Raw genomic sequence first — 144,179 nt, 5'->3', positions numbered from 1 at the left:
ACTGAAGTACTGTGAGAATGCAATGATTACCAAAAATAGAAGCAAACAGATGTTTGGAATCGTGTCACCGAGTTGCCTTTGCTGTGTCTCTTCCCTCTCTTCGCTGGCTGTACGATAAATTCATTTTAATTGCTACTGCGATGCCTGTGTGGCCTGTCAGGGACACACTTAGTCCTTCAAACTTATACATTTACTTCCTATTAACCACCTACTTAAATGCAAAAGCAGTCACCACGGAACCTAGTTGATTTTTAATCAGGAAAAAAAATTTCTTAAACCTCCTTGTATTCAGGGAACTGTTCCAGATGTGGAGACAAGAAATTAAAGGGGCCTATTTTCAGATCCATTTCATTTCTTGAAATTCAAAGCTATTCATTTTCAAACACTTAAACAGCTCTTACTCTGTGCCAACCACTGTCCTACGTATTTTCATTTTCAAACAATTCCATGAGGCATTTTCTACTACTGTTATTTTATTGATGAGAAAAGTTAAGATACAGAAGTATAAATAACTCACAGCCTCAGCTAGAAAAGAGCAGAGGCAATTTTTGAGGACAGACAGCCTTGCTTAGGAGCCTCTACCCCACACCACGTTACTCCACCTCTCTTGCTAACGAGGTGTGTCCTGGATGAGGAAGAATCTGTAAGTCGAGTGACGCCTGGGAAAAGACAAAGTATCAAGTGTGACCAACTGTTGCTCTTCACTTAAGGGGTGTCTGTTGTGAGGGTCCCCAGTATAGCAGTTGACTCCCTATAGGTGGACCCTACTGGGAATTCCAGTCCATGGAAATCCTTCTAATGGTGAAGAAAGGCATATCAGAGAACCAGGTCCATCTACATAGGAGGGAAAATCCAGACCAGTACCAGAAAGAAAAGCTTAATTATAATTCTTAATTACGAATAAAAGAAAACAAAGATCCCCATAGTTTCAAAAGGAAAAGCCAAAGTAAATAGATAACTGACCCCAAGAAATAAGAGATGCTTCTAAGACAAGTGCAGGCTGCCTTGGCTTTGCAAGGTTCTGGCAAGCACGAGCTTTGCTTATCACCGCTGAGGGAGACACCACCCGTCCCCACGAACACAGCTCCTGTTAACAGCTACTACAGTGTATCATTTGTGAATAACTGCACAGAGGATAAACTCTGTGGCTAGCTCTTCAGTCCACAATTCACAGAGTAAATAACACACACACATAGAATGTCATTTCTTTCAAAGTCTAGTGATTGGTCACCAAGCATGTGTTATTCAATCTTCACAGAGGCAGCAAAGACAACAAAGCATGTAGTTGTGTTGCTGCTGTGTCTCCCAGCAATAAACCCACGTGACATTTTACAAAAATGGAGAGCTACAACAGGAAACTGGCCAACAAAGACAAAAGCACAGCAAAGGAACAAAGTGTGAGAACGATGGAAGTGACGTTTGAATCAAATGTAAATGGGGTTATGGAACAAACAGTGGGCCATGGGCGTGTTGACAGCGCAACACTGAGAGGCTCAGAGATGCAGCCAAAGGGACTTAGTGAAGACAGACTTACTGAGATGAATAAGGAAAGCTGTTGTGATGAGAAGGACGATGATGTTCCAGAGGAGGGATACCATTAAAAAGCTACACATTAAAAAGAATCCAGAAATATTTCATGACCAAAGTTAGAAATATGACAACTCACCAAGGCATAGAAAAAAATGCTTGTAAGTTATGTGATGAGAAGACAAGCACTGTTCAAATTACGATTAAGTTTGGGTTTTTGTTTTTTGCTTTTTTCTTTTTTAACAAAGACACAGAATACTTTAATTCTCAATATTACTAATATTTCAGATGATAGTATATTAAATATAAGTTCTACTATTTTACATTTTCCTTTACAGTTATAACTGAAAGCAAAAGACTTAATATTTTGTAAAATTTTATAGGCACAGAACAATCATATTTTTTTCCTATTGATTATTAGGACCATTTTGCATGTTTTCAGCTTGCGTGTTTATTTTCTCTGGTCCCATGCAAAATGAGGCCTGTGTGTATTTAAATGATTTCTTAGATGGAAGGGGAACCACTAGATTGAAAGAAATTTGAGAAACACATCAATCAGTTAGATCCCTATTCAAATAAATACGCAATAAAACCATTCAAGGAAATTTGACTACTACTGGATATTTAAGGATATTGAGATTACTGCTATTTTTAGTGGTAACAGTGATATTTGATTATATTTCAGCAAGAGTCCTTAGGGTGACGTCAGCGAGACAGAGGAATAGAAGCTCCAGACCCTCATTCCCAATCAGAGACAACGACCTAGCAGGGATACACAGACCAGTGTCCTTGTGAGAACTCCAGAATCCAGGGAAGAGGCTGCAGCACCAGGTGAGCACGAAGCCAAGAAGAGCCACACAGGATGTAAGAACATTCCTCGCATTTCGCCTGCCCTAGTCCCTCCCACTCCCCCAGTGAGGACAGAAGACCAGAAAACTCCCAGCTTCTCTCCTGGGAGGGAAAAAAAAGAGTGACACATGAGTCCAAAGTTTTGGCTTTTTGAGGGGCTGCCTAAGAGACTAGTTTCTGTCTCTCTGACTCAGGACACTGATGGGAGGGATGCCAGGTTGGGGGGCCCTTGAGAACAGTCATGTTCTGTCCAAGTTATACCGTGGGGAATGCAGTACCACAGACAGACACCAGAGGGAGTAAGAGACTGCAGGCTCCTGAGAAGAAAACAGTGGCAAGTCTAACTAGGAAATCATACACACAAGCCCAGAAAAGATGCATCCCCAGAAAAGGGTTGAAAGGTCCCCCAAATCTCTAGCTGAGATGACTTCCCCCATACGAGGCCAGTCCAGAGACTGGGAGAGGTGGCTGTTTTTCCAAATGCCCAATTCCCAATAAAAGATTACATGGCATACAAAGAAAAGGGAAACACAGCCCAACCACCTGATCGGAATAAGTCTCCAGAAGCCAACCCCAGAGAAGGAGAGATCCATGAACTACCAAGTAATTCAAAATAGTAAAGGGTGGTCGATGAGCTAAAAGGGAGCACAGATAGGGCTTTCCTGGTGGCGCAGTGGTTGAGAGTCCGCCTGCCGATGCAGGGGACGCGGGTTCGTGCCCCGGTCCGGGAAGATCCCACATGCCGCGGAGCGGCTGGGCCCGTGAGCCATGGCCGCTGAGCCTGCGCGTCCGGAGCCTGTGCTCCGCAGCAGGAGAGGCCGCAACAGTGAGAGGCCCGTGTACCGCAAAAAAAAAAAAAAAACAAACAAAAATAAAAACCAGAAAATAAGTGCTGATGACGATGTGGAGATACTGGAACCCTTCGTGGGAATGTAAAATGGTACAGCCACTAAGGAAAACATTAAGGTTTCTCAAAAAATAAAAAAATACATTATACCTTATGATCCAGCAATCCCACTCCTGGGTATATATCCAAGACCTGAAATGATCTTGAAGAGATATCAGTACTCCTGTGTTCACTGCAGCATTATTCACAAGTCAAGAGGTGGAAGCAAGCCAAATGTCCATCGAGGGATAAATGGATAAAGAAATGTGGTGTATGTATGTGTATATATATATATGTGTGCAATGGAATTATTAGCCTTAAAAAAAGAAAAAAATCTCATGGCACAGGGATGAACCTAAAGGACATTTTGCAGGATTCCACTTACATGAAGTCGGAAACACAAAAATTAGAATGGTGGTTGTCAGGGCTAGGGGGAGGGGAAAATGGGCAGTTGTTTACTGGGTATAAAATGCCAGTTTTGCAAGGTGGAAAGTTCTGGAAAGCTTTTGCAGCAATGGGAATATACTCAACACTACTGAACCGTTAAAAAAAAAAAAAGAAGAGTCCTTATGTTTTCGAAGTGAATACACTGAAAAATAAATGTGCATCAAAAATATGTCTGGGATTAAGTTCAAAATAGTTTGAGGGTTGATTGGGGGAGAGGATGGAGTTATACATGAAATAAGACTGGCATCAGCTGACAATTCTTAAAGCTGACTGGGTTCATTATACCATTCCCTCTACTTCTGCATACGTTTGAAATTTTCCAGAATAAGGGAATTTTTTTAAAAAAATTGACAACATGAAAAAAATCAATGAAAGTGCTAGGTGAGAAAGTCCAAGAAATGTCCCACACAATAAAAGACTAAAAGAGCATATGAAAGAAAGCGACACACAGGACCTCCAGAAGGGTTATCCAGTCAATAGGCGCCTCAGAAAGAGAAAGTGAACAAATGGAGGGCAAAGCTAAAATCATGAGATTGTCTTTGTCCAGCAGATGGACGTCACTGCGTTTCCACTACTGGTAGGAATATAAATGGGCAGTCATTTGAGGGCATCCATTTGATAGTATCTTAAAGTTTCTTTTATCTAACCTAGAAAAACATTCATATACACACCGACAGTAAATGTTCTTTAATACCTGACTAATTCTTTTATATCAGCCACTATATATAAATATCTACAATTCAAGCAAAATTCAGAAATTCAACTTCCAGGAACGTATGTTACATAGTTGTACAAGTGAACAAATATTAAAAACGTATTTACTGAAGTGCTTTTAATAGCAAAAAAGCGGGAAGTGTCTATTAAGTCCATCAAGAGTGCAGTTAAATGAATAAGGTGCACTCACACAATGCAGTACTCACTGAAAGAAATGAGCTATGTGCAGATATAGAAACACATCCCAGATACATAAAGACAAAAATAATTTACAGAATGTTCAGTATTCTCATTTGTATTCTTAAAAAGGAGATATAGATTTTATATAGCTAAGAGGAGATAGATAAAAATCACATACACTATATTCACGTGAAAAGTTCTGAATATAGTATTAACAATACCTTTTGGGATGGGTTCTATATAAAGAAAAGCACTTTATAGGACAGAATGTACAGAAGGATCAAGTTCTTTCATTCTGCAAGTTTAATTTGCTAAGAAAGTGAAATATACTGTTCAGAGAATGAAGGAAGTTAAGATCTGACTTAGCTCCTTACTTTCAAAAGGCTGAAATTTTGGCGCTGCCAGGTTCTCCGGTAGAGTTAGACCAGCCTAGTCACTTTTTTGGTGAAGAAGGATGCAGTCAGAAAGGCCAGGCCCCTGGGGATTCAAGTACACTTCTCAAAATGCCCTTGTAAGTAATATGACCAATACCACTGTCAGCAGTGTACCACATATCCTGGGGGAATCAAGGTCCCCGTGGGAGAAATCTATGCACTTGGCAAACCAGTCTTCGTTTTTTTGGAAAATGTCTCCCAGAGAGACAAAGGAACACCCAACACACCCTCGAGACAGATACAAGTACCTTCATTTTGCACATGATAACTGAGGCTCCAAGAGGTACCTTATCAAGCCCACATATCCAGGCAATTACGTTTGGAACAGATTTGACAGCATGGCCAAGAATGCTACACTCCTGCCCATTCACTTGACATCCCAGATCCTGAACATACATACTTAGGGATGTCAGGTGAAAAAATCTGATCTAGCAACGCACAGCCTTATGTTCCTGCCACGTTTCGTGTAGCCACCATGTCTAGAAGAGAAGTACTCTGTGACCCTAAAGGGAATGAGGTAAGGACCGCAGAGGCCTCCCATTTTCAACCTTCCTCTCCCTCCCTAAACCATACAAGCTGGCCTACGACACAGAATCACTGGCATCGTCGCCACTACGTAAACTACCTTTACTTTGGTTTGCTACTAGTAACACTCAAAGGCCCTGTAGGGGTTTTATTTCCAAGCAGGCATTCTGAGTGTTTAAGGGATTGAAGATAATAGTTCCCCAAATCTTAAGTGCCGTATTTTAGCTGTATTAAAGGCCCTAAGTATTGCTTACAGCTTAAATACAACTCCAACTATTTGAGTGTGATAAATTACAATTTGTGAAGCATCAGTCACTTTGGCATGCCATCGGCTAAACTCCAGAACTGTATGAAAGCCTTTAGGCTGTTCTTTCAATACCTTCTGACTTAATGATGGCACATTTTGCACAATAATCTACTCTTTAGCCGTAAGTAGCTTAGTTTTCACAGAACTGAGATCTTTTTACAACCAGTTCTCAGGATATTGATCACATATTCCAAAGACTTCTGAGTTGCAATACACTTAAGAGTACTGAAACAAGCTTGCTGGAATTCCCATCTGGGGCCACACATTACCAGGTACTTGAATGTTAAAATGATCTTAACCACTACCATAACAGCTCTCTTTGCACTTCTAGTGCAAAGAATCCTGAAAATTGGGCTAGAGGACAAGTTAGTAGTTTCGCTGCCAGGCTGATTATTTTCTTCCCAACTTCTAGAGTTAAACTGAGAACACCAGCTTCTCTAGGAAAGGAGAATGGATCGCCGCTGGCCTCAGGAACCGAACCAGACTCCTGTCTAACTCTTACTGAAGTCTTTACAGCCCAATGTCTATAGAACAGTTACAATGAAACTTCAATTCTTCCTGTTTCCCCAAGCTAATTAGTTTAATAAAAGTTGATGATCTGGCTTAATGCTGTTACAAATGGTTAACCTTAGCATAGTTCTTCCCAGGTTCTGCGCCACTGAAATCCCTTTTCAAAATCCCGTATTTTGTGGAGACCTGCTAAGAGAAAAAATTAGAATCAAAAGGACCTGGACGTTGGAAAGAACAGCAGGGGGAGGGTTAAGGGATGAGAAGAGCCATTCTGAGCGGCTGTGTGGCGCGTGGTGGCCAGGCACTGGGAGAGAAGACAGAACAGGAGGGTCTGTGGGCGCTGAGGTGCTGGTGCGTGGCACACAGCCGGATGTATACAGAAATCTGAACACTGCACAGATGGTAACTGAAGCCAGTGGACAAGGCAGTCCAAAGTGGACTAGACCCCAGCCCAGAGGAAAGGCGGGAATCTCATTACTGTGATTCTACTAAGAGTAGCAAATGGGAGGACATTTTCTGAGGAGAATTTTATCATTTGTAAAATGCTTATATACTTGTCAGAGATACTTCTTGAAATTTTCTCTAACAGAAAAACACGTATTTAGCAAATCCATCAGATTATAAACTAATAGCAAAAATTTAATACTTTTAATGGGACATCAAGATGGATTCTCAACCCATGGGCCCACTGAAATCTCAGCTATGCTATTAAGCCTAGGACGCCGGGCAAGTTTAACCTCAAAACCAGTTCCTATATCTACACAATGGGAACATTCAAGAAGATGTAACACGTAAGCAGAGCCCGGTAGTTAAGCAGTGTCATCCGCTACTGTGCCAACGGGGGCCTGAATAAACGGAACGTGACCTATGCGATGTGCTTTTCGGGCCTAAGGCTGACGTAAATTTATGAAGCTAATGTCTATGTGCAAACTACACGTTAATGTAGCCTCCTACTGGACGACCTACGTACATTCAGTGAAAAATAATTCCAGGAAGATTATGTAAAGCTCGTCTACAGATGTAACCTAACATTAATCTAAGCACTGGGATCGTTTCTATTCTAATCTAAAATATCAAGGCACCGGCGTCTATAAAATTAACAAAGTTTCAAAAACATTTCGAAATCTGCCAAGTTTAAAAGGAGCCATGACCACCGGGCAGAGCCGGGGCTGGAAACCTAAGGTGTTACCTTCCCCGAGCTACTTGTCCTCCAGTGCGTCAGGCTCTTAACCATGGCTGTACACGCGAGAATCGCCCCAGAAACTTTTGACAGTACCCCGTATCTATCAAGTCAGGTCTCCCAGAGTAGAACGCAGACACGTGTTCCTGGGAAGGGCTCCCACAGGCGGCCAGAGCTGTGCGTACTCACCTCCAACGCAAGGTCTCACACGTTCTGTAGCTAATGCAGTTCAGCGTTCAAACGTCACGTGCAAACTGACTCAGTGGGCCCTGCAAGATGCAACGAGGAAGAGCGGAACCCAGGCTACCCACCTACTTCTCGTCACCCTGCTACAAGGTGCAATGAATTCCGGAGTACGACTCCCTCCCTAAGGCCCGTCAAGGTCAGGAATGAGAGCCCACGAAGCTTAACGGCCGATTATCAATTTATTAGAGCCGCTGGCTCAAGCATCTGCAATGGTGACTTCCACCTCGACCCCGGGCTCGATGCTGATGGAAGTGATCTGCTTGACGATCTCGGAAGGGCTGTGCAGGTCAATGAGGCGCTTGTGGATCCTCATCTGGAAACGGTCCCAAGTCTTAGAACCTTCCCCGCAGGGGGTTTTCCTCGTCGTTATTCTCAGGGTCTGCAGCAGAAGACAGAGGACACCAGGCACCCAGGCTGCGGGAGCGCCGCGCTCCGCAACCCCCCGGCGGGGCGCTCCAAACAGCAGGGCTGCGCGCTAGGCCCGAAGCCGCCCGGCGGCCCCCCGCGCCCCGGAGCGCCAAGGCTCTCACCTTGGTGGGCATCCGCACCGGCCCCTTCACCTTGAGGTTCTTCTCCTTCGCGCCTCTGATCAGGTCGGCACACACTACAAGCGGGGAAAAGCGTCTGGGCCCTCGCTCACGACAGGGGCGGCCTTACCGGCCTCCAAGGCCGCCGGCTCAGAATAGCGTACGCGACTATCACCGCAACTCAACCCAGTAAGCATCTCCTCATCGCCAGCGGCGGGGGGAAGGCGCGGTCCACGCCGAGGGGCCGTCCTTGCTCGGCCTCCTCGAGCCTCACAAGCCCAGCTCGCCGCTGCTCCCGCCAGAGCCCGTCCCCCGCCCCCGGAGCCACCGCACTGACCCTTCTCCAGCGACTTCACGTTGCGGCTGGTGAGAGTGATCCGAATCCGGTGGATCGCCACCTCGGGCTCCACGGGAGTCTTTCCGGTGTCTTTAAAAGCCTGTTGCCCCACAGGTGAGAAGATAAAGAGGCACCTTGGAGGCAGCCTATCACCTCCCGGGTACGAGCGCGCTCACCAGCCCCCTTCCCCGGACAAGCGAGTCCCGTCTCCTCCCGCCAGCCCGGCACCCCCCACACCCACCCCCCGAGATCCGACCGGGACGCCCTCGACTCACCATGGCTGCGGTGCGGCTTCCTGACCGACTTGTTCCTCCGCGAGAGCGAACAGCGGTGAGTCAGGAGCGGGGGCCGGAGAGAGAAGCCCGAAACTCCCCGACAGCTGCTACCGCGTCTTCCTCCAAGAGGAACGCGTGCGGCCTGCCGGGCCCTTATATAGCCGCGCTCGCGTCTGCATCCGGGTCCCGCACGCCCCTCCGCGCTGCCCCGGAAGAGGAATCGCCTGGCGGGCTCTAAGGCGGAGGCGCGAGCAGAGGGGCGGCCAGGTGCGGCCGCGCGCGCTCCCTGTTGGCCCGGCGGAGTCAGAGCGCCGTCGGGCGAGGCGCAGCCGCGGTCCTCAGGGCACCTGGCGGGGATGATGGGGAGACTGCGACCTGGCCTAAAACTCCACAAACTCCTCCGTCCTGGTTCGCCGACCGCCGGCTTCTAAGGAGTCAGAACGACTCCTGTGCTTGTGGAGTCTACCCTGCAAAGCTTCTTCCCGTACAAACCGAATCACTCGTGCTCTAAACAAACGGGTAACTCTTCTGAGTTAACTCACGTGGATATTAGGGGAAATGACTGATAACCTGGGTCAGTTTTTATTCTTTAAATTAGCAGTTATTTTTCATAACCTGGAACATTCCTTCGCGGTAGTTCATCTTCTGGCTTCCCAGACCGGCAGAAGCATGTGCGGTCTGTTTCTGAAAAGCACCTGAGCGTGGTTCTTCCCCCTCCCGGGACGCGAGGGCGAACACGCCGGGCTGCCGCGCCTGCCCCGGGGTGTGTCGTGCAACCCAGGCCCCGCCTGGAGACCCCGGCTCTCCACCTAATTCGAAAGCGTGTTATCTCCGGATAAAGTGATGTTGGATGAGACCCTTGAGGACCTCCCTAATACTACTTAATACTAGGACAAAGTACAGTGGACAGACCGAGAGCGGGCAGCTGACCTGGGTGGCCAGGAGAGATGAGGACACATATCCTTAAAGATGACGGAGTGGTTACGTAGGACGAAATAGGTGAGTTGGGCTTTGATACGGGGCAGAAGCAAGAGTAAATAACGTCGTATGGTTTTACAGGTGAACCTGAGGGCAGAAGAGTTATTTGTTCAGCGCCACAGATCTGACCCCTCCAATTAGGGGCCTTTCTTGAGCCTTTCACTTCTGTTCCTTGGAGAGGAATTATACTTAAAACGTACATCAAATAATACCGTTGACTTACTTATTTGGAGATGATCAGGCACAGCTAATACCTGGCTTTCTTCGGCTCCCAAAGAATATCTACTAGATTTTGCTTCCATTTAACAAACAATTTAGGGCTTCCCTGGTGGCGCAGTGGTTGAGAGTCTGTCTGCCAATGCAGGGGACACGGGTTCGTGCCCCGGTCCGGGAAGATCCCACATGCCGCGGAGCGGCTGGGCCCGTGAGCCATGGCTGCTGAGCCTGCGCGTCCGGAGCCTGCGCTCCGCAACGGAAGAGGCCGCAGCAGTGAAAGGCCCGCGTACCGCAAAAAAAAAAAAAAACCTTAAATGTCAAAATTTGGATATTTTCCAGTTCAGTTATTTTAAAATGTCATGCATTGGCTGTAAATACTTTATGAGTAGAATTTGCAGCAGAAAGTCCGAAAACCAGCATTCTTGTTTTACTAGTTGTAACCTCAATGAGACTTCAAAACTTACGGCTTTCACGTCTTGGCATGGCTACCAGCCACAGACAGACGAAAATGCAGTTGCCCAAGCGCCCTGGGCGGTGATCGACCCCCGCTGCATTAATACCGAGTACGAATCTTCAGAGAAAGCTTACTTGAGTGGCATTCAGGTTTTACCAGTGCTCAAAAGACAGCCAGAAATTCAATGGTGGAGTGCTTGAGAAGTACATTTGTGGGGTTTTTTCAATAACAAATCTGGTGCATCTATTCTTAGGTTTCCTTGATTATAGAAAAAGAACTTCAGCGTAGTAAAAGGCAAGAGATGGCCCAGCATTTATGGGAAAAATGATTGATGTGACTAGCACTAAGGAAACAGCTGGTTGAGATATTAGACAAATGCAATGAAAAGATCATTATTTTGAAGTTCATATAAGATTTCGTTTCAAACATTTTGTCATATTTTCCTCTTGAAAGTTATCAACTGCAGTAGTCCCCAGATTTCAATTAAAAATGTAATATTCTAACATTAGATGTGAAATATTCACTGGAGAAAAATTAAATATTAACAATAAGCACAAAAGAAGATTAAAATGCAGAACCCCACATTTAGAGATAAACCACCTGTTTACACTTTCAGATACATACATATCCCTTTAAAATGTGAGCTTATACTGTATATACAGTTTGGTAAGCTTTATCCACTGAATATTTTGCACAATAAATATGCTTCTGCAACATTCCTTTTAATGACTGTACCGTATGGATGGGTCATTCATGATTTATTGAACTAGTCCTCTGTTTTTAGACACTTAAGGTGTTTTCCCCGCTTCACCTCTTACAAACAGTACCATGAGGTACATGCTTCTAGACCAGGATTTCTCAGTCTCAGCACAGTTGACATCTGGGGACACATGAGTCTTTCCTATGCATTGTAGGATGTTTAGCGGTATCCTGGCCTCTGCCCACTAGATGCCTGTACCAGTCCCTCCCCGTCAGTTGTGACAAACATGTCCCTAGACATTGTCAAATATCCCCTGTGGGGCAAGACCACCCCCAGATGAGAACCACTGCTGTAGACACATCTTTCAACTCAGCCTTAATGCCTTAGATCAATGACTAGATACACTTATTCTTTGGTGGCTTCATCAAAGCATAAGCATATTTTAAATACTTTGGTATTAAGTAAATTGCCCTCTGGGAAGGTTACGCCCCAATAGATACTTCTTCCAGCAGTGCAATGAAGATTTCAGTGTGAAAAATAGAACTAAATTTCTGTCTCATTTTAAAATTTGAAAATATTCTTTAAAAAATTTTTATTTAAGTATAGTTGATTCACAATGTTGTGTTAGTTTCTGCTGGACAGCAAAGTGATTCATAATATATGTATTCTTTTTCATATTCTTTTCCACTATGGTTTATCACAGGATATTGATTATAGTTCCCTGTGCTCTACAGTAGGACCTTGTTGTTTATCCATCCTGCATATCATAGTTTGCATCTGCTCACCCCAAACTCCCAATCTTTTCCTTCTCCACTCCCCCTTCCCCTTGGGAACCACACATCTGTTTAAGAATTATTCTTCAGACCATTGCAAAGTCTTTGTTTTCAATATCTGTATCCATATCCTTCCTTCACTAATTTTTGTAGTTCTTTGAAAATTATCTTGTAAAGCCTTTTACTGCAGGTATTTGTGTCTTTCTGTGGACAGCCATCTACTGGTCTTTCTCTGCAATGACAGTGTCATCAAACTATTACACTTCCAAAAGGAAATTAACAGCAGTTAAAAGTGACTCAATTCATGGTACCCATGTATATGTGTATGAAGAAAATGCTAAAGACAGATTGTCAAATGAGTCTGCTTAGACACTATTTTTTTGTATAATTTTTGATCTAAATAAAATTGATGGGAATACTCATCAGTGTGAACTTTCAGAATAAAAGCCAGAAAGAAAAAGAATAAGAACTTTCTCTTGTGCCCACCCGTGCCATATGCTAAGGGGGTGAAATGTAGAGGCAGTTCATTGGCTTTCCTAGGGTTACAGGTGAGGATTAGAGCATAGGATAGCAAGCACCGTTGCAAGTGGACTACCTGTGTTAACCTCAATCTGTTCGATCCTCGCGTCAACCTTGGATTCATGTTTTGTATCTATGAGGAAGCTGAGCTTAGGTGACAGGAAGGTCACAGGAAAAGCCAGTGTCTGAACCCCAGAGCCTGCGTCTTGGCCACTATGCTAGACTATTTCTCAGTATATGTTAGGTCTAATATTTATCACTAGTAGTATTAGTATATCTGAGAGGTTAAAATCCTATTATGTTAAATAAAATGACATAGAAGGGCTTTATAGATTTCACTTTAGTTGGGATCAGAAATTTCACTGAGCTACTAATATGTGTTCATTTTAAGGTAGAATCCCCATTTTTTAAAAAAAATTTTTATTGGAGTATAGTTGATACAATGTTGTGTTAGTTTCAGGTGTACGGCAAAGTGAATCAGTTATACATGTACATGTATCCACTCTTTTTTAGATGCTTTTCCCATATAGACCATTACAGAGTATCGAGTAGAGCTTCCTGTGCTCTACAGTAGGTCCTTACTAGTGATCTATTTTTTATATAGCAGTGTGTATATGTCAGTCCCAATCCGCCGATTTATCCCTCCCCACCCCGTCCCCTGCTGTCCCCCTGGTAACTGTAAGTTTGTTTTCTAGAGTTCTATCTGTGACTCTATTTCTGTTTTGTAAATAAGTTCATTTCTTTAGATTCCACATGTAAGTGATATCATATGATATTTGTCTGTCTCTGTCTGACTGACTTCACTCAGTATGATTATGTCTAGGTCCATCCATGTTGCTGCAAATGGCATGATTTCATTCTTTTTTATGGATGAGTAATATTCCATGGTGTATATGTACCACATCTTCTTTATCCATAGAATCCCCATTTCTTAACTCTTTCAATCTGAGTTTGAAGTTCCGTAGACCCACAGTCAGCTTAACTCTATTTGCTCATTAACATTGCTCACTAAAGTGAGCAATGGAACAAAACCGGGGACGCAGGAAGATCTTTCCACTGAGAGTGAGTCATGTGCAGCCTGCATCGGGGGTGGTACTTTTCAATCATATTTAACTGCCGAGCTCCCGAAATTCTCTGTAGGGGTGGAGCTGAATGTTTGGCCCTCTAGGCCTCCTAGTACTGTCCTCCCCCACTATAATCCTCCTATTCCCAGGCCTGCGGGCCTAGAGATTCTAAGGTTCCTTGAAATATACAACCTGAAGAATTACACGTGCCGTTTCCTAGCTTTCACAGGTAAAGTGCAGAGGATTTCCGCGGCCACCCTTTTTGATTCTGATGTCATGCAGGGGAGCCAGGGCTATATTTATCTATCAGCCACTTTTTCCCGGACTTCTGCTTCCCATGTTATATAGAATTCGTACCATTTTTAGAAAAGATTTCTACCATTTGCCGTCCTTCGTGAGAAGTTCGGAGCCCCTGGTCTTCACCACACACAAATTCTGCCGCGCTGCTCCTGTGTGGTGGACACCCTCAAATGCGACCCCATGCCTCCACCACCTGTGATTCCTGTCCTGGTGATTCACTCCCTCTTCTTAATTGTGGGAACCTCGGACTTGCTTCTAAAGACTAGAATTCAGGGAAAGCTCTGGGCTGTCACTTCCACGAATAGATTAACTGAGATGCTGACCCCTGCCCTGCTGGCCGGCCCCCCCCTTGCAGCTTTGGTGGAGTTTCAATTTGTTCTTTTCCAAAATTGTTTTGGTTATTAGGAGTCCCTTGAAATGCCCTATGAATTTTAGGATGAACTTTTCTATTTCTGAAAAATTCCCATCTGGATTTTGATAGGGATTGTGTTGAATTTGTAGATCACTTTCAGTAGTGTGGACATTCTTAGCAATATTAAAATCTTCCAATCCATGAACATGAGATGTCTTTCCATTTACCTGTGTCTTCTTTAATTTCTTTCAGCAGTGTTCTGTAGTTTTCAGTGTACAAGTCTTCCACATCCTTGGCTAGATTTATACCTAAGTATTTTGTTCTTTTTGATGTATTATAAATGGAGTTTTCTTCATTTCCTTTTCAGGTTGCTCACTGTTAATCTGTAGAAATGCAAGTGATTTTTGTGACTATTCATTTTTAAATAAATGTTTATATTACAAAGAATTTTTAGAAATTGGAAAAAAAGAGAAGTTTAAAAATGAAAGAACTAAACGAGACATCCACAGTCCCCCAGACAAACAAAACTTTGCTTTCAGTCTTTTTCTCTGTATGTTTTAAGAAAAACGTGTTTATTTAAAAAAGGTAATAATCAAACTGATACAAAGTTTTGGATTCTGCCCTGTTCAGTTAACAATGTAGTACAGGTATTTCTATGTTATTACCACCATCATAATATTTTAAATCAACTGTGTGTTGTACTTTATTTAGTCATTCTGGACGTTTACCTTGTTTTGAATCTTTCTCCAGAATAAATGACCCTTAGTGAACATTCTGTTAATTAAAATGCTTGTTTTGTAGTACTTTCTAAGATGGATTTCCAGAGACATAATTTTTGAGTCAGTGAATATAAATGTTTTCGAGAATCTTGATATATGTTGCCAAACTGCAGCTGCTTTCCAAAATATTGTGTTCTGTAGTGTCCCCAGCAGTGTATGGAAGATCCTGTTTTACCACAACTTCATTAGCATTAAGAATTTTGTGCATGTATGTACTTTTAAGACACCCTATTTTTAATTTGCAGTTCTTAGTACTTGTGAGGTAACATTTTCCTCTTTTTCATATTTGTCCCCTAAATTTGTTTTCTTTATTGTGAATTGACTTTTCAAGATTTTGTTTTCCATTTCTTTATTAGGGCATGATGATTTTTCTTTTTTCTTTTTTTTTTTTTTCTGTACGCGGGCCTCTCACTGTTGTGGCCTCTCCCGTTGCGGAGCACAGGCTCCAGAGGCGCAGGCTCAGTGGCCATGGCTCACGGGCCCAGCCGCTCCGCGGCATGTGGGATCCTCCCGGACTGGGGCATGAACCCGTGTCCCCTGCATCGGCAGGCGGACTCTCAACCACTGCGCCACCAGGGAAGCCCGATTTTTCATGTTTATTTGTAGGTGTTCTTTATAGAAAGAACATTAACCTTTTTTTTTCAGTCACATTTTGGTTAAATATTTTTCTCAGCCCATTGTCCATATTTTATTTATTCGTATTTTAATATCCAGAAGTTATAATTTTTATGTAATTAAATCTGGCAATCTCCTTTATACATTTTTTCACTGCTTTTATAAGAGCTAAGAAATCCCTTCCAGGGACTTCCCTGGTGGTGCAGTGGTCAAGAATCCGCCTGCCAATGCAGGGGACATGGGTTCAAGACCTGGTCCAGGAAGATCCCACATGCTGCAGAGCAACTAAGCCCGTGCGCCACAACTACTGAGCCTGCACTCTAGAGCCCACGAGCCACAACTACTGAGCCAGCGTGCCACAACTACTGAAGCCCACACGCCTAGAGCCCGTGCTCCGCAACAAGAGAAGCCACCACAATGAGAAGCCCGTGCACCGCAACGAAGAGTAGGCCCCGCTCACTGCAACTAGAGAAAGCCCGCATGCAGCAACGAAGACCCAACGCAGCCAAAAATAAATAAATAAATTTTAAAAACCCCCAAAACTGCTTAAAAAAACAAAAACAAAAACAAAAACGAAATCCCTTCCTCCTGCAAATTTGTATTAACTATTCAATTCTATTTTCTTCCAGTTTTACAGATGCTCTCTAATCCATCTGGAAATGATTTTGGTATGTGGTATGTAAAGTATTTATTTAAAAAAATATATAGTTTTAGTAAAACTGTTGGTGGTAGGCTAAAAGCTCCTTGAAAACAGGAAGCATGACTGATTCACTCTTTGGTTTCCTCGACTTTCCCAGACAGAAGAATCACCAAACACAGCTATAGTCAGGAGAGATGGTCACCCCCTTCCCTCTGCTGGGAGACACTGGCTGGCTGTCCTCTGAGTGTCCTGACACCTCTCCAGGGGCTGCCCCCCAACAACACCTTCCACATTTGCAGGCAGGGAAAAGAGTACCCCAGCAGTTAGCCAGCAGCTGTTCTGAGTTCAGCTCTTTGTACACCCCTCCACCCTCTCCCCTGGCAGTATTTCCCGGAAGGCGCCTCCACAGAGCTTTCTCCTTCCGTCTCTAGGGTAGCCTAGGCTACTTTGCCCAGACATCCTCTTCAGGGTAAATTTCTTTTCCATTTGAACAGCTCCTCCACAGTTAAGGAGAAGCCATTATTTCCTGGTTACCTTTTTGTCTTTTTGATGGGGAGAGGCAGAGGGATTGTGGGAGGCAACCAACTAATACTCCCAACTTCTTAGTGATCTCTTCCATGACGGCTTTGAGCCTTTTTTTCAAAGGAGATACCAATGGGGGCTCCTACTACTCTCATGCGTGCCTGAAGTTGTGAGTTCCAACTACAGGTCTGACTCTGGGACCCTCATTAAAGAATTAAGAAAAAAAAAACAAACAACAAAAATACACCTCTTTAAAATTGGATTTTTATTGCCTAAGGAGGAATCTGCAAAATAAGGAGAGTGGGGAGAATTCAGATAAATGTAATCTAAAAGCTGTCCTCACATCCAATTAAAGCCAGTACTGGATAGCGGACCTGTTAGAAAATAGAAGAATAAACTGTTGAATGTCTCTCCATCATTTTCTCTCCTAACGCCCTAGTGGAGGGGCTGATAAGTACCAGAATGCCCAGAATATGGACAGCAAGAAAGCTAAAAGAGAAGATGCTAAACAATCCACTAATTGCATACTCAAGCCTGAATTTAATCGACTCTGTTGCAGAAACAAATTTGTCTTGGTAATTAATGGGTTATTCTAGCTCAAGTTACAGTAGCAGGAAATTCTGCAATAATTGTGGAAAGATACACTCCAGTGGACAGTGAATGATAGTCACGTGATCTACCCAGAGTAGACCAGCGTGACCCTTGTCATGACATTCGTTTGAGAAAACAGGCTATTTTCCTGCCTTAAAAAAGATTCTTATTGTTCATATTGTGTCAGAATTGACATTTCTTAAGGACTCAAAGATTACTCAGCGTTTGACAAATGTTTGGTCAGACTGACTGAGGAGCGTGTTCTGATATGATTCACCATTCCTGAAAGGGGGAACATCTACTTCCAGTTCTGAAGTCCGGGAAATTCTGTAACTTGAGTCCTCTGTAAGGGGACTTGCTCCTGGCGCCATTATTCTGTCAAGCATTTTCCTCCTTTCCCTTTAAGTTTCTTCTGGCTGCGCTCTATTATTCCATAGACCTTTAGGTTTTCCCTCTTTGTAATTTGATGCCCTATTCAGCAGTGTTCAGGAAGCTGTCCTGCCTTAGTTTAGTCCTTCTCGAAGGACTAGACTAAGCTTCTGCTTTCCTTAGCTGAATGGGGGGCTTGTTTTCTTTCTTTTAGGCTTTTGAGGGAGATGGTATTACTTTATTACTCTAGTAAAAAGAGAGTATGGATTTTCCATAGTGAGTTGATGCACACATATCAGAGTAATCAGAAGGAATATTTAGTTCAATCGCTTTGATATTGTTTGTTTCTTAAGATTCTTTTCATAGAGAAAGCACATTAAAATATGTCCCTATCTCCACCTTCTCCTAAGACACAGCCACACACTCAATTTCTTCTTTTTGTTTTTTAAATTTTGTTTTGATTTTCATCAGTTATACATGAATGTCAGTTGAAGAGTCAAATAATCGCACTAGAATTATTGCCCCCCAAAATCCCTCTAGGATGCCACACCAACTCTTAGAGTCTTGTTAACCACTTTTAACTCTCTTTTGCTGTCGGTTTTGGTGTCTAAGTCGCTGCACCTCTAAATAGTGTGCTTATGCAGAGACTTCTTGATTTTTTTAGTTTTAGGTATTATTTAGTGGTTTCTCTCTTTGGAAAATTAGGATTTAGTTTTTTCTCACTCCTATTCCTGTTACCTATAGTCATAATTCCCCTCCATTGAACCTTTCATCGTTTTTACGTTATAGCTTTTGTTAGATCAACATACAACATTGCATTATTAGAGCTATACACAGCTATTTTAAACTGAATCATTTCTTATGCAGCATTTGCTTTTCTTGTGTTGCCCAACTTTTCATGTCCCCTAAAGTTAGTAAACTTTTTGTTTCATTTGCCTTGTTTTCTCTGTACTCATCATTAAGTTAAATCCAAACTCTCCTCAAATTGTGGAAATGTTCCTTCAGTCCATTCAAACACAGATATTCATTTGTTTTATCGTCTTTGAGTCTTCGGACCTGCTCTAATCTGCACTAGTACACGATTGACAGCTTGTCATCATTCCTCACCATCAGCCTTGGAGACTCCCTTTGTCTCTGTATTGTATTGATTTCCTGCATCCTATGTTTTCTTCTTCTTTGGTTTATACTCTTGCTTTAGTGGAGTAAACCCTCAGGTAGTTTCCTGAGAAAGGGTGCATAGTAGTAAATTTTTGAGACCTTGCATGTCTGGAGAGGTCTTTAGTCAGCTTGTCTATTCAACTGAGAGTTTGGCTGGGTATAGAATTCTAAGTTGGAAATGTTTTTCCCTCAGAATTTTATAAGTAGTAACCTTTATTATCTTTTAGGATCCTTATCTCTGGTATGTGATCTGGATTTTTAAAAAATTTTCTGGAAGCTTTTAGGACTTTCTCATTGCCCCTGCTGTTCTAAAATTTTATCGTGATATGCCTTCTTGTAGTGTGTTTTCATTCATTGTCTGGGAAATCAATATTACATCTTTTCAATCTGGAGAGTTTTGTTTCCTAAATTGTTGATACTTTTCTCCTATTTTCCATGTTTTCTCTTCCTGGAACTTCTAAAATTTGGATATTAGACTTCCCAGACTGAGCCTCCAATTGCCTTGTCTTGCTATTTTCAATATTTTACTTTTCTTCTCCTTTCTGAGAAATTTGTTTATATTTATGTGTCAATTTTTCTAATGAATTTTAACTTATATTTTTATTGTAGCTTTAACTTCCAAGCACTCTTTACTGTTTTCTAGGTTAAAAAAAAATGGAACCTTGTTTTTTTCAAGTAGCCAATAGCTCCTTTTATATGTCTCTAAGGATAGTTAAGATTTTTTTGATCTTCCTCTTTCATATTAAAGGCTTTTTTATAAAAGAAATAAACCAAGCTGCCTGCTCCTGTTTAATAGTGGGGCACTAAAAAGCTGACTGGTAACTGTGCACATGTGGATGTACCTTTAAGAATGAAAGCCCCACTGCTGCAGGGTATTCTGCCTGTTTTACTGGGGAATCTCCATTGTCAGTGTCTTGAGGTCTAGTTCCTTGAACTATTCATATTTCCCTGCCTCGAGGGTATTAGCTTGGTTGGCAGATTCTGTGAACTTAAACAGCCAATGCTAAGACTTTGGGGTATTCTATGGTATCACTCAGGTGGCATCTCAGGTTCAGGAGAACCTGAGATGCTGCCTCAGGATTAAGCTTTCTAAGGCATACTGAATTCACCAGCTTCCCAAATTTTGTTTCTGTAATTTTCTCTCTCATCCCCTTTGTCCTTGTGACTAAATGCTTTGAAAAATTTATCTGCTGTCACATATGAGGATATTAGGAGGGAGAAGAGAGAGATAAATGAGTATTTTTGCCCTTCATAATTCCCTGGACATTCCAACATTTTCCAAGACTGTCAGGCAATTTTAAATTTTGGAAATGTATTTAATATTATCAGTAATGAAATTGGTATCTACAACATCTTAAATTAAATTTAGTTTTGCATGACCTCTTCAACTAGAATGTAACATCGACTCTTGGGTCTATACTTCTGCTTCCTCCTGCTGTGCCTGGAGTGGTGCTGAGGATATGCTGGAGATGAAATATATGCATGCTGAATATGTGCATAAGCATTATCTTATAATCAGGTTTATGTGAAAGAAAGGAATAAGGACACTCTATAACTGTCTCCTCTTATCAGCATTGGGCACCACATTATTTTTCTCAGATACCTTTTCTGTTTCCCTTTAAAAATCATCCCCAATGACACTATCCTAATATTTGCACCAAGTAATGCCCTCCAACAGCAGTTTCCTTGGTTGACTTTTATGAATTAGATAAAATACATCGTTTAAACATTTGAAATAATGAAGCTAAGAGTAGGGTATTCCCTGACATCACCACCATCTTATGTGGCAGAGTGGAATGGTGAAGGACATGGGTTCTGGCCCAATCACTTAGCTGTGTGACCCTGGGCAAGTTCTTAACCTCTCTGTGCTTTTCTCCTCAAATTTAAAAAGGAAATAATAATAGTAAATATGGGCTTCCCTGGTGGCACAGTGGTTGAGAGTCCGCCTGCCGATGCAGGGGACACGGGTTCGTGCCCCGGTCCGGGAAGATCCCACATGCCGCGCAGCGGCTGGGCCCGTGAGCCATGGCCGCTGGGCCTGCGCGTCCGGAGCCTGTGCTCCGCAACGGGAGAGGCCACAACAGTGAGAGGCCCGCGTACTGCAAAAGAAAAATATAATAATATTAATAGTAAATATGATAGGGTAGTTGTGAGGATTTAATTTGATATATACGTAAAATACTTTACAGTTCCTGGTACATTATACTCAATAAATTTTAGCTCTGATGATGATGACTTTTCTGAGCAGCAAAGATAGTAATTGCAAGAGTGATGAGAGCTGTGAAGGAGACAGAGAGTGGAATCTGGATGTTCATCAGATGGATGTAACTTAACCTGCGCACGTTTGAGTCTTTTTCCTTCAAGGGCCACAGCCCAGTCAGCTGCTCTCTGCTTTGAACCTGAGAAAGGTCAGACAGAAATGAATTTCCCGGCACAGTGAAAAGCATGTTTACCATGATTTAGCTGGCCCGAGGAAAGCTGGCTGAAGGTAACGACAGGGCTTTTATGTACCCGAGACAGGAGCTATTGGAAGAGAGGATTCAAGGTGGTTTAAGGAACACTTGTGCAGATTGAGGTTTGACTTCATTTTAAAATATTTGTTACTGTTGAATTCTATTAGTTTTGAATAGGCAATACATTCGTAGGGTTCAAACATCAAATTACTATAGAAGATATGAAGCGTAAACTCTCAAGAATATTCCCGCCTCACCCACCTCGTTTCCTACCGATAACCACTTTTATTTCATTTTTGTTTTTCCTTCTAAAGTTCTTATGCCAATACAAACAAATATGAACATGTATCCTTATTTTCCTTCTTTCTTTCACGAAAGGAAGCATAGTGTAGCATACTCATTTTCCTTCACCACTGTCTTACACGTTGCTTTTAATTTTAAAAATACATTATGCAGCTTTTTCCGTAACAGTAAAAGCCTTATTTATTCTCTGTGTTCATGTGCACTGTGTTTTATTATATGGATGTCTTGTCATCTAACCAGCTCTGATTGATGGATACTTGACTTGCTTTCAATCTTTTGCTGCTACAGAAATGCTGCAGTGAATGAACGTGTGCATATACCCATGAGTATATCAACAGGACAAATTTCCAGAAGTAGAATTACTGGATCACAGGATAAATGATTTTGTAATTTAAATAGATGTAACCAAATTACTTTCCATAAAGTTTATAGCAACTTGTATTGTAATTAGCAATATCTGGGAGGGCCTAATTCCCCATGTCTCACCAATTATACCTGTCAAATTTTTAGACTTTGGTGATGTTTTCATTTTCCGTAATGGATAATAGTATCTCTAATTAGTAGTTCTTATCTATTTAAGGATTATTCATGTTTCTGTTTCTGTGAACTCATTGTTCGTGCTTTGTCTTTTCCTTATCAAATTCTAAGAGCTCTTTTTATATTAGGGAGATTTGCTTTTTGCTATGATTTGAAGTGCTATGATTTGAAGTACAAATAGTCTTCCCCTAGTTTGTCGTTTCTCTTTGACCTTACTCGTACTGTTAATTTTTCTCCACGCAAATATATTCCCTCTTTTTGTAGTTGAGACTATCAATTGTTTCTTTTATGACTTTGGAAAGATTTTCCCACTCTAATGTTAAAAAGAAATTTCCACTTTTCTTGGTACTTCCCATGACTTCATTTTTACACTTAAATCTTTGACCTATTGAGAACTTATCCTAGTGTATGTTGTGAGATCTAATTTTGGTTCCAGTTGGCCACACAGGTGTCCCAACATAATGCCATTGAAAAGTTCATCTTTTCTCCACTGTCTTTCTTATATACTAATTCCCATATTTGAGTGTTTGAGTCTTTTTTCTGAACATTCTGTTCTGTTTCAATGCCCTGTGTATTCATTTCCATTACTTAGTTTTTATACTACATACATATACTACATATTAATATCTGATAGAGTTATGCACCTTTATTGCTCACCTATTTCTGAATTTTTCTGGCTCTGTTTCTTTATTTTCCATATAAATTTTAGAGTCAGTTTGTCTGGTTTCCAATTAGAGGTATATTTTACATATACATATATAGTTTTACATATATATAAAATTGGAATTTTTTTGTTCTTTTCCTAACTTTGACTCATATGCTTAATTCATTTGTTTTTATTCTTTCTTTTTTCAGTTTTACTCGAGACTACACATTTTCTTTGACTTTGTTCTCCCATGGGTTCCAATATAAGTGTTTTCATTATTGTTGCTCTGGAGGGGACCTGCAGTTCTGATTAGCATTTCATTTTGACACACAGTTACTTAAGAGTTTTAAAATCTCCAGAAAAAGGATCTTCTTCTTTTCTTATTTTGTTAAAAGTTTAATTTTATTTCTGTTTACTATTTTTAGGTTTTGGAATTTGAGGTTTTGTTCATGGTATAGGTCAGTTTTTGGTGGGTGCTTGAAAAGAAGCTATAGTTATCTTTGTAGGGTCTTGAATGTCACACGTATCCTGTTGATTTTGTAACAATCACATGTATCCTATTGATTTTGTCAGTCTTCTGCATCATCCCTTATTTCATGCCCATCTAATCTGTTTTGGAGAGAATGAAGGAAATGAGTCTCCTACGAACAGTGTTTCCATTTGCCCTTACACTGCTTGTTATTTCTAGTCTTTGAAAATTGTTACTATGGTATTTGGTTCACAGTTATTCCTTTTATGTCTTTATTGTGAATTGCATTCTTTAACATTATTAACTCTCCTTCTTTGGCTTCAATTCCATTCCATCCTAGGATAAAATCGTGGCTCCTACTTTTGGAGTAAAAGGAGTTTATCTCACAGCACAGAGCTTTTCTTTTAATAGATGAGTTAAGCCATTTACAGTTAATGAAATCTGACATTTTGTATTATTGTGTTTATGGTTTATAGTGTTGTCTTTCAGTCTGTGTTTGGTTCTTTTGCCTTTTGTTTTGGTACTTCTGCTTTTGAGGAAGCATGTTTGTTGTATTTTTGTTCTGTTATTTCCCTGTCTGTAATGTCCTCAGACTTAGACCATCTCTGCGGGCTTACTTGTATGGACAGTGACAACATTGATGACTTGTGTCTGTTTCCCTCTCCCCTCCTCCACCCCAGTTTAAGTCAGTGGTATTTTTAATACTTCTCTTTGTTCTGTTAAATATGCTTTTACCTCTGACTTGATTTGTCTACTTTAGATAATTTCCTGTGACTCAGCATTTCCAAATGCACAGTCCATGGGCTTGTTCTGCGTCCTATCTGGGTAGTCTTCCTACACCTCAAAGACCTCCTTTCTCTGCAACCACAAAGACCATATTTGTTTCCTTGAAAAATGGCCTTTTTGTGGGTTTCTCCAGGCAGCCACACCTTTTTCTCCCTCCAAGCTAACTGGGCTCAGGAGGCTTCTGTGTCTCGTGCCTCCTGCCCCACACCTGGTGACCCTCTCATTTTGCTACATGTTTCCGAGTTCTGCCGTGGCTAGACCCTCCTCAGCACTCTTTGTTCCTTCTTTCCCTCCCAACTCTCGTAAGCTCAGCCCCGTTTGATCTCAGGAGTTTCACCCCAACTTTTGCACTCCACGTGGCCATCTGCTCTTCAGAGAATCTATTTTGCTACGTCCTTCTGGGATCTGCCACTGATAGGACCCTGGGTCCTCCCCTGAGCTACCCACACGGCTCCCTGCGTTCTTTCCCTACAGGGTCTCTCCAGTCATTAGGCATCACTACTGACATTTGGAATCTGTACATTTTCTGTGTCTCCTAGTGTCCCTGACTATGTGGTTTACAAGGTCCCTTCCCTTGTTCTCTTTGTCACTCTGAATGGTTCCCAGGAGAAGGGAAGATATTTGAGTCTAAGCTTTGGCCATGTTCATTCAGGGAAGTGAATTCTGGACTTTAATATTTTTAGTAGGGATCCTTCTACAGCTGTCAGTCTGGAATGAGATATTCAGCATAGTTAGAATCTTCTTTTAACACACCTGGTAGAACAAACTGACCCACTGTGATTTTTTTTTTTTTTTTTATCCATTGTATTTTAAACTTGCCAACATGAACTCCTGTTGCTACAGTACACAGAGGGAAGCATTTGTTCGTGTTGGTCTATGGCTGGTTTGTCCCCAGCTTCATAGACAGAGCTGGCAGCACTGTACCAATATTATACACAGTCATGACGGCTCCCTTTTGCTTCCCTCAAGAACAGTTCTAAATCATGACCTCACTCTGTAGACCCTCTACCCTTAATCACTCTTAACTGAAAAACAATAGAAGTCCACAGATGAGAACTTCCCCAGTCCCCTTCTTCCTGCTTAAAATCTTACCTGTGGTAGCAGTTGTCCTGCCCTCTTTTGCTCACATCCAGGAGGAGATGCTTTCTCTCCAAGGCTACAGTCTCTTTCCCTGGGCATTACTTTTCATTTCTTCCACAAGTTCTTAAACTTCATCAGTTATCTGTCTCCTCTTCCTTCTTTCACAGATAAATTCACTGACTTTATCCTAAAAGTAAACTAAACCAAATCAACAATTTCAAAACATTTCGGTGTACCTTACCCTTTTAAAGGTTTCTGCTTCTCTCCTCTCATTAACAGTCCAAACACAGCTTCTACATCAAGCCCTTGCTGAAAGTGCTGTTGCCCAGTGGAAGTCAGCTTTGTCCTAATGACAAGGTCCAGGCAACTCATTCTTTTAAACCCATGTACCAGCAGCCATGGCCTTGATTTCTTGGGTGGGCAGTCTGGCTCTCCTTTTCTGCTCTCCTCCATCCCAATGTTAAATTTTACTGTTCCTCGGGGTCATCATTTCTTCTCACATCATATAATCTTTCCTTGTTGTGTCATCTACTTTTGTGTCCAAATAACAGGAAAAGGGACCCAGTTTCGAAGTATTTTAAAGTATATTTAAGTATTTTATTTTAGCAAAATGTTTCTACTCATGGAATGTACAGGTGCAAAATATCCCAAGAACTCATTAAAAACATTATTCCTTTAAAAATAAATTTATCTCAATTTGTAAATTGTTATGTGTGAAGGTCATTACAAACAAGTAGCTGTTTTGCGGGGGGAGGAGGAGGGAAACAAATCTTTTTTTAAAAAAGTTTTTACTTATTTGGTATGGGAGCAAGTAAACTGTTAATCGTTTAAATTTAGGTATGGAGCATATTATTCGAACTTACAGAAAATTTTGGCATTTTCCAATTCAGTTCTGTTTTGGACAAAGTGGTTTTTATCAATAACAGATTTGAATAAGTGCAATACTATGGAACTGTTGAAGTATCTGTAAAGGGATAAGGTTAGGTCCTAAGTACCACCAGGACTACTAGACTTGTAGCTCTGCTGTTTGTCTCAGAAAAAGCATTTGAGACAAAAGGAGTTTTTAGGAACTTTATTTTCTAAAAATTCATCCTACTATATGTTTTTTCGTACATCTTGACTTCGTTAAAAATGAATAGAAACAAAGACAAAGGCTTATCTGGATGCAGGTTTAGAGTCAGCCCAATTCAGCTTTTAAAGCGCGAAGGTCCACCAGCAGGAGTTCGGCACTTGGCCGCTGCGAAGCCCTGGCCCCCCAGCAGCGCTGGATGACGTTCTCCAGCTTCTTCCCGGGGATGGAGGCGGTGAAGACGGCCGCCGAGAGGGCCGGGCGAAGGTCATAGGCCACCACGGCGTAGAGCACGTGCTGTCGCTCCCCCGAGTAGGGCGCCTCCCGGGTGGTCATCTGCCAGAGCGTGATGGCGAAGGAATAGATGTCCGCTCGGGGCGTGACGGGCTCTCCTTTCAGGAGCTCCGGCGCTCGGTGGGTGTAGGTGCCGCCCAGGTGGTGAGGGGCCCGCAAGCACAGCACATCTTCTAGCCTCGCGGAGCAGCCGAAGTCACCGATTTTGCAGACGTCCTGCTCGCTGATCAGAATATTGGCCGGCTTGAGGTCCAAGTGCACGATGCTCTGTGAGTGAAGGAAGAGCAGGCCGCTGACCACATCCAGGGAGTACTTGAGACACTTTTCCAGCCCCAGCTGCTCCCCGGCGCCGCAGGCAGGCCCCTGGTCCTCGGGGCAGCCGGTGGCGCCGTAGATGACCTGGTGCAGAGTGACGTCGCCCCCGAACTCCATGATGATGGTCCCCAGGCTGTCGAAGCCCGCGGGCGCGCGCGTGCTGGCCGCTACCACGCGCACTATGTTGGCGTGGCGGAGCCGAGCGATGTTGAGCTCGGCCCAGAAGCTGCGCCGGGAGGCTAGCCGGTTCTTGGTGCGCTTGCTCACCTGCTTGATGGCCACGGGCACGCCGTGGTAGGTGGCCTTGTACACGGAGCCGAAGCCGCCGGCTCCCAGCCTGCGCAGCAGGCGCACCTGCTCCCAGTCGATGGAGCACCAGGCCAGCCGGCGCGGGAGGCGGGGGGCCCGGGGCGGGGTGCCCCCCGCCAAGAGCCTGCCTGCCGGCCCCGGGAGCTCGCAGGGGCTGCTGCAGGGCCGCGAGTCCCCCGACGGGGACAGGTCGCCCGGCAGGTGAGGGCGCCGCGGGAGAGGCGAGGGCATCCCTCCGGCCGCGTGGACCCCGCCGGGGCGCAGGTGAGCGGGCAGGGCAGAGGAGACCCCGCGGGCCTGCAGGCGTCGCTGGCTGCCGCCGCCTCTGCTCCACTCCAGCGTTTGTCTCCTCTGTCTTCCCCAAATGAGCCCCATCTGTGCTGGTACTCAGCGAGGGATTTTATCAGATGGGGAAACAGCCTGAACGAAGCACGACAATCCCATTCAGATGAAAGCATTTCCCTTCAACGCTTAAAGTGCATTCGTATAAAAAGAAGCCCTGGAGAAGGGTGCACCGGATAAACCGCCCCGAGCGGCCCCAGGCCTCACCCCTCTTTTACACAATTTCTTTAATTATTATAAAGCAGGCTTCTTTCCCCCAAGTCTCATCCGCTGAGCGTCATCAGTCCTCAGACTAAAGAGACCACAACAGTGCAATGAAATGTTTTCACACTTTGCAGGCTATAATGATTGTCAGTTTATTCTCCAGCTGCATTAAATCACTTCCAGCAGTTATCGACAGGAAGAATTGAAACACGAACAGCTGACATTTGTTGAACCGATTACAGGGAAAATTAGGTGCAACGTTCATATAGGGATAAAAAATGGTAATCTGAAAGTAATCGATCCAAACAGAATCACTGATACAGGTCAAAACACAAGCCCCCTAAATTCATCGGAGAAAGGAAAATGCAGCTTACGTAGCAAATTAGCAAGATTTTTTTTTCCACATCTTTATTGGAGTATAAATCCTTTACAATGTTGTGTTAGTTTCCGCTATACAACAAAGTGAATCAGCTATATTCTTAGCAACCTATCAACTCCCTAGCAGCCCTTCAGGTCCACCCAGCCAGCTCACTTGCAGAAGAGATTCTAGGCTTCTCAACAAATGACTTACAGAAGTTTTGAAGCAGTTTTGAAGGTAGAGGAGGAAAAAGCACAAAAATGATTCAGAGCCATGACCAGAGCTTCAAATAATAACAAATATGAGAGAATCCCAGGAGAGGAAAAATCCGAAGAAATAAAAGCGGCACAGAATCATATAATGTGGAAAACCAGATGTTGAAATTAAATCCAGGGTTGTGCTGTCCAGCTGTAAGTTCTTCCGTTCTAATTTTTATAATAAAAAAAATTTTCATTCCATACCTTTGGAACGAAGACTGACAATGTTACCCTGTTCGAGAAAAAACAAAGGAAAATGAAAGGATCTACCTTTTGAAAAATCAAATGGTAAAGTTCTGTCCTGACTTACTGCACTTAGAGCATGTAGGTGATGAGTAACCACATTTTTCTAATGATAGGTCTATGCTTCTGAAGTATATTTGTTCCAAGAAGATGTTAATAAACACAGTCCATTTACATAAGCCATTGAAAGTCCTTTGAGCCCTAGGATAAGATTTCTGTTCTATCAATATGTTACTCCTCTGACTTAGCATGTGTTATCACGTATAATATTCAACCTGTTTGAGCCTCAACCTTTTTACTTAAGAAATTAGGATAATTATTAAAGTAAACTTTTTTATTTTGGAACAAAGTTTGGGGAGCCCTGTCTGGAGTAATAACAAAAAACTAAAAAATGTAAACTATGAAATATTTTAGTAGAAATGCAGTTGTGTCAAACCTGACATATGAAAGGATGGCAGTGAACAGAGTAAAATAAGAAAGTAATAAAATTATATTCTATAAGTCTATATTGCAAACTCTATTTAATAGCCATCGTATAGTTGGAATTATAATCTAGGTCTCTGAAACTGTTATATGGTATCGGGAATGCTGTGAATATTAGCCAGATAAGAGCAGTGGAGTGCCTTAACCTTCTTGGTATTACACACAATGCAAAATGATGTGACTTATTATAATATAATCTTTATTTTTAAGATAATAGCATAAACAATTCATTCTTCACAGTTTGACTTTATTATTTACATAAAATGTAAGGTATTAATGAAAATAATGGTACTCTGTCCATTCACAAATCCCAAGTTCATTAGCTCCATCATCTGCCAATCTGCCCAAGAGTATTTAATTGAATATCCAATCTCTGGGGCCAAATGGCCTGGGTTTCTTACTGTCCCCCGGTTTCCTTGTCTGCAAAATGAGGAAAATATGCCTACCTCAGGATTGTTGTCAAGATTAACAGAGTTCCAAATACTATCAGGGCCTGATTAGTAATACCTAAATGCTAATTATTATTTATGAAACTCATAAAAAGATGTATATGGGATTATAATAATAAGATCTGTCAGACAGTATTGGTTTAAAATGTACCCTACCAGGGCTGAAGTAACATCATTTTATCATGTTAAACCAATTTAAAATTTAATTAGAGTATTTTTTTCTGCACTTAAGTTTTGTTTGAGGTTAAAGACATAAGGGCATGTTGCCTTATTGTTATACACTAAAGATTTGGAGGGTTCACACTGATCTGATCAAATGCAGTAACTTTGTCATCCTGAAATAAATTAGGCAAAGAATAAGACGTGTTGAAAACAGAGGATGCACTGTCTCCCCTAGAATTGCAGATGAAACACAGGAAAGTCGAGGGACTGGGCACCTACAGGTAAGAAAAGGCTCTCAGGTTCTAAGAGTAAATAGAGGCTTGACATTTTCTGCTCTTTGACTGACAGCCTGGCTGTGAAGAGATCCTTCAGCATCTGGCAAGTGACAGCATATTTATCACAAGATGTGACAACAGGTGACAGAATTAATAGCTTATTGAATTTGATTTCAATCACAGAGACTGAGGGCAGCGCTGGTTGGAGGAGTGTCTGCATACAAGTATTACATGCTTTAAAGATTTTGTTTGAGAACCTCTACTTGGGGTAAAAATTCTGATATCATTTTGTAAATAATAGTTATTATATATTATCTTATTTTTTTAAAAAAATTATTTATTTATCTGGCTGCTCTGGGTCTTACTTGCGGCATGCAGGATTTTTGTTTCCACCTGTTGAATCTTTAGTTGTGGCATTCGGGATCTAGTTCCCTGACCAGGAATAGAACCCGGGCCCCGTGCATTGGGAGCGCAGAGTCTCTTTGTTTTTGAATTTTTTGAATTTAATTTTATTTATTTTTTTATACAGGAGGTTCTTATTAGTTAACCATTTTATACATATTAGTGTACACATGTCAATCCCAATCTCCCTATTCATCACACCACCACCACCACCCCACCACTTTCCCCCCTTGGTGTCCATATGTTTGTTCTCTACATCTGTGTCTATTTCTGCCCTGCAAACCGATTCATCTGTACCATTTTTCTAGGTTCCACATATATGTGTTAATATTTGTTTTTCTCTTTCCGACTTCACTCTGTATGACAGTCTCTAGATCCATCCACGTCTCTACAAATGACCCAATTTTGTTCCTTTTTATGGCTGAGTAATATTCCATTGTATATATGTACCATATCTTCTTTATCCATTTGTCTGTCAGTGGGCATTTAGGTTGCTTCCATGTCCTGGCTATTGTAAATAGTGCTGCAATGAACATTGGGGTCCATGTTTCTTTCTTTTTTTTTTTTTTTTTGTGGTATGCGGGCCTCCCACTGTTGTGGCCTCTCCCGTTGCAGAGCACAGGCTCCAGACGCGCGGGACCAGTGGCCATGGCTCACGGGCCCAGCCGCTCCGCAGCACGTGGGATCCTCCCAGACCAGGGCATGAACCCGTGCTCCCTGCATCAGCAGGCGGACTCCCAACCACTGCGCCACCAAGGAAGTCCCCCATGTTTCTTTTTGAATTATGGTTTTCTCTGGGTATGTGCCCAGTAGTAGGATTGCTGGTTCATATGGTAATTCTATTTTTAGTCTTTTAAGGAACCTCCATACTATTCTCCTAAGTGGCTGTATCAATTTCCATTCCCACCAGCAGTGCAAGAAGGTTCCCTTTTCTCCACACCCTCTCCAGCGTTTGTTGTTTGTAGATTTTCTGATGATACCCATTCTAACTGGTGTGAAGTGATACCTCATTGCAGTTTTGATTTGCATTTCTCTAATGATTAGTGATGTTGGAGCATCCTTTCATGTGTTTGTTGGCAGTCTGTATATCTTCTTTGGAGAAATGTCTATTTAGGTCTTCTGCCCATTTTTTGATTGGATTGTTTGTTTTTTTAATATTGACGTGCATGAGCTGTTAATATATTTTGAAGATTAATCCTTGGTCCGTTGATTCGTTTGCAAATATTTTCTCCCATTCTGAGGGTTGTCTTTTTGTCTTGTTTGTAGTTTCCTTTGCTTTGCAAAAGCTTTTAAGTTTCATTAGGTCCAATTTGTTTATTTTTGTTCTTATTTCCATTACTCTAGGAGGTGGGTCAAAAAAGATCTTGCTGTGATTTATGTCAAAGAGTGTTCTTCCTATGTTTTCCTCTAAGAGTTTTATAGTGTCCGGTCTTACATTTAGGTCTCTAATCCATTTTGAGTTTATTTTGTGTATGGTGTTAGGGAGTGTTCTGATTTCATTCTTTTACGTGTAGCTGTCCAGTTTTCCCAACATCACTTATTGAAGAGACTGTCTTTTCTCCATTGTATTTCCTTGCCTCCTTTGTCATAGAATAGTTGCCCATAGGTGTGTGGGTTTATCTCTGGGCTTTCTGTTCTGTTCCATTGATCTATATTTCTGTTTTCGTGCCAATACCATATTGTCTTGATTACTGTAGCTTTGTAGTATAGAATGAAGTCAGGGAGTCTGATTCCTCCAGCTCCGTTTTTTTCCCTCAAGACTGCTTGGGCTATTTGGAGTCTTTTGTGTCTCCATACAAATTTTAAGATTTTTTTGTTCTAGTTCTGTAAAAAATGCCATTGGTAATTTGAAAGGGATTGCATTGAATCTGTAGATTGCTTTGGGTAGTAGAGTCATTTTCACAATATTGATTCTTCCAATCCAAGAGCATGGTATATCTCTCCATCTGTTTGTATCATCTTTAATTTCTTTCATCAGTGTCTTATAGTTTTCTTCATACAGGTCTTTTGTCTCCCTAGGTAGGTTTATTCCTAGGTATTTTATTCTTTTTGTTGCAATGGTAAATGGGGGTGTTTCCATAATTTCTCTTTCAGATTTTTCATCATTAGTATATAGGAATGCAAGAGATTTCTGTGCATTAATTTTGTATCCTGCAACTTTACCAAATTCATTGATTAGCTCTAGTAGTTTTCTGGGTGTCATCTTTAGGATTCTCTATGTATAGTGTCATGTCATCTGCAAACGGTGACAGTTTTACTTCTTCTCTTCCAATTTGTATTCCTTTTATTTCTTTTTCTCCCCTGATTGCCGTGGCTAGGACAAAGCTATGTTGAATAACAGAGGCGAGAGTGGACATCCTTGTCTTGTTCCTGATCTTAGAGGAAATGCTTTCAGGTTTTCACCATTGAAAATGATATTTTCTGTGGGTTTGTCATATATGGCCTTTATTATGTTGATGTAGGTTCCCTCTATGCCCACTTTCTGGAGAGTTTTTATCATAAATGGGTGTTGCATTTTGTCAAAAGCTTTTTCTGCCTCTATTGAGATGATCATTTGATTTTTATTCTTCAATTTATTAATATGGTTTATCACATTGATTGATTTGCGTATATTGAAGAATCCTTGCATCCCTGGGATAAATCCCAATTGATCATGGTGTATGATCCTTTTAATGTGTTGTTGGATTCTGTTTGCTAGTATTTTGTGGAGGATTTTTGCATCTATATTCATCAGTGATATTGGTCTATAATTTTCTTTTCTTGTAGTATCTTTTTCTGGTTTTGGCATCAGGGTGATGGTGGCCTCATAGAATGAGTTTGGGAGTGTTCCTTCCTCTGCAATTTTTTGGAAGAGTTTGAGAAGGATAGGTGTTAGCTCTTCTCAACGTTGATAGAATTCACCTGTGAAGCCATCTGGTCCTGGACTTTCATTTTTTGGAAGTTTTTTTTTTTTTTTTTTTTTGCGGTATGTGGGCCTCTCACTGTTGTGGCCTCTCCTGTTGTGGAGCACAGGCTCTGGATGCGCAGGCTTAGTGGCCATGGCTCACGGGCCCAGCCGCTCTGCGGCATGTGGGATCTTCCCGGACCAGGGCATGAACCCGTGTCCCCAGCATCGGCAGGCGGACTCTCAACCACTGCACCACCAGGGAAGCCCTGTTGGAAGATTTTTAATCACAGTTTCAATTTCATTCCTTGTGATTGGTCTGTTCATATTTTCTATTTCTTCCTGGTTTAGTCTTGGAGGGTTATCCCTTTCTAGGAATTTGTCCATTTCTTCCAGGTTGTCCATTTTATTGGCATAGAGTTGATTGTAGTAGTCTCTTAGGATGCTTTGTATTTCTGCGGTGTCTGTTTTAACTTCTCCTTTTTCATTTCTAATTTTATTGATTTGAGTCCTCTCCCTCTTTTTCTTTCTGGCTAATGGTTTATCAATTTTGTTTATCTTCTCAAAGAACCAGCTTTTAGTTTTATTGATCTTTGTTTCTATTTCATTGAGTTCTGCTCTGATCTTTATGATTTCTTTCCTTCTACTTACTTTGGGTTTTGTTTGTTCTTCTTTCTCTAGTTTCTTTAGGTGTAAGGTTAGATTGTTTATTTGAGATTTTTCTTGTTTCTTGAGGTAGGTTTGTATTGCTATAAACTTCCCTCTTAGAACTGCTTTTGCTGCATCCATAGGTTTTGGATTGCCATGTTTTCATTGTAATTCATCTCTAGGTATTTTTTGATTTCCTCAGTGAACTCTTGGTTATTTAGTAACGTGTTGTTTAGCCTCCATGTGTTTGTGTTTTTTACATTTTTTTCTCTGTAATTGATTTATAATCTCATAGCATTGTGGTCAGAAAAGATGCTTGATATGATTTCAATTTTCTTAAATTTACTGAGGCTTGATCTGTGACCCAAGACGTGATCTATCCTGGAGAATATCCATGTGCACTTGAGAAGAAAGTGTAATCTGTTTCTGGATGGAATGTCCTGTAAGTATCAGTTAAATCTATCTGGTCTATTGTGTCATTTAAAGCTTGTGTTTCCTTATTAATTTTCTGTTTGGATGATCTGTCCATTGGTGTAAGTGAGGTGTTAAAGTCCCCCTCTATTATTGTGTTACTGTTGATTTCCTCTTTTGTAGCTGTTAGCAGTTGCCTTATGTATTGAGGTGCTCCTAAGTTGGATGCATGTATATTTATAATTGTTATATCTTCTTCTTGGACTGATCCCTTGATCATTATGTAGTGTCCTTCCTTGTCTCTTGTAACAGTCTTTATTTTAAAGTCTATTTTATCTGATATGAGTATTGCTACTCCAGCTTTCTTTTGATTTCCATTTGCATGGAGTATCTTTTTCCATCCCCTCACTTTCAGTCTGTATGTGTCCCTAGGTCTGAAGTGGGTCCCTTGTGGACAGCATATATATGGGTCTTGTTTTTGTATCCATTCAGGGAGCCTGTGTCTTTTGGTTGGAGCATTTAATCTATTCACGTTTAAGGTAATTATCAATATGTATGTTCCTGTTACCATTTTCTGAATTGTTTTGGGTTTGTTTTTGTAGGTCCTGTTCTTCTCTTGTGTTTCCCACTTAGAGAAGTTCCTTTAGCATTTGTTGTAGAGCTGGTTTGGTGGTGCTGAATTCTCTTAGCTTTTGCTTGTCTTAAAGCTTTTTATTTCTCCATCGAATCTGAATGAAATCCTTGCCAGGTAGAGTAATCTTGATTGTAGGTTCTTCCCTTTCATCACTTAAATATATCATGCCACTCCCTTCTGGCTTGTAGAGTTTCTGCTGAGAAATCAGCTGTTAACTTTATGGGAGTTCCCTCGTATTTTATTTGTCATTTTTCCCTTGTTGCTTTCAATAATTTTTCTCTGTTTTTAATTTTTGTCAGTTTGATTACTATGTGTCTCAGCATATTTCTCCTTGGGTTAATCTTGCCTGGGACTCTCTGTGCCTCCTGGACTTGGGTGGCTGTTTCCTTTCCCACGTTAGGGAAGTTTTCGACTCTAATCTCTTCAAATATTTTCTCGGGTCCTTCCTCTCTCTCTTTTCCTTCTGGGAGCCCTATAATGCAAATGTTGTTGTGTTTAATATTGTCCCAGAGGTCTCTTAGGCTGTCTTCATTTCTTTTCATTCTTTTTTCTTTATTCTGTTTTCCTGGCATTGAGTTCCACAATTCTGTGTTCCAGATCACTTATCCGTTCTTCTGCCTCAGTTTTTCTGCCATTGATTCCTTCTAGTGTAGTTTTTATTTCAGTTATTGTATTGTTCACCTCTGTTTGTTTGTTCTTTAATTCTTCTAGGTCTTTGTTAAACATTTCTTGCATCTTCTCAATCTTTGCCTCCATTCTTTTTCCAAGGTCCTGGATCATCTTCACTATCATTATTCTGTATTCTTTTCTGGAAGGTTGCCTGTCTCTGCTTCATTTAGTTGTTTTTCTGGGATTTTATCTTGTTCCTTCATCTGGTACATAGCCCTCTGCCTTTTCATCTTGTCTGTCTTTCTGTGAATGTGCTGCAGGACTGTAGTTCTTCTTACTTCTGCTGTCTGCCTTCTGGTGGATGAGGCTATCTAAGAGGCTTGTGCAAGTTTCCTGATGGGAGGGACTGGTGGTGGGTAGAGCTGTGTGTTGCTCTGGTGGGCCGAGCTCAGTAGAGCTCAGTAAAACTTTAATCCGCTTGTCTGCTGATGGGTGGGGCTGGGTTCCCTCCCTGTTGGTTGTTTGGCCTGAGGCCACCCAACACTGGAGCCTGCCCGGCTCTTTGGTGTGGCTAATGGTGGACTCCAGGAGGGCTCATGCCAAGGAGTACTTCCCAGAACTTCTGCTGCCAGTGTTCTTGTCCCCACGGTGAGCCACAGGCACCCCCTGCCTCTGCAGGAGACCCTCCAGCACTAGCAGGTAGGTTTGGTTCAGTCTGGGAGCGCAGAGTGTTAACCACTGGATCACCAGGGACATCACTATCCTAATTCTTAATTACAGTGTAGAATTCCAATTTTAAGCCTTTGGGTGTTATATTTCTTTTTGAGCTTGACTATGCTTTAAAAAATTAGGTGTATTTGCTTAAAACCCATTCTTATAATTTTAGCTTTATACAAATACATATATAGTTATATACATTCCACCAAAGGAGTAAACACAAAGTTGTGTTTTACAGCACCCCAGTGCTTTTTGGAAGTAAGGCAGTTTTTAAGTTGGTAAAAACAGAATTGCTTACAGTCTTGTGTGTGTGTGTCTGGATGGATGAATAGATAGATGATAGGTTTTGTATATATACATGTAATTCTTTTTAGTGATTAAAAATTGCCTTACTCGCTATCTCTTATTAGATTAAAACCTTAAAAATATGACTTTTTAATCTATTTATATCTATATAAAATATATAATATGTCTTCTCAATGCCTCTTGTTAGATTAAGACCTTTTAAATTTGAAATGCAAACAATTCCTTTCTCATCTGACCTTCTGCAATCTAGACTAATCCGAGGAGAGATTTACTTCATGTTCATGTATTCTGAAATACTTAACTGTTCTATAATGGACAAAAGGAATGTTCTCATTATTTCTAGGGCATGCCTCCTTAACAGCATGAGGATTTCAGTGCTCATGCTTTAAAGCTTAATCTTATATGAGATAAAGAACTAGTATTTCTGTAGTGACGATCCTGGCACCACTGGTCCACATGTTTGGAAGTGGAACATCAGGAAACTTGGAACTCCACACAAGATGATTTTAGATGAGTCTGGCAGAGGAGGAGCCCAAGTATTAGAAGGTCTTTAGGGCTTGTTGAGATCGGGGAGCCTGGGGTACAGTCTCAGTGGGTCCTATTTGGGCAGGAGGTGGAGAAAGAACCTTCTGGAGGGCTTCCCCTCAATATTTCTCTCAACGTGTTTAGTGTGGTTTTGGCCGCTTTCTTGGTAGCTTGTGTCAGAGCCTCGTCTCCTCTTTCCGTGATACTGTGAATCAATCTGGTTGTCATGGTGATTTCCCTGGGTTTCTTTCAGATGTTTCAGTATATCATAGTCCCAGGATTCATAAAGGGGAAATTAAAATTTGGGGTCATCTCTAGTGTGACTATTGTGGATTTTAGAGACCACTCACTGTGATGGGCTGGTACTAGCAGAAGAAAGCTGGAAAATCCTTTCTGACATTCAGACATGGTGGTGCCCATGTTGTGTCAATCTAGCCTAGGAAGGAAAACAGGATATTAAATCCCTTTATTGGCTGTCACAGGAAAGATATTAAAAGGGTGCGTGTGTGTGTGTGTGTGTGCGTGTGAAACAGAGGCTAGACAAAAAGATTTCATTTCTGATTCTTACCTGAGGCTAGAGGCTGCTGAACTCAACAGAGTTGAGTACTGGGTCCTTACGTGGTGACCTAAGACAGCAAAGGGCAGGTGGGGAGGGGAAGACAGAAGCTTCTAAAGGTCAATTCTGCAGCCTCACGGCTGAGCTCAGGCCCCCTGCTGCAACAAGTTCTGCTGACCATGCAGAATTCTTGTGGAAATAAAGATCGCGGTCTCAGACTTTAAGATTCCATCACTTACTACTAATCTGTACTCAGAACGAAGAAATAGAGAAGCATACACACATCAGGGGCTTCACTCCCTGGCCTTCTCTGGACCTTTGGCTTGCTCTTTTAATCACCTTTTTGTGAAACAAATGCGAGGAACTTAATTTAGCAACTTCAGCAACCCACTTACTTGGGCAACTCAGAACATTTCTGAGAATTATTTTTGCGTGTGTGCAAGGGTCGCCTATGAAACAATGAAGGATGTAAAAGTGGGTCCCTGTGTCATACGGGAGTTGTGGGTGCTTCTGGGAGGAATGAGTAGAATCTTTACCTAAACATTTCCTAGAGCTTCAACTCAGGATACCAGCGAGCACTTACTAAATGCAGTTGACCCCTGAATAGCATGGTTTTTTGGATGTGCAGGTCCACGTAAATGTGGATTTTTCCCAATAAATACATTCTACAATACTACATGATTCATAGTTGGTTGAATCTGAGAACGTGGAACCTCAGATATGGAGGGATGACTGTAAAGTTATACGTGGAGTTTTGGCTGCATGGGGGTTGTTGCCCCTCACCCCACGACGTCCAAGGGTCAAGTGTATATGTTCCTTTATTCACAGAAACATTTGATTTTAGGCTTTTGTATGTATTAGATCACTACTGTATAATTTTAAACTGTCCGTGGACCGATCGACTGGAGGCTGATTTGGGGTTTATATGTCCCAATTAACACTGACACATTTCAAAAACCATTAATTTACAAATTACCAAAAAAGAACAGCATGGTCTCTTCCAAAATTGAGTGTGATCCCAGCTCTCGCCTACAGACAATGTCCAATTACATGACCAGATGTTATTAATAACTTGCCTTCATATTGGCCCCCGCATTCAGCCCAACCCAAGGAAGGGGGTGGCTACACAATAATTTGTCCCAGATGACCCCATAGAAGATAGCAGACAGGCGGTAACTTGTGTTATTTTCCCCAAAAGGAATAGCGTTGAGTTGGCACGTTAGCAAGCGTGTTGATCCAGGTGAAGCAGAATCGTGGCTCCAACTTTGAACAACAGCTAAAGTCAGAAGAAGCAGGGTCAGGGAAGCATAGTAGAAGATATGAAATTACTATAAATCTTCGTTTTGTTCAATTTTTGTTTTTGTTTTCTGGCCATGCCGTGTGGCATGTGGGATCTTATTTCCCCGACTAGGGATCGAACCCTTACCCGCTGCAGTGGAAGCGCCGAGCCCTAACCACTGGACCTCCAGGGAAGGCCCATATAAATCTTCATTTTAAATGGCTTTGGGTTTTAGATTGTATTGTCCCTTGCTCAGTTCTATGTTTCCAATGCTTTTAACTTATGCTTTCCTATTGTTTGGTTTGTTGCATAATTAACCCTACACTCTATTTTCCATGTTTGTACACCGACCCCCAATCAATATATTATCAATGTAATAGATAATTATAATACTTGAATCTAGTTTAGGACATAAGTTTATTTTTTAAATATTTATTTTATTTATTATCATTTATTTTTGGCTGCATTGGGTCTTCGTTGCTGCACGCTGGCTTTCTCTAGTTGTGGTGAGCGGGGGCTATTCTTCGTTGCAGTGTGGGAGCTTCTCGTTGCGGTGGCTTCTCTTGTTGCGGAGCACGGGCTCTAGGCGCACGGGCTTCAGTAGTTGTGGCACGCAGGCTCAGTAGTTGTGGCTCCTGGGCTCTAGAGCGCAGGCTCAGGAGTTGTGGTGCACAGGCTTAGTTGCTCCACGGCATGTGGGATCTTCCTGGACCAGGGCTCCAACCCATGTCTCCTGCATGGGCAGGCGAATTCTTAACCACTGCGCCACCAGGAAAGCCCTAGGACATAAGTATAAATTCCATTGCACCACCTTATGACACAAACTGGGGAGTGTATACATCAAATTATCATTGCTTTTGGTGGTGTTACAGGGAGAGAGAAGATTGCATTAGCCGGATTCATAAAAGCTGACAAAAATTACGGGGATTTAGGATAATCTTTCAATACAGAAACAAAATTAGGCATAACATTGACACAGCAGGAATAGCTTCATTCAATTTACTACAATGCACAGTTAACCACTGTATTAGTTAGCCTTCTCAGGTTCCCAAAAGTAGTAGAAACCAACTTAAGCAAAAAGAAGTTTATTGGAAAGATTTTGCAGGGTCACAGACTCAGTAGGAACCTGAAGAACCATGCTCAGCAGTGGGCAAGAACCAGGACTTTTCTGCAGAACCAGGAAACATGAACCACTGTATCAGCCTGGGCAGAAGAGCAGGGCCAGATACAAACTATTGGGCTGAGTGTCCCTCAGTCATTTTTTTAGTCTTAGGATGGAGCTGCCCACAGGTCAATTTTGTTCACTTTTCTCCCCTCCTGGTGGTACAGCATGGGGAAAACTAGAACATGAGGCTTTGGTTCCCTCTGCGGGAAGCAGGCACCTGGATATACTGTTTCAATCAGACCATGAAACATTGTGGGGAGAAATAGTTTCTCAAAAGGAAAAGAAACAAACTTATGGTTGCCGAGGGGGGAGCAGGGGTGGGGTGGATTGGGAGATTGGGGTTGAGGTATATACACTACTATGTATAAAATAGATGACCGGGCTTCCCTGGTGGCGCAGTGGTTGGGGGTCCGCCTGCCGATGCAGGGGAAACGGGTTTGTGCCCCGGTCCGGGAGGATCCCACATGCCGCGGAGCAGCTGGGCCCATGAGCCATGGCCGCTGAGCCTGCGCATCCGGAGCCTGTGCTCCGCAACGGGAGAGGCCACAACAGTGAGAGGCCTGCGTACAGCAAAAAAAAAAAAGATAACAAATGAGAACCTGCTGTATAGCACAGGGAACTCTACTCAGTGCTCTGTGGTGACCTGAATGGAAAGGAAATCTAAAAAAGAGGGGATATATGTATACGTATAGCCGATTCACTTTGCTGTACGACAGAAACTAACACAACATTGTAAAGCAACCATACTCCAGTAAAATTAATTAAAAAAAGGAAACCAATGTGTTGTTAGGAAAGTCTAGATATTGTGCAGCCAAAAGGTGACAGGTTTCCTCTACAGTCTCCAGGGGACCTGTCTCTGGCAAACCCAGGGCAATAAGGGGGGCACGGAGGTAAAAACTACCCTAGTGTGTCTACGTCCTATGTTCAGCTATGATGATGCTCAGTCCTCTGGCACCCTCGTGCTGTTTCATGTTCATAGTTTGGGCTGCGGGAGAGGATTCTAAAGACTGCTGCTCTTATAACGGTCCCTTCCAACTGTGCTCTCCACCCATTCAGACTTTTCAAGGGTAGTCCTTCAGGATTATAATAAATCAGTTCTTATGCTACTCTTGGGAAGGGGAAGACTATCACAGGGTAGCCACCAGGCATGTCTGAGCCACTTGGAGTGTTAGCACAATTTAATCATTTGGGGCACTAACTTCTCCATAAGTTCCAATGGTTAAGGGGTTCTTTTTATTTGTTAGGGTCTCCAGGCCTGCCTAATCATCATATTCTCTTTCTCTTGGCCACAATGATTGATTCAGTGAGTCTCAGTTTAGGGAATTTTCTAGAGCAGTGAAGAAATAGTACCTTTAAGAGAATGCTTACCTGAGAGAGAAGGGAATGAAGAATAAAGCAGAGATGGAGGTCTATGAACAATGTTTGAATGCTTAGGAGTAATTCTGCACGAAGCAAGCACTTCTCATGGACACATCATTTATGTGATTCAGAAAATAAATTACATTTGGGGAAATGGTGGGTGTCAGGATGTCCCAGGAGTGATTGAGATAGAATTTCCCTCAAGGTTGGTGAGATGTGAGTTCACCACCACCTCGCTTTCTCACTTGTTACCCAGGGGCAACCCTTTTCAACTTTTAAAACTGTGTATTTGGGATTCGCCCCCCGTTCTGGCACACGCTGCTGCAGCTGTGCCAGGCTAGAGGGGATGGTTGGTCTAGCCTGGCACATAGCTACCGTCTTGGGTTTGCATCTCACTTTTCCTCTTGGAATTCTCTTTGCCTCTCTCTTGGTTTGGATGGACTTTTTCCTGAATCCTGTGCCTTCCTCATCTGCTTTATTTTCTTGTTTTGGTGGAACACGTCCTCCAATAACTTACTGAGGAAGCTTACGTGGGAGACAAGTTTTTTCAGTCCCTACATGTCTGATGATGTATTTTACCCTGACATTTGATTAATAATTTGTCTGGTCCAAATTGTATATTGAAGTAGATCTTCTCTCACACTTTTGAAAGCAGCTGTTAAGATGTCCAATGCTTTTTTTCTGGGTGCTCTGCCTGTAACTGAATGTTGTTTGTGGAAGTTTTTAGGATATTCTTTGAATTAGATACCTATTGTTGCATAAGAGATTACCCCAAAACTTCGTGGCATTTATATCTTACACGTATTATTTCACAGTTTCTGTGTGGTTTGTAATCTAAGTGCAGTTTAGCTGGGCCCTCTGGCTCAGAGGCTCTCAAAACAATCAGTGTTTCAGCTGGGGCTGTAGTAACGTTTGTGATAATCAACATAATTTTCTTCAGCTTTCACAGATTTCTCATCAGAAAGTACACAATCTAGAAGGTAGGGGAACAATCTTTAAATTGCTGAGAATAAATTTAGGCATCACTCTATTAATCTTTAGCAAAAACTGCTCAAAATGTATATAAAATAGATGTTTTCAGACAAACAAATTGGAGAGACTTTGCTTCCTGTAGACCTGCACTATAAAAAGTGTTAATGGAAGTACATTAAGCAAAAGGAAGATGATACCATATGGAAACCTGGACATGCATAAGGGAATAAAGATGATCAGAACTGGTGAATATGTGGCTAAATGTAAAAGATTCTTCTTATTTAAAAAAAGTTTCTTTAAAATACAATTGAGGGTTTCCCTGGTGACGCAGTGGTTAAGAATCCGCCTGCCAATGCAGGGGACTCGGGTTTGAGCCCTGGTCCGGGAAGATCCCACGTACCGTGGAGCAACTAAGTCCATGCACCACGACTACTGAGCCTGTGCTCTAGAGCCCGTGAGCCACAACTACTGAGCCCGTGTGCCACAACTACTGAAGCCTGCGTGCCTAGAGCCCATGCTCCGCAACAAGAGAAAGCTCGCGCGCAGAGACAAAGACCCAACGCAGCCAAAGATAAATAAGTATTTGAAAAAAACACTACAATTGAACGTATAAATTTGAATAGATATATAGGGAGAAAATCTTAATCTGCAAAAGGAAGAAATGGAAAAATAATAAATGAATTCAGCAAGGTGGCAGTTGCAAGGTCAGTATACGAGCAACTCTTTTACAATAGCATCAGCAAACGTGTCGATGGTGATAAGTTTACCAAAATGTGTGTAAGATCTCACACTAAAAACTACAAAGTGTTGCTTAGAGATATTAAAGGAGACCTAAATGAATGGAGAGATGTACTGTGTTCATTGATTGGAAGACTAAATACTAACATGTCAGTCACTGTTCATTTTTACATTGATTCAGTGCAATACTAATCAAATTCCCAGCACTTGTGTTTAGAAATTGATCGTCTGATTTTATTTATTTATTTAATTTTTGGCCGCGTTGGGTCTTTGTTGCAGCACATGGTCTTTCTCTAGTTGCGGTGAGCGGGGGCTGCTCTTCCTTGCGGTGCACGGGCTTCTCATTGTGGTGGCTTCTCTTGTGGCGGAGCACAGGCTCTAGGCACGCGGGCTCAGTAGTTGTGGCATGTGGGCTCAGTAGTTGCAGCACGCAGGCTCAGTAATTGTGGCTCGCAGGCTCTAGAGCACAGGCTCAGTAGCTGTGGCACACGGGCTTCGTTGCTCCGCGGCATGTGGGATCTTCCTGGACCGGGGCTCAAACCCATGTCCCCTGCACTGGCAGGTGGATTCTTAACCACTGCGCCACCAGGGAAGCTCCTGATCATCTGATTTTAAAAAGTATCTATGGAAATGCAAAAAATCTAGAATAGCCAACATAACTTTGACAGAGAAGAACAAAGTTGGACAGTTGACACTGTCTAATTTCAAGACTTACCAAAAAGCAAAGTAATCCTGACTATGGTACTGGCATAAGGATGGAATATGGATCAATGGAACGTAATAACGAACTCAGAAGTAGGTCCAGCTACGTAGAGTCAATTGATTTTTGACGAAGTATCCAAGGTAATTCAACGGTGGAAAAGGTAGTGTTTTTAAAACATGGTATTGGAACCACTGGATATCCATACAGAAAAAATGTAACTTGGATCCTTATTTTACACCATCCACAAAAATGAAATGGAAATGAATCACACTGTTCATACCGGGTTTGCTGTGGTAAATAAAATAAGTGAGCTTTCTGCCCTTGTGGAGCCTGTGGTCACCGCTGTAGTCACATCAGCACCTGGCTTCTACTTTCGCTTCTTTTATCTCAACTCTCCTCAGTAAGAGACCCTCCTACTCCATGCAGTTAAGCAACTGCATTGATAGAACTTTGGAACTACCTCTAGTACTGTGCTATGAAAACAAAATAGGATCTTACCAACATTGAATTTTGGTCAAGAGAGCCACCCATTTTTAAAACGACTTTTGTTTTAGGTCCCTTTAGAAAGACATTGCAGTGAAGAATGCTCATCTAAAGTTAATACATTGATTCAGGGAAGGCTTCCTTTTTTTTTTTAATTTTTATTTTATACTGGGGTGTGGTTATTTACAATGTTGTGCTGCTTTCAGGTGTGCGGCAGGGTGATTCAGTTATACAAATGCATGTATCTATTCTTTTTCACATTCCTTTCCCATTTAGGTTGTTGCAGAATACTGAGCAGAGTTCCCTGTGCTCTACAGTAGGTCCTTGTTGGCTATCTGTTTTGTATATGGTAGTGTGTTTATGTCAACCCCAGACTCCCAATTTATCCCTCCCCCTCACCTTTCCCCTTTGGTACCTATAAGTCTGTGAATCTGTTTCTGTTTGTAAATATGTTCATTTGTATCAATTCTTTTTGGATTCTGCATATAAGCGATATCATATGATATTTGTCTTTCTGAACCACCTTTGCCATACTGGACGGCACGTTGCCGTCTTCATCAATGGGGGTCCGTAAACTATGCAGTCAAGGTGAGAAATGAAGTCAGATTCAGAGTGGGCTCAAACCTCAAGGTAACAGGTGGCTTTGGGCATGTTCAGGGCTCATACGTGGGTTTCACTGTCCTTGTCCAAAAAGGAAGAATGGCCCTTGATGATATCTGTGGTCCTCTAGCAGGAACGTTTACTGGGGCTATGTCAATAAAAATAAAATATGAAAAAAAAATGAATCACAGACCTCAATATAAACACTAAAAATTTTATAAGAAAATATAGGATAAAATCTTCACAGTCTTAGGCTAGACAAAGATAGGACAAGGAAATCAGGAGTCAGTTCAAAAGATACCATTAAGAAAATAAAAATGCAAGCCCTACAGTGGGGAAAAAAGGTATTTGCAATAAATATATTTGGTATCCTTCTGGCTGTAGGAGATGAGTGTTTTTACTCTACTTAGGGAGCCCTAGGCCTTCACACTTAGAGTTCAATTGCTGATTAAGCAGTCCCAGACGCTTAATCTTTTGTCAAAGAGTCCACTGCCTTTAGCAACCACCGCCTGATTCAACTATTCGTATAGTTATCATTTACTCCGTATTTCGGACAGGATACTGGCAGGGTACCCAGCACCATCCCAGTTCATCACAGGTAAAAGTTTTAACAGTTGCTCTGCTACCGTATACAGGAGCCCATCTGCCTCTCGCACTTACCAGGAGTCCTAACTCGTTGCATTTTGAGGGGGGAGGGTCCAGTGCCAGTAGACCACTACTGACTCAACTGTGGCAGGGTGGGCTCCCTGGGAGACGGGCATGGAGACATGGAGATCGTTGTGCAGGATGTTCTTTATAGAGGGTTCTTTGGACCCGTGGAAGCAGGAGGGGCCCGAGAGATAAGCTGGGCTGTGAGGCAGTCACGTGAGGTTGCTCCGGAGCTGGGATGATCCTGCAGAAGTGTCCCAAGTTGAGGAAAGGGGGGCCAGGGACTTGTTCACATACACTGACCAGTTACTGAGTAAGGACTCCCCTCGTGAAAGGGGTGTGATGGTGGGCAAGCGGGGGCCTTTCCACTGAGGCAGTCCTGAAAGAAGGCTGACAGTAGAGGGGTCTCCTGGCACACTCCGAGTCCTGAAGAGGGCTACAGGCAGTGCCTTAGTGTCCCCTAGACACCACCATGACAGATGCGCTCTGTGGAAGACACACGCTCTTCCAACCTGGTTGTCAGGTCATCCCACCAAGTCTTCCAGAAGTGGAGGGATTCTTGAGCACTGCCAACAACACCTGAGTGCTGGGCTACCTGCACTCTGTTCATTCATTCAAAGCGTCCTGGGCCCCACAGAGTCCATAACTAGGCACATATCTTGAAGACATCAGTTTCACCAATGATTTCTTTCCTTGTATCCCTTAACAAACCTTTGGATATATATTTCCATCATAATCTTGATGTGCTAGTTCTCTAACTCTGCAATGTGAATTCCGGATTAGGGTACTCCAAATTCTAACTGTCCCTAAGGAGAAAATTGGTGATTTTATAACCCTGTGCTGTACCTCACTCTCTAGATATGAAACTCACAGTTTATGCATTAGCAGTTTAGAGTGAATTCCCCTACAGTAAAATGATGGCAGATCTACAGGCCTTCAGAAGTTAGAGTCAGGGAGATGCTTCCTTGGCACGCTTTCCCCCAATGACAGCTGACTGTATGGAGTTCTCAGGACTCTGCTGAGTAGGGCTCCACCTTTACCTGGCTAGTTGGAACAGGGGCAGGTCCCTAGGCCTTACACCTTAGAAGGACGGAACCATTAGGAACAAGGGGGGAATGACACAGGTGCCCAATAGCCGAGTTTTCTCCTGGAGCTGACAAAGTAAACTTAGGTGGGTTGCTTAGCAGGTGTCCACTTATGGTGGCTGCTGGTTACTCGATGGTGGTGGCTGGGAAAACAGGAAATTTGAAACTCTGTGGTTACAGAGAGTGTTCTTAAGAGCCCGGGATTCATTTTATAAGAAGCATCTCATCATCTCTCCTGATAGAGCTTGGAAGTGTTGGCTCTCCAACTGCTGGATTATGTGCTTAGATTGGAACTTCCCAAGGGATAATGCAGATCCATGAGGAGATAACGCCAGAATTGCTCATCCAGCTAAAGAGGCATTTGAACAATTCTCAACCTTTGAATAGTGGTGGCCCAATAATGTGGCCAGCAGGGAGTGCCAAAGATCTGGCAATCCACCCTCTTCCTGTTCTGAGAGCAAATGCCTATGGGGCGTTAGAGGCTGAGCAGAAGCCTAGATCCAGGAGCTCTGACTTCAGAAAATCTCTGCTTCTGAGGAGTAGAAGGGGACTGTAAATGTAACTCTTGACCCGGGAGGGTTGTCTGCTCACTGATGAATAAAACTCCTGTTCTCTCCACGATGCTCAACAGTTATTTGAAGTGAATTTCTGTAGACTTTTCGAGAGGTCTCAGAAAGATGATTAAGACTCATGAAATCTCAGAGAGTGATCAGTTAATGACATGGCATGTAAAACTTGAGACTTTATCCATCCCCCTCGCCCTGCATTGTAGTAATGAGGAAGAATCAGGAAGATGATGAGTGTGCATAGACCCTCGCACTCAGAACAGGAGCCTACGGTAGATGAATCCATTGTAGCAATTTGTTAGTTCTCAGTATTGGACTTGATGAGTCGGTATTAACTTATACATAGAGCTGGGGAGGGCAAAGCCAGAGCTGCCTTTATGTGTAGTCTGTGGTTTAAACAAATTTTTTTAAGAAACAAAGTTTATTTCTCATTCAGGCAAAGTCCAGGGGACTCTCAAAGATAGATTTCCTCCTTCCAGGATGTTTCAATATTATGGCATTTTAAAAAAATGGAAGTATAGTGGATTTACAGTGTTATATTAGATTCAGGTATACAGCATCGTGTTGCTTATACTCCGTTAAAAGAAGTTATTAAGGAATAATGGCTATAATTCCCTGTGCTATATAATATATCCTTGTTGCTTCTCTATTTTATACATAGTAGCTTGTATGTCTTAATCCCATACCCCTAATTTTCCCTCACCCTTCCCTCTCCGCTTTGGTAACCGCTAGTTTGTTTTCTATGTCTTTGAGCCCGTTTCTGTTTTGCATATATATTTGTTTAAGTGCTATCATACAGTATTTGTCTTTCTCTGACATATCACTAAGCATAATAATCTCTAAGCCCATCCAAGTTGCTGCAGATGGCAGAATTTCATTCTTTCTTATGACTGAGTAATATTATTTATATATATATATATATATATATATATATATATATAGTTTTAACTTTTGAATGAACGTCCCAAGATATTTCTGGGGCATCTACCAGATTTTACAAGTGAATGGAAAACTAATGGGGGCTATTCATTGTCTAGAGTTGCTGGTTTAGCACAAGAAGCACAAAGATTGAGGAGCGTGACCCCTTAGGGCGGGTCCAGGAGGCATACAGTTGTCCCTGGACAAACACCGATTCTGTCAAACGTCCATGTGACGCATGAGGTTTTAGTGCTACGCCACTGACTGACTCTGAAAAAGGGCCACCACCACCAGCTGGTCCTTAGTTTTATTAATGACAGGAAGTTTATGATTTAATAGCAATTATAAGAGGTTTTAAAAGGATTATTCCCCAACTTTTACACCACTCAGAACTTCACTGGGATTCATCACACAAGGGTGGTGACACTACAGACACAGCAGTGCACACTCCACGTCTGCTCTTTGACCTGGGGGGAAGACTGGGGTGGGGGAGGACCACAGAGGATGCTCAGGGCGCTGTCCTGTTGAGTGCAGATCCCGAATTTAGCCTCCCTGATTCTGTAAGTCCTTATTACCCATGTGGATATCAGCTCTGAGGGGTCCTAAAATGAGGAAGGGGAAGGAAGAGAATTCGAGTTCATCCAATCAGAATTGTGCAGCTCCCACACTAGAATTCTTGTCCCTTTGAGGATCCTGAGTTACCTGTTCCCAGATATGTGAGGTCATGTACCAGCATGAAATGCTTTTTACTGCAGGTAACAGAATAGCTAATTAACATCGGTCTAAGTAACGAAGGATTATTTCATGTAACGTGAAATATAGAAGGAGGTGGTCAGAGCTGTCAGACGACTTAATGTTACGTTAGTGTGCCAGCTTCTGCATCACAGCTACATCCGGGCAGGATGTTGGAAAAAGCCAGCCATGTCTGTCATTTTGCTAGGAATGCAGAAGCTTTCCCAGAGGGAGCTTGGCTTTTACCCTTACGTGCCTCTCATTTGCCACAAACGGTGTTGCCTGACTACCATTAACTGCAAGAAAACACCCACCCCTCAGAAAAAACCAACAACAACAACAAAAAACAAAGCAAAAAAACCCAAACCCAAACAAAAATGGATCCATAGCTTTTTTTTCTTTGCCTCTACTCCAGGAGTAGAATTTTTGTTTAATAAAAAACAACTATTTTGCAAAGCCAAACGGTTTAGTGAGAAGAGTGGCATTGTTTAACATTTTTGCAAGTACATTTAACTGAAGGTCAGGCTTAATAGAAGACAACCAGATTCTCACACCTGCTTCTGCATTCAGTGTGTTGTGAGATGTGGTTTTGGATGAAATACGTGGAGAAAACTAGTGTCACAGAGATGTGCACAGTTGCATTTTTTATTAGTGTTTTCAAATAACTGTGGATATTCTACTTTGATACTGTATCCAAACTTGGCAAGTGGTAGTTCCTTACATGTTAGTTGCCATGTGGAATTTGAAACTGTAACAATGTGCTTTTTGTACTGTATTACATTAAAATCCAATGGTATCTCTTGAACACTGAATGGCTCTTTCACCCAGGCATGAGTTTGTAACATTGGTCATTTGAAAAAAATAATAGTTCACTGAGTTATGCAAACCTTCCAAATGTTGACACATTTCATTACATAATACCAAAAAATCACATTTGTTAATATCACCCCTGATCTCATCATACTGGAAGGCCACCAAATCAAGGTGGTAGATAAAACGTTTCCAAAATTTCACTTTTCTCTTGAAAGCAAATTTTATCAGAAGAAACAAATGCCGTCAGTTGTTTTTCTGGATGTGACAGGCTTGCTTCATTCAGTCTTAGAGACAGCGTCTGACAAATACCCAGGATCCCATGCAGGAAACATTGCATTTAGTTGTCATGGCCACTTAGGCTTCCCTTGCCTGTGGCAGTTCCTCAGACTTCCCTTGTTTCTGATGACCTTGACTGTTTTGAGGAGTACTGGTTAAGTATTTTATACAATGTCCCCCATTTGGGATTTGCCTGGTGTTTTTCTCATGATTAGATTGGGATGATGGGTTTCTGAAAGGAAGACCACAGAAGTCAACTACCATTTTCATCACATCATTTTGAGGGTACGTAAATCAACACGACTTCCCCTGTCGATGCTCTTCTTGATCATTGGCTGAGGTCGTATTTGTCAGGTTTCTCTTCTATAAAGTCTTTATTTTTACCCCCTTTTCCATACTATACTTATTAGAAAGAAGTCCCTATGTGCAGCCCTTTCTTAAGGGGCAGGGAATAATGTGGTTGTGTTTGGATTTTTCTCTCCAAGAGATATGTCTATTCTCCCCCACTTATTTATTTATTCACTCATTTATTTATATCAGTAGGTAGTCATGGATATTTACTTTATACTTCGGGTTATAATCCAATACTACTTTATCTTCTTGCTAAAATTGTTCCGGCTTTTTGGCCATTGGAAACTCCTTCAGTTGGCTACTGTTTCCCTTTGACATACCCCATCATCATGGAGCTTTTCTTTCTATTTTTGAGCACTAATTTACTTTCTGACCCTACAAGATGCTCTAGGTTCATTTTAAATATTTCCCGTTCCAGTCCTAGAATCAGCCACTTATCCAGTGCAATTTATTTCTCTAAATTTATTTTTTTATCTTTTTAACTTTAAAATATTCAGAAAAAATAAATGTACAGTTCAGTGAATTATTGTAAGGCACACACCCTTCCAGGGTTGCGCTGGAACTGGCTCATACAGCCTTCTAAGAGCTGTTTGTGTAATCTCTTCCCAGATCCACATAAAATGACATCATGTTGGTAGCTTGAAATTGGCCATGGTGGTAGTATTTACATGATGGAAATCAGAAACTGCTACAAGTCAGGGCTTTCTTTTCCCCTTGGAGAGTCAGTTGTTAAATACCAGCATACCACTGCTCGTAACCACCACCCCAGGAAAGAAATAAAACCACAAGCTAATAAATAAAACTTTGCCTGCCACCCCAGTAACCCTCCATGTTTTCCATCACAGCCCTCTCTCTCCAAAAGTAACCACTACCCTGACTTTACAGTAAGCACTTCCTTGTGTGTGTGTGTGTGTGTGTGTGTTTTAATACTTTTTATCATCCATGTATACATCCCTAGACACTATGGTTAATATCACACATTATTAGGACTTCCCTGCTGGTGCAGTGGTTAAGAATCTGCCTGCCAATGCAGGGGACACGGGTTCTAGCCGTGGTCTGGGAAGATCCCACATGCCGCGGAGCAACGAAGCCCGTGTGCCACAACTACTGAGCCTGCGCTCTAGAGCCCGCGTGCCGCAACTACTGAGCCCGCGTGCCGCAACTACTGAAGCCCGTGTGCCTAGAGCCCGTGCTCCGCAACAAGAGAAGCCACCGCAGTGAGAAGCCCACGCACCGCAACGAAGAGTAGCCCCCACTCGCCGCAACTAGAGAAAGCCCGTGTGCAGCAACGAAGACCCAACGCAGCCAAAAATAAATAATAAATAAATTAAATAAAAATCACACGTTATTTACACTGATGTATATTTAAGGCCTGTAATCTACAGACTGACTCTCCATCGCTTTCTTTTCTTTACAATTTATCTGTTGAAGCAAGTGGGCCACTTTATCAGTAGACATTCCCCCATCTGGATTTTCCTGATGGCATACTTATGGGTGTATTTCAACCTGTTTCTTTGTCCTCTATTATTTACCACATCAAATTGACATTGATAGGGTATCCCACCTAACACATGCTCTTCAAGTGTCCATGAAATATATCAAGACCACATCCATAAAACAAACCTCAACAAAGAACTGAAACCAAACAGAGTGTGTTCTCTGATCACAATGGCATTAAACTAGAAAGAAATAACAGAAAGGTAACAGGAAAATCTCCAAACACCTGGAAACTAAGTTACACACTTCAAAATAATCCAGGTGTCAAGTGGGAAATCTCAAAGGAAACTAGAAACAACAAGAACATTGAACTGATATGCATATAGCATATGAAAATTTGTGGGACACAACTAAAGCAGTGCTAAGAAGGAATTTTTTTTTTCTGGTAATGCCACGCAGCTTGTGGGAATCTTAATTCCCCGACCAGGGATCGAACCGAGGCTCCGGCAGTGAAAGCACCGAGTCCTAACCGCTGGACCACCAGGGAATTTCCAGAAGGAAATTTTTAACACCAAACGCTCACATTAGGAGAAAAGAAAAGTCTCAGATCAGTAGTCTACATCCTCACCTCAGGAACTTAGAAAAAGAAGGGCAAAATAAATTCAAAAGAATCTTAAGGAAGGAAATAATAGAAAAAAGCAATGAAATTGTGAGCAGAAAAGCAATGGAGAACGTCAATGGAACAAAATCTAGCTCTTTGAAAAGATCAACAAAATTGACAAACCTCTAGCAAGACTGTCATATAAGAGAGAAGACACAGATTACCAATATTAAGATTGAAACAGGGAGTATTACTATAGACTCTGCAAGCATTAAAAAATAAGAGCTACTGCAAACAACTCTATGTAAATTTGGCAAATTAGATGAAATAAACCAATTTCTCAAAAAAATACAAACGACCATAATTCACTCAATATGAAGTACATAATTTGAATCTGGAATACATCAAAAACTCCTCAAAACCCAGCAGTTAAAGAACCAAATGATCTACTTTAAAAACGGGGAGAAGACAAGAAGAGACATTTCACCTAAGAGGATATGCAGATAACAGACAATCACAGTCAAAAACATGCCATTAGGGAAACTCAGTATCAGTACAAGTGCTCACTGTATCTCCCACACCCTGCTTTGCTTTTCCCCACAGCATTTACCATCACAATATGCAACATGTATTTATTTGTGTGTGTATTTATTGTCTGTCTCCCTCCAGTAAAATGTCATCTCTGTGTGAGTGGGGACTATGTTTTGTTCACTGCTTTTCACTGGCCAGAATTGTGTCTGGCAGGTGGTAAGCACTCAGTAGATATTTATAGAATGAATGAATACATGCTTTTGCAAGTTTAGATGGAACTAAGCTATGAGTTTTATCCATGGGATGCTGGTCTTTTCAAACAGTAGTTTTAATCACTTTTCCATTCTTGTATATGGTATTTGATTGAGTCCAATTTTCTGCTCCTTCCTGAGTCTTAGTAATTAATATTTTGTTAGAAAATCATCCATTTCCTCTAAATTTTTTGTTAGAAAATCATCCATTTCCTCTAAACCTTCAAAATAACTTCATTAGATTTAGATGTATTGGTCTCTTACAATCCTTTTATTCTCTTATCTCTTTTTCTCTTTAGCAAGGATCACCAAGGGTTTATCTACCTTACTGATTTTTTTTTGTTGCAAAGCATTAATTTTGCACGTATGTTTTGCTAATTTTTACCTCATTGAATTCACCTTTAACTTATTTTATCTATTTACTCTCTTCTGACTTACTTTATCGTCCTTTTCCCCCAAATCTCTTGAGTTGATATATTAGTTAGGATGAAGGCTAAATTGCTGTAGCAAGGGGATCCCAAAACTTCTTTGTTATTTTTCTTTCATGGAACAGTCCTGGGTAGGTAAGTGGTCTGTTCCATAAAGTCACTCAGGACACAAGCAAGTGGGAAAACCCTGCCATTCTCTAGGGCAGGGGTCAGCATACTACAACAGAGGGACAATTCTGCCTGTTGCTTGTTTCTGTAAATAAAGTTTAACGGCAACACAAAAATGCTGATTGCTTTACATTTTGTCTGTGGCTGCTTTTGAGTTACAGCGGCCACCATGAGTAGTTATGACAGAGATCAGATGACCCACAAAACATAAATTATTTTCTCTTTGACCTTTTTCAGAAAGTTTGTTGACACAGCTCTAAAGCAGTGTCCTGTGTGCATAATCAAAACTGGGTTACCACCCTGCCCTCATTCCAGCTGGTGGGGAGGGGAAAGGAAATGTGGAGAAGTCAAGCCCCCCCCCCCCCGTAGCTACACGTGGCACTTAACACTGTCACTCATATTTTATTGGGAGAACTTGGTTACATGGCCACATCTAGCTGCAAGGGAGTCTTGGGGGGGTAGTGTAGTTGGGCACCAACTAGTCACGCCATGTTCCTGGCTACTGTTCTTTTACTGTGGTAAAAGGGGAGAATGGATTTTGGAGGCTAGCTACCAGTTTCCCCATAGATAAACACCGAGTTCCTTTATTTTCTGTCTTTCTCTTTCAATAATGAAGAATTTTCAAGTCATAATTTTTCCCCTGCACAACTTCAACTTTGACTCGGGGCTTTGGATATGACACATTCTTCTTTTCACTGGCCTTTTTTGGGTAGTTCGTAATTTCAGTTTGGATTTCTTTGTTAAGTCCAAGGGATATTTAGGATGACGTTTCTTAGTTTTCAAGTAGTTACATTTTTTTTCAAGTCATATTTTTGTTATTTATTTCTAATTTTATTAACAGAATGTGGCCCTAATATTTATCCTTTTGAAAATGCGTTTACATTTTATTTATGATCACTTGCATAAGAGATTTTGTAATACCTGGACATACATATGAGGGTGTATGTATTCCTTTTGCAAATGACAAAGTTTTTTTTAATATATACATCAAGTTTGATTATATTATTTTATGTTTTTTTTGTTTTTTTCTTTTATATTTCATTCTGAAAGAATTATTAATCTCTCTCATTGTAACAGAATTTTTGGAATTAAGTTCCTGCATTTTGAATAGTTTCCATTTATATATTTAGCTGCCATGATTTTTGGTGCAACAAATTTATAGCTATTACATCTTCCTTTTAAAATTGTGCATTTCATATTACTTTCTCTTCTTTTTCCTTTTTGAATGTTTTAATCTTAAGTCTATGTGTTCTGATATTAATAATGCTACTTGTGATGTCTTTTTTGCTTGTATTTATTTAGTACCTATTTCTCATCTATTTTTTTCCTAAGAGTTACTTCTCTACTCTGTAAAATGAAGATAAAAAAAAAAATGCCCTGCCTTTTGTGAGGATAAAAGAAGATAATGGCTGTGTGAGTGTTTGTAAACTGTAAAGAACTATACATATGAGTAGTATTCTTTCTGCTACTGGGCCTAATAATCTGCCTATGTTACTGGGAGAGTCAGATCCACTCTATCTATCTATCTATTTACCTATCTGTCTATGTTTTTCATCTTTCTATCTTTCCATCCTGGTTATCATTCTAACCAATTTAATCATTAACTAGTGGACTGTCTCTACTATTCCAACATATATAGATAACTGTACCAGGCACTTGCCAATTTTCATTGCCGACACAAGGAAGAATATTTATACTAATACTGTTTTTCTATATGGCAACTTCTAGGCAGCCAGACGTCTACAAGCCAGCCCAGGGCACTCAAAGTTGTGTGTCCAAAGAGAGGGATTGAGACAAGGGAAGGTTTATCATTTTCACAACCTAGCCTTATAGGTCTCACAGCAGCATTTATGCTGCATTCTTTTTCTTAGACGTGAGTCATTGAGGTCAGTCCATATTCTAGGGAAGGGGAATTAGACAGCATCATTGGATGGGAGGAATATCAAAGATTTTGTGGACATGTTTTAAATTTGCTATAATCTGCTCTCTGGTCTCAAATTATTTACTTTTTCCCCATATGCAGATTACATATAACCTTCCCAATATCCCTAAAAATTATAGCACAGACTCAGGTTTGAGGTCAAGAATCTTGTTATCGGAACTTCCCTGGTGGCACAGCGGTTAAGAAAGAATCTGCCTGCCAATGCAAGGGACACAGGTTCCTTCCCCGGTCTGGGAAGATCCCACATGCCATGGAGCAACTAAGCCCGTGCACCAGAACTACTGAAGCCTATGCTCCTAGAGCCTGTGCTTTGCAACAAGAGAAGCCACCGCAATGAGAAGCCTGCACACCGCAATGAAGAGTAGCCCCCGCTCACCGCAACTAGAGAAAGCCCACGCACAGCAACAAAAAGACCAACACCGCCAAAGATAAATAAATAAATAAATTTTTTTTTTTAAAGAAAAAGAATCCTGTTATCTAAATCTGGTCCAGATATGGATGCGGCTCCTTGGGGACGGTGTCTCAAATGCAGCTCCTTGATACAGATCTCCACGTACAGCTCCTCTCAATCTGAGATCTGAGAACTAAAAAGACTAATGATCTGCACCCCAAACCTCCAACGTACAATGGAGGGACAGGCATAATAACTGCTATATGGGAGAACACCTCTCATTCATAAAGGGAAAAACAGGAGGCACACAAGGAATCACTGGTCTATACAGTTCTGAAATCCAGCTAGGCACATGTTGCTTTCATTAGGGCTCAGCCCACCATCTGGGGTGATTCAGCATGGCTCTAGGTTCTTGGTCCTGCCTTCTGAGTTAGTCTTCCTTTGTCATAAAACGTAGCTATGTTGGCAGCTGAGGAAATTTTGTAGCCTGCTTCTTGCCCAAATTGATTTGAGGGTAAAAAATCCCTTTTCATTTCTACTGCCCCTGTCCCTTTCAGTCACGTTGATACTATTTCTTTTAAACCTTTGTGGGTTTCCTATGAATCAATTCATTAAAAAATTCACACCCTGAAACCTTGTTGGCTGGGCTGCAAGTGAGGCTGCTGAGAGACAACAAACTTAAGATTCTTAGAAGCCCTTCTGTTTAATGGAGAAGGTCCGTGAGACATGCACTTCTCCATTTTGTATTGTCTCTGTCCCTTTCATGTCATGCTGATACAATTCCTTTAAAAACGTTGTGGGTTTTCTATAAATCAATTGACAAATCCATTCCATGAAAAAACACTCCATCCACAAGAGTCACTGAGTTCCAGTCAGGCTGCTTAGAGACAACAAACTTAAGATTCTTAGAAGCCCTGTTGTTTAGTGCAAAGGATCTTTTAGGCATGCCCTTGAGAGCCGTCGAGGGCATTTTGTCTGGCTGAATGGTTCTCTGAGGTACCGTCTTAGATCTTTCTGAGATATTAACAATGGAATTATAGTCCTACTTTGAATTTGATCTTCTCTCTGAGCCCTTTGTCAAATTGAATGTCTTGGAACGAATGAAAATAATAATAGTTTTATTTTGAAGCCAGCAAGTCCTGGATCTTGTAGATCTTTCCTGAGCTTATCTCTCTTTTCTCTTATTTTGTGTTAGTTCGTTATAGCAGCAACAGAAAACTCATCCAGTTACCAAGGCTCTTTAGTTTTCTTTAATATGAAACAGTTCCTCAGTCTTTCTTTGTCTTTCATGACTTTGACACTTTTGAAGAATATTTTATAGAATATTCCTCAATTTAGGTTTGTTTGATATTTCCTCATGACTAAATTCAGGTTATGAAATGTTGGCAGGAATACCAGTGAAGTGAATGTTGTTGTGTTCTTCTCAGTGTAGCATATTAGGAGGTCTATTGACTTGTCCGATTACCGACGAGGTTCACTTTGATGAATTGTTTAAATAGGTGTCCACTGGTTTTTCTAATGCAAAGTTACTCTTTTTGTAATTAATAAGTATTTTGTGGGAAGATACTTTAATCCTATGTAAATATCCTGTTTTTCATCGTAGCTGAGCCCTGTTTTTCATCGTAGTGGCTGGGCCCGTGAGCCATGGCTGCTGAGCCTGCGCGTCCAGAGCCTGTGCTCCACAACGGAAGAGGCCACGGCAGTGAGAGGCCCGTGTACCACAAAAAAAAAAAAATAAAAATAAGCTCTCTAATTTTGGTCCATTGCAGTGAAAGCATTTAGAGTGGTTTATTTCTGAAGAAATGGTACTGTATTGTAGAATTTGCTCATTTTGATGCAGGAGGGCAGAACAAAATGTAAGGTTTAAGTATGATCACACAATCTTTTTGGCCGCGCCCTGCGGCATTTGGGATTTTAGTTCCCCAACCGGGGATGGAACCGGCGGCCCTTGCACTGAAAGCGCGGAACCTTAACCACTGGACCGCCAGGGAAGTCCCCACGCAATCTTTAGTATATCAAATAAGGCTTTCTATAGAACAAAGATAACCCAGGCAGTACGTGGGCCTCTCACTGTTGTGGCCTCTCCCGTTGCGGAGCACAGGCTCCGGACGCGCAGGCTCAGCGGCCGCGGCTCACGGGCCCAGCCGCTCCGCGGCATGTGGGATCTTCCCAGACCGGGGCACGAACCCGTTTCCCCTGCATCGGCAGGCGGACTCTCAACCACTGCGCCACCAGGGAAGCCCTAGGTTCAACTTTTAAAAGAGTATTTCTTTTAAACTATGTGTCCTAATTGTTAAGATGGTTGAGAAAGGTAAGAGCCATCATTGCCCTTCAGGCAACAAATATGTGTTGATTTTCTGCCGTGTGCAGGGCACCACGTGGACAGGGCTTTCACCTCCAGGGCTTAAAAGAATTAAAAAGGACAGACACATCCCTGAGAAGATCTAATAAACGTTCATAGGGAAAATAAGATACTTTTCAGTGGGTGAGAGCAAAGAAGGTATTGTGAATGGAAGAGCTATCATCAAGAAAGGGCTAGAGGATGCTAAGCTCTTGGCATGTGGCATTCACAGGCAGGAACAGAGAAAGCAGGCATTCCAGGGATGGAGAACACGACAGAGGGATGCGTCAGCACAAGGAACAGCGAGTGACTTAACATGAAAATGACAGAAAGAGGAAGAGGACCAAACGGGCGGACGCTGTCAAGAATGGAAGAGAATTTTCAGGGTCCTTCAAATCACTGACTAGTACTAACCTGAAGCTCTTTTAGTAAACATCCAATTTAGGAATAACTATGGAAATAGCATATGAAAGAATTTATCATAGAAAATACAACAGTAAGTGCACTTTACTCCTGTGAGAGATAACGTAACTTAGAAAACTAGGGATGAGGTGAACTCAGCTGCCTGTAGTCTGTAAACAAAATGGTCTTCGAGATGCTTATAAGGGTGTATATTACAGCCGATGGTCACCACTAATTCTGGGTGGGAAAAGCTGACATAGCTTAAAATCTTAAATAGGGCATAGCTTAGGCTATTAACCTACTTCCACGATGAACATTCCTAGGGCATGAAAGTCTGGTTACAGGAGCCGTCTTAGAAATGTCACCAGGTGTGTGTGGATACTAATAACAGATCAATTATGTGTTTGTAGAAACAGAGCAGTTTTGCAAGAATGACACTTTGAAAGGGGCCCCAAGAAAAAGATTAAAGTTCTCTAATTACAGCTAGAATAAACCAAAAGTTAAACCTTTGCAAAAATTCTACTACCATAAAACAGGAAACTTCCACAGCTGATGTGAGGAGCCATTGCACTTCCAACTCTCATCTCCCTCAGGATCTCAAGACCTTGACTAAGGTATTACTATAAATGGACCATGTTTTCAAAAAAGATTCAATCTACAAATGTTTCCACTTGTGCATTTAGAATAAACATTGGTTTACATGCCAAGTATGCCTCTCTTGGGCAGAACAAGATTAGCCTGTTTACATTTTTTTTTTTTTTTTAAAGAAAACTTGCTCAGTAGGAGAAAACCATTTTCATCTGCAATGATGGCAACCGACAACAAGGTCCTACAGTACAGCACAGGGAACTATATTCAGTATCCTGTGATAAACCATAATGGAAAAGAATATGAAGAACGTATTGGGTTGGCCAAAAAGTTCGCTTGGGTTTTACGGAAGATGTTACAGAAAAACCCGAACGAACTTTTTGGCTAACCCAATATATACATGTATAACTGAATGACTTTGCTGTACAGCAGAAATTAACACAACATCATAAATCAACTACACTCCAATAAATAAATTTAAAAAATAATTGCAGCCAAAATAACAGTATGGAAAAGGAGAGTCTGAGAAACCCTTTATAGGTACCATCTCCATTAAGCGCTGTGCTCGTTTTCTCTTTCTTTTCTAAAGCAGTCGGAATCTGGGAATTTATGTTCTCTGCTATAACAGCATATCAGAGCGAAAGATGTTTCTACTTCTTCCAAGGTAAAACAAGCGCCTCTAAAGAACGGCAATTGGGACTAGCTGTGGTGGTGTTTTCCAGAGAAACTGAAGCAACGGGGTATGTATACCACAGAGGTAGAGATTTATTTTAAGAAACTGGCCCACATGACTGTCGAGGCTGACAAGTCCGACACCTGCGGGGCAGGCCAGCAGGCTGGGGACCAGGGGAGAGCTGGATCTTGCGGCTCGAGTCCCCAAAGGCCGTTTGGAGACAGAACTCCCTTTTGCTTTGGAGAGCTCACTTTTTTCTCTTAAGGCCTCCAACTGATAGGATGAGGTCCACCCACATTATGGAGGGCAGTCTGTCTTATTTGAAGTCAGCTGATTATAAGTCACACCTAAAAAGATACCTCCACAGCCGCATCTAGACCAGTGTTTGACTAGACCGGGCATGCAGTCTGGGTACCGTGGCCTAGCCGAGTGGACACATTAACCATCGCATTAGCCAAGAGTCAAACCTCCGCAGGATGGACAGATTTACTATTGACCTTGTGTTGAATAGAATGCAGTCAAGACCTTCTGGGTCTTCTTTTGTTTTGTTTTAGTTTTAGGCTGAATCGCCAATATTTGACCATTTTTGATCTACAGAAATGGGTAACTGGGTACAACTCAATACAATATTGACACGTTCCCACGGCTGCAGTGATGCTGTCCTCTTCACTCTGATGTTTGATCAGGAAACAGCCTTCTTTCTGTAAAGCTGACTTCTTTGGAACAGCCCTAGGGCTCAGCACGAAGCAGTGCCTTTTGCTTAAGAAATGCTTAATTCAGGAAAAGTGGCAGCAAACTCAAGCCGTCTATAGCCAGACTGAACCTTTTCCTCCCCTTAACGGTGAACCATCCGTAGGAACTTTTCAGTTAACAAAAACATGAATGAAAAAGTCTTTTAGCCCCACTGGGTCTATGGTGCAGTAAGCAAACTGCATTTCTAATTACTTTTCCATAAGTGAGAATATTCCTTAAGTGAATTAATCCCAAACATCCTTTTTCAGAGTATTCTAACTATAAAAAGCGATAGCATTTTTCTTTCTATAAATAGTCCTTGAAATATTTCATATGTGTACATTTAAATGAAAATGTATTTAGTGTTAATGCTAAGAATTAACAAAGTAATGCTTTTAGATTTGCTGGAATTAAGTATGTAAAAAGAGGAACTGCAAAATTTGGGGTCACTGTGCATTTCCTTTACCTCTCTGAAGGTAGACAGCCTTAAGACAGGAAAGCCAAAGGTAAAGAAAGAATTTTTTCCTATCATGCTAAAAAAGGCGCTATGAGATACCAAAAAAAAAAAACAAACAAAAAAATTCTACAGTTGGTTCCTGGCCAGATTATTAACTGAATTTTCAGAATTAATGTCTCTCTTTCGAAGCTGCGTGACTGTTTGATGAATTTTAGATGAAATTGTTGCTCATCATTTTGGTCCAGATGAACTGTCAAGGGAGGGTTTTCAGCAAAATTTTAGACAAGTAGCCCAAAGGGAACTTCTAAAAAGATGATTTACAGGCAGGACGGACAGACAATAAGGGCTAAAGGAATGTTGAATGCCAGTTTTATCTCAGGTGAACAAGAAACATGATCAATTTATACATTCCTACAGCCTTCGGGGGGTTTTTTGAATTCTCACCTGGATTAACGTTTTGATGCATGATGTTCTGACTTTTTTATTTACAGTTTCTGTCCTTCCTTTAAAGGTACAAAAGTTATAAAACAAAAGAAACCCTAGAACTTTACGTTTCATTTCAGCAACCGAGTATTGTCCTAGAGGCAGCTATTAGAATCTTATATTTATCGAATGAGAAAATATTTAAAATTCAAAGGGAAAAAATGTTATACCAAATAGAAATTTATCATCTATTAAAATTTCAGGAAGATCTACATTATCTAAAGCCATTCTATAATTTTTATTCATATATTTTGTGGAGTTCACATATTTTTTCTTACAGCAAACATAACACTGTAGGCCACAAGAAGCTGCAGCACTCTTGTTTAATTAGCAGCAAATTAATATTTTATATCTGGGTAACTGGACAATAAATAGCTGCTTCTTTGGGTGTGGATGTTTAAAATGTAGTTATCACTGCAGCTTCATAATGTGATTGCTAATTTACAGAGCTTATACACACACAAAAAATACGATCTTTGTCTATATTTTATACAAATACAACAGTAGTTTGTGAATACATTTTAAGTACATGATATACATGATAAGCCACTTGATTTCCCATATCACAGAATAGCGATTTTAAATGCAATAAAAATATACAAAATTCAGCCTGGAATGCAGAGTTTTTCTTTTCTATTTTGACTCAAAACTTTATCATTAGAACATTTTTAGAGTACTAGTCCAAACACTTTTTCCATCAGCTAAAAATACAATCTCAGCAGTCCAGCTTATGTTCAGGCATGATGCAATCCATTTCCGAATGGATTCCCAGTTTTTGTTAAATTCAAAGGGCTGTTAGTAACATACAGCATGTTCTTCACGCCACACCATATCATAAAGCCCACGTTTCGTTCTGAGTTATAGTCACCTTGTGGACAAAGCTGGGTTTTGTTCTGGTAACATCTGCACGTCCGAGATTTCCTTTTGCAAGTGCACATGAATACATTGTTGTGGGTGGTGTAAAAGTCTTGTTAAAGACAAATGAAGTCACAGTATAAAAATATATTGTACACCTTTACGCCTAATGTAGTCCTTTTTTTCCTATGGATAAAAAAAACACGACTGAATGAGACAGAGAAGTTTGTAGCACCATGAAGAGTTGTATCCCAAGTTACATTAGCAGCATATGATCCAACAGAATATTGAAGGAGTGCTTCTGAGGAGATACACATTCATTCTGGTTCATCTGTACCACTGAAGCTTATACAATGAAGTGTTTTATACATTAGCAATAGTTCTGTTATTTCTAAGCTAGATAACTTATCAAAAGACACTGCCTTCCATCCTCAGAGGGCTGACAACGTTGGAGAAGGGCCTGGGGGGTGAGCTGAGCGTGCCTTTACCATTGTGGGTGGGATCATCTCGATTTAGATGATCAGAAAGGAGCTCTGTATGGGTTTTTAGCACAGAACTACACAACACAACTTATGTGGCTCTATGGGATCACAACAGACTATCTGTGTGGTAGACAGCTGCTGACGCAGTATGAGAAAAATAAGACAAGGTCAACGTAGGCACTCATTTCTCAGAGATAACAGTCTGCCACTGCTAATGAAGAATACTCAGTATCTGAAAGATCTCCTCCAACGCCACATGGATCTCAGTAGGCTAGAAGCAACTTGGGTGAACTGGTATTTTTTTTTTTTTTAATTTACATACTGGGAAGACAGTGTGTTTTGAGACACGTAAACCTTGTAAAAAAATAAACCATTGTAAAACCTTATGAAAAGACACACACTGATTCTGTGCAATATAGCAAATTGATAAGAAAACACTGTAAAAATGTACCTGTTTAAAATACCATCTACCATTTTTGAACACAAAGCATTATATATCAAAGGCCTACATATATATCATCTAACGGCACTTGAAACAAATTATAATAAGTCTTAAAATAAAAGGCATAACCTATAAGAAAGTTTCTGTAAAGGTTTAGATTCGTTTTGAAAGTGCTATATCTTGTAATATGTGTAGTATAGAGGTTGACCAAGCTCTATTTTGTAAAAAAATATTGGCCTATATATGTGTATTGCTTTCTAGATGAATGATCCTGAAAATATGTACTCTTTAACATTCATTATTAGCTTCATAAAGCAATCAGCTCTGGCTCATGTTTCAGTCAGTATATGGTTTTTAAAAACCGCTACTGTCCAAATTAACACAATACGTCACTATATTCCACAAGTGACTAAGAATAGTAAAAGCACAAGCAACAAATAGGCAAAAATACACAGCTTGGAAGAAACACGAAACGAAATGAAAAAGCTGCACAAGGAGTAGTGCATCATCAGCCAGGACAACGTTCTGGAAAATGGAACCTGCTAAGAGGATTTTAAGATGCACGTTGTAACAGTGACCAACAGCTATAAAGGTGGTATTTGCATCCATCGGTGGAGAATATTGCTTACGGTGTCAAGATCCTTCCACACTCATGCTTTCTGTGTCTGGTGATCTAATTTGTACAAACACATGGAAGGTCAAACTGAATGAGGTTCAATATCTTGTCTGAGGTCCAAATCCTAAACTGAAATATTTTTACTTAATGATAATCCCTTTTTTTTTTTTTTTTTTTTTTTTTAAACCAAGCAAAGGCACTACTAGAAATTCCAGGGATGATGATTCTGGCCACCGGAGAATGAAAACAGCATTGGCAACAATTATTTTTAATCACATCCAGTTGACATAAAAATGTGTCAATTTTTTTGTTTTTTTTTTTTTTTAGGAGAAAAAAAAAAGAGCCAGTTCGGTGTTACAGCCTTGTCAGACCATTGTGCAATTAAAATAAATGAGTCAGCCTCATGTTTAATATAGATTCTCTCAAAAGGGGTTTAGTGGCCGCTACAGTCAATTTAAAAAACAAATTAGCTGAATTCCCTCTTACTTGTAAGTGTTATTTCAAGTCTGTGGGGCAGCAACAGGCAAAAGGGTGTACATATGAAAATATGAGTCCACAATTTTAGCACTGGTGCCCTGGAAGATATGCCCCCGTGTATTTGAATTCCATGCAGGGCGAGAATTAGGCTAAAAATATATATACCTACATGGCACCATTCCCCATTTCCAAAATGCTTTATTTAATAAATCCTGGTACTCCCTTTTTAATTTTTTTTTAATTAGCAGTGAAATACAGCCTACTAAGGCCAACGTCTCAGTTCGTTATTCTGATTTCTCTTTAAGCAAATTTTAGACAAAATAAAGTAGTGCTTCCACACTTGTATTTGTGATTTCTATTTAAAAATAGGTTTTCTATTTATTTGTGCTCTGTCACCAGATTTCTTTCTCCTTTTTTTTTTTCCAATGGTGATTAAAGCAATATTGAACACTAATCATTCAACTAGTGATTTAAGTAAGCAATCTGTTTCATAGAAACTAAAGGAGGCGGAAATAAAGCAGAGCTAAACGCCTACTTTCAGAGCAAATATTCTCCTAATCAAAAGCTTAGGAGCAGTTTGAAAAATTTAAAAATGTATTTCCTTATTAACATATATAATTTTAATGCCTTTGGAACACACTTTTTTTAATAAAATGTAACTTTTAATAATAAAATTTAAATACATACGTATAAAAACTACTGCTCCTAGGATTAAAAAAAACAAACAAACATAGGAGCATGATAAAATAACAGGAGCCCAAGCTCCTTAAGAGCCACTCTGATTCTATGAAGTGCGACGTGTGTGTACATACATATAATATATATAGTGAAACCCCCATTTACATTATTACAATTTACATTTCTCCACAAATTATACTACTCCCCAATATTTTAAATAGTGTATTCTATTCAGTAATCCGCACTCATTTTTAGGAATTCTTGGTAAACATCGAAATCTGCAGTGATAATTGGCCCTATAAAAGGGAAAAGAAGCTTCCACATAGGGCAGATGAGTGCTCAGAAATATTTTTCTCTCTCTTTTTTTAAAGAGATATATACTCTTCTATAAACCCTCCCTCCTCATACCCACCCCAACAGACAGGGTCCCCAAATAAGGTGTTAACAAGTGCTTACTAGATATGTTTCTTAGGTTGATGCCCCAACTGATTATTAGCAAAACAGAATAATAATTCGACCTTTGAGAACATATGCTGGTTGCCTAACATGAAGAAAGCCCATAGTAACTGTTGTATGCATTGAACACAATGTTCTCGATTGTTCTTTTCACAATCACTAAGATAGTGCTTGTTTTGCTTTACTTTTCTCCCTCCCTCTACAAATTCAACTTATTTGCAACGTTCCTCCTATTTCCCAGGGACGTGTAAAAGTGGGGTTTTACTGTATATATTTTTAGTCGCTTAAGACTTTGTGGTCATTCCTCAAATAGTTTTCGAATGCATTTAACTTTAAAGTCTCCGTCCAAAAATAGCAAGGAAAGATGAATTAACACTGAATAAGAAAGATGCCATGGGAGCAGGGCTGTTGTTTTGTTTTCTGTTTTTGGTGCTTAGGGACCACGAACTGCCTCAAATTCAGCAAGAAGTGACTAAGCGATGTGCTTTGACTTGACTCCTAAGGGATCTCGTTTCCACCCAGGCGACAGGGGACGCGATCCCCAGACAAGTTCCCAGGCAGAGCTGCAGGTCTCACATCTGTCTCCCCGCCTAGGGTCTCTCACCCTAGAAGCGGAGACACCTCCCCTCCGCCCCCCTCCCCCCCATCCCCTGCCGGGATAAACACACCTGTGTTCCCCAGCGGCTCTGGACTCTGGACCGACTGTACACTGACAATCCAAGGAGAACTGCTGGCTGTGCTTGACCTACCCTCTGGCCATGTAAGGTGGAAACGACGAAAGAGATCCACCCAGAGACTGACTGAAGACTCTGACGCCATACACTATTAGTGTGAATCGAACGAAAAGAGAGCAAGAAGTATAAAACGTGGCAAACATCCTGTGTACTAAATTAAGGCCAACTCTTAAGTAACGTGGAATGCCGTGTCACCTTACTAGGGGTCTCTTTTTGCTACAGATACTGGTGCTTTGTGTTTCGGTTTTGTTTTCCTTACATGTGCATAATAAAGACGGCAAACATTTGAGCCAGACGATAGCAAGTCTTCAAAATATACTGACCTGAAATTATGGTCTATCTAAGAAACATATGTCATGTCCCCAGACTGGATTCTTAATTCATTTGAAGCTTTTGATTATTAATCCATTTAGAGGCTAGTAGAAATTTTACAACTCTCAGGTCATTCATATACATTTTAGAAAATTTAACTCTCTTGCAAAATTTTTTAATGAGCCAAATGTCAAAAGGTAGAGCCATTGTTATTGGACAAAAAATGAAAAATTTAAGATCTAACAGTAATTGGAACACGGGGTTGGTAAGACTTTACTACTAATAATGGCTTTCCTGTATGAGAAATCATCTTAAATTGTGACAGTTGGCAGTGAGTCAGGACAAAATACCCAGGTAAACATAACTGAACACAAATGGTTCCCAAGCTCATTTAAAAAGCTAGTTTCTATTTTATACTGGCTTAATGAAAACTGGTACTATACAGAAGCAGAAATTTTTATACTGTCTGCAAGTAGGCACTAAAATAAAAATGGTCACCTAAGGCAGGGCTACACACACACTTCTGTAACGGATCCGCATCGTGGAACCTACTGAAAAGCTTGGTGGAAACGTGGCAGCGTTGTGCTTGTGCTTAAACTACTGGTGAAAGCCGCTGATAGTGAGTGCAGAGAGCCCAGACCTATGGTGCCGGCAGGATCCGGAAGTTCCTGGGTTTGTGGCGGGAGCTGAGCCACAGAAGAATGTGCCTCCTCCTGCGGAGAGCTCACCCCAAGGCTCCCCACCGATATGGGGTTATAGGGGGGACCGCTTAATGGTATGAAATTAAACAGCTGAGAAAAGTCCAACGCTGCTGTGTTCAGGGGCTCGCTGATAGAAATCGAGCTTTTTGACAGGGAGAGGTCCCCCGTGCCGTCATCCAGCGACCCGATCTGCGGCTCCAACGCTAGCTTAGACGACGATGCTTGAGAGTCCTGGGAAGAGGGGGGCACGCTGCCTTGCAGTTCCATCAGGTAGCTCTCGATCTCCCCCTTCAGCGGCTGCTCCTTTTCGGGGATGGAAATGGCGTATGAGGTAGAACTGAACGGGTATTTGAAAGAAAGGTGGTGAGAGGGATGGACAGCATCCATGTCTATTGGGCACGTCATGCCCAAAGGCAGGGTTGTGATCATCTGGTGGGCAGATCCCGAGCTCTGCATGGACTGGAACGGAGTGTTGTAGAGGTTCAGCTGCAGCGTGTTTGTGAACGGCTTCGACAACAGTTCGCTGGAAGGCAAGGACATCACCGGGAGGAGCTCGTCCTTGATGGGCACGGAGACGTTGCAGGTAAAGGGATCCAGGAAGTCCACGGGCTCTGTCTTGACCTTCCGGAGTTCCTGGTTGTGACTCTTCTTCATGTGCCGCGTCAGGTGGTCCTTGCGCCCGAACCTCTGTGCACAGTACTGGCAGAGGAAGTCCTTCCTTCCCGTGTGCACCACCATGTGTCTGCGCACGTCTTTGCGCGTGTAGAAGCGGCGGTCGCAGTGCTCGCACTGGTGTTTCTTCTCCTTCACGCCCCCCGACGACTTGCCCGCGTGGGACTTCAGGTGCTCCAGCAGCACACCCGTGCTCTCGAACGTCTGCAGGCAGACCTTGCAGGTGAGGTCGCCGCTCGTGGCCGCGTGCAAGGCCAGGTGCCGCTTGAACCCGAGCTTGGTGTTGTAGTTCTTGCCGCACTCTTCGCACGTGAACGTCTCTTTGTTGGGGTCGTGTGTGTGCAGGTGATTCTTCAGGTGGTCCTTCCGGTGAAACATTTTCTCACAGTAATTACACTTGTGGGTTTTCTCGGGAGAGTGCGTGGCCATGTGCCTTGAACACAGACATATTCTGTCAGCATCAAGACAAAAACCGCCCGACCTCACTGTTCAAACGGAAGCTAAGCTGCTAGGCTAACCCAGAACTTCCCTAGGCTCGGACACTCTTTTAACTTAATATGCATCTGCTACGAGGGTAGTTACCACACCTAAACACTGCAGAGCTGGAGCCATCTAAGTCGCCACTTTAGTTTTCACTGGTTTTTAGCGATTACAAACGTTAACGAGCAAGGCTGAATATACTCACGTTAATGTCCACACCCTTTTCTTGCAATTTCTTTTTTTGTACAAACGGAAATTCTACTCTCATTAAGCATTGCATTAAAAAAAAAAAAATCCAAAAACACTAACCCATAAAAGTCTGTGACTCAGAATGCTAAAACTAGCCAACGTCTAATCTACTTAACATTTCTCTCTGCAAATCAGCGGAAAGATGTGGATACAAATATATACGTTTACAATGGCTTCACATGGCCAACATAATAGAAAATAGAATCTGAAAGACAAATAGAGTTTAATACCTTTGTAATTTGTACTTAGAAACAAAGGCTTTCGTGCAGTCTTGTTGTATGCACTTGTAGGGCCTCTCTCCTGTGTGAGAGTAGGAGTGGACCTTTAATTTCTCAACACTGTTAAAGGCCTTGTCACACAGTTGGCAAGGAAAGTTTTTTCTTGGTTTGGTTTCACCACGCTTACGTTTCCCTGAAGGGACTTTCTGGGTATCTCTTACTTCTGACAAATCACCAGGAATGACAGTGGCCATCGCAGCCTAAACCAGGCCTTCTTGTTGGACACTTGGGAACTGCCCAACTCCACTAAATGATTTAGCTTTAGGTGGCTTCTCAAGTTTCATGTGGTCGTAAAAGAAAGCAAAAAGGGACTGGAAAAAAAAAAATAAGAAACAACTAGTTTGTAACTAGATTTAATTTTTAAAAGTTTTATTTGCTATGTGATGCTTTTGAATTAAAAAAAAAAAAAGAAACCATAAAATGGATTCAGCTGGTCTAATGTAATATCTGTAGGCTTCTTTATATTTGTCAAAACACATATTAACGCATTGCTCAGAATGAACAGTTCACAGATCCCCTGAAACCCCACCTGACAAACGTCGTACTCAGGGAAAGCGGTCGGGAGCTCTCGGGAAGCATCAAGTCATGACACTAAAAGTGGATTATTAAAGCCTCACTTCTTACAAGGGACTAGAGAACATAAGTCTCGCTAAGCACATAAAAATGTTTCCGCAAATGTTTTAATGTCTAAAACTCATTTGTGCAATAATTTGTGCAAGCCAGGTCTAGTCACGCTCCGTGTTGTAGGAAAACATAGATTAGCAGCCGAAAACTCTTTCAGGCGCCTTGTGAACTGTTTACTCCAGGGAAGGAGTACTCAAGGCACAGACACCAGACGCCTGAAAGAGTTGAACGCATCGCCCAAATTGAAAATTGATTCTTTATACCAGTGTCATCACACACAGAGGGATTTCTGAGTCAAGAGCAGAAATGACTTGTCTTCATAACAAACATGCATTCTTGAAATGGTAAAACCTTTTGGTGTTACATTAGATGAGGATCAGGGTTCCCTGTCTCTTGGGTGGAAGCAATGATTTGGCTGGAGTAATTTTCCCCACCGTTTTTCACATCACAGGAAATGATGCTATTCTTTGGGCACCCGAGGTGAGTGGAAGAGCCAGAGCTGGGGGACCAGAGTCTCTGACACACCTGTGACCCGTGTGGGTGTGAGCACACCAGTGGGCCTTGTGGCTTAGAGCACAATACCTGTGCAGGGATGCGTCAGTGTAGAGGTGTGTCAGGCTGTAAAAGGTGTGTCAGAGTTTCAATTCATTATCGGTGCTGTGAGAAGGAAGGAAATGTGTACATTGTATGGCAAAGAGTATGTCTACCTAGACAAAAACTTAAATTGACTGAAACCTTTGAAAATTTGTGGACAAGAGATAGGAAATATTATCAACTGTATTTCTCAGAGGAAGAAACCAACTCCCCAAAGATCCAATTGATATAAACGAGTTAAATGGTTCCTCAAGGTTCATGAATGCTAGTTTTTAGCAAGGTATTTATTTTTAAGAGACACAGAAATAATACCAGCAACCTCTTTGAGAAAGATCTGATTTTACGTTGAAAATTGGCGCGTGGCTAAATGGCCGTCAGCAACTACTCATCAACTGGATTTCTCATCCTATCGTGTATCCAGAAAGCAACGAAAACCAATTTCTTTGTTTCGCTTGTGTTCTGGCATCAGACTGACACTTGCCCTCGCGAGCTAGAAGGATGATCTGACTTTTGCAGATTCCAGTTATCCTTTTGCAGGAGCTCCAAATTTAACCTACATTTTTGTAAAATTAAGTGTACATTACAACAGATCCTATTGCATTTTAATGTAGAGGCTATCATTAAACAGGCAAAATATAGCAATTATCCACTCATTCGATTAAAGTGTACAGCATATGGGTAAATTAATTGGTGTCTGGTTCACACAGCCTTTCTTCTTCAGTAGGTAGATACAGGCAAGGCCTTGCTACACGCTGTTCAAATTGCCTACGTCTCCTTTGCAGTTTAAAACTGACATTAACACAATGAATGCAACTGACATTACTACTGCTAACACAGTATGTTCCCTCTGGTTTTAGATTTTTCTGCATCTCAAGGACTTGTTCTTTTCCTGTTATATTTTCATTCAAGAGACAGCTTCTCTGCCTCTCTCAGAAATATCTAAACAGCTATTCTGCTGTAACCAGTAATGACACTGTAAATTGGTATAAAGCATTCTGCCAGAGCAGGAAAAAAGAATAATTTTGACTCTCTTATTTCCTAACATGATGCTTTTGTGCACCTATTTAGAACATTGTGGGAAACAAGCTGATAAACTTTTCAACTGTAAAATCAACATGGAATGCGAAGTATCTAGATCCCTGTATACAGCTAATATCTGAAAATATTTCAAAGACTGGTCGTATGTTGCCATTATTGTGTTATGAGACCCAACCATAACTGGGCAGAGAATCCCAGTTGAGAAAAATAACAACTTCTAAGTTACTGAAAAGAATGTACTAAAATTGCACCATGAAACAACAAACATTTGATCATATGAAAATTGGTGATACTCAATATGGAGTAACAAATGAATTCTGTTATCTTTGGATGTACAGACTGAGCAATGAAGAATTGCAGATTTCAAATATTACACTTTTCTAAGACCAGCTGAAATTTTTTCATGGCTAACAATATCTTTTATCTCAATATATTACAAAACTCAAATTACTTATAGGTGCATTTAAGAACTACAGGATAAACATAAAGTTGCGAGCTCAACATTGAATAAAAATCCAAATTCATAATATTCATAGCAATCAAATACTTTAAAGATACGTGCATAAAACTATAGTGATTTCTGTTCAATGCATACCTGATGACAGATGGAAAAAGCGTCAGACCTTGATCTTAGCCAGTTCCATTGACTCTTCGTGGAAGAGAGCGGAATCCAGTCCTTCCCATTTTGGCCAATCTATGAGACAAAAAATAAGAATGGACTACACTCTAAACGGAACCAGTCCGCAAGTGATGGAAAATACAGGATCAAAGAATGGCAATTTCATGACACATGCTTTCATTCCGTACTCTGCTGAAGAGTCATGCATTAATTTTCACCAATTGCAAATCTTTATTAGTTCAAAGCACATTTACATGACCAAATTAAGGCAGAAACAAAAAGTAAAACAGTGTTACCTAGATAAATGGCATTTGGTGATGCTGAATGACTCCCCACTTCTTTCCCAAATTCAATTTAATTTTTTAAACCTAACTCACCTACTGAGAGAAATGGATATTAGGGTTACTATTTGTAAACCAAACGGATCAAGTTTTCATTAAGCTAAATAATATTCGGGAAGAGACAAGCGCAGTTCTCTCCCGGGGAGAGCACACCTGTAGCCTGACAGCAGCCAGCAGGCTCCAGAGGACAGCACCTCCCAGGCTCACACGGCACGCGACGGTGCAACGTGGGCTTCTCTGGGCTACATCTGTGTTACCTGCGATACCTGCCAATTTATTTCTCAGAACGCTGCAAGTGCTGCTGAAATGTAGCAATAACTCTGTGCTCCTTAGATTTCAAAAGCATGCAAGGGAAGTTAAATATAGGTTTGCTACAGGAGAAGCGGTGTCAGGAAGAAAGCATCATTTGGTTTTAAGAGATCATTGTTGAGAAAGCTTAAAATATCTTAAAAAATGCTATTAGTAGCATGATCCTCAGTAGACTAAGAACGCGCATAGAAGAAAAAAATCTAATAATTCTGACTGTACACGTAAATGTGAAAAGAATAATGGTCAAAAAGCAGAAAAAAATCAGAATTATCTGTTATAGAGAGTACAGGGTAGTAAACCCTGAATAGTTTGAAGATGACCATTCAGAAATCATGATTATGACAACTTGAGAGGGATAATACAAATCAAATAGTTAGAATAAGATTCACCAATGACAGGTTAAATGAAAACCATTTTACTTAACATTCTAAACACGAATCTAATTAATTTCCCCTGAAATCAAATTTTCACATACTTTAAGAATTTGATGATGTGTAAATAAAATATTTAATAGAGGGCATTCAAGCATCATTACAAAAATACTAAGGGTATATTTGAAAGCAGCATTATTCTCATAGTTTAAAAGACAAGAAAAATAAAAATTTAGACTAATAAAGGATGTTTAAAAAGTTAAAGCAAAAGCTCAATTTTTTTTGTAAAGCACAGGACATGCATAAATGGAAGAACTGAATTCTGCACATCAAAATTGCAAAATAATAAAATTAACTTTGTAAATACTTACTTGCCCAGGGCACATACTAAGTTTTGGGTAGGCTAATTAAGAATACGAAAGCCTATTTTGTGCATTGTTATTTTGATAATGTAAATACCTTACAAGTGGAGGGTGTTTTCATCTCTATTACCTCCCTGGAATTCAATGGACCTGAGAGGTGGATGCTTTTATCACCATATCCATTTTAAGGTGAGAGGCCCAGAGAAGCTGACCATCTCGACAGCATATATGTGGTCAGGAAGGGGCTAGTGCCCTACGTCACTCTTATTCTACTGCATTCTAGGAGAAGGGCTGATTGGCAAACCAATTTGAGAGTGGATAAATCCTGTCATTGCACTTAAAAGGCGAGAACAGGTGACAGTACCTATTTCTCTATCAGAGCTGCCAATACGATCCCCAAACAGAAACACATTTAAGATTTATAAAGTTTCCTTTAAATAAAGACAGTTGGTAAAGTAATCTTTAAGTAATTTAAATAGCAGTTAAAAGAACAACTAGTATATCTGTCTTAGTGGACAGTGATTTGGGTAGAAAAAAATCTAAAACCAAAGTTGACTAGTGAACAATAAACTTACATATTTTTTTCTTTTTTCCCCTGACCAATATAAATTTTATTGCATCTCAAATACATCCATAAAAATTTTATTTACGCTTACTGTTCAATGGCGTTTGTAATAAAAATCCTTTAGAGTCAAAATGTTTCAGTACAGTTTAAAATTGTATGTCTCTCGATTTGAAATGTTACAATAGTCTACAAATTACCCCAGTTGCGTATTTTATAGCTTGAAATAAAATAATAGATATCATTTTCATTCATTTTATCACAAAACATAATTCCAAAGTCATGGTTAAGTTCCCTAAATTCAGCCTAATTATTCTGAGTTCTTATGAGTGGCTAATTATTTTCCCAAACAAAGGAAACCAGAAGCTGTTTAGAGTTCATTATTATTTGGCTTGGTATAATAAACATAAATACAGTTTCCATTCATGGAATCCTAACTAAAATGTCAACTAAAATTACCTGTGTATTCTCTTTTATACTGTTAAGAAAAACTTTTCTTTAATTTATTTTTAACATTTTTATTGGAGTATGATTGCTTTATACTGTTGTGTTAGTTTTTGCAGTATAACAAAGTGAATCAGTTATATGTATACGTATATCCCCATATCCCCTCCCTCTTGAGTCTCCCTCCCACCCTCCCTATCCCACCCCTCTAGATGGTCACAAAGCACCGAGCTGATCTCCCTGTGCTATGCGGCTGCTTCCCACTAGCTATCTGTTTTACATTTGGTAGTGTATATATGTCCATGCCACTCTCTCACTTCGTCCCAGCTTACCCTTCCCCCTCCCCGTGTCCTCAAGTCCATTCTCTATGTCTGCGTCTTTATTCCTGTCCTGCCCCTAGGTTCTTCAGAACCATTTTTTTTTTTTTTGTAGATTCCATATACATGTGTTAGCATACAGTATTTGTTTTTCTCTTTCTGACTTACTTCACTCTGTATGACACACCTTAGGTCCATCCACCTCACTACAAATAACTCAATTTCGTTTCTTTTTATGGTTGAGTGATATTCCATTGTATATATGTGCCACATCTTCTTTATCCATTCATCTGTTGATGGACATTTAGGTTGGTTCCATGTCCTGGCTACTGTAAGTAGTGCTGCAATGAACATTGTGGTACATGACTCTTTTTGAATTAGGGTTTTCTCAGGGTACATGCCCAGTAGTGGGACTGCTGCATCATATGGTAATTCTATTTTTAGTTTTTTAAGGAACCTCCATACTGTTCTCCACAGTGGCTGTATCAATTTACATTCCCACCAACAGTACAAGAGAGTTCCCTTTTCTCCACACCTTCTCCAGCATTTATTGTTTGTAGATTTTTAAGAAAAACTTTTAAAAAGCATTGTGACTACTATTCTGAAAAGTCTGCAACAAAATTTGTACTCCAGTTTTTCTTTTTTACATATCGAAGATTGGTTACTATGCTTTTTCAAATAATTAAAGTTCTTTGTCTTGATCTAAAGAATCATGAAGCAACATAGAAAATATACATCTACCCATTTCAAACTGCTCTAAGATGAAGTAACACTTCAGAATACCTGCCCAGTTTTTGCTGGTACCAGAACAGATGTTTTTTTCCTAGGGCAACTTTGCATACACAAAAACAATAATTAAAGGGGATACAGTGTGTGTACGCGCACACACACAGGTTTATTATCTCTGTGTTTTACATTCTAAAACGGTGACTCACACACAAAAAAATAACCAGGAAAATGAATCATACATCAGAGGGTCTACTAAAACGAATTCCTATGAGGATGCTGACAACAGAACAGGCCTGAATTAAAACTGTTTCTGTACTTAAAATTTCACAGTTCTAAAAGTCACTTCTCTAAGAGCTGTGAAGTTTTACAACACTTACCTGCATCAATAATTCTTTCATATTTAAGTTAAAACTCAAGCATATATTTTGCAAATTAAGGGCAAGTGCTATCATACTCAAAGCTTTATTCTCCTTCATGCTAATCATAAAACACCATTAGTAAACAATTCAGAAAATGTCAACATTTGATTAAAACGTGCTTTTCATATAGAGTAAATAGGTGGGTTGCAAAAGGAAATTTACCAGTAGTTAATACTTCACTTTACATGTATAAAATACAATAAAGCTTTGGATAATGCGAAAGAAATTATTAACACCATAACATAACTGCAGCCAATTCTGAAGGGCAACAACACACTTAGAACGCTTCTATGATCCTGTACGATAATGTGGACATTTTGACAGCATTCAATTTTTGTAGGTCTGTAAAATCACTTATTAATTAAAGGAAAAAACATATCTTGCAAGTATACAAATCTAAGACAGCATTAAAAGTAGACGGTAGGCAGCGTTGGGGCAGGACCTGTGTTAGTTTCATTCGCTGTTGTTTCCCGTAAAAGGAAGTAGAATTTTTGTTGAGTGAATGAAAATAATTAAAGCAGGACAAGTGCTTTCCAGCAAGGAAGTGAACTATAGGCTCAATCCCCACAGTAGACACAGGACAGAACACATATACCTAAGTTCAAGTAAAAAATAATACAGTGTGGATACAATTTGGTCCCACACACTAAATTAAGTCACTAGAAAGGGACTCCCTAAACCTAACAGCTATTTGTAAGGCCTTAGATTAAAACAATAGTAACTGCAGGAAAAGCTGTCTAAAATACTCGTTTTGTTTCAGAAAACAAGCATCCTCTGATTGACCTCACTGCTGAGGAATCAACTAGTACCAGTGTATAATATCCATTTGGTCCACATTCATTCCTAATAAAAATTTCTAAAGTGCAAACATGCCTGGAGCCTGCGTCCATGACTGCATAGAGCAGGAAGGATGGCTGGATGGTTAGGTAGTTAGAGAGGCTACTGATGCCGCAAGAGGACAGCAAGGAGAAGGGCGCCTGCCCAGAAGCAGGAGACGTGGCAAAGAGCGGGGCTGCACCTGACCTGACCCGACCCATCCAAGTTGTAAGCAGGTACCCAAATGACTCATACCCGGAATACCCAAAATTACAGAACTTATCTTCCTATGGTAGATGTCGTTAACTGATATCAATCAACTATAAGGATGCCTTTTTAGAATTACTGTATGTGATATTTTCAACTTTTGAGCAATTCATTAAAGGGCAGTTCTAGGACAACACTTTTGAAACTTACCATGCAATTTAGCCTTACAATATTTAGAAAGGCTTATATTTAATATACAAATACTGAAAGCCAACAGAGATGTGAAAGGAGTAGCAGACCTATTTGTTTTTAGGAACCAAGAGGAAAAAGTCAATGAATTCCAAAGTGGAATCAACAAATTCCAACATTAGTTCTCTTATGTGCACGACAAGGAGGTTCCTTTGGGGGCCACCTGGAGCCTGGGTGTGGTTGTTTATTTCATTTTCTAGCGTCCCCAGAAAAATGAAGAGACAATGTGATGAAGATGGATTATTCAAACACATTTTATCTTTCAATTCGGAAATGTTTTCCTTGGTTAATTATTTTACGGAGCAAAAATGTCACGTTAGGTTATAAATTTTTCTTCTCTTTTAAAAGCTCTTTTAAGGATCCATAACTTAGAAGTTAGGCATTTCCTTTTAACTCCTGTGTGGGAGATTTTTCCTCCTATGGTTGTATATTCATTTCAAAATAAAAAAACCTGAAAACTACAGATGGGCGGTATACCAGGGTATTTTCATTCTCTTCACATGGGCAATTAGTATTTGCAAACAGGAAATGAGAGCAGAATGGTGCAAAAGAAACGATGCCAGAGAGGGACAGAGAGAGAGAGACAGAGAGAGCACAAAGCATCGCAATTACATCTGAATACAGAGTAAGATTGCTTAATCACACGTTAACTATTTTTAGAGGTTTTCCTTTTTTTTCTTTTTGTATAAAGCATTTCCAAAATACTGGTGCTCAGGCTAGCATTATAAGGTAGGCAGCTCGCAGTTCAGCTAATCTGAAAACTGCATGTGTCCCAAATTATGATGAGTTGTTTTTATGTTTTTCTTACCACTGACCCCTTAAATTACTGGGGCTTTAAGAAAAACGCTTGACACCGACTATAAAAATGTTCACACTGAAGGACCCCAAACATTTGGAGGGCGTGCCTCTGTTCATAAATGGCTAACTGCCTAATGCTATTAAAATCGCAGATATAGCATCTCCCAGGCTTCAAGTTTGACCTTCCCAAGCATACACACTCAGTCTGTCTCTACCTATACATTTAACAGGAGGCAGAGATAGCGCACCATAAAACAAGAGGGGCGAGGAAAGAAAGTTTCACCTAGTTACAAAAGCTCATGCAAAGAACTAGTTTCAAGCCATCTCAAAGTCAAGCGCACTTTAAACGTAGGCCCGTGCGGTGGTACACGAGACAAGGCATAACTGTTGTGAGGGGTGTGTGTGTGTGTGTGTGTGTGTAAAATCTTCGGGAGCACCAGACAACGTAAGGACAGAGGAACCCACACCCGGGGGAGGCTCTACGTGTGCCATCACCCTGTCCTCCCCGAGCTGCACCCGTGTGACTGTCCAGGGCAAGACCACTTCTACTGATTCCCACAGAGTTGAAGGTGAATGGGATCCGCTCTGGGCAAGACTGTCAGGTCAGGGGACCTGTGCCCTCCCTCCAGCTGTGTCACAATCAGAAGAGAACCGAGAATTATATTGCTTGACCGATTTTACTTGAGTGAGGATAAACTTTTTCCAGAATGAAGTTTTTCAGAACTCTACCTCTCTGAGCTTTTTACCTCTAACATGGATTGTAAAACTCATGTTTCAATTACCTGTCTCTCCCCCGGGACTGTATATTCATCTGCAGGGAGACCGTCAGTCACCCCACATCCCTGGCATGGTGCCCTGGCCTGTGGTGACACTGGATGAGTATTTGTGGAACACACTATAATCCCTTTAAGGAATTTCAGGAATCAAAGCAAGCACGTAAACATGGTTTAGGGTTCTGGAAACCTCAAATGAGTTTAAAAGCAAGCTGAGAAGACAAACCCTATAGGATGAAGCTGTTAGTTCTGGCACAGGGGTGGAAACCTACGGGAGCACTGCAGCCCCTGGGAGGCCGTGGGTGTCTAAAGCTAGGGAGACGTGGGCACATCCACTCACAGGCCCGCGGGGGACCCGACGGGCGGGGAGGCACCCCCTGGGCGGCACTCAGTTGGCCTGGATTTTCAGAACGTTTCTGCTGTCAAATGTTCTGCTCCATAGCTCGGCGAGCACATGGAACCTGTACTCGTTATGACTTATTGTCGGGAAATGAATGGTTTTATGGGAAAGAAAAAGGAACAAAGTAAAGTTCAAAATCTTTAAAGAGGATGTTCTTCCTGTGATATTAAATGGGGGGATGAAAACTGAAGATGGCAGAGAAAATGTTTGACTGGTTACAGATACAAGAGAAATGAAAAAGGAGAGAATCTGCATAAACAGAGTTGGCTAAGTAAAAGTAATGAAAACATTTTTTCTTTCTCTAACTGCTCAAAAACAGCTTCATTACAAGAGAGTGTAAAAACTACAAGGAAATAGAAAAAGAAACAACTCCATAACCCGTAACACTGAAAAACCATTAACATCTTCATATATAATTAAAGAATACTTACAACATACGAACAACTAACAGTTTATTCTGACTTGATTTTCATGCTTACTCTTCACAGTGTGCTGAGATTAGAGAATTTCAACCAGCTCAGTTTACGGGCCTTTTATCCGGTCAGAACTCTGTCCCTCTGCACTGTGAGACCCTGCCTGGCTCTCGGCCTCGGCTGCATCCTCCTTTTCCGGGGTGCTGCCCGCCTGCCGTCGGTGGAGTTCAGGGCCTCAAGCCCATCCTCTGGCCCGGGCCCAGGTTCCTAAACCTCCATCCTGCATTTGAGGTCCCGCTGACAAACTTACCTGGTACCATATCCACGTGTGCCTGGGTTTCCAAGTATCGCTACACCTCGATCTGTGCCACTGAGCTGCACCTTACAGGCTGGGAAATCTAGAAGCCTGAGTTGTCCTCTTTCCGACAAGGCCAGCAAACTGCTGCTGTCCCACTGAGGTCCTCGTTCTAGCATCTGCCGCATCCCAGCCAGCGGAACGAGCTCCCACCTGCCCAGAGTTAACCAGACCCTTCCCAGTGGACAGAAAGAGATACAGTGGCACCACGGGATAATCTATCACGCTGGGCAAGACTCGGAGAGGGAAGAGCTTACGAGTTTATCTGCGGGTGATTTGGGGAACATGGACCAACAGCTTTTAGAGCAGCTCTGCGTTTTGTGCACAAGGTAAGGAAAAAGTGCTCGTTGCCACCATTCCAATCCTTCCATTAGACTCTGTAAGTATTAACGCCGTCCTGTTAAACATGATACATTTTGATGGACCTTAAAATTATAGTAAGTGGCATGCTTATTATGTGGCAGGCTTTTCAAAGCTTTTCACGTCATATCTTAGATTATTGAGAAGCTGGAATAAGTGATCACTTTGAAAGCCATGCCATATAATGATAAAAGCCACCTACCTGGGGCCCTGCTCCAAACTCTAGCAAGGCAACCTTATTAATAGACCATCACAGAATGAAGCATTCTGGGTGCCAAATACGGTCAAGGCAGCACCAAGAGGCAACCTAAAAAGAAAAGAAGAGTTAGTTTGAAATTCCAAAAGTCAGACCCAGCTTGGCTAATGGCATATGAACCAAATTGGTTCTTTTAATTCATTATCACTTATTCACATCTTTATACTTTATTGGAAAATCTATCTCAAATTCTGTTAGGAACAAATGTGAATCAAATGAAATATTTACAGTACGTTGAAAAATGAAAAGTAAACAGATCAATATCCCTAGATTTAGTTACTTCCCCTCGAATCACAATGAAATTATCTGGGTTGTTTGTATTTTTATTCGGTAAAATATTATTCCAAGTTTACTGCTGTTTCTCAAAATTGCTGCTTATTTTCTTCATTGATACTCTAGACACATCCATGATTTCCTCTGTAACACAGTTTTGAGAAAAACCTCTTGGGTTGTATATTTTGTTCTGAATAACAGGTGAGGGAGAAATCCTGCTGGACGAGTGTTTCCCTCAGGCTGTGTGTTCACAGGGAGGGGTGCACCCCGAAGAAGAGGCAGAACAAGGAGAGGGGCGATCGCCCAGCTGCTGAGCTGCTCTTCACGAAGAGGCCACTGGTTTTAAAGTGAATTCGCAGGTGGCAGGCAAGTCCGTCTTCAACACAGAGAAAACCCCAAATGAATTCTGAAGCACCCAATGTGTGCTCGTCCTGAGCTTCCTTATGTTGTGCAGGTGATGAAGACCTACACCTGCAGGTGCTGACCAGGAAAGAAAGGAGCCCCAGGAGCTCTGTGCAGAAACCACCTGCTTCACTTCCCTGGACCCGGGGTCAGCGTGCAGCCACATGTGACCACCCCTCCAGTAAGATAGACAGCTGACACCGACGTGATAACTGTTACTAGCCTCTATCCCATGTGGCACAGATCTGAATCACTGGGGATGCAAACACACGGGCCCCTGTTCTCGAGGTGCACAGGAGCTGCAGCTACAGGAAAGACGCCTATGTCAGGGCAAGCAGCGTGACGGTTAAAGTCAAAGCTGCCCTAAGGCGGTATTAGGGTGACCACTCGACAGCAAAAGCAACATTGTATGGTATAAACAAGTGACAGAAGATCAGAAAAGGAGAAGAATACCGTGGACTTTTGCCCTGAAGGATGTACAACATAGATGGGAAACGGGGTGTGGGGAGCATGCCAGTTAGCCAGGACTCACAGGTCACCCCTGCGGATTACAGAGTCTAAGGTGACCCGTGCTGCACAGTTACAGCCGTCCTAAGGGTTCAGATGCGAAAAGTGCAGGGACCGTCGCGCTCATGTACTAGCGATGAGAAGCAAGTGTGAGACAGTGAAGGGGTCCACGGCACTGAGAACAAGTACGGGGGAGGTGCAGGGGCGGGGACTTCAATGGGATGCAGGAAACAGTGCTGGACGAGCACACAGCACAGAGCTGAAAACCAGCAAGAAGCAGCCTGTCCCAGAGAGAGGCCGCCTGTGAGCCGACAGTGCTGACAGAGGACATGCAGGGGGTGGGGGGCAGAGCTGGCTGAGTCGCCTCCTGTCACTCAGGGCCAACCCCGTTACCGGTGGAGCCTCCTGACCACCACGGTAGGACCAAACCAGGCCATTTAGAGGCCGAGTGGCAGGCTGAGCATCGAGAAGGAAGGAAAAGGTGGCACAACCCACAAAAAGACAGAGCTGCTAAGGGTTCCGGAGCGCCCCTGCCACTGCTGCACAGAGGTCACCACTCAGGCGTGAGGACACCAGCCTCCAGCAAGGAAGAGTGTGGGGCGGGGCGGGCGGTGAGAGGCCGGGGCCGGGAGGACGGGACGCACCTCCACGTGGGTGCCAGCGGAGGGCCAGCAAGGGACTTGCAGCGAGGAGGAGACAGCTGGGCGCTGGAGGAGAAAAACGGTAGGGCGCTGGTTAGAGGCGGCGTCGGGGTGCCTGGCAGGAGAGAGCAGAGAACGCTGCGGGGCTGAGGATAAAGAGGCAGGGGAGAAACGGAGACAAGACAAACCATGGCCAAGAAAACGGACACGCTTTCCTCGTCCATGATTGCAGACCTAAGACAGATGCGCACTCACCAGGCAAGTTTTTTCTGGTGAAAGGGGTAAGCGATGCAAGGAGTTTGCTTAACTTGGCCAGTGTCCACAGAGCCCAGCGAGAGGGGTGCATCTGGTAAGGAGGCAGGGAGAGCAAGGCGCTTGGCCTGGGGACAGCAGCCGAGGTTAGAGGGACCCTGTGGAGGACAAGAGAGGGGTGTCCAGGGGCATCCCTGAGGCTTTCACAGAAACACACTTGCCATAAAAAATTAAATTTCTTAAGATACAAGGACGTGATGCGCAGCACAGGGCATAGAACCAATATTTCATAATAACTTGAAATAGATTAAAATCTATAAAAATATCGAATCACTGTTACATACCTGAAACCAATATAACATTGTAAATCAACTCTACTTCAAAAAATGATTTTAAAATTAATTGAAAAAATTAAGTGTCTTAGTTATTGCTGTTGGGAGTGTAAACCATTGAAACTTTTCTGGAATACACTGTGGAAATAGGTAGTAAAAGCTAAGCGTACATGTATGGTGACCTGATAAATCATTTCTAAAAGTATAAGGAAAAAAGCCGAGAAACGAAGATTTAAGTACAGGCATATTTTAAGAATAAAAGTTGATAATGTCTAATAAAAGGGGTAAAGTAGCATATGTCTATATGATAGGATAACTACACAGCCATTAAAAACATGCATTTAAAAAACATTAAGTCACATGATTAAACACTGATATAATGCTCAAATTTTTAAAAGCAGGACATGGAATATACTCTGATTCCAATTTTGTAAAGTCACACTTAGAACTACTCCGCCCCACTCCGCCACAATACCTTTAAATGTACCTCGGTAAGTTATTAAAAAATTAGCAAGATGTAGGCTTTATACTCTTCCGTATTTTACAAATGTCTTACTTTTATAATTAGAAAAAATCTTTTTACAAAAAAAAAAAAGGTTTTTTTGGGGGAAAAAAAAGAACTTGGATGCATACCTCAGTCCATATACAAATGGATCATGGACACAAACTTAAAGCCCAAAACTATAAAAATGCGAAGAGGAAACAAAGATAAACATCTTGTGACATTCAGTCAGTCAAATATTCCTTGGTTGCAATACTAAAAGCACGACCCATAAAATAACAAATTGATAAATTAGATTCCATCAGACTTTAAAACTGCTCTTCAAAAGGCAATGTTAAGAGAATGAAAAGACAAGCCACTAGAAGACTAGAAGAACAACTTTGCTAAGCGTGTGTAAAGAAGTTGTATTCAGGCTATAGAGAGAACTTCCAAAACTCAACAATAATAAAACAACCCAGTTAAAACATGGGCAAACTATGTGAATCGACATTTCACCAATAAAGGTACATGGATGACAAATAAGCACATTAAAAGATGCGCACCATCACTGGTCACTAGGGAAATGCAAATCATACCACAAGGAAATACTGCTTTCTACACACTAGAATGACTACAATTAAAAAAAAAAAAGGACTTCCCTGGTGTCGCAGTGGTTGGGAATCTGCCTGCCAATGCAGGGGACACGGGTTCCATCCCTGGTCTGGGAAGATCCCACATGCCACGGAGCAACTAAGCCCGTGCACCACAACTACTGAGCCCGCACTCTAGAGCCCGCAAGCCACAACTACTGAGCCCATGTGCCACAACTACTGAAGCTTGCGCGCCTAGAGCCCGTGCTCCACAGCAAGAGAAGCCACCGCAATGAGAAGCCCGCACACCGCAACCAAGAGTAGACCCCGCTCACCGCAACTAGAGAAAGCCCGCACGCAGCAACGAAGACCCAACGCAGCCAGAAACCAAAGAAAAAGTGACCGTCTGATTGTATCAAGTGCTGGTGAGTATGTGAGACAAGTCTAACTCATACCGGCAAGAAGGTAAAAATGTACAATCACTTTTTAAAAGCTTGGCGGTTTCTTGAAAAGTTAAGTATGTGACACAGCCATTTCACACCTAAGTATTTACCCAGGAGATGTGAGAACAGATGTCTATACAAAGATTTATACATGCATATTCACAGCAGCCTTATTTGTAACAGTAAAAAACTAGATACAACCCAAATGTCCCTCAATGTGTGAATGGATAGTCAAGCTGTAACGGGTTCATGCAACAGACTAATAACCAGCAATGAAAAGGAACATACTACTGATACACACGGTAACATGGGTGAACCTCAGAATAATCACGCGGAGTGAAAGAAATCAGGCAGAAGCAAAGAGGACATATCGCGTGACTCCATTTATATATGATTCTAGGAAATACAAGCTAACCTGGAGTGACGGGAAACAGCTCAGTAGTTATTGGGGACTGGGTGGGATCGGGGGGCATCACTCACAAAGGGACATGAGCAAACTTTTGGGAATGACGGTTATGTTCACTATGTTGGTTGTGGTGATGGTATCAGGGATGTATGTCGCAACCTGGCAAACTGTACACTTTAAATATGTGCAGTGTATTAAATATCAATTATACTTCATTGAAGTTATGAAAAAGGCCAAGTTTTCGTACTGAGAGAAACTTAAAATTGATGAGGCCAAGAAACAAACTCTTCTTATGAATTTACTGAAGTTTGCAAAAAAAAAAAAAACTCCACTTTTCTGTGAGATGATAAACTCATGACTAAATCCTTTATGAGGGTTATGACACAAAATGGCTAAAATCTTTTCTCCCCATGCGGAGGGGGAAAAAAAAAAGATGAGCGGGCTACTGGCCTAACTGTAAGGGTCACATTGAATCCTTACTAGAGAGGATAGATGTCGAGGCAGTTCTTAGAGCCACATTCTCAGCTGCCGCCCTTGGAGGAGGCCAGCGCAGCTCACCTGTCCCTTACACACTGGCACATCACGCTCCGTGATTTAAAGGCTCCGGGAATACACTGTAACTGGAACTGAGATGTACAAATAATAAACAGTTCTGGGATAGGTTCCATTTATCAAATACCAAAGGAAGTACTCACTGGAGGGTTTCACTTCAGCCTGGGTACAGGTCTTTTAAATATGTTAATTAGTGGTAGCCTTAAAAAAGAAAAGTGTCGTGCTGACTGGTAGGCCTGCCTTTGAGTCATTAAAAAATTAAAGTAACTGTTGAGCCAAGACAACAAAAGTATGAGTAAGAATTAGCCAAGCCTGGGCAGGTATGGCAGGTGGGGAGTTGGACACTGTTGGTGGATCTGGATAACTTCAGGCAATTGGTTATTTTTGGAGCCAAGAGTGACAGAGACAGAACGAAGCTGGAGATAGTGGAGGAGTCCTGTACGACTCATGTTATCGAGGGCTGAACATTTTAAATTATTCTCATGGGGCTTCCCTGGTGGCTCAGTGGTTGAGAGTCCGCCTGCCGTTGCAGGGGATGCAGGTTCGTGTCCCGGTCTGGGAAGATCCCACATGCCGCGGAGCGGCTAGGCCCGTGAGCCATGGCCGCTGAGCCTGCGCGTCCGGAGCCTGTGCTCCGCAACAGAAGAGGCCGCAGCGGTGAGAGGCCCGTGTACCGCAAAAAAAAAAAAAAAAAAAAAAAAAAATTATTCTCATGATTTACAAATTCTCCTAAATGTAGGTGCCTGAATAATGTGCTCCCCGCACCCCCATCCCCAGCCACGTTTTTAGATTATGCGGCAAACAGCCAACCTTTCTGTGTCGTGTTGCCTTCCGAAAGAGAATTAAGTGGTGATTTTCCTATCAACTTTTTTAGGTTAGCATTTCTTTTTTTTTAAAAAGAAGTGTGACCTTGACCCTGCAATCCCACTCCAGGGCATATATCCAGAGAAAAACATGATCCAAAAGGATACATGCACCCCAATGTTCATTGCAGCACTGTTCACAATAGCCAAGACATGGAAGCAACCTAAGTGTCCATCGACAGAGGAGTGGATAAAGAAGATGTGGTACATATATACAATGGAATACTACTCATCCATAAAAAAGAACGAAATAATGCCATTTGCAACAACATGGATGGACCTAGAGATTGTAATACTGAGTGAAGTAAGTCAGACAGGGAAAGAGAAATATCATATGACATCGCTTATATGAGGAATCTAAAAAGAATGAACTTATTTATAAAACACAAACAGACTCACAGACTTAGAGAGTGAGCTTCTGGTTACCAGGGGAGAAGGATGGGGGGAAGGGATAGTTAGGGAGTTTGGGATTGGCAATGTACACACGGCTATATTTAAAATGCATACCCAACAAGGACCTACTGTAGAGCACAGGGAACTCTGCTCAATGTTATGTGGCAGCCTGGATGGGAGGGGAGTTTGGGGGAGAGTGGATACATGTATATGTATGGCCGGTCGCTTTGCTGTGCACCTGAAACTCTCACAACATTGGTAATCGGCTCTACTCCCACATAAAATAAAAAGTTAAAAAAAAAAAGAAATGTGACCTTCCTCAATTATAAACTCACTTTAGCCTTTGCAGTGTTTGCTGATAGGTAATTAACAAAAAGGGATTTTAAACCCATCAGTGTGAGGCCTTACACGGTTCAGAGCCAGAGTATGGGGAACAGTGGCACAGAGGCAAAGGACTCGCTTTTTGAGAATCAGAACTGGGTTTGAATCCTGCCGGACCCTTACCTAAGTGTAATTTCGGACAATTTAGTGTCTCTGCAGGATGGGGATGAACGCCGTGCGGTCCTGTGAGAATTCACCAAGGGGACGTACCTGAGGTCTCTAGCAGGGCTCTCAGGGCTCAAAATGCAAAACTCTCCTATTCGGTGGGTGACTCAGGAGTTAGTGCTGCCCCCAAACGACCAGATGTGCACTTGAAAATAAGGGTTCTTTTTTTTTTTTTCTTTTCTTTTCTGGCACAGGCTCCTACATAGAATCACAGCCAACAGAATCTTCGAAGCACAGACAAGTGCAGGACTCCAAGTGAAGAACACTAACCCGTCACATGTGATGTGAGATTCATGTGAAAACTGGTATTTGGTAGCAGTGTACTTTTGATCGCCTCGTCTCTGTGAGAGAGGTGGGGTGTAGCCTAAATCTCATGGTGGTCATGGGCACAGATAATCCCATGTCACTGATAAACAAAACCGATCTGCACGGAGCCAGCAGTCACTTTGCGAGTTGTGTTGAATGGCATTTCAGGGAATATGTGACTGCTGACTTTCCGGGGATGGTGGACTGACCCCTGCTTGTGGCTGAACCGTGGTCAAAGATTCTAATGCACCTGTGGAAACATGACGATTACTAAAAATCAGAGAAAACAGCTACTTTATCAAAGTACGTAGTAAACCAACATTCCACACTGCAGCGTGGGAATGTCCCTGTCACGTGGCATCTCGAATTCGTCCCCTCCCCTCATTCTGCTGAAACCGAAGCAGGGTTGGCAAGGGTTTGGGAACTGAATGCCGTGCTGCAGAGCCAGGCGGGTGGAGGGATTAGAAAGGGAGGGAAGACACAGGAGGAGATGGCAGTCCACATGTACTCAGGGAAGGCTGACCCCACCAAGAGGGCTGCTCCAGCAGACAGGAACTCCCCCTAGCTTCAAACAAGCAACTCGTGATCTCTGAGGTTTCTAAGTGATCGTACGTGCATTCCTCTCACACTCCTGCTCATCCCGTGCAGAGGAAATGTTTCGAAACACTAGATGTCATTTTAACTCAATAATTTACACTGGGCCCACCTTGTCAAGCTCCCTCCAGCAAAAATGCAGTGTTTGCCAAATTTATCTACAGGTACCTGTCACAACCCTGGACTTGCCTGTTTTTCTTTTTATTTTTAAAAACTTTACTGGCATTGATGGAGTGGGAGTTTTGGATGAGCAGATGCAAACTATGATGTACAGAATGGATAAACAACAAGGTCCTGCTCTATAGCACAGGGAACTCTATTCAGTATCCTATAATAAACCGTAATGGAAAAGAATATGAAAAAGAATATATACGTGCATAACTGAATCACTTTACCGTCCAGCAGAAATGTACACAACGCTGTAAATCAACTCGACTTCAATAAATTAAAAAAGCCAAAAACTTCACTGGCACTGATCCTGAACATGATGGAGTGATGATACAGAGACCTGAGTACGTATTTCTTCGTGTATTAACCTATGCAACATTAACATGCCTTGTGGCCTTTCTGAACCTTAACATCTTTAACTGTAAAGAGAACACAGTCAATTCTTGATTAAGTGGGATAACTGAGAAGTAGGGTCACAAGTGGCCAAAGAAAATCATCAAGAAAACAAAATTAGTCACAACAGTACACTGACTGGTGGTCCTTTTGCTTTTTAAACTGAAACCTATTTGGATAATATAAAACTAGGGGTCAATCCACGCCGGAGGCAAAGGGAAAAAGGGGCTTTGGGGGTAGTAACAAAAAGAGCAAAGAGACTCCTGGTTCTGTCTCCAGTATCTTCTACGGGGTCCCGGCGAAGGCCGCAGGGTAAGCACCCTCGGAGCTGAGATCTTGCCTTTTCTTATCTGCTTCCATATGCCTCCTACCTAGAACAGTGGATGCACAAAGGAGGTGCTCAAATATTTGCTGAACGAAGAGGAGGAGGAAGAGAAGAAGGGAAGGAGGGAAGCCTTCCCTCCTGTTGGCCACATGGACCTGTGAAGGAACACAGTGGTCCACCCTCCTTGACTGCCTTTGTGAATGGCGACGAATAGGCTGAATGCTGTAAATCTGAAAACTCTCTCGGGTCTCCCTCGGGGCCCGGCAGCCAAGAGCACCTGCTGTCTGTCTTGGCTTGGCCCAAGCTCACCGACACCAGGATGCTGCAGTCACTGTGCCACCTGGTGGTCATGCCTAGAAATCTCGTCTTCCTCCATAGAGGAGGGCAGTCCCCCCACCTGCACAGAGGGGGGAATGGGATGTCCGAACACACTTACCGATAAATACGCACTACTGTACATAAACTGGACAACTAATAAGGACCTACGGCAGAGCACAGGGAACTCTACTCAACACTCTGTAATGAGCTATATGGGAAAAGAATCTAAAAGAGAGTGGCTACGTGTATATGTAGAACTGATTCACTTTGCTGTACAGCAGAAACTACCACAACGTTGTACATCAACTATACTCCAATAAAAATTATTTTAAAAATGTAAAAAAAAAAGTCTCTAAAAAAAAAAACTGGGGGTGAGAGAGGTGAGGTGTGGGCCTGTCAAGAGTGGCTGGAGAGGCTGGAGTGTGGCCCAGAGTGGGGAGCAGGACAGGGGACAGCGCCCGGCCTGGGGAGAAGGGGCTACGGGGAGGCGTGGTCACTGCTTTTTGCCTGGAGCCAATGGTACCTTAGGGAAAGGCAAGGCTAGGAGGAGACCAGGAGGTTATGAAGGGCCTGTGCTTTTGGAAGCCGAGTAGGCGAGGGAAAGGCAGGCTTGCGATTACGGGGTCAAGGGGACCAGCTGTGAGCCCTTGGGTGAATGACTTACCATTTCCCAGCTTGGGTTTCCTCAGCTGAAAAGTGAGATAATTAAACCCTACAGGGTTGTTATGGGGAATAAGTGATGTCGTGTGTAGAGCACATACCGCAGTGACCAGCACTCAGTAAGGGCTACACTATCCATGTTAAGAAACAGCCGATCGGGTGAAGACCTTGAACGGCAGCTTATCTGACAGACGAGGGAGAAGCAGCAAAGGCTCTGAAGGGCAGGTGAGGACAGAGCAGAGGCCCAGCAGGAAGGCCACTTACAACACACAGGGCTTCGAGGAGGGACTCCTCCTTTACAGGATGGACGGAAGAGGGTGGCCCGCAGAGGGAACGTCCTTGAATAGGAGGAAAAACCAGGAAGAGAGTGATTCATGCAGACAGTGGTCAAGGTAAGGACCACATCCTACTCCCTTTTGCGTGAGTGATACACAGGCTTTTAGTAAAATCTTGGGAAGAACTATGTCAGGGGATGGAGGAACCGGGATGGATCACTGAGGTTGAGGAATCAGCTGAACCTGAGAAGTCCGAGGCTCCCAGCACGTATTGTTCTTTGGAGAAGCGGCACCAGCTGGAGGGCGAGGGGTAGAAAAAGAGAGAACCTTCCGTCACCACGTGCTGCTTGTTTTTACAACAGCAGAGGCTTGACGCGTTAAGGGCTGACGGGAAGGACCAGGTAGAGAAGGAAAGGCTGAGAGAAAAAGAACAACGGATGAGAGGGGATGGCACCCAGAACACAAGAATACACAGGAGGGGGCTTCCCTGGTGGCGCAGTGGTTGCGAGTCCGCCTGCCGATGCAGGGGACACGGGTTCGTGCCCCGGTCCGGGAAGATCCCACATGCCGCGGGAGCAGCTGGGCCCGTGAGCCATGGCCGCTGAGCCTGCGCGTCCGGAGCCTGTGCTCCGCAACGGGAGAGACCACAACAGTGAGAGGCCCGCGTATCGCAAAAAAAAAAAAAAAAAAAAAAGAATACACAGGAGGACGGGGTGTGTGCAGACGCCAGAGTGGGACAACCGGGTGCAGGCAGAGGACAGAGGGGACAGAAACTAGGGCTGCTGCATGAAGAGGGGACCCCGGGGCACAGTCTGCAAGGAGGAACGGGCGCCGGCCACGTGGTCAAAGGACGTGAGAACGTGCCCGACGACCAGCCAGCAGAGGACACGGCCTTTCAAAACATCCCAAATGCAGGTTGTGTTGAAGTTGTTTCTGAAGATTATTCTGGTCCTCCGTTTCCCCCGTGTGGTTCTGCCTCCGTGTGGACGTATCAAGTCCTTTGCCACGGAAGAGCCCCGGGCAACGTCCATCAGTCCCAAACTGCCCGATTCCTTTAGAACAGTGAGGGGAACCCGCCAACGTGAGCACGGGCACAGGAAACCAGGCTGCTGAGCCTGAGGAGCTGCGGCAGTTTGGTGCTGGGGGGCGGGACCCGGGGAAGGAGGGACAGTCCCGAGGCAGGGCTGGCCGTGGCCGCGCTGCGGCACCAAGTCACGGAGGGGCAGGCCTGGGGCTCCGCTGCCGCTTCAGGACGACTCCGCACTCACGTGCGGCCGCCGTTGAGTCACCTGGTCGCAGAGGCCAGCGGTTCAAGGGCCAATGACACGTGGTAGAGCGTTATACAAATGGGAGGTATTCTTCGGAGGTGCTGTAATTTCAGAGCGTCTTGATTAGGACGTTTGAATGTTTCTAAGACTTTCGACTTCTAACCGACGTCCCCCCAGATAGTTAAATGGCGAAAGGTACCGAAAGAGGTGCCAATCTGAATCCTTAAGTTTTAGAAAAGGAATTGTCGGGTAACGTGAATAATTACTCCCTTAATTTATGTGTTTTGCAAATTCCGATTAACTCAGAGTTTGGCAGGTGAGTTTCTCCCCCCTCAGCTTCCCATGAGCTTTCATTTAAGCTGCAACATCCATGACCTAAAACAGAGGGGGAGCAAGAGAAAGAGAAGGAACACAGGTTCTGAACACCCAGATGCACGCGCATCACACACTTCAGAACGGAGGTGGGCGCTGTGCCTGCCCTCACTCAGGGCCAGTCTCTCAGGCAAAACCACAGCAGGTTGGGTGGCTGAGATTTTTGGCCCAGGGAAGATTAGCAGCCTCAGGTGTCAAAGGCAAATTAATGACGGCGGCGAGAGGGGACAGCTAAGTGGGGAAAAGATATGAAAGATAAATACAGACCAGAGAAATAAAAAAGCATGGACGGTGGTCACGGCCACGCTGGGGAGGGCTGAGGAAATGTGCATTCCCACGGCGACTTCCAAAAGTCAAACTGGCCACGCGACTGCCGAGCAAAAGACGGCACTTATCATTTTCTCCACTCATTCATGCCTAAGAATTTATCTAAAGAAAATAACCTGAGACGCACATAACGATTTATGCACAAGACCATCCATCACTGCATTATGTGAAGACTAGGAATCAACTACCTGGCCGACCACAGGGACGACTAAGTAAAATATGGTGCTCATTCAAAGGATGCTCTGAATTCAAAGGTGCTCATTCAAAGGAGTCCAGCTTCTGAGGAATATGTACATAAAAGTACACGGGAAATAACCTTTATACGGTGTTAGGATACAAAACAAGGAAGATCCCAATTCAGTTTACAAAAGTATTACACAGGTTGAAAGAAAAAAAATACCAGAAGGAAATACCTGCTAATATTGAACCACATTTTTGACGATGTGAACGTCAATATTCCACCAGAAATAAGGGATCACATATCTAGATTTACCACACATATATCAATGTCATTCTTATTGCTTGTAGCACTTCATTCAAAATTTACTTCTTCCACATTCCAGCTTCCCCACTTTTCTTTCTAGGAGACTTCAACGTGTTTGGAGGCAAAAAGCAGAACCTGATTCTTACACAAAATGAGGGGCCACAGAAGCACGTCGAGTAACCCGACAGGGATGCAATTAGCAAAATCCAGACTTGTGGGAAACTCTACGGGACAAAATCAAAACCAAACCGAACTGAAAAACCCACTTCTTCAACATGGAAATTTTAAGAGGTGGGGGGAAGGGAACAGGTAACCTGGAGGTCAAAATAGACTTGAGAGATGTGTCAACTGATTATATAAACAGGCTTGTTGGATTTGAATCATGCAAATTGTTAAAAAACAACCTAAGAGACAACTGTGGAGATTTGAACACTAAGTAGGTATTTGATGACATGAAGGCATTATTGTTCTCTCGGGATGTGGCAGTTGTGCTGTGATTATATCTTTAAAAAGAGTCTGCACATTTTGTACATACCAAAAATATACAAGTGACATGAAAGAATTTTGTATTAAATGAGTGGGCAGGAGAAGGGGTGGGTGTGGGTAGGAGGACCTAGTCACTGAGGTGATAACTGCTGACACTGATTATGGGTAGGTGAGGATGCATTCTACTGTTCTCTCCACTTTCGATTTTTCAGTATTTTTGAAATACTCTATAATAAGAACTTGTACCAAAAAAATCTCTGAAGGCAGCACTAAACTTAACCTCCACAGTAAACCTATATGTGATATCCTACAAACTCTGCGGGTGCTGATGGTGACGAAGCCAGAAATGATTTACATGCAGTTTCTGACTCTCACAATTTCTGTGAAGGACGGAGTCCATGAGATCGTTTCTGAAATCCTGACACAGAGTCACAGGCCAACCAACCGTTCTACACACTCTACTGAAGCCAGGCAATTACTGCTCAGAGTCTGAGAGGATGTAAAAGTAACAGGAACAAATACCTTTATTAGTCATGGCCTTTCAACTATGTAAATTATTTTCTAGAAATAAATATTCTGGGAGAGGGTTTTCAACATTCAGGCTTTCAAGCAATCATTTAGCATACAATGACTGGGTCATTTTTAACTGTAATGAGGGTAGAGGACAAATCAGTCTAGCAAGATCTGAGAACTGTATCGGGCTGGGAGGGGGCTGGACACAGTGGCCCGAAGGCGGCAGGCGCCCCACAGGGGAAGGGCCCCGAGTCACAGCACAGGGGAGCACCTGCCGGGCTTGGCGATGGGGTGTGTGTGTGTGGTGCGTGTGCACAGACATGCTCACGCACGTGGAAGCCCCACGTGGCGAGGTCTGGGAAAGGAGGTGAAGGCACGAAGGTCTGCAGGAGAAAGGACGGCGGGATGGATGGAGGTGGCAGAGACCAGCTTCCACCTGCTTGGTCTGGAGAATCTTGAACATCTCCACTGGCCGGAGAAAAAGAGCCAGTGGGGTGAACACATTTCCATGCTCAATGGGACAGGAAAAGAGATGGTGAGCCTTGGGCAGGAGAGCACAGTTGCTCGGCAGCCAAGAAAAGAGGGGATGAGGGGGCAGAGATGGGGTTGGTGGTCAGGGAACAGGCTGCTGACAGGCAAGCCTGAGAGACTCAGTCTTCTCAGTGAACCTGGGCAGAGTTACCTAATGTCTATTATAAATTCTAATTAGCTCTCTATTAGACTATTAGCTATTAATAGGTTAGTATTAATTAGAACATAAAATAATAGATATTCCTATTCTATCAAATATTACAGTAGGATATAAATAAAAGGAAAACATGAATCATGCAACAAATTAATACTTGTCTATTACTAGACCATTGGACTCTTAGAGGTCCTAGTTCTATTAGAGGAACTATTATCGCTGTTACCATTGTCAGGTAGAATTTCGCAGAACTGAGTCGACAGGGCTGATAGACAATGAGGACCGTCTGAGCACGTATCTGAACCAGGTCCTATGCTGAGTCTTTTCCGTGCATCCTCTCGTTTACTACTTGTACTTGGCTACTCCTCTGAGCCTCCTTTTCTCCCTCCTGGAACTCGAGGAGCTCAGCACCCATCTACGGCCTTGTGATGAGCCTGGAAGGAGTGGCCAGGTGTGAGCGCGCTGGCTGGAAGCGCGGAGGGAGCGCCTGGTAACAGCCTGGTAACGCCAGGTGATCGCTGCTGTTCCGAGTTCCCCACCTGGCTCTCCACGGGGCTCCCACAGAAGCTTCCAGGCTCCCTGGACCCCGTGATGAGATGGGAGCAGCACAGGGAGGCAGGTGGCGGGCGAGGCCCACTGGGGAGGTGAGGGAGGCCTGGCTCGCGGTGGGGACAGGAGCCAAGCCGGGAGGGGCGGCCCCGAGGAGCGATGGGTGGGTGGGAAGCCGCGACCTGAGACTCCGCTTCGACTGTTTCAGCCCAGGAGCTGGCATCTCCCGAGGCTTCCCGTGCGCTCGCTGGGCAGAGGTGAGGGGCGATTTCATGACAAGCAAGACCCAGTTCCACGAATGGGCAACAAGGCCATCCAGCACTGCAAGTCCCAGCCAGCTGTGCACCAGGGCCGGAAGCCGGTAGCGAGCAGAGTCCCGGCCACAGCCATGGCGATCCTACTCCCGGACCCGGGAGACGGTTGCGATGACACTCACGTTACCCGCGGAGAAATGCAACTTGGATGGGAACGTACGGCAGCGTTCAGTCCTTTACTGAGGTTAAGGGCACTGAAGTCTGGCATTCCGTATGCAGCTGTGACCTGAGGGCGGCCTGGCGTGTGAGCTCCGCACAGAGGTCAAATGATAACGTCCGCTCAGAGATTCTCTCCGGGAAAACCCAGGGGGCGTCAGAACACGTCACCCCCGACCCGGGGCCCCGGGTGCGAGCGCAGCCACGGGAGGCGCAGGTGAGTTGCGTGTCTCTGTGACTCGGGGGACTCTGTGCGCGCGCACGTGCTCTTCCTCAGCGGGTGTCTGTGCGCCTCTCCGCACACCATCTCTACGTGTGCACGCACGTGTATGCACGTGCGCCACGTGCCAGCTCCCTTTCGAATCTGTCTTGCTTTCCCAACTGGGGGCGTAGACACGTCTCTCCCGCTCTGGGTACCTGTGTGTCCCGCTCTCCTCTCTGGGCGTCTGTCTGTCTCCTGCAGGGTGTGTGTACGCGTGTCTCTCCCAGGCTCCGGGTGCCTCTGTGGGTGTCCAGCTCCTCCTGTGTACGAGCGTGAGTCTCCCTTCACATCCTGGTGTGAGTGTAACTCTGCCACCTCCTGCCTGTGTGCGTGTGTCTCCCTTTCATCCCCCCAAGGTGAGCGACCCACCCCTTCCTGATCTGTCTACTGACCCCCCTTTCTGGGTGTCTCTCTCCCCCACCTTCCACCTTCTGGATGCGTGTCACTGCATCACCAGTCTCCCCCCAGCCCACCCCGTGGGAGCACGGATCTCTCCCTGCTGTGCGTCTGTCCCCTCCCTGGGCCTGAGCTGGTGTGCTCTCTCCTTCCTCCGTCTCTCCAGAAGTACAAACAATAATTTATAGACAGAGAGATACAGCAGCCCCGGTGTACGCGTCTCCCCTTGACCCTTGTGGCTCTGTGTGTGTGCCTCTTTCTGGGATTCTGGGTCTCCCCCAGTTCCGGGTGTGTGTGCATCCTCCCCCCAGTCTGTCGTCTGTCCTTCTCGGGGGTACGTGCACTTGTCTCTGCAGACCCACTACAAAGCTGGCCTGCTGGTGGCAGACAGGGGGTCTGTGTGTACGCGCCGGAAGGGCCCAGGCGCGGGGGGGGCGGGCACCTGGCTCAGAGTCTGGCAGGGTACCTGGCCTGCCAATCTGCTGACTCAGGAGGAGACGGGGCAAAGCGTCTTGTACACGGGCGGGGACGTGGACATGTCCCAGGAGCGGACGCTGGTGCGGAGAAGTGGGCACGGAGGGAGGAGAAGGGGCCCAGGGGAGCCCAGGGCCCGCGGAAACGCCGGCGACTTGGGCCCGGGCGGGGAAGAGGGGGCACCGTGCAAGCTGCCGCAGGAGCGCAGAGGGGAGGGGAGCACGACGCGTCTCCTGCTGCAGGAGGGCCGACAAAAAGGAAAAGGTGCCACTGGCTGTGGTACCTGGAGGCTACTGATGGATGCTCCCTCCAAACACAGCCTCCAATGGGCGGGGCAGGGCAGCTCAAGGAGGAAGCGGTGAAGGGAACAGAGAGCGGAGGCCACGCTTCCAGGGAGCCTGGCAGCGACGGAAGGACGACGCAGGAGGGGGTGTGAGACGGCAGAGCGCTTCTAGGATATTCTGTTTCTGCCTGGGGAGGAAGGGTTGAACGCACCGTGTAGGTGGAAACCCCAGGATGGGAGAGGCGGGGGCAGGAACGAGGTGAGGGGCCCAGCTCCCCGCTAGGCCGACTCTCCCCAGGCCAGGCCGAAGGCCACCAGTTCAGAGCCGGAGTTAATGAGGCCCCGGGCGGGGAGCTCCTCTGTGACCTGGGGAGACGTATGAGGGGAGCACAGGAGAACGTTAGGTGCCGGGAATCGGTGATGAGAGGGCTGAGTGAAGGATAAGAACGGAGGCCCAGCGAAGAGATGTGACATGATGGCTTCTTATCACCACAGACGCGGCTCTGAGCCTCAGGGGTCGATCTCTCAACAGCGGAGATCTGGTCCACCCTGACCCCAGCTTCCCTTTCCACCTCATCTACCAGCGTTCTTTTTGCTCACGACACGCTGGGCCCCCGTCACAGGGGAGCGCCCAGCATGCGCTGCAGGCCGGCACCCTCATCGTCCCCTCGTTCTTGGTTGTCCCCCCCCCACAGGCAACCCGACTCCCTGCGCCAGGACCACGTCTGTGCCAACTGGATCCTCCCACTGGCGGTAACTCCTCCTTCCCCTACGTGTCCACTTCGTTTTGTGTCTCTACGACCGAAGTACTAAGCCTACAACAGAAGTTCCAAGTCAACGTGGAAAGGATGGTTTCCTGACCAGGGGCCTGAAAGAACGGGAGGGCCGTTCACAAAAGGCCTGAAGTCTGAGTTGCCAGCAGTAGGGATGCTGAGTTTGAGATGTCAATCGTCCATGCCTGGTGGTTATGTCCAAGAGGCCCCTGAAAATCCAGGTCTGGAACTTGCTAGTGAGAATGGGCTTAGTGAGAGAGATCTGAGTCACCCTCCCAGCAGTGGACCACCACTTCAAGCCTGGATTATACTAACGTTTTTGTAACGCTAGTCTCACACCCATGGCCTCGATTCACTCTGGATTCTGAATCGACTTAGTTTCCCGAACACCCGCCCCTGCTCAGAACGCTGCAGTGCCTCCTAAGGCCCAGAGCGCAGATGCCTCAGGCTGGCGGGCAAGGTGGCTCGCAGTCAGGCCGCAGCGCACCTTTCCAGTCCCACGTCGCGCTGCCCCCTAGCAAACCATCCTCTGCAGTCGGACTGGTCCTCTTGGAGACTGCTGACGACAAGCACACTGCTGCCTCCTAAGCCCTACTGAGACCACTCCCTTCACTGGCGTGTCTGCCCTCCTTCCCACCTATTCCTGACTCACGCCTTGTTCAAAGCCTACCTCAAGTGCCACCTCTCCCCCTCCCTTGAAGACCTGCAATTTTTACTGTCAATATTTTCAGCTGTCATGATATAGAATTACATTATTTATTGAACGGAAACTATTCAAAAATGCAAAAAGAGAGGCTCATTCTGAAATCAGAAGGCTTTGCTGTAAATGTGTTTGAAAGCAAAAATTAGTAAAACTGTACCTATTTAAGATCATCAAAAAAGAAAAGTTTAGGGACTTCCCTGGTGGTCCAGTTGTTAACACTCCGCACTTCCAATGCAGGGGCCGCAAGTTCGATCCCTGGTCAGGGAACTAAGATCCCACGTGCCGGGCAGCGCAGCCAAAAAGAAAATAAATAAATAAAATAAAATAAATAAAAGATAGTCTACTATGTTTAAAAAAAAAAGGAAGCTTAGGTTTATATCTTTAAAAATCTCCTTAACTTAGTAAATTCATAAAAACTATCCCCCTTATCTATAACTTTTAAAAATTAAGTGGACATGCAAGCACTTTCTAACTTGAGTTACTCAGTGTCAACTTTATGACTGAAATTTTTATTTTTACAACAAATCCATTTTTAAAATAAATATTTAAACTTCAATATGGAGATAATTTAGGTTTACTCTAGCAAATTAATGTATTTAGCTCCTATGGCTTGTCCAGTCTAAAGATTTACTCATAAAAAGCAACAGAATTCCAGTTTCTGAAATCATTACTGCTCCTTGCATACACATTATGCCTGCACTTCCTATCTCACAAGATTGCTGTAAAACTTAAGTGAGATAATATAGGTGAAAACAGAGATTGCTATCCAGCCGAAGTATTTTATGGCTGCCGCACAGTATTAATACTCAAAATATTTGGGGTGATATAATTTAAAAGTCATGTTGGCTAATGATTCGGGGAATAATTTAACCAATCAAGTTTAGTTTCTTTTTCTTTTAAACAGAAACAGTCTCTTTTGTGCTCATTTTTGGTTTTGCTTTTACTAGGAAGAACTTTTAACTAAAACTTGGCTAAAAGAAAAGATCTTATAATATTTCTCATCTTTAAAGGATCAAACCCTCTGCTTTCATATTTGATTAATTTCAAGCTGTATTTAGAATACTAGTCCAATTCCGCCTTTAGTGAAGTGACAGATGAAACAGATAAAGGTATTTATCTGTAAAAATTCCCAAATTTTGTTTTTGGCAGTTGAACACCACACTTCTGAATTGTGTAACCTTTAAAAATCTAGGTTTAGTACAGCGTTAAACACAGAGCACAGTATACTAAAATATCTTTAAAATTTATTGTAATATGCATGCTTATTTTCCAGAAGTAGTTTTGGACGTTATCGCTTAATAAAAAAAAAAAAAAGAAGCCCACAGAAAATTAGTGCAGACAGTACCGAGGCACTGCCATACACAGGGTGGCAGCACTGAGTGCAAAATACGTGCAAACAGCAGAACACTTGGAATGGCCAGCGCAGGCATACAAGTGTGCCTGCAATCTGATTATGAAAACACTTCTGAGACACACGGGTATTATGGTTTTAATTAAGAAATTCCTTTTAATGCTGGCAGAGGTATCATGCATTTTAGAAAAGCTCTTGTGAGTTAGCCTCTGAATATGATCGATTGCATTTCTCTCAAAACAAATTGCTTTCTCGTCCTCTTCCTTCACTGCCTGATAAAAGGTGAAATGGGTATGATGAAATTTAAGCGTCACAGCAGACCCAAGGTTTAAGTAGAGCAACTGGATCTCTAGTATGTTTTTTTGTTTTGTTTTTGTTTCCCATTGAAACTAAAACAAAACCAAAAACAGTTCATCCATTTCTCCTACCCCCTACCCCTTGCCTCTGGCAACCACCAACCTGCTCTATGTATCTATAAACTTGGGGTTTTAAAAAAATTAATTTATTTATTAGATTCCACATATGAGCGAGATCATGTGGTATACATCTTCTTCTGTCTGACTTCTTTCACTCAGCATTAACACCCTCGAGGTCCATCCATGTTGGTGCAAATGGCAAGATTTCGTTCTTTTTTATGGTTGAATAATATTCATATACATATGCACCACACACCCACACACCCACCACATCTTCTTTATCCATTCATCCACTGATGGACACAAATTGTTTCTGTATCTTGGCTATCGCGAATAATGCTGCAATGAATATGCGGGTGCATATATCTTTTTGAGTTAGTGTTTTTGTTTTCTTTGGATAAACACCCAGACGTAGAATTGTTGCATCATATGACATTTCTATTTTTAATTTTGTGAGGAACCTCCATACTGTTTTCCACAGTGGCTACACCAGTTCACGCCACCAAGGGTGCACAAGGGCTCCCTTTCTCCATATCCTCACCAGCACCTGCTACTTCTAGTTATTTTTTTGAGAATAGCCATTCTAACAGCTGTGAGGTGATATCTCATTGCAGTTTTGATTTGCATTTCCCTGACAATTAATGATGCTGAGCATCTTTTCGTGAGCCTGTTGGCCATCTGTATGTCTTCTTGGGAAAAATGTCTTTTGCCCATTTTTAATTGGACTGTTTTCTTTGCTTTTGAGTTGTATGACTTCTTTATATAGTTTGAATATTAGTCCCTTATCAGATATATGATGTGTAAATATTTTCTCCCATTCAGTAGGTTGTCTATTAATTCTGTTGATGATTTCCTTTGATGCAGAAGATTTTATTTTGATGTAATGCCACTGCTTGATTTTTGCTTTTGTTGCTTTTGCCTTTGGTGTCAGACTAAAATAATCATTGCCAAGACCCATGCCAAGGAGCTTACTGCCTAGGTTTTCTTCTAGGAGTTTTATGATTTCAGGCTTTATGTTTAAGTCTTTAATCCATTGAGTTAATTTTTGTGTGTAGTGTAAAACAGTCATCCAAGTTCATTCTTTTGCAAATGGCTATCCAGTTTTCTCAACACGAGTTATTGGAGAGACTGTGCTTTCCCCACTGTGTATTCTTGGCTCCTCTGTCATGTATTAATTGATCATCAAGGTGTGGGTTTATTTCTGGGCTCTCTGTTCTGTTTCATGGATCTATGTGTCTGTTTTTATTCCAATACCATACTGTTCTCTTATTATAGCTTTTTGTATAGTTTGAAATCAGGAAGTGTGAGGCCTCCAGCTTTGTTCTTCATGCTCAAGATTCCATTGGGTATTCCAGGTCTTTTATGGCGTCAACAAACAAACCGTTTGTTCTATTTCTCTGAGAAATGCCTTTGGAATTTTGAAAGGGATTGCAGTGAATCTGTAGGTTGCTTTATAATCTACAAAGAAATATGGACATTTAACGATATTAATTCTTCCAATCCATGAGCATGGGATATCTTTCCATTTATTTGTGCCTTCTTCAATTTCTTTCATCAGTGTCTTAATAGTTTTCAGCACACAGGTCTTTCACCCCCTTAGTTAAATTTATTCCTAGGTATTTTTTTTAATGCAATTTTAAGTGGGATTGTTTTCTTAATTTCTCTTTCTGATACTTCATTATTAGTATATAGAAATGCAATGTATAGATATTTTTTGTAATGATTTTGTATCCTGCAACTTTACTGAATTCATTTATTAGTTCTAATAGTTTTTGGGGGGAGTCTTTAGGGTTTTCTATATAAAGTTATCATGTCATCTGCAAGTAGTGACAATTTTATTTCTTCCTTGCCAATTGTCTTTTTCCTGCCTAACTGACCTGGCAGGACTTCCAATACTATGTTGAATAAAAGTGGCGAGAGTGGGTATCCTTGTTTTTTCCTGATCATAGAGGAAAAGGTTTTCACCACTGAGTAGGATGTTAGTGCTGAGCTTGTCATATATGGTCATTATTATGTTCAGGTATAGTTCCTCTATACCTGATTTGTTAAAAGTTTTTTCTTTTTTAACCATAAATGAATATTGAATTTTGTTAAATGCGTTTTCTGTATCTATCGAGATGATCATATAATTTCTGTCCTTCACTTTGTTAACGTGATGTATCATACTGATTTGTGGATGTTGAACCATCCTTGCATCCCTGGGATAAATACCACTTACTCATGGCATGTGGTCCTTTTAAAGTGTTATTGAATTCAGTCTGCTAATATTTTTTTGAGGATTTTTGCATCTATGTTCATCAAAGATATTGGTTGGCCTATAATTTTCTTTACTTATGGCATTCTTGTCTGGCTTTGGTATCAGGGTAATGCTGGCCTTGTAAAATGAGTTTGGAAGAGTTCCCTCCTTTTCTACTTTTTGGAAGAGTTTGAGAAGGACTGGAATTGCAGGCATACCTCGGAGATATTGCAGGGCTGGTTCCAGACCACTGCAATACAGCAAATATTGCAAAAAGCAAGTCACATGATTTTTTTTTGTTGTTTTCCCAGTGCATTTAAAAATTATGTTTACACTATACTGTAGTCTATTAAGGGTGCAATAGAATCGTGTCTTAATAAACAATGTGATTAAAGAATACTTTATTGCTAAACAATGCTAATCATCATCTGAGCCTTCAATGAGTTGTAATCTTTTTGCAATAGTAACATCAAAGATCACTGATGATGGATCACCATAACAAATATAATAATAATGAAAAAGTTTGAAATATTGTGAAAATTACCAAAATGTGACACAGAAGTGAATACTGTTGGAAAAATGACACCAATAGACTTGCTTGATGCAGGTTGCCACAAACCTTTAATTTGTAAGAAACACAGTATCTGTAAAGCACAATAAAACGAGGCATGCCTGTAATTCTTCTTTGAATGTTCGGTAGAATTCACCAGTGAAGGTGTCTGGTTGATCCTGGACTTCTGATTGTTGGGAGGTTTTGATTACTGATTCAATCTCTTTACCAGTAATCCATCTGTTCAGATTTTCTATTTTGTCATGATTCAGTCTTGGTAGATTGTATGTTTCTAGAAATTTATCCATTTCTAGGTTGTCCATTTGTTGCTGTATAACTGTCTGTATTACAAAGTGGATCAGCTATACGTATACATATATCCCCCATCCCCTCCCTCTTGCGTCTCCCTCCCACCCTCCCTATCCCGCCCCTCTAGGTGGTCACAAAGCACAGAGCTGATCTCCCTGTGCTATGTGGCTGCTTCCCACTAGCTACCTATTTTACATTTGGTGGTGTATATATGTCCATGCCACTCTCTCACTTCGTCCCAGCTTACCCTTCCCCCTCCCCATGTCCTCAAGTCCATTCTCTCATAGTAGTCTCTTATGATGCTTCGTATTCCTGTGGTATTAGTTGTGCCAACTCTTTCATTTCTTATTTTATTTATCTTAGTCCTCTTTTCTGGGCGGGGTGAGTCTAGCTAAAGGTTGTCAATTTTATTTATCTTTTCAAAGAACCAGCCCTTAGTTTCATTGATCTTTTCTATTATCTTTGTAGTCTCTATTTCATTTTTTCTGTAATCTTTTATGTTTCCTTCCTTTCTTTTTCTAGTTCCCTGAGCTCTTTTTCTAGTTCCTAAAATATCCCTAAAAGTTAGGTTGCTTATTTGAACAAGAAGATATAACATCTATAAATATTTACGTACCCAACATAGGAGCACCTAAATATATAAAGCAAATATTAATGGCCCTAAAGGGAGAAATAGACAGCAACACAATAATAGAAGGGAACTTTAATACTCAACTTACATCAATGGACTGATCACCCAGACAGAAAATCAATAAGGAAACACTGGCCTTAAATGATATATTAGACCAGATAGAGTTAACAGGTATTTGCAGAACATTCCATCCAAAAGCAACAGAATACACATTCTTCTCAAGCACATATGAAACATTTTTCAAGACAGATCATATGTTAGGCCACAAAACAAGTTCCAATAAATTTAAGAGAACTGAAATCATATCAAGCATCTTTTCTGACCACAATGGTATGAAACTAGAAGATAATTACATGAAGAAAACCAGAAAATTCACAGATATGTAGATTAAACAAAATGCTACTGAGCAACCAATGGATCAAGGAAGAAATCAAAAGAGAAATTAAAAAAAAAAACCTTGAGACAAATGAAAATGGAAAGGTAACATACTAAAATTGACGTGATGCAGCAAAAGCAGTTCTAAGAGGTAAGATCATAGCGATAAATGCCTAACTCTAGAAGAAGAAAAGTTTCTATGTAGTATAGATTTAAAAAGATAACCTGAGCTAGATTAAGAGTGCTTCAAGGTAGGAACTTCTTTTAAGAATAATATGATCTAGGGAACAGGAATTCTCTTATTAAATAAAAGCAGTTAAAGTTTTGAAATAACTATCTTAATTAGGTTATAATGTCCAAAAAAGACAGGGTTTTAAGGAAAACAGTTACACTACTTAAAAAAAAAAACCAAAACCCAAAAATATACCTAAGAGTATTAAATGCTTTAATGATTAAAAAATTCAACTACAATGAATATTCAATTGATGTAGATAAAAGCAATACTAAACCATTCATCTCCATTTTTCTTTGAAAACTAACTATAATAATTGAATATGTTATGATTTTTGAAGTAATTTTGCCCAGGTATTTGAAAAGTACATTTTCATTAACTGTCAAAGGATAGATGTTTAGGAACTTCTGTAAACTGCCAGATTTTATATGTGTTCACTTTTGTTTACAAACTTTGAGGCACACAAAAATCGATTCGGGTACAGAAACAACTTTCAACTACAATTCCCTGTATTTCAGCAGTACATCAAGTTATCCTGTTAAATACTTAAAACCTTCGTTCTATGTCTAATTAAAACGATTACTGGATAGTTTACTTCCATTCTGATTTGGGTAAACGATTATGATGATATATTTTACCTGTAATATATTTTAAGATGTGATGTATACCAAATTATTACTAAGGAATATCTGTCTTATACAATTTTCTTATAAGAAAGCTAAAGCAAATTACATGAGAAGCTAAACCTGATATGTGTACTTTACACAGGGCATAGTTAAATCAGTTATTTGTTTGCATGGCAGCAGCTCTGAGGATGCTCAAATTTTATGAAGCAGAAAAAGAAAAGCATAAAATATCACTAACTGCTGTTAGAGGTGTGCCTTACACTCACAGGCATTTTGCTGGAAACATTTTAAACTATTCCAAATAAGAATTACTAGGGCTGCTTCCACCACTCTTGGTATAATCAACATACCTATTTTATTATATATCTAATGCTATTTTAGTGCTGAAACACTGTGCATTTGAACAGTAATTTTCAAGTAAAATTCTATTAATATTAGAAGAGAAACATAATTGAAACTGAAATTTTACCCAATTAAATTACTTCAGACAATAACAAATTAGAAAAACACATGAAAAACATTTTCTCAGTTTTATTTAGAAAATAATTTTAGAAGTACAAGGGAAGCAAATTCATGTTTGAGAGGTAGCTTATAATCAGATATGATGATCATATTAATATTTATTTTTTAGGTTATAATAGATCTTACCCAAATATATAAAGTGACAACCCTCCCATAAACTGTAAATTTAGAGCAAATTTAGTTTTAAGGTAAAGGAGCTAATTTCTCTTCTTTGGAATGGAACAGTTATAGAAACTGTTTGGGAATTTGCACAAAGTAGCTTAAAAAAGGTAATGCTCTCTTATATAAAACAGTATTTTCATTTCATTGCCTAAACTTGATAAAAATAAAACCTTTTACTATAACTCTTTTGGAGTATAATGAAAAGTGATGCGGGCTCTGTGTAATTCCAGCATTAAGACACTACAAGAAAATAAAATCAAGTTATTGAGAAAATCTAGCAGGCTAAAATTCAACTGGTGCTATTTTGAACCTGCACATTTGAACTACCTCAAGCTTTCAGGTTCAATTTCTTAAAATTCTTCTGATCAAGAACAAGTGAATCAACTTTTTGCTAAAGTATCTTCAAATGAACAAAACTGACTAAAACATTTTTCTAATTTTGCCTATTAGACAAAGGGACTAAATTCCTCGTTCTCTAATTTCTAGTTTAACAGTCTCCAAAAATGTATCTCAAAATTAAAGGCTCTAAGGTCAAACTATTGATTAAAAAGACAATTTTTTTAAAAGTCAAGTGGCAGCCCTTTAGTTGTAGCATTTCATCTGAGAATTAACATTCCCATATTCAGAAACTAAAAGATAGGATATCATAAATAATCAATAAACACATGTGCAATTCCAATACTGGTTTGAGAAAATAATTCAAACATTTAATATCTGAAAGCCTCAAATGAGTCTCTCACTCTCAAAAAAAAGGTAGCGCTCAAGACTCTGCAATGACAGATCATCACAATCTGTAGAGACCCATGAAGAAAAGATGCCTCCTCTACCCTCAAAGTATTTTCTGATATTGAAGGAAAAGCCCACTCCCGAACATAATACTGTAATAGGTCTAGATTCTCCTTCAGAAAATCAATTGCTAATTAGTAAATGGGAAGGAAAATTCCTTTAATTGTCAGCCTACACCTAAAAACATTCCAGAAATTAAGAAGTTTGTGAATGTTCTTATCTTTACCTTGTGAGAAGCTTTTTAAATGTTATGAAGTCTGTAAGAAATGATTTAAATTGCCCTAAAAAAGTCCACAAAGTACACTGTTCTTATACTAAGGTTTTAAAATTTATTTCACTAACTTAACGGAAAGTTTTAAACTTTCTGATGAAGAATGAAGAAAATAATTTTCAACAGTTTCTAAGATTTTTCAGAACACTTCACTTAGGTACACATTTAAAATAATCTTTAATCTTTTAAAAAAAAACAAAAAATCGTTTTTCCTTATTTAAAAATAAAGAATTCCAAATAACCACTACATATTATTCTTAAATTTAATTTAGTTTAATACAAGTCTAAAGATATGGAGGGAAAACTTTTGGGGAAACTATTTTTAAAAGGTTATAAAACCAGCAATTTGTATTACAAATACTCTCTTATAGATCCCCCAATTATCACTCTCATTTTGGGGGGGTAAATTTATTATTATTTGCTTTGTATTTAGTTATTCTTTATTCACAGAAGTCAAATTTTAAATTTACCATGATTATTATTTAATCTGATATTCTCATCCACTAGTTCTTCCCCATTAATTTTGGACATTTTAGTCCATACTTCTGTTCTTGTAATACACTTTCATTACTGAAAACTCATTTTTTTTAAGACATCAAAAAAGAACACTTTTGCTTTCTAACACATTCATATTTCTAGGTTTTCTATGTATTTAGATTAGGAAAAGTTTTCACTTAAAAAAAAATACAGGGAAACATTTCAAGCCAGTTGCTCCTCCTATTAAGCTAGGACATAACTGCCTGAATTCATTCATTCTGTGCAGGCATACCCATTTCTTAGGTTGCCATCTCAAATCCCCCCCACACACACACCACTGTGGTTAGTTTTAATACCATGACCCTGCAGTAACTCTGTTTACAAGACATCCAGGGACTTATAAACACTAACAATTTTAATGCAGTATCACATCACTTCACTTTTTAAAAATGAGATATTATTTGTTTTCTGAAATTGTGACTTTGTTTTCTGATAAGCATTAAAAAAAAAAGAGCAAAAACCTTAACACTTTAACAACAACAAATACCAGTACATACACAAAATCAGAAAACAAAAATACCAAAGCACCTTTGGCAGTTCCTCACCACCCATACCCTTGTCAATACCACCCTTGGTGGAAAAGGTGGAGACAGGTGGGCACCCAGACTAGAATGCAAATGACTGGGCAGTAGGCCAAGTGATTTAAAAGTAAAAATCAAATCATGGCCCTGCAATCATTTCTGCCAGGTTTTCACACATGTATATTTCTCATAGCTTCAAATGTGAAGTACACACCAATACTTTCATAAAATGTTATAGTCTCAAATTTTGCATTTAATTTCTCAAATTAAATTTAAAAATTACATTTGCTAATGAGATATAAAAATTGCCCTGTATAAATGAAAAGTAGTAACACAGTAGATGTCAGGTTCAAGCTTTTCAAAAAAAATTAGGGACTGAAATACATACAAAAGTAAAAATTAGTTGCCTCCAAAGTGGTCTTATTGTACAATGGGAAAGAATTCCCCTGCATGGATTCTAAAATCATAGTTAACTTAACTGTTCATCAATCCAGTGTACCCTGCCCTCACATTTAACTTATTTGTAAATACTTTTCCAAGGCTACCTAAACAGTTACTAATTGGTTAAATATGCTGCCTACATTAATTCCTGTTAAAATTAAAGAAATCAAAGGTCCATTTTTGTTCTTTTGCAGTGTCTGATATATTTTTAAAGTATTTGATGTTTCAGATAAGGTGTTTATCAGGTTCTTAAAGCATTTAGAAAATGGCTCAAGGGACAATTTTTAGCCCTTTTACCTTTAACATATTCATTATATTGGGTTGTGTTGAACAGATTCAGTTGTTCCTTCCTTCTTCTGAAACTCTTCCCTACTCAAATAACTTAAGAATCTAAGACATTATCAACATAAAGAGGACAATTTGTTATTTATTTCCTATACATTTGGAAACACATCAAAAAGAACAAGTATTCCAGGTTGTGTAAGTAAAGTTATTCAGTAGAACTTTTTTCTTTTTTCTTGGGTGTGTGTGTGCATGTGTGTGTGTGTGTGTGTGCACGTGTGTGTAACAGGTAATTTTTTATATATATTATTTTTCCAAAGAACAAGATTCTAAATAAAAAACATTAAAACATTCCTGGAAGGAACCAATATTTTGATTACACAGCTTAAGGGGCAAATGATTATCAAAACAAAACTTCAAAGATCGCTATAGATACATGTTTCAGTTCTCAGGCTTTTCAAATCTCAAAGACAGGAGCATTGTATTTCATTCAGCAAATAACAATTTAATCCTTACAAAGGAAAATTTCCAGAATACCAAACCAAAATGTATACAGTGACAACCAGGATTATGTTAAAAACAAAGGAAAGAAAAAGAACACCTTTGTATGATATTAAAACAGAGAGTATCCTTAAAATTGGGAAACTATGTTGATAAAAACATATTCATTAATTTATTTAGCTGTAAGATGTCTGTTTATTAAAATATTTAGGTTATAATAAATATGCAGGTATTGAATTTTATCAGAATTAGCCCACATTTATAAATCATCTTCCAAAGCAGCTAAATACCTTATAGAATTTCGAATAGCAAAATTAGGCATATAAATTTCAAATAAGAATCTCAGCCTATGAGGTTTCTCTAATTTTAACTGAAATAAAGATTTTGAGTATACAATAACTTTAGCTTATTTCTGTAAATTGGTACAATTTAATGGTAGCTTCAGAAAAAAGATGTTCAACAGGTAGTATTTCTCAGGCATTAAAAAAGCTCAGTACAGTCAATTCAAAGAAGCAATCATGCTCTGCTCTATCTAAATAAGGCTCTCTGAGGAATTACAGGTTTATACTTGTGCGCTCTGAGTGCATTTTCTGATTCAGAAAAGTAACTAGTTGTGTAAAACCCAAACATGAAGTAAGTTTCATACCATTCTTTGTGAGATAGAAAAAAAAAAAAATCACAATACCAGCACTTTTATTTAGGTTGACAGTAAACTAATCACAACTTGAAGTGTCCAAACAACCTCAATAACTCAATGGTCTAATGTAACTGGAAGAAATACTTTTCCTTCACTTTTACAGAAACTGAATTTATTGATATTAGTATCTGGTTTGTGAAAGTGGCAACTATTCAAGATCTAAAAGTCCCACTTATTTTAAACACATAACCGAATTCTGACCATTTATAGTCAATGTAACTGTCTTGAGCCAAAATAACAATGAAAATGTACGATAAATTTCAAAGGTTTTATAAGTATTAATGGCATTCCAAAACCTCTGGAAAGATTATTTGGGGGGGGGGAGTTTCTCTTCTCCTTTGACAGTTTAATCACTTTCCAATCAATTTTGATTTAACAGTGGTTCATGGGATTAATTTTTTAATGAGTTCTTAGAAAGTTGCAATTGCTTCCAAAATCAGAAACCACACTACACCAATGTAATGCTGTCATGGAGATGTTTACAGAAAGGTGCAGATAAGAGCTCAGAGGTGAACACAGGTTAACACACACTAGACTTCAAAATAATAATTTGTACAGTATGGCAAGACAAAATATTCTGTATAAGAAGTCTAAAACTCCAGCCCTAATTTTAATCCATTTCTATAAATCATAAAAACAAGGGAAAATAGGCATCTATTCCAGAAACTTCATATACCTGTGGAAAACGGAACACAAGTAAATTCTATTCGAGATTAACCTTAATCTCCAATAGAGGACAGCAAACAACCTACACATTTTAAATTTTGGAAATACTGTGAAAATCTAAGCCATTAGACTCAATAGTAGTTTATGATCAGTAAACATTTCCTGTTAAATAACACAAATAAATTCAACCTAAAAGATGCAAACTGGTAGGTCACAGGACTTTAAAACCTTTCCATTTCAAAGGCGCAGAGTTACAGCACATGTATAGGATGGGGTTTTAAAATGGGTATGCGTAAACTTTTCCATGGTGTTGGTGTATGTGCTTTTTTTCCCTTAAAGAAATGTCTCCTGCTTACAGTGTAAAAGAATCTCCACCACTCTGTCTGGAGTTTTCGACCAGAAGTCCTCAATGTACCTTAAGCCAAATTGAATATTAGGTATTTTACAGCTTTTACAAAATGGCTGTAAAATTCACATTATGGGCATACACAGCTCTTTGATCTCACTGCACAGAATTCATAGCTGTTCAATAATGCTATACCATTACACCACACACCTTAAACTATTCCCATTTTTCCACAATTCCTTCCAAAATCAGCTTCCAAAGCAAAGCAATGTAACATGCAAAGTTCCTGGGAGGGCTTGTTACACAAAAGAACAGCTTGGATACAAACTGATCTTCACAATATCCATCTTCTGTTGGGCTTGCTTATCCCTCCTTTCCCTCCATCACTGCTAAAGGTGGGTGCATTTGAGTAATGGAAAGAGGAGACCCTTCCATCACCACACCCTCCCAGAACCTCTGCTTCTGATCCTCACGCAGGGATTCTGTGTAGGTGATGAAAATCATCAGAAAAGAGAAGCTGTCCCTTTAAAATGCCCTGCTCTGTCCCATATCCCACGTGGAACCAACATCAGCAGCACTTTCCCATTAACTTCAATGTGATGCAAGAGGCACCATCCTTTTCTATACGTAAAACCAGAAAACCTCAGCTGAACATTCCTTCCTGAGGATGAGCACGTGAAGCAAACGTGTCAGGAAGGGATAAACCCAGCAACTGCCCACCCCACCCCAAAAGGTGCTCCAGTCTTGCACACCAGCCTCTGTGTGCAGCATCACCTCTCTACCCCTCCTCTGTAGAGCCTAGTTTGAAGAAACGAGGGAGCCACCAACAAAACCTGAAGCATAAATGCGACGAAAATGCCATCTAAAGCCGGAAAGGTTTATTCTTCCAATCACACATATTAACTCTATTAAGAAAATGGCATCACTTTTTTTTCCAACGGAGGGGGGGGGGAACCCCGCAACGATCATTAAAAGAGAGTTATAAAATAGCAAATATAGTGTTTATCTTATCTCAGATCAGTCCACATTACCAATAAGTTTAGCAGTTTCTGCACTACCACCTCCCCCCCTCCCTCCCCCTCCTTCTCGAGCATCGGATTTTCACGTTTTCTCATTGTCGGTTGAGTTATAAAAGGCTTTTGCCCTTCGAAAGTTTTAAAAAATAAATAAATATTAACTCCTTGGTCCCTGCAAAGTCAAAATGGGCTTCAGGGGAAAGGCGGTTCATCCTTCTACCTTGAGCGAGAAAAGGGGGAGCATCCCGGATTTTTTGGGATTTTTTTGCGATTTTTAAAAAATTTTTATTTGGTTATATGCCTGAGTTCTCCCTCCATTTTGGTTGTTTATGATACTGACAACAAGCTGTCCCTGCTCTGTGCAGATCTCCTGCTTTCATTTACCACCCCTCCTCCCGCAGGCACACACCCCGGGCTCACACCTCCCCGTAGACCCCGCACCCCGACCCCGACTCGCCCACCTGAGGAAAGGGCAAAAACAAATCCGTTTCTCCAAAAAAGAAAAACCTCTTTTGAAAAAGGGGCAAAGTTCCCCCAAGTCACTCAAAGTGCCCCCCAAATATTGCCGACTGCGGGTTTCCGCCAGGCCCTTTGGGAAGCGACCTTCCCCCGGGATGTTTTGGTGGAAAATGCGGAGAGTTTACTCGTAAAACTGAATTTATATTAATTTTTCCCTTATTTTTCGGGTCTCTAATGTCTTCCGCTCTCGCTGCTGCCGCTGCCGCTGTCACAATATTCACAGCACCAGAGCGGAGGAGGAGGAGGAAAACTTTTCAAACTTTCCAGACCCTGAAGAAAGGGTTTTTTTTTTTTCCCACCGACCTCACCTTCGGGTCTCCAGCCGCATCGCCCCCTGCCCTGTCAGCAGCGACTCCGGGAGTCCTCGCACCCCCGCTGAATGATTTTATTTTATTTTTTATTATTATTTTTCTCTCTGGGGTCCTGAGCAGGGGCTGAGAGTAGCACAAACTTTTCCTCCTCCTGCCGCCGCCGCGGCTCCTCTGCCCCCTCGGCGAGTCCCATAATTTAAATAACCCTGATATTTCTCCCGCTAAACGCCTCTCCGCCGCCCCGGACCCCGGGAGAACTCACCGCGGGGCTTTAACATCCTCCCTCCGGCCCGTCCGCCGCCTTTACACCGCCCGCGGAATTTCTAATAATTTTTTTCTCATATTTCGGGCTGGACGCGGCGGGCCTGGAAATTGTTTCCTTACGCCTCTTTCCAGCAGCCATTGTAGTGTATGCGCTGCCCCTGCAGCCCAACTTGCAGCTGCCGCCGCCGCCGCCGCCGCCGCCACCGACGTCGCGCCCACCGCTGCCTCCCCCGGCCCGCTCGGCCGCCGCCCCCGCCTCCCGCCGGCCCGCCCCCTGCCCCCGCCCGCCGCTGCGCCCGCCCCTCCCGCAAGCTCCGCCCCGGGGTCGACCACTGGACGCCGCCGCCGCCGCAGCTGGGCCCGCCGATTGGCCTTCCCCGCCGCCCGTCAAGCCGAAGTGTTAAGAGGCGGGCCGCGGCGCGGGGGGGTCGCGCGGGGCGGGGCCGCGCGCGCCGCCCCGCCCACTCCTCCCGCCTCGGCCCTCCTCCCGCCGGCCGGGGGCGGGGCGAGGCCCGTCCGCCCCCGCCGCGCCAGGCCCCGCTCAGCTGTCAGTCAGGCGGCGGCGCGCCCCGATTGGGCCGGCGGCCGCCGGGGAGCGGGGGCAGCACGTTGGGATGCGCGCTACTTAAGGTCCCGCTGCGTGAGCCATTGACGTGTTTGGAGCTGGAGACGGCCTGGGCGCTGGTGAAGCGGCAGCCCGAGGTGAGTAGTTCCCCGCCCTTCCCTCTGCGGCGGCTGCCGGGCTGCGGGAAGAGACTGGCGCGCCTGGGCCGCCGCGGGGCCCGCATCCGCTTTTCCGGCGTGACGCCGCTTCCACCAGGCCTCGCCTGGGCGCGGGCCCCTTCCCGTCACATCCTCCCCGCAACACGGGTCTTCTCGGGCCGGGGACGAGGAAGTTGCCCCCTGCCTGGGCACCCCCGGCCCTTCCTTCACCCTTCCTTCACCCTTTTTCCCAGCCTTTGGAGCGTAAATGCCTAGCCCTGCCCCCAGTTCCCTGCGTTTTCCTCTCCCCCTGCTCTTCTGGGCGCCGTCGAAGGTGAAGGTCGGGGCAAGGTGGGTTCACCTGCGGCCGCCGTCGGGGGGCCGGGCAGCTCGTTGGAGGTAGCGGGGCCTGGGGCTCGCCTGGCTCCAGAGTCTCCGTTCGCCTTCCCCGCCCCCTCCGCAGGGCCACCGCTACTTCCTGACCCTGCCTGCCTGCACCCAGCCGTGGGTTAAAGGCTTGAGGGCCTCGCAGGACGTGTTTCAGCTTCCCGACGGTTGCCCTGCGGTGTGGGAGGGCCGCAACCCCTGCCTGGGCAAGGACCAGCACGGGAGGGGTGGGCTGGACGGGTCAGCAGCGTTCGCGTCCCCCTTCCTTTGCAGAGCTGCTCGGAGTGGCGACCTGAACCACTGGGTGGGAAATCAAGAAATACTTTTTAAAGCAGTTTGCCCTTTGGAAAAGATTTTAGGGCTATTCCTCAAACGTGCCGTGCTTTTGCGGCCCCTCTCTCAAATCGTTGGTTTCTTTCTGACTGTCCCCTGCAAGTAGAGCTTCGTCACGTTTGTTTGGTACCTTCAGAAACTAAGTAGATAAGGCCTCGCTGGCGGAACACTCGAACTTGACTTCAGCCCCGCTCCTCACTGTAAACTGACATTTCCTCTTCATTTCCAGTTGATACATGAGGATTCATGCAAAGAAGGTGACAGTCGGAAATCCAAACTTAGATTGACTTGTATTTAGAATCCGGAAGGAAATGAAAGGTGGATAAACTCCTACAGCAGACCTGATTCGGTATATGTGATGTTACCTCGGTGTTATTTGTAAAGAATTTCTGACCCATGACAATGATAAAATGCGAACCAGAACACTTTCACAGGAGGCAGGCAACCTGAGTTCTGTCTGCGTCTGATCGTTGTTGCGATTATATCCAAGGCATATGAACAACTAAGCAGAGTTCTTTGCTCTCACAGCATAGGACAGATGTAGAAAGGAAGGCTGTGAATTTACTTAGTGCCCTCACCTCTCATAAGAAGAAGTGAAGGCTGCAAAGGAATTGTATTCAGGAGAGGAAGAAGCTTCTACATATAGTTGAACAGCATCTTGAATTTCCTTTTTGCTAAGATGTTTCTGCTAGCTAGGTATACTCATGTATTGGTCAGTGAAGATGATAAAATAGAAGGATTACTTAGTGGGTACTGAAAAGACCCCCGAACGATTAGACTTTTTTCCATCCTTCTTTGCAGAGGTTATCTCCTTTAGCCTGGACATCGTGATCTTTCTCTTAATAGAGAAACGGAACTAGTTGACTCAAGATTCAGAATACCTTCACTTTTCAGGAGCTGGTGGGGTTTGATTGTTTTTCCTGAATGTACTTTATTTCTTTTAACATGACTGATATGTTTTGATGGTCCCATCTTGGGCAAGGAAAGTAGAAACCACTTTGTACAAAAATTCTGAGCTCTGTCTGGTTATACTGATGCAGTTTTTATTCAGTGGTGTTTTTGGTAAGTCATACTGCATTATTTGCTGGCTTCTCCTTAGACCTGTAGGTAAAAGACAGTTAAGCTAGAACACCATTCAGGAGTAAGTTCCTTAAACTTAGTGCAGAGCATTTAAAAATATTTGTGGGTGGCTTAATCGATAGTATGCTAATACGTTGAAATAAACAAAAAATTACCTTTTAGTAATTAACAGTTGATTATTTTTTTTTAGTTTTCCCTTTTAGTTCATTTCTGTGACATGTCTTTGAAGATAATAGTATACCAATTTCAATTAACTTCATTATAGAGAGTAGTTGTCCTGGGATAGAGTCGACATACTTGTTATATGAGTATACAGCTTGACTTGGAATCACTAATTGGCCCTTAGAGAACTGTGGTCATCTTTAATGGATAAAGGCTTCTTCAGAGCTGTATCTCTGTATACGGCTTTAGTTGGAAGATGAATGCTGTACAGTAGCATTCCCTGACTTCCTTCAACCCTGGGAAGTATCAGCTAAATAGAAGATGCCCCTGGAAGTTAAGTTTCAGATTTTCTTTTTTTAACTTTTCAGAATGTCAACTAAGTAATAACTTTGTTTTGTTTTTGTTTTTGGTATATCGGCCATCCCAGGGCTGGCCATGGAGTAGACATTCACGTACTTTAGTTAACAAATGTTTTTGCTAAAGTTGGGTTGTACTAAAGTATTCCACCCTTATTTTGTGTGCTAATCCATATATAATAAGGAAGTAATAGAGTGCATGCGGTATTCTTAGGTTTCGTTAATACATTTAATTGCTTAACCTTTAGAAATAGGAGTAAACGAAAACCAAATTTTAGCTGAACTATCTTTCGTTCTGGACATTGTAATCAAATTTCAGTAGATGCACTTTAGGAATTTAAATAAGGCCTTTGCGCTGAGGCACAAGTCAGTGCAAAGGAGAATCACATCCAAGTCTTTACTCTGAAAATACAGAGGTTATATGAGTTCCTCACTGGATAACCATTATGGCAGAATTAACTTTTCAAGTACTTGTGGAGCTGATGAGATTTACTAGCTTATATTGTCATCCACTGTGTAACTCTTCCCCAACATCTGCCTGCAGGAAGAAGACAGGTAGGATGCCCGTGGTAGCTGGAAGGCTGAGAGATCCTGACATAAATCCTTGCTTGTTGGTAAGCCAGATCGCTTTTAATTGTCGTGAGTATCGAGTTGGAAAAACAGGCTTCTTCTGATTTTGTGGGCGTCAGTTTTCTGCAGTTCTTAAATAAAGTTATTTCTGTACGAGAAATATTCCTGGCCTGTGTATCCTTATTTCACTAGAGCATTTTTAGATATTCATAATCTAGCTAACAAGGATTCATCTCTTTTAAGTTTCCCTAATTTGTATAACATCACTGTTATACTAGACAAGCATGTGTAACACAGAGGAAATTCTTGAGTCCAAACATGCAAAGATGGAAAGTAGGTATTTTTAAACCGTCCCTGAAATTTATGTTTTGATAGCAACGCCTTCATCATGTCCCTGAGACAACCTGCTGAGGATGAGGGTTGAGAACTGAATTAGGCTATTTAAAGCCTGAAGGTTTTCACAAACGTATCATGTAAACAGAACATTTCGTTGTAATGGTAAAGCTTTATTGGCATTTATTTGGTAAGATTTAGCGGTTCTTACTTGTGGCATTGTCACCCTTGAATAATGCAGTCGTTGGACTGGTGCTATGAAAATTATATTCCCGATCCTATATGCATTTTCCAAATATACACATTCATTAAATATTTGGCTTAGAAGATTAGCTTTGCTACATATATGACATCTGTTTAACGGCTTTACTAAGTCTCTTTAGCTAGACCATGTTTCTTAGATCTGTGAAGGAAGTTACCTTCCCCTTTATTTAAAGCTTCCCTTTAGCTGGAGTCTCGGAATCATGCCTTTCACTTTGAAGTTTGTTCTCCAATCTACTTCCAGTTCAGACAGCTGAAATTTAACTCCCAAATGGCAGCTACCCTCCTTTGAACTCTTAGCCCTGTGTTGCTCCTTGTGGTTTTGAAGTGATATTAATGATAACCTATTAAAATTGCTTGCATAATTGTGTACTTACTTGCGTAATGGAGCAAATGATAGCCAAACACACGTTGAGATGAATGTCGTTAAGTTACCTTGCAGACCAGTCATTAGCAACTTACTTAGGTTCTCGAAACCACCCTAACTCAAACATTCAAGGCCAAGCGAGAACTTGGAGGGGCGGAGAGCTGCCCTCTGAGTCGGGAGACTGAGTTTTGCTTCCACATACAGCAGTGATTCCCTCCCCGCTCCAGCCCGCCTCCTGTGGCTTGTGGGGTCTTAGTTTCGAGACCAGGGATTGAACCCAGGCCCCGGCAGCGGAAGCACCGAGGCCTAACCACTGAGCCGCCAGGGAACTCCTTGCACCGTGATCTTGAGCATGTCGCACCTTGCCTCGGCCTCTTCATTGACCGGTTACTGGGTTAAGTGATCTCAGTCAGTGCTTCGACTCAAATTCCTGTGATCAGGTGTTCAGAAAACTGACGCCACTGTGAAAAGGAAGATGTCTGCTTTGAGCAGAACGAATGCTGGGATAGTTGGAAAGATAATTCTGTTCCTGTTCATTATCTGTTCGTTCAAATGAACAAAAAGGAACTATTTCACATTACCTGCTCTGGGGGGGAAGCAGCTTCAGAAGTTTGTTTTTTTTTAGATGCCATTCCACCTCTTAAATGATACCTATCTTACATATTTAAGGAATCTGATGCTTCTACCAGATGTATGGATGAATATAACTATGACAAAGAAAGGTGTTCCACTCACTTCTTGAAGTACAAAAACTGCCGGAAGTTCTGGGTAAGCCTAGTTTGGTTACCTTTATGTTGAAACTCATCTGCTCAGCTTGAAACTGAAGCCTGAAGTTTGTCAGCACCCACAATCCTTCCTTAGTGATGGCTGTCGGAAACTTACCTTTTTGACTTTATCCTCCGTGTGCCCTAAAGGATCCTTGGGCGCTCTCGTTAGCTGCCTCACCCTCTGCCCACGTGTAAGGACGCAGCTCTGATAGAGGTGTGTCTTCCTACGTGCATAAGTGCCTGCGGCCCTAAAGCGATAGCCTTGTTAACAATTGGAGTTTTCTGGAGGTGAGCGGAATAGGTGGCTCGCCCTGTCACAACACGCATCAGGCTTCCTTTTCTCTTCTTCCTCTCCCGCCATCACCCGTGGTCCCATTTTTGGCGGACGTTGCCATATAATTTCTGTTTCTCTGAGCTCTGGATCCAGCTGCTTCCTGTCCCTCTGCTAGCTTACCTGTTGGTTTCATTTGGCCGTTACTCCGTAGCTCCTCTCGATGGGCCTGAAGTTACAAAGTGTGTCCCCACCCCAGTTACAGTTAACATATTCCTGTGGGAACAATCACTTCTGTTTAATTGAGAATCGTCTGAAAACAGTATCTGGAGTCCTAGAATGCATTCTTTGTTGTTTTTTTTAAACTCGGTTTTTTACGTTTCCTTTCTGAAGACCACAATAGCAGATTACTGGTAACTGATTCGCATTTAGTACTTGACTGATTTTGGTTTTTCTTTTTTGCACATACACACAGAATTCTATCATGATCCAGAGAAGACGGGATGGAGTGAAGCCGTCTATGCCTACAGCAGCAGAGAGAGACATAATCTTGCAAGCAATGGGCAAGATGCCCTATTGAGTGTTTGCATTAAAGTGGTTTATTTAACTCAGAAGCAGATGAATATGTTTAATAAGTGGTTACGGTAACTTCTTAAGACCTTCCAGGCCTTACCCAGACAGATCTCAGATTCCACCAGGGGAAGCCCTGTGTCCTCTGTGTTTGCTCTCAGTGCCATAACGAGAGCAGGCCGCTCTGGCTGTGCCGCGTCACCGAGTTTACAAGACTTCCTGAAGGCAGGGGAGCGTCAGGAAAGAGTCCATGAAGAGTCGAGCTTTTCCGCTGAGTTTCGAAAGAGAAGTAAGTCGGGAACGAGGAAGGACTTAATGGGGGTGAAAGGGAAGCAGTGCTTGTGATGTGAGTGACGACATGATGGAGGGAAAGCTGGAGCCACATCTGGAGAGCAGTGTGTAGACGGTTCCCCCTGGAGGGTGAGGTGGGGGACTGAGTGGTGGGGAGAAGATGGGAAGGTAAGTCCAGGGTGGCTGCGTGGTGGGCGTCTAATCCCAGTGCGTTAGATCCCTGCCCTGACTTCACTCACGTACCTCGGTTTAAAAAGGTTAGGGGAGCAGGGGAAAGGCAAGGTTGGCTGAAGTGGCGTGAAAAAGAACCGGCTGTCTTCATTTTCTTTCTTTAAGGAAAGGCTTAGTCAAAAGATTCTATAAAATCTATGAATACTGGACAACCTTGTGAAGGCGTAGTATCCTTGAACCACAGTAATGGAAAGAAAAGGTGATACTTTCAGAAGTAGGATCTCTGCTTGCAGGGTGAGGTGGACCAGGAGAGTTTGGGGCTCATCAAGTGATTGCAGCACCGGGTGAGGCCGGAGCTCCGCTTCATTTAGTGATACGAAAGCAGGGACGCCCAGCATAGTGACCGGGTGGATTGTGGGGCAGCTCTCAGACTCACCGCCTTTTAAAATCCAGTTTGTTTCATTTACAGAATTGTAAAAGATACATTATTTGATAAAATTTAATGTACTTATAAAGTCAGCGAAAACAAATAGTTTGTGTCCCTTGTTTTCATCTGGTCCTGGAGCAGGAGTAGTGTTTTAAGGGATGCTGACAACAGACTATCCTTCTCGTTGGTCTGAATCCAAAACCCAGGTCAGATGGTTTTAAATCATATGATCTTGATTTCCAAATGTGATTCTATTTGAATAAAAGATGGATTCTTTCAGAAATTCTTTGATTTGTACTGATTGCTCGAAAATGATGGGTTAAAATAGCTGACAAGAAACTAATACATACTGTGTAAGAAGCATTTCAGAACTTTTAAGCTTGTTCAGGGGTTTGGAATTTTAATGTCACCCTTTTAAAGGTACATACCAACAGCAGCATTCATCCGGTAGCTATTTGTCCTGGCCTAGCTCTTTTTTTTAACAGCAGGTTCATTGAGATGCAGTTTGTAAACCATATAAGCCATCTATTTAAAGTGTACAATGCGATGGTTTTTAGTGTACTGACAAAGTTGTGCAGCTGTCCCCACAATGGATTTTAGGGGGCATCACCCCAGAAAGCAAGCCTGTACCTGTTAGCACACAGTTCCTTTCCTCCTAACACCACCCTTCCTCCACTTCCCCAGCACGTAGACAACTGCCAGCGTACCTTCTGTCTCTAGAATTGCCTGTTCTGGACATTTCCAGAAATGGAATCATGCAATGTGGTCTTTGGTGGCTGGCGTCTTTCACTTAGCCTCATGTTTTCAAGGTTCATTCCTGTTGCGTGTATCAGTACTTCATTCCCTTTCACTGCTGAGTAACCTTCGACTGTATGGCTGTACCACCTTTTATTTACACACTCATCAGTTGATTGGTATTTGGGTTGTTTGCACTATTGGCTATTTTATGAGTCATGTTGCTTCTTGAACTTCTGTGCATGAGGTTTTGCGTGGACGTTAATTTCTTTCTGGATGTATACCTAGCAGTTGAATTGCTGGGTCATACGGTAACTGTGTTTAGCCTTTTGAGGAACCAGCAAACTGTTTTCCAAAGTGGCAGCACCATTTTGCAATGTATCAGATTTCCAGTTTCTCCACATCCTCATTAACCCTTATTATCTGCGTTTGGTCACAGCCATTCTAGTGGGCGTGAGCTGGGGTCTCACTGTGGTTTTGATTTGCGTTTCCCTGATGCCCAGCGATGCCGAGCATCTTCACTTGCGTCTTGGCCACTTGTATATCTTCTTTGGAGAAATGTTCTTCTGGGTCCTTTGCTCATTTTTAAATTAGGTTGTGTATCTTTATTACTGAGTTGTCAAGAGTCCCTTACATACTAGATACAAGTCCCTTATAAGATACATGGTTTGTGAATTTTATCTCCCATTCTGTGTGGGTTGTATTTTCACCTCGTGGTGTCCTTTGAGACACAAAAGCTTTTAATTTTGATGAAGTCCAATTCATCTTTTGTTGTAGCTTTCGGTGACATATCTAAGAAAAGATCCAAAGGTTTACATCTACGTTTTTTCTAAGAGTTTTATGGTTTTAGCTTTTATGTTTAGGTTTTTGATCCATTTTGAGTTAATTTTTGAATGTGGTGTGAGGTAGGGGTCCAACTTCATTCTGTTGCACCCGTGGCTGCCCTGCCTGTCGTCCCTGCCTCTTTTGTTGAAAAGCCTGTGGTTTCTCCTGAATTGTCTTGGCACCTTTGTGGCACAGTAGCTGATTGTGTTTGTGAAAGTGTTTCTGGACCTCAGTTGTGTCCCACTGATCCCTGTGTTGATGTCTATGCCAGTCGTGCACTGTCCTGATCACTGTAGTTTTGTAGTGGTGGTGCAGCTCCTCAATGATTGGTATCTATAGGTGTGTTTTCTATGAAGTACTTTTGAAGACAGACTAACTGGGGATTTCTGATCAGCAAACTCTTAACATATGTGAGCATATGGCTCTACCCAGGTTCTACCCAGGCAACACTGTTCAGTTCTAACTTTGTCTTCAGTTTGCTAACTTCTTGTTTACACCTTTGCACACACCCTGCTGACTTTGGGACACTATTCTTGTAACCTGGTTGTTAGAGATCTTGTTGCACCACTTGAAGGGACAGAGTCCCAGGGGTTTCCCTCGTCATCACTGTTAAATTTGCCACTCTTTTAATTTCTCTTTCTACGATTCTACTTTGGGAGAGGTGAAGCTAATAAATTAATTGTGTCAGGACGTGAGTAGGTGCCTAGAGAAATTTGGGAGGCAGGCAGGCCTTTGGAAGCAACTATCGACTAACAAGATGCATAGAAGGTATTTTACCGTGTTCCCGTGCATCTCACGCTGGTAGGAAGCGTCTCATCGCAGGTTCCATGTGTGTGTGGTATGCAAAACCAGTCCTTTTGAGAATCGCTGTATCTATCTGAAAGCTCCTGGCGGATGCAGCAGTGTCATTTGTGGTTCTGCCCATAAGGCCTGGCAAGCGTCTAGTACGTAATAAAGGATCAAAGCTGTGTATGTGTTTGGGAAGGGAAGGCTTTTAAAATTGAACACAATGAAAAATTTGCAGGTTCAGGGCTTCCCTGGGGGAGTAGTGGTTAGGAGTCCTCCTGCCAGTGCAGGGGACACAGGTTTGAGCCCTGGTCCGGGAAGATCCCACATGCCGCGGAGCAACTAAGCCCGTGTGCCACAACTACTGAGCCTGTGCTCTAGAGCCCGCGAGCCACAACTACTGAGCCCACGTGCCACAACTGCTGAGCCTGCGTGCCACAACTACTGAGACTATGCTCTAGAGCCGGCGAACCACAACTGCTGAGCCCGCATGCCACAACTACTGAGCCTGCACGCCTAGAGCCCGTTCTCTGCAACAAGAGAAGCCACCACAATGAGAGGCCTGCGCCTCGCGACCAAGAGTAGCCCCCACTTGCCACAACTAGAGAAAGCCCGCGCACAGCAACGAAGACCCAACGCAGCCAAAAATAAATAAATAAATAAATTGATTTAAAAAAAAATAAAAAGGAAAAACACGCAGGTTCAAACAATGCCAACGGGTTTACAATGTAAATAAATCTGCCCAGGAGCAGCCAACGTCAAGGGTTTTCACGGTTTTATACGTTTGCACGAGCGTATCTGTATATTTGTTTATTTGTTTTGCACAAAAGGCACATCATAGTACATGAGTGGAGGCCCTCTGCTTTTCTCACTTAGCAATATAGTTTGGAACAACTCCCCACGTGTGGTTACAGGTTTACTCTAGTTCTTGCATTGTGCAGGTACACCGTCCTGGAACCAGTCTCCCACTGAGGGTTCCCCTCTTAGGAACGAGGCGACAGCTGCGGTTCTTTGCTTGTTCCGTTTTTATGTGTACGCTACGTGTGTAGGAGTGGAAGGTTTCAGTAGTTTGCATCGTGTAGATGTTGCTAAACCCCCTCCCACAGGAAGCACACTCGCACTCCCAGAAGCAAAGCCTGAGAGTTTTCGTTCCTCACGCCCTCAGTCCCACTGGGCACTTTAAAACTTTCATCCTTGTAAGTTGATGAGTGAAAAATGGAATGGGCGTATTTATTTCCTTTGCTCATTTTTTTTTTTAGATTGTTGGTGTGAGCAATTTGGGGAACTCTTGGTATAGTAAGGGAATTACCTCTTTGTCAAATGTATTCTGTATATTTCTCCCAGTTTGTCTTTTAACTTTGTGTTTTCATTTCTGAGCAGTGTTTTACATTTTAAGGTAATTAAGTAGATCAGTCTTTTTGCCCGTGGTTTCTGGTGGTCAATAAACACTAAATGAATCCAAGTACAAGCACTGCACTTGCAGTTCACTTCTGCTCAGCAAACATCCGCCAGGTGCCCGCAACGTGCAAAGCGCTGGGGTAACCGTGTGGGAGGAGCCAGGCACCGCCGGCCGCAGGGGACTTCAGGATGCTCCCGGGAGCGGCCAGGGCAAGCTTCCCAGAGGGTGAGTGGCCTCGATAGACACGAAGGGGCACGTCCTGTTCACTGACTAGAGCAGAGTAGGTGAAGGGGATGCGGCAGGGGCTCTGGACAGGTGGGCTGGGCTCACATTGTGTGTGGCCCTGAATGCTGTTCCTGGGACTTAAACTTCCCTCTGTACAGAAAGAAAAGCTCTGCAGCGTTCTGAGATGGAGAAGGTCAAGTCCCGTGTGTGTTTAGAAGGGTAGTTCTGGAGGCGCTGAGACAGGTTATCGCAATGACCCTGGATCCCTCCGACCATCTACACTGTTGCCCTCGGGAATCCTCGCCCAGCTCCAGGTCCTTCTTGGGACCGCAGCCCACAGAACCTCCCTAAATGCAACCCCAGCAAGCCCCCTGCTTAAGCTTCCCAAGACCTGCCATTACCTCAGGATAGACATCCACACTCCTTCCCCTGGTTGCCACGGTCCTCTAGATCTGGCGACATTTGTAAAGGGTGCAGCCTTGAGCAGGATGCGGAGGATGTGTTTTTGAACACACGAGGCCCAGGCTCTGTCCTCAAGGAATTAGACTTCAGAGAGGGAGGCAGACGGGAATGTACCCGCCACTCCTTCCAGGCACAGTGTCTTCCCCGCACCATCGCTGCCCCTAGGCGGCCCGGTCCTCCCCGCCGAGCGCCCAGGCCTCCTGAGGCCACAGTCAGGTCTCAAAGGGCCTTTAGCCACCCCGCCCCCTCTGCAGCCTCCCTGCCGCCCCGGTCAGGGCCCATCGCGGCCCCCTCGCCGCCCCCGCCCCCGCCCTGCAGTGGTTCTCACTTCGTGAGTTCATATGATCAGACGAGGTAGAACCAGGCAAATAAAGTCACCCGGATGGGCTTTTAATTTTTCACCTTTCGTTTTTATTTTGCAGAAGCAGAGTAAGAGAAATGTCTCCTAAGTGTGAAATGCTTTGTTCTGAAAAGGAGAGTGAAAGAGGTGAACCGGTTGTGCTTTGAGTTATGAACATAGGAACAGCTTTCGTGGACAGGCGTCCGCATCAGGAGCCGCCTCTGTCGTTGGTCGTGTCCACACTCGAAGCCCAAGACGGTGGGGTTGTGCGCTCAGATTCTCTCTTTATCTCATCACTGCGTTTAGAGACCACAGATATGTCAGCTTGGTACCGACTCGGATTCCTCCACCAGTTCTGACCGTCCTCCCAGAGAAGGAAGAGAGTCAGGACTGTGTCCCGGCCCGTCTTCAGGGTGGACAGGATGAGGAAGGGGCAAGTGTAGGGCGTTGAGATGGGGGAGGAGAGGTGAAGTGAGCACCGAGGGTGAAGATCGTTCACACTGCAAATAAAGCTTCCAACGCCAGGGCCTAAACCAAAAACCTCACTTCATACCCAGAAGCGAGACACAGCACGATGTGCAAACGGCACTGCATTTGCAGTCACGGTATCCAGGTGTGAGTTTGGGCTCCGTCCCTTACTGCCCGCACAGTCCTGAGCAAATCGCTGACCCTTCTAGAGCCTTTCGTACTGTGAATATGCCCTAACTGTCCTGTAGGTTGTTGTGAAACCCAAAGCAGAGTTCACGTGTGTTGTGCAAGTAGGTATCATTAATATTATTAATATTTGAAATGCATTGATAAAGATAATGGATTTGTATGTAATCAGCAAAAGCCTGGCTGATTTTGGTCCCCTCTGAAAACCGTAATATCAACTACTACAATCTTCTTAACTTGACCCCCTCCCTCAATCCCTCCCTAAAACATACCCCCAAACTCCATCTCTGCTAGAAGAGGTTGCAGGAAGCCAAACTGATCATTGTTTTATTTCACGCCCTCACTTCCAGTTTTATTATGTAATTTGGCCCAGAATGTTCTCTCCTCTAATTTTCTTCTCACATTCTACCGCTATCCTAGTCACCTCACGTATACCTGAAATCTCTAATAAGCAAGAACAAGTACAAAAAAATTCATTTTGGGGGTGGGGTCAGATTAGAAGAACAGGAAATATTTACCAAGTCACTCGGAAGAAACTCACTAGGCACCGGTGTTCAGGGCCCGACTTGCATGAATAGAATTGACTGCGGGCCGGATGGTCCCTCTGCCGGCGCACAGGAGCCCTCTCCCTCTTCTCTTCCAAAGCTGTCCTCTGTTCCCTTCAGGAATCGCGCTGGCCTCTTGGTGGGTCAGCTCTGCCTCACACTAGGCCTAGTCCCACGCCAGAAGCGGCTCTTCATCCTCTGCACCTCCTGGTGCCTGGGCGCTAAGTGCAGCTCTAGTCCACTCTGTCCGTAATTAGATGCTGGTTTCCATCATGTCCCTGACTGTAGACCTAGGTTGTCCCCGTCACATCCTGCACTAAACTGCAAAAGCAGGGACCACCATGGTTCCTCGTGCAGCACCTTGCAGTTTGCAAGGTATCGTCAGAAGCACGGTCGTATTTAACTCGCAGCCCACCCCTGGGAAGCCGGTGGTCTTCCTGGCTCGCAGAGGCAGGAGTGAGACTTGCAGCCTATAAACTGCGTTTTGGTGCAGTTGCAGTTTCTCCCGCGTGGACCCGGGCTCCTCAGCGTCTTTCCTCTCCTTGGCGGCTCCTGACTCTGCCTAGTGTTCCAGTTACTATTCATTTCACCATCTAGTACTTATTGAGTCTTGGACATAAATAAAAGGCTTCTGCACGGGATGTAAAAGTGAATGAGGATTTATACTCTAGGGAGAAATTTACAGATTAATCAGTGTCTGTGACTGCATGACTGATTCTTTACTTAAACTTCTAAGAAGTCTTTCAGATGTTTGGTGCCGGGTGCCCTGTCAACCCTACCTGCTTCCTCTGCTCTTGAGGTGACAGTGGGACGTGACGTTGCTGAGATGACCGTGCTCTTTGTCGAGAAGAGCACGGAGGGGAGGCCAAGGTCTAGGTCATCTGCAAAGCAGACTTCTTTCCTGGATATAAAGGTGGGTTTTGTCATCTTGTGCCGAAGTGCTTCCTGACACATACCTGTGCCCCTTAGAGACTGGGGACTTGTGGCCAGGGGTTGGGGCGTTTTCAATTCGTGGTTCATGGGCTGGGCTGCTGGAGCTGTCATCTGTCTCCCTGCTTGCTTCTCCCTTTCAACGTAGATGTCATCTTGTAGAGCAGCATTCCAGAGGCTTGACAGCTTCTGTATGTAATTCCCACTCTTGAAGAATGTCTTTCACAACCTCAATAGACTATATTTCTCCACGTCTTGGGAAAACAAGACCAAACAACGCCAAGAATAGCAGCAAAGCCCGCCGGTTGACTCTCCTGAGTCCTGTTCCTGGGCGGGCGTGGCTCCCGCCCCTCGTGGCCGCGTGGCCCCCGAGCTCCAGCACAAGAGGACTTAGGGCAGCGTTTGGGTCAGTTACCTGTATGTCTCTAGAAACCCCTTTATCTATCATTTGGGGATGGGGGTGGGGTGAAGATGTGGAAAACAGAGGAAATAGGGACAGGGTGGGAGGGGTGCTGCTGGGCGTTGAAGGTGAGGGCTCCGCTTTGTTCTGGCTCGATTTGTAACCCCACTTCTTTCTAGCTGTCCTAAGCTGTGGGCTTTGGATAATTACTTAGATGCAGAAACCTCAAGTTCTGCAGCTGTAAAATGCCCACATTTATAGTTCCTGTGAGCATCGAGTCAGATGATGTCTGTAGGAAACTCAGCCCAGGGCTTCCCTGGCGGCGCAGTGGCTGGGAGTCCGCCTGCCGACGCAGGGGACGCGGGTTCGGGCCCCGGCCCGGGAGGATCCCGCGTGCCGCGGAGCGGCTGGGCCCGTGAGCCGTGGCCGCTGCGCCTGCGCGTCCGGAGCCTGTGCTCCGCAACGGGGGAGGCCGCAACGGTGAGAGGCCCGCGTACCGCAAACAAAAAAAAAAAAAAAAAAAGCTTAGCACAGTAACTGGACCATAGGAAAGCACCAATAAGTATCAGCTATTTTTATTCTGTATCCCTCCCTTTTGAGGAGAAGGAAAAGTAAATATCCTCTTGAAATCTCCATCCAAGGAGATTAAATTTTGAAGATTAGAGACCTTATACTTTGATTTTTTCTTCGCGGGAATAGTAGATCAATACCACTTATTTCCACGTTGTTGACCTCCTCGTGCTCTCAAAAGAGCATCCTAGTCTTGACTAAGAGTTCCTTAGTGCTGAGTGATTGCAAAACTAATTATAGTAATTCTACTATCTGGGTATCTTTAAGGGAGAGGGCCAGCTGCATAAGATTGTATGATTTGGCACTAGTAATCTTCAAGAAGGCAGTAGCATGTTTACAAAGAGAGTCTGACTGTCTTCTAATTTGAAGAGACTTTCCTCCTGAAGTGTTTATGGCTCTGAAGTTTTGAGTACTTCTCTAAACGATAAAACAAATGATGGGATGGACTTACTTAGAAGAGGTGAACAACCGAGAGAGAACGCATTATATATTGAAACATGGGGCTCTTTGAAGAGTATGGGTCAGACTGGACGAAAGAAATGGTTTTGTTTAGGTTAAATAAAAGTTCTGGGCCACAGGGATTATGGAAGGATGTAGAGAGTGCAGAAGAAAAACATGGGCAAGGTTTAATATTTTGCCAAAGCTTTGTACGTAGAGATAAGGAAAGTAAGCAAGGAAAAGATTTAGCAGTCTATAGGGTATGCTTTATGACCTGAGCATTAGAGAAATGTCTATCTTTTGGCATTCATTCATTTGTACAGCAAAAACCTTTTTGTTTGTTTTTCAGCAAATACTTAACCGAGTACTTACTATGTGCTACACTGTCCTTGGAACTTAAGGTTCATTACCAAACAAGATAGGCAAAGACATGCCCTCGTGGGACTTATATGACTGAAGAGAGTGACAGAGAGACTATGAATTAGCAATAAACGCAATAAATGAACTAGTGTATTGGACAGTTATAAGTGCTGTGAACAAAGGGATTATTAAGGCAGGAGAAGAGGGGTGAGGGGTAATGGACGTCGGAGGGGGAGCGGATGTGGATGTGCTGAGTATGCTCATTCCTCCGCCAGCAGTTGGGGCCACCACGCAACGGGTGACTTTGCTTCTTGCTATTCTGACTTTGCTTTTCTAATGGACGTCTCCTGGGTTTTAGGATGTGGAGGTAAAAGAGGTCATACGAGTGTCCCTGGGAGAGCAGGAGAGCAGGAATAGGCCCTTAAAGAACCTGGAATCACACTCATTGAGGTAATGGCAATGCACAATGAAAAATAGTGTTGAAGCTTCCCAGGGTCCAGGCAACCAAGGACGACAGGGAAGGCAGGACGGTGAGTGGGTGTCATGAACTCAGAAACCACACGCAGCGAGGAGCGAGAGCTGTTGTCATACATACAATAAACAAAGGCTCTGCAGGAAGCTTTTGGATTCTGGATCTATAGAGTGCTAAACGCCTTTGAAGAAAATCTCTTCCCACAGGGGATTCTAAGATCCCAAGTGAGAAACTCAGTTACTGCCTGCTGACGTGACTCCCAGCACCTACATGGCTGCCTCAGGTTCTCTCTTTCCTCCAGGACGTGGCACTGCGTACCCGTGGTCAGGCTCGGAGCTGTGGTCAGGGGCTGGTGGAAAATGATCAGGATTCTCATTTGAGGTTGGAGGAATGTCATCTCAGGTAGAGGGAAGAAAAACTTCTTTCCCTTTGAGGAAACATGCTGTGCCCTGTCCTAGCTGCCGGGGACCTTGCTAAACACTATTTAGTGGACATTCACCTCTGACAGAGGCAAGCAAACGTGATGATGAATCTATCTCAATTGCGGAGGGCGCCTCTAAGCCAGAGGGAGAATTTGACCGCCTCTGACCTACTGCTGTACATGTATGCCAGAGTCGGGCCCCGCTCCCCAGTTCCCAGCCTTGGACTGAAGAACCGGGTCCGGAGAAGTGGAGGAGCGAGAAACCCTGTGGCAAATTCCAAGACCTTCCCAGGGCCACCCTGCAGCCCGCCCCTGAGTGTGATGGCCCAAGTGTCTGCGTATCCGAGGACATCATGCGACCAAGAATGCTCTGACCACCTACCTAGGTCAACACGGTTTCTCCCCTCTGATGCTTCAAGCTGGTGCTTGAAACCTCACAAAAGAATGAAATAGCACTTCTTAGAGTATGCTGGAGGCATTGGTGTCTCCCAAAAGGAACCAAATGAATGAGACAAATTCACCTCTACGTTCAGAACACCCTACATAGCCCACCCACACAGGACGTTGCCCAAGTCAGAATATTTCACAATATTCCACCCAAATTAAAACAATGGAGACAACCAGGGAGAGTAATAGGAACTGTGTGCTGTAACCAAAGGAAGAGAGAGCAGAGTCTGTGCGCCCACAGGCACATCAGTGAAAACTAGGCGGCCGACATTTTTGCAATTTTTTCCCAAGTTTGGGAGATTCTTCTGCAGCAGAGTTTCTGGCCGTCAGGAAGGGGATCACAGGAAGTGTAAGAAACACGTGTGAGACAGAGAGAAGGGCACAGAGCCGGGGGCACGGAAGCATCTTTAATTTTCACTTGAAGCTAAACATTTTTATAGAGATTGTCAGAATTTGCTGGCCTCATGATAGAACGCTGCTACAAGTTGCAATTGTTCCTTAATGTAGAAACAAGGGAGTGTTCCACGGAATTGTGTTTTTCCCCTTTGGTTCTCCTTGCTTCCGTGCAAAAATGTTAAAAAAAAAAAAAAGTATACTTGGTGGTTTATTCTAAACAAATTCACTTTGGCACCCAGGTATTGCTCAAGCAGCCAACTTAAGTACTTATTTTTAAAAGTGTATTTTTTACTTTAAACACTTAAATCCATTGTGGTCTATCATGTCAATATATATTTTGGCTTGCGCACAGCTCTGAGAAGGCCTGGTAACATTCCTTAAAGGAGTCTCGGAAAGGCTCCTGCTGCAGAAGCATGGCCTCCCTGTTTCCAGTGCAGATAGGTGTGCATCCGAATACCTTCCAGCAAGTCCTGAGACGGCCTGTCCTCCTTTCTAGGAGCCAAATTCAGGCCCCGACGGTGGAGGAAATGTACCAACCAAATGAGTTGTTTTTCAGTGAGTGCAAACAGAATCCAAGAGCCAGTGTGTGAGGGGGGCAGTGAGCTCACGTCTTGAAATAAGAACAACTTAAATTTGTACAACTTCAATTACAATTGGATCCAAGGTTTTCCTCATCTTATCTGCAATAACCACCTTGGAATACAGGAGGGGCAGCTACTAAAGAGGAGGAAACAGATGAAAAAATATTCGACGATGGTCCAGTCCCATAATATTCTATCCAAGACAGTAGCTGGAGGAGCGTTTCACATACAGTATGTTTGGTTCTGTTTCAACTTAAAATCCAGTGCACATCTCATGTAATAGTGCCTCTCGAGAATAAGTCGGACTTCAGGTAAATACTTAAAATACTCAAGAGTGTCAGACCAGTGTAAAATTTTATATTATAAATATTGGCAGGAATTGTTATTGTTTTTATTAGTATCCCAACTATTAAAGTAACACATGAAAGATTTTTAATAAGTCCAATGGAACAGTTCAGGAGGGAAAAAAATGTTTCCCTGTCTACACATCACTGGATGCCGTGCACTCCCAATTCATCCGGAACATTCTTTCAAAGCTTCTTACGCTGTTCAGAGAAGACGGGTATTTGTAATGAGCTCCAGTCAAAGATGGAAATATTAATTCTTCCAGAACATTTTCCAGAGATATTCCACTGTTAATAATTACAAGTTGTCTCCCAAATAAAGCAGTATTACTACCACTCCTGCTGCCATTGCTGCCGCTGCATTTCCACTAATGATAACAACTAATATTTTTTAAATGCTTACTACGCACCAAGTGCTGTGCTATGTACTTTTGCGGATATGTTGCATTTTTTCCTCATTGATTCTTCATAACAACCTTCATCCTCAGAGAAGAAAAACCTGTGACTTGAGAGGTTAAATAATTCTCTCATAGTCACATAATTAACACGGGATGGAGCCAGGATTGTTACTCAGGCAATGTAATTTCAGAACCCACAACCCGAAATTTTATGTGACATTCCCTTCCGAACAACTAATAATTAATGGGAATGATAATATCTGAAACGTGTAGGTTGTTTACCATCAGACTTGTTTTTACAGATGACCCAAATGAGATTTGAAGAGGTGAAGTGATCTGCCCAAGTTCCCACGGCCAGTAAGTTAAAGAATAGAGATTCAGATTCAGGCAGTCTGATTTACAAAAACAGGGAAATTGAATCCCATAGTTCTACCACTTCCCCTGCCTGGGAACGCTCTCACCAATTAAATTGTAGGTGTAGATTCTCTCGTATGAGGGCCTGGGATCCATGTCCTTTGAAATTCCTCTGGAATATTATAGATTACTAAAGAATGAGAGACCTGGAAAGGTGTAGGAAAAAACCTGCCAGGTGACTAGGGAGGTTTTATTAACAGATTCAAGGAATGACATTCTTTTCTGTACTAAAGACGCTTTCTACCAGATAAAAAACGTCATGTCTGTTTTCACGAGAAAACGTTGCAAGGTGATGTGTGACGGCAGGTGCACTATCTCTCTGGATCCCAGGGCTTTGCAGAGAGTGGTCCTTGCCCAGAGGAAGGTGAACTGCAAAAGCAGCGCTCTCATCTAGCCTTGCCAGGGTCTAGGGATTAACACAAGGGGTGCCGTGGAAAGCTCACTGCAAGGCCAGCAAAAGGCATGATGCTTACTTGTTTTGTTCCATCCCATCCCACAGTGGAAACCGCCATCACCATGTCAAGTAACGAAAGCTATCTTTACTATTGCCAATAGCGATAATGCAAGGAATTAGCTTCTATCATGGAGTCCCCCCTTAGCTTCTATCATGGAGTCCCCCTTAACTACCCCCTTCTCTGGGCAAAACCAGAGAAGAGACATACTGTGGGGTGTTCTATAAGTGGACTTGGCTTTTTTCTTGAACATGTTCATTTGAGTTCAGAACATGTACTGGCTTTCAAACTTTCCAAATTTCTAGAGGACACGTTGATGGAGATACATGCCCCTGGAGCAGTGTGGAGCCCTTCACCTACTGCCGTTGCAAAAATTGAAAACACCTGGATGGTTGCCAGAGGGACCCACATCAGGGAGGCAGGCAGAAGGTGTGCATCTTGGATGCCATCCCAGAGCGGTGAAATGACTCCAGTACTGCAAGAGGTCTCCTTGTACATGACCTGCCTAACCTGACAGTCCCAGGGGTGAAGTGTATACAGGGGTGAAGCCTGGCCATGGTTTCAGTAAGAGCACCAGAGACCAGTCTGATACTGACTAGTGAGAAATGTTTCCCGGACGAGGATGTGTGGCAGTGGGACACCCTGCCCATCAGACATTTTGGGAGTGAACCACCGTTCTGTGTGACCTTCGACAAGTCACTCAACCAGCCTGGTCTTTACTCTCCTTGTGCAGTAACTGAAAAGTTGGTGGCCATCAACCCTTCTCCCTCTGAAATGCTCTGATCTCTGGTCTAAACTCATAGACCATGCTTGGAGAACCATTGATCTACTGACCTAAAAAACTGACTGTATTTCCTTCCTAAGCTACTGAAAGTATAAAGGAAGAAAAGCTTACTCATCGCTAGAATTTGGTTTCAGAGAGATTTAATTACAGCATTTGGAGGTGTGTCATTCATCCATAGCTGGTAAGAGTCATGGTCAACTGTTTTATTAAGTCATTAACCATCTCATCTCCTAGTCTCTAATTCTATTCCACCACTATGCGTAAGGAGAGTCTCGTTCTTCCATTCTCTGCATCTAGGTCCTAAAGTAAACCTATGTTGTTCATAATCATCTTTCATTCTGCTGCATTTCAGAATTTTTCAACTCCTGATTTTCTATCTGATTATTTCTACTTTTCCCAGCTATAGATCATAGTCTTTCAGAATTAAAAGTGATTTTAGAAGTTATTTAATCCTGCCTTTGTTTTACTTAATTGAAAATTGGGAACAGGAAAGATTATACAATTTGCCAAAGGCCTACAGCTGGCTAGTGGCAGAGTTCCGCTCAGGATCAGACGCCTGACCCTTGCCCTGCTGATTTCGGTGAGACCCAGGAGGTTCTGGTTCACTCGGAGCGCAGAGCCCAATCTGATCTAACTTGAGAGATTTGGACACTGCCACCTGGCCTCGGAAGTGTCCAGGTAGAGAGCCATAGTGTGAGATAAATGCAGGGGTGGAGGGGGCAGAACCAAAGTGGAGTTGGGGACATTTGGTCTCCTTTTCAACTGGGTAGAAGGTGAACTCTAGGGATGAGTGACAGGAGAAGGGATTTTACTAGGTTAAGCGAAGCTTGGATGTCTTCAAATGCAAGAATATTCAGTCAGACACTTCATTATGTATTTCGCCCAAATCTCTCCTCCCGTGAGGTTTTTTGGCGAATGTGCACCACTTTGTTGAAAGTGCCAAACACAAAAGGCACACCTCAGCTGCTCTGGTGAGAATAGATGGGGAAGTGACAGGTAGAGGCGGGAGCCCAATCTTCGGCCAACAGATGATGGCGTCTTGGAACAGGTGATGGTAACCACACAGAGGGGGCAACAGATGCATGATAGCAAGGACAGGGGAGGAAAACTGTCATCATGGGAATGCCTGCAGAGTAGGGAGGTGGATTGTGGGTGATTTTACTTTGTTTGTAAATATTTTTTTTTGTCTTGGTACATGTTGTTTCATTAAGAAAAGAATAAGTAAAAATTACTGGATCTCAGCCTGGAACAACTTTCTAGCTATCATTTTTTAATGGATTACCTTTTATTTTGAAACAATTTCAAACTGATAGAAAAGTTGCAAGAATGATCCAAAGGACTTTGACAGACTCTTTAGTCAGATCCACCAACTGTTAACATTTGCCATGTTTGCACATTCTCTCCCCCCACACATGAAAATTATGTATTCTTTCTGAATCACTTGAGAGTACATTGCCCTTTACCCCTAAATACTTTAAGTGTATATTTCCTAAGAACAAGGACATCCACTTACACAACCATGTACAACCATCAAAATCAGGGAACATTACATTGATACATTATTATTATCTAACCTGTAGACCTTATGCAAATTCCACCAATTGTCCCAGTAATGTTCTATACAGCAATTGTTTCCCCTGGTTCTAGATCCAATCCAGGATCACACGTTGCACTGAGTTTTTTCCACATCTCTTCAGTTTTCTTTCATCTGGATCAGTTTCTCCTTTTTTCTTCCATGACTGTCATTTTCCAAGGGTACAACCCATTTATTTGTAGAATGTTCTCCAGCTTGGGCTTATCTGTGATTTCCTCACGACTGGATTCAGGTTGTGCTTTTTTTGGAAAGAGTCCTATCTAAGAGTTATTGTGGCCTTTCCGGTGCATCATACTAGAAACACATGATGTGATTAGTAAGTATCGCTGATGAGGTTAATTACTGGTGATGTTAACTTAAGGGTAAGGCTATATATTTCAAATAGTAGATGTTTTTGTTGTCTTCAGCTCAATGTAGTGTCATTATTAATAGATAGTTTGGGAACTATTTTAAAAATTAACATGGGCTCACATTTAATCCACATGAAAGTTAGGTGTACCTACAGAACAAGGGATGAGCATAACTGCAATACCAGGCCAGGTTCAAGCGCAACAAAAAAGGCAGATTAAGGGAAAACTTCAGGTACAGGTAAACAGTGACATAAGCAAGAATAATAACGTGTTGTTTTCAACTTCTGCATAATGTATAATTTCTAGGGAATCATTTGGATACATATGTTTTCATATCTGTCGACAGAATCTAAGCAGCAAATGTAAATTATAGCATTTTGGGGGACATTATGTATGTTTGTGAAATTCTCCTTGGATGACTTATTTGGCGCGAATGAAAAATGAAGGGATTCAGACTGATGGTCCTATAGTACTTTGCTCATAAAGACTTTGGGTTTTTGGATGCAATATACTTTATTCGTATGAATCCATTTAGAAGCTATTCAGTATCTGAAAATTAATCTTAAAGGATATTGATGGCATAACGCTTGACTCTCCTGCAGAAAAGCAAGTGGATTTCTGTGGCGTCTTCTGTTTGGAACTACTTTTGTCAGAATGTGATTTACCTCTTACTGGTGGTACTGTTAAGCATAGCAAATGGTGTTTTGTTTTAATAAAAGTTTTAGCTGTAGCTGAACCACTATGGGTTTAGAAAGAACGGCTAAGATGCTTGCTGCAGAGTGGACCCTGCAACTCTTCAATTTGGGAGTGGAATGATTCTTTTTTGTAGTAAATCAGATTTACTAGTTATTCTACCTTCCCAAGGACAGCAAGAAGAAAAGAGGGAGTGAGGGAAAGTGGATGGAAATGGAATTCAGGAACATCAGCTCTCCAGTCTTAGATGGTGCAAATAAAGGAGTCTGACTGGGATAATACCTGTTTCCATAGCTGTGAACTCGGTTCTTCTTTGGAACATTGTATATAGTACTGCATAATGAAGCTGCAGTGCTGCCCAAGGGTGAAAATGGCAGTTGGTCTATGCTGCCACCTGGTGGTGAACTGCTGCTCTGCCTCGCTGGTGAGTCAGACTCACTGGCCCTGGGCTGGTCCACCAGCTAACATGCAAAGTTGGGGATTTGACCTGTTGGTCCACTACGCCCAACACGAACTTCTTAATTCTTTTGGCGTTCTTTTCTCCTCTGTGGATTATGTCTCTCATCCCCTCAGAAAGCTTGATTCCCTTCGTACTGTCTCTCCTTTTCCATCAGTCCACGAAGGAGAGCCAGAACAACTAACATTTCCTGTGTTTGTGGCCTTGGCTGACATGAAGCTGTTCTGTGAGGTTTGCTTATCAACTAATTGGGCTTAGTGATCAAACTGTGCAGTACTTTAAGCATAAAAAAGTTTTCTTTTTATTATCCATTGTATCGAATTTACCACCGTATGAGTGGAAGTTAAGACTTTATGTAGTTTTTGTATGTTGCAATATTTCTTCAAATAATTCTCTCCTATAAAAAAAAAGAAACCTACGAAAAAACACATGGGGTAGAGATAATACATAATCATGATGCCCTTTTACAGACGAGGAAGCATGTTTAATGATGGCCGAGCCCATGTTTCATCATTGGCCTGTCTGTCTAGAGTCTGAACTCTTATTTACTATGTTGCCCTCACACTTATGTGTGAAATTGAACAAAATATCACCTATCCCGTGGAAATTTTTTTTGGTCTTTATTCATAAGATTTACCTCTTATGAAAAATTGTCAAGCATTAGTGAGCAGGTTGCAAAAATATTTAGGGGATACAGGGAGGCCTTAACTAAGGCCCCTTAAATCTGCCTGTGATAAAGGCAGTCGTGTTTCTGGGGCAGCAAATCTGATCTGAAGAAAATGGGGTGACTTGATACTTGTGAAAGTCCCGTGAGATAATGCACGTGAATTGGATCTGGGTATTCTACACCAAAATTAATTATTTTTATGTCATAATATTGGATAGATTCCTAGTTAATGTTCACACATGACCAAAGCAATATATTTGGTAAAGGGGTAAATACCTATTTTGTGATGCACTTGAGTTGAATATAACTTCTTTAATTTGAAGAATAAAAAGTCTGATTGATTTTAATGCAAGACTATTTTTTAGAATACTCAATATTATATTTTGTATTATTTTTTTATCATAGACTTTAACCAAAAATAATAGTCAACCAACCAACCATTCATCCAGTCATCAAAGTACAAATTCTTATCAAACTTATGAACATGATTCCTTACTAGTCACCATATTTCCAAGAACGTCTTTTTTTTTTTTTTTTGGCCAAGCTGCGTGGCTTGCGGATCTTAGTTCCCTGACCAGGGATCAGACCCATGGCCCCTGCAGTGGAAGCAAGGAATCCTAACCACTGGACCATCAGGGAAGTCCTGGTCTGTTATTTAGACAGATAAAATATTTAGAATTAAAATGTAGACTTTAATATTCTATATTCTATTGAATGTAATATTTTATAATTAAAATATAGAATTTATATTTTATATCCTATTGACTGTGTTTAATACTTTATAATTAAAATATAGACTTTAAGTTTGTGGCAAGTGGTAGGTGTTCCGCAAACACTCCATTCTGTAGGCTCCACCTTCGCACTGAAACCCTATTTCTATCCACCTTGTCCGGCTCTACCTTTTTGATTTGCGAGGATCCCAGAGTGGGATACTGAGCTGTAAGAACCTGTAGGTTCTGCCCTGTCTGGAGGTATCTGGAAGGACCCCCCAGAGACGAACTAACATGAGATGCTAGAGAGGACATGGGCAAGAGTTTCTTGAAGAAGCCTGTTTCTTTCAAGCTTCAGAATAAGAACGGAGGGGGCCATGGTGAAGTCAGTCAGGTCAGGCTGTGTTGCTGATTGTTCCACAGCGTGTTACCAGACTAATAAGGAAAGGAGGCTGTGGCACACACACTGAGCAAGGCCAGTGGGACCGTCCACATGGGGCACCAACAACATGGTGGCATTGCCTTCTTCCAGACAATGGTGGGAGCAAAGGCTCTGAGTCAGACACTGTGGCTTCACAGCTCCCAAAACCATTCCCAGTGTCCTCTCCCTTCCTCTGCGGTGGGCTGGAAGGCTCAGCACTCCGCTTTCCAGATTGCTTTGCTCTAGATCTTATAGTGGCACACTATTCATTTGTACAGTGAAACTCACTTGTCTCCCTGAAGTATTCCTTAGGATTTTCCCCACAGAAGCTCAATGATGTTGAGCACATCCTCTGGGCCAATTCCTTTCTAACGCAGAAGAAAGTGTTTCTGAAAATGTGTTCTGCAGGTCATCAGTTCCATTGGAGATCTCAAAAAAAAAAAAAAAAAAGTGTTAGGGATAAATAAATTTGGAGAGCACTGAATTTAAAAAGTTAAACAACTCTGTCTCATCTGGTAAACATCTACCCAGTCACCCAAGCGAGAAATCGTGGGTGGTTTATTACATATTATTTATAGTATATATTACATATTATTTATATGTTGTAAATAATGTATAATAAAATAATATTATTACTCATTTCCCTTCTGCACCTAATCCATCTTCAAGTCCTATTAATTTTACTTCCTACATATTTCTCCATTTTTGTCTCTCTCTCTCAATCCCTGTTTCCCCAAATATCCTATTACGGGTTCTGGCTGCCTCTTTTTTTTTTTTTTTTGCGGTACGTGGGCCTCTCACTGTTGTGGCCTCTCCCGTTGTGGAGCACAGGCCATGGCTCACGGGCCCAGCCGCTCTGCGGCATGTGGGATCTTCCTGGACCGGGTCACGAACCCACGTCCCCTGCATCGGCAGGCGGACTCTCAACCACTGCGCCGCCACGGAAGTCCCTGGCTGCCTCTTCTAATGTCTCTCCCAACCCCCAGCGCCACCTGCCAGAAGCCTGTGGGAGAATGGAAACGTCACCATATCTCGCCCTGCTGACAGCCCATCCACTCCTCACTGGCACTTTCAGATTGGCTTTCTCTGGGGTGTTAGAAGTGCTGCAAGAAAAATTTGGCACAAAGCCTTGTATAAACCAGTTTAAACAGAATTCTTTACCTCTCAGAGCTCTTAACGTACTAACTGAACATTTTGACCCTTTGAGAGGGGATGTGAGATACAGCCTTTCCCAAATCCAGCTGCATGTGCGGTGCCTTTTCTCCAGGGAAGCACCACAGTGATTAGTATTACAATGTAAACATTTTGAGAAACACTTCCCATAGATATTGCTTTCAAACTAATGGGGATTCACTCAACTCTGCCTCCCCCATCTTAAGAATTCGTTTCTCTTTTGATGCTGCCCACAACCATTTTTCTTGGCTAGATTGTCTACTTTTCCCTTATGACACAGCCTGGGCAAGAGGGGACAAAATAGATCTGAGCAATGAAGAGATTGGCCTTGGAATTTCAACAACTTACTAAATGTATGAGCTCTGGTAAGCTTCTTACGTTTCTTCAAGTCTCCTTTCTTCATCATTAAACTCTGTATAAAAACCTACCTCCTAGGAATGTTTTGATTAAACGATACACCATGTACAAGGTGAAAAGTTTAGTGCCGGGCATATAGACACTGCTCAATAAATGCTGTTCCTACTTGTTTGAACTTTCAGGGGACCTCAGCAGGAAGGTCATGGAACAGACTCTTTATTTGGTTCAGCCTCCTCTCTGAATGTTAACTAAGTCTCTTGTGCACGAGGAAGGCCCTTGAGAAAATACAATGTACAAAGTATTAACCATCCTACGGCCACAGGACCTAAGGAGCGGGTTTCGGGTGGCCTTCTCTTCAGTGTCCGGGTGATTTCATCCGCTCCCCCGTGTGGACTGCGATGCCAGGCCAGGGATGCCTTCTTGCAAAGGCTCCAATGGTGCATTTAATTGCATTGTTTGCATTTGTGTTAAATAAGGTGAACACATCTGGCCATTGCCTTGTGTCAAAAATCCTTTTACCCCCTGAATTTATGAACAAAACAAGTAGTAGTTTTTGTTTGTTAATAAATAACAGTCTGGACTTTGCAGCTGTGCTATCCATTAATTTCTATTTTTTAAATTTTAATTAAGGACATCTAAGGAAAAAACACTGCAAATTTTAAGGAAAATATGACCAAAGTTTGATGTATTTAAAAATGGGCACAGGATATTTATTGAGGCAATATAAAGTTTTCCTAAGTAACGTGTTTAAAATAATCTCGAAAAATACTTGATAAGATATGCAGCGGACAGAGTAAGAAATTTGGTAAGACAATTCCTAGGAGCAATTTAAAAATAAGAAACCTCTGAAGCGTTCACGTCTCTGTTATGCTCCATTTTCTCAGTAGATGGCAGCCTTCTCCCACCTTCAAAGCTTTTACTTACACTAAGGTGTAAAGGGCTGACAGTCCATTTGAACAGTTACAAAATCCTCTTTGGGTCTTAGCTAAATACATACCTATGGCCCTATGACACTTACAATACTTGCACATAGAATGGATTGCATGGCTAAGCCAGTATTTTAATTACAGTAAAGAAATCTACTTCTGTATTTTATATGAATATATTTGCAAAATTCAATTCTTCCGTTCCTCTCTTGGTGATTCACTACCGTAATCCCAAATATCCCCCTCTTTCCAATATTCTAACATCACCCTAGGCCTCTTAGTCTAGACAGGTGACTCAACTACTATCTTATCAAAAAGATCAAGCCATTCATTTTTTTCACTCTTTTATTTATTCAATCTACAATCATTCATTCAGTACCTTCTATATGCTAGATACTGCTAAGCTCAAAGAATGCAAAGATGCATGAGTTTTGCTCCTTGCCTTTAGCTCAAAACTTATTTGGAGGAGACAGAGAGAAACATAATCACACTGTGTACACAATTATACTTATGACAATAGTAGAGAGATGCACCTGTCGTTATGGGAGCCCAGAGAAAATGGATCAAACTCAGTCCGTGGGAGGGAGTGTGGGAGAGCTCCCTGGAATTAACAGTACCTATGCCTAGTCTTAAGGGATAAAGTGGAATTAGTTCAGCAGATGTCAGGGCAGAGATACATTCCAGGTGGGGAGTGCTATGGGCGAAGGAATGGAGGTGAAATATGTCATAGGTGTGTGGGTACTTCTCCAAGCAGCTCCATCTTAAACGCTAGCAGTGCTTCTCAATCTTGGCTGCGTATTAGATTCACTTGGGGACTTTCTAAAAAATACCAACTTCTGGACTTCATTCCCAGGTAGTCTTTCATTCATCTGGAGATGCCTAGGTGCTGGTGTTTAAAAAAAATACATTTGCTAGGTGATTTTAACAAGCATCCAGGGTTGGGAAACACTGTTTTTGCTGGGGAGAGAGTGACGGCAAATGACCCAGGAAGGTAGACAGGAGTCTTCACACTTTACATGCGGGAAGCTTGTTAAATACATAGATCCTGGATCCCCGAGTCTGGCTAAGGTGCATGGACTTCCCTGTTGTTGTGGGGTACTGTTAAAGAGGTTTTATTTTGTTCTGTTTGGGTTTTTTTTTTTTGTTTTTTTCTTTTTTGTTTTGTTCTTTTTTGCAAGGGACTGAGATGGTTTGGAAATTGCTTTTGAGAGGAGCCACCACAGTGGTCCTGAGGGAAGGATGCTGTGATGGGAGGGAGACCGGGAGGTAGTTGAGAAAGCGCTTGTAAAAGTCCAGTGGGAGAATAAGAGCCTGACCAAGGGTGGTGGCCATTAAGGATGAAGGTCAGAGTGTGCGATGGTGGGGATGCCGGAAGTATTTGGGATGCCAAATTGCCAGGACCTGGTGACTAGTAGCAGCTCAAAGAGAAGGACAGGGCTAGATTAAGATCTTTAGGGACCCTAAGTGTTAAAAATGAATCTGTTGCCTCATTGTACATATTTTTAAAACAAGCTATAATGGTCTATATAACGAGTATGAGAAAATTCAGCAAAGTTCTGTTTTAGTTTTGTTTTCCTGTAGTAAGTTTGTGTGTGAGTGTGTGTGTGTGTGTGTGTGTGTGTGTGTGTACAATTTCAAATACTGAATGCTTTCCAAATATTTTTTTCTGGTGTCTTTCCATTACTGGTACCTTGAACACATACTAGATCTGACTATTGGGAAACTGACTACCAAGAGGGAGAATAAAGGATCAATTCCAGGGTGCCCGGGTGGCTGGTGGTTCTATCCACTGACACAGAGAATACAAGGGGAGAGGGTCCTGTGTTTTTCTGTTGTTGTTGTTTTGGTTTTCTTTTGCAGGAAGGGATCTGTGCAGACGTCCATCAGGCTTTTAGAAATCCAGGTTTAGGGGCAAGGGCTGGGCCTCAGATGCTGGTATGGGAGCCATGGACCTATTTGTGGTTGCTAAAAGAATAAGAGGGATGATTTTTTTGTTTTGTTTTGTGAAATAGACTCAACTGTCTGTCTAACCATGGGAGGCGCCTAGAGTGATGACTGCTCTGACACAGGCAGAAACCCTGGGGATCACGTGCACTTCAGAGGCAGTCAAGAGAGATGTGAAGAACAAAGAGAAAGGTCAGTGAAGTGGAAGGAAGGTTGTGATAGGGGCCAGGTTTCAGTTCAGGTGATAAAGAGGACAGTTATAAGTAACAGACTAAAAAATGTTCATTGGTGATAGTATTATAAAGGAATATAGGATGATGCTGGTAGAATGCAAGAAACCTGTTGATCTGGGGAGAAAGGCATAAATCTTTTGAGGGAAGTAGAGGGACAGACCCTGTGATCAGAATGGGAAACTGAAACCTAGGGCATCAGGGACAAGGCAATCTGGCAGGCAAATGTCTTAACTTTTGGGCTGCTATAAAAAATAAGCTAGCTCTTGGGCTTTCCTGGTGGTGCAGTGGTTGAGAGTCCACCTGCCGATGCAGGGGACACGGGTTCGTGCCCCGGTCCGGGAAGATCCCACATGCCGCGGAGCGGCTGGGCCCGTGAGGCATGGCCGCTGAGCCTGCGCGTCCGGAGCCTGTGCTCCGCAACGGGAGAGGCCACAACAGTGAGAGGCCTGCGTACTGCAAAAAAAAAAAAAAAAGAAAAAAAAGAAGAAAAAAAAAAACCCAACAAAACAAACAAACAAAAAATAAGCTAGCTCTCTTCTTCTTATAAGGACACTAATCCTACCTTGTGGGCTCTGTCCTCAAGGTCTAATTACCACCCAAAGCCCTACCTCTGAATACCATTACATTGGGGGCCTAGGATTTCAACATGTGAATTTTGAAGGGACACATTCAGCACATAACAGTGAGCTCTAGGGACGCCCACAAACAAGGAGGTTCCTCAAGTACCATTGATGCTCGAGTACTGGATTAGTCATGGGGACAGCATCGTCTGAGCTACCCCAAAGGGTGGTAGAATGGGGGGTGGGGGATGGATCCGTGAGCCAGGGAACCAGGTTCAAATTCTATGAATGAGGGAAAACTTGGGGGCATTGTTAGATATCAGAGTGACAGAAGGTGGTTTAAATTGAAGATGTAACTTATGGGAAAACATTGTTTCCGCTCAAAGCTGGAGGAGTAATATCCTAGAATCTTGTAAACTAATATTTGTTGAGTGCTTCCTATATGCTAGGCACTATTTTAAGCTTTTTTAAAAACCTATATCAACTTGTTTAATGGTCACAGCAACTTTATAGGGTAAATATTGTCATTATCTACATATTACAGATGAAGGTGTAAAGAAATTAATAAACAGAAATCTCAGTTAAATAGCGCCAGGATACCAGCAGGGGGAGCTCTCACACCCTGTGACTCTAGCGGAGCAGAACAGGAAGAAGCCCGACTCCTCTTTTTTTCTGGAAGGACTCAGCCAATGACAAGCCGTGGGCTCCGTTTAATGCATCCCTCTCCACTTTTC

The 144,179-nt window shown here is 42.5% G+C and overlaps 4 protein-coding genes and 1 non-coding gene across 13 annotated transcripts; 1 reads left to right on the top strand and 4 right to left on the bottom strand.

Moving 5' to 3' along the window:
• Positions 1-7,965: 7,965 nt before the first annotated feature.
• Positions 7,966-9,104, bottom strand: RPS20 (ribosomal protein S20). The gene is made up of 4 exons (XM_067712312.1): positions 8,945-9,104; positions 8,670-8,769; positions 8,336-8,409; positions 7,966-8,184 (listed from the first exon to the last, which is right to left on the bottom strand). The coding sequence occupies exons 1-4, from the start codon at positions 8,945-8,947 to the stop codon at positions 8,002-8,004; spliced, it is 360 nt and encodes a 119-aa protein (XP_067568413.1). The 5' UTR covers positions 8,948-9,104; the 3' UTR covers positions 7,966-8,001.
• LOC137210816 (small nucleolar RNA U54) lies at positions 8,476-8,542 on the bottom strand. The gene has a single exon (XR_010936743.1). It is a non-coding gene; the product is annotated as a small nucleolar RNA U54 (small nucleolar RNA).
• A 17,321-nt stretch (positions 9,105-26,425) lies between the features above and the next one.
• MOS (MOS proto-oncogene, serine/threonine kinase) lies at positions 26,426-27,466 on the bottom strand. Its single transcript, XM_067711282.1, has one exon. The coding sequence runs from the start codon at positions 27,464-27,466 to the stop codon at positions 26,426-26,428; it is 1,041 nt and encodes a 346-aa protein (XP_067567383.1).
• Positions 27,467-61,679: 34,213 nt separating this feature from the next.
• Positions 61,680-113,147, bottom strand: PLAG1 (PLAG1 zinc finger). Of its 5 annotated transcripts, XM_067712300.1 has the most exons (5): positions 112,933-113,147; positions 80,548-80,652; positions 72,097-72,195; positions 69,198-69,556; positions 64,433-68,671 (listed from the first exon to the last, which is right to left on the bottom strand). In XM_067712300.1, exons 4-5 carry the CDS (start codon positions 69,437-69,439, stop codon positions 67,414-67,416), a joined length of 1,500 nt encoding a protein of 499 aa, XP_067568401.1. In that variant the 5' UTR covers positions 69,440-69,556; positions 72,097-72,195; positions 80,548-80,652; positions 112,933-113,147; the 3' UTR covers positions 64,433-67,413. The 5 variants fall into 5 exon arrangements, 4 of the variants coding, with proteins under 4 accessions (XP_067568401.1, XP_067568403.1, XP_067568400.1 ...); XM_067712302.1 differs by lacking the exon at positions 69,198-69,556; XM_067712299.1 differs by lacking the exon at positions 80,548-80,652.
• A 340-nt stretch (positions 113,148-113,487) lies between these two features.
• On the top strand, positions 113,488-119,137 carry CHCHD7 (coiled-coil-helix-coiled-coil-helix domain containing 7). Of its 5 annotated transcripts, XM_067712294.1 has the most exons (6): positions 113,488-113,636; positions 114,100-114,229; positions 114,586-114,705; positions 116,499-116,568; positions 118,155-118,253; positions 118,999-119,137. In XM_067712294.1, exons 4-6 carry the CDS (start codon positions 116,515-116,517, stop codon positions 119,101-119,103), a joined length of 258 nt encoding a protein of 85 aa, XP_067568395.1. In that variant the 5' UTR covers positions 113,488-113,636; positions 114,100-114,229; positions 114,586-114,705; positions 116,499-116,514; the 3' UTR covers positions 119,104-119,137. The 5 variants fall into 5 exon arrangements, with proteins under 5 accessions (XP_067568395.1, XP_067568397.1, XP_067568396.1 ...); XM_067712296.1 differs by lacking the exon at positions 114,586-114,705; XM_067712295.1 differs by lacking the exon at positions 114,100-114,229 and having other exon boundaries at positions 113,495-113,636.
• Positions 119,138-144,179: the final 25,042 nt, after the last annotated feature.

The sequence above is a fragment of the Pseudorca crassidens genome, chromosome 17, assembly GCF_039906515.1.
Source record: "Pseudorca crassidens isolate mPseCra1 chromosome 17, mPseCra1.hap1, whole genome shotgun sequence".
Classification (NCBI taxonomy): Eukaryota; Metazoa; Chordata; class Mammalia; order Artiodactyla; family Delphinidae; genus Pseudorca; species Pseudorca crassidens.
The sequence above is the reverse complement of the archived record's forward strand: the minus strand, read 5'-3'. Positions and strand labels throughout refer to the sequence as shown.

What these genes read in the sequence shown, in the direction of transcription:
- PLAG1 (XM_067712300.1), bottom strand. Translation starts at nt 69,439, where the DNA reads ATGGCCACTGTCATTCCTGGTGATTTGTCAGAAGTAAGAGATACCCAG. An exon ending in TCTAAGTACAAATTACAAAG is followed by an intron (nt 68,672 to 69,197) that starts GTATTAAACTCT and finishes TCTGTGTTCAAG; the next exon opens with GCACATGGCCACGCACTCTC.
- RPS20 (XM_067712312.1), bottom strand. An exon ending in CGTGAAGTCGCTGGAGAAGG is followed by an intron (nt 8,410 to 8,669) that starts GTCAGTGCGGTG and finishes CCCCGCTTGTAG; the next exon opens with TGTGTGCCGACCTGATCAGA. An exon ending in CGGTGCGGATGCCCACCAAG is followed by an intron (nt 8,185 to 8,335) that starts GTGAGAGCCTTG and finishes CTTCTGCTGCAG; the next exon opens with ACCCTGAGAATAACGACGAG.
- CHCHD7 (XM_067712298.1), top strand. Translation starts at nt 113,905, where the DNA reads ATGCCTAGCCCTGCCCCCAGTTCCCTGCGTTTTCCTCTCCCCCTGCTC. An exon ending in AAGGTGAAGGTCGGGGCAAG is followed by an intron (nt 113,988 to 116,498) that starts GTGGGTTCACCT and finishes ATCTGCCTGCAG; the next exon opens with GAAGAAGACAGGTAGGATGC. An exon ending in AAAACTGCCGGAAGTTCTGG is followed by an intron (nt 118,254 to 118,998) that starts GTAAGCCTAGTT and finishes ACATACACACAG; the next exon opens with AATTCTATCATGATCCAGAG.
- MOS (XM_067711282.1), bottom strand. Translation starts at nt 27,466, where the DNA reads ATGCCCTCGCCTCTCCCGCGGCGCCCTCACCTGCCGGGCGACCTGTCC.